The sequence below is a fragment of the Chelonoidis abingdonii genome, chromosome 11, assembly GCF_003597395.2.
Source record: "Chelonoidis abingdonii isolate Lonesome George chromosome 11, CheloAbing_2.0, whole genome shotgun sequence".
Classification (NCBI taxonomy): Eukaryota; Metazoa; Chordata; order Testudines; family Testudinidae; genus Chelonoidis; species Chelonoidis abingdonii.
Genome location: NC_133779.1, coordinates 49,684,085 through 49,827,668, shown reverse-complemented (window position 1 = coordinate 49,827,668; position 143,584 = coordinate 49,684,085). Strand labels below are relative to the sequence as shown.

The window sequence follows — 143,584 nt, the reverse complement described above, 5'->3', positions numbered from 1 at the left end:
CCTATAGCCAGTCACAGAACCCAAACTGGTGTGTAAACCCATTAGAATTCACAACTTGGTTCCTGTTCATCAGTTCAGAGATACCTGGAAGGGATCTAGCTGAGCCATCTGCTCTGGGAATTGGATTTCCATTTCCTTATAGGGAGAAGCTAAAGTACTATCTTGTCCTGAAGCACCTTTCAGCTGAGAGATCAGCTAAATCGCGTGACTGATTGAGCCTCCTGGAGTCAAGATGTCTGGTATGACAGCTGTTGGGTATCTGTGGTCCTGACCTAGCATGGGTATGGCAAAAACAGGAGGAGAAAGCCTGTCTCCTTCCCACCACCAGAGATATCCAAGCCTCAAATTCACAGGCTTTTTAATTGTATTATCTATCTATTTTAGATACTCATAGAACCCTCATTACCATATTTGAGAACCTCACAATCTTACCTTGCTTCTAAGGATCTCAAAGCACGTCCTTAAGCCATATAATAGCATGGGTAGTAAATATGGGATATGTGGAGATCAACTTCACCCACTGTTAAAATGCATCCACCTCTGAGGTACAACACAGCAGCTGGTGAACAGCAAAAAGCAACAGAACTAGTGTTTGCATCTCTTCTCTTACAAAAAGAGCCAAGGAACCTCCAAAGACCGCAAGTGGTCAGGATCTTCATTTTATATCTCAGCCAGAGCATGGGACCTCCAATAGCACAGCACCTATCATCACCACAATAGGTCAATACTGACCAAGACCACTATGGGCGGCAACTTGGGTTTTCCTTGGCCGTCTCGTATTCAGGTAGGCTCTTGGCCTGACTCTATGTAGCTTGTGAGATCCAATGTGACCATAGCACAAGGTGATTAGGTTTAAAAAGATATATACGTGACTTTTAATATCATCCTTGGGAGGAAGAACAATGCCCATCCCCTAAAACGCAGAAGCTGGCCACTTCCAATGTATTAGCATTTTCTCCTTTAAAAAGATATGATAAACATTTGCTGCCACTGGGCCCATCTGTTGAAACCCAGTCCCTTAAAGTACAATATCCACCATCTCCCCCCAGCAGTTCCAGTCAATGCCAGCACTTGTGCACTGTTCAGAATCATATTGTCAGTCATTAATTGTTGCAGCTCCGAATAATCACCCTCTGTCTGTGTGTGACGCTCGTATGAATCCTTTATTCTGACCACAGAGCCATAGAACGTCTCCTTCTCTTTATCAGCCTGAAGGGAAGAGTTTCCAGAAATATACAGCTCTTTTAGGAACAGGCAAAAGTCATTTATATGCATAACTCTCTTGCCACTAGCGTCATAAGGGTCGACCACCGGCATTTAGAACTCTGACTTGTCCGACCCCTCCCATGCACTCAGGAAATTCAGGAAGGGCAAAGAAATTTCATTCGGTTTCCTCTGAGTTGGGAGATTTGGAAAGAGGCAAAACACAGCATTGTTTGGCTTTCATGTCATCAAAAATTAATTGAGTGGAAGACTCTATAGGTTTTTGAGTTAAATAGTTTGTAGAAGTACTCAAGAGACTCTACATGCCCAAAAAGATAGCAGAGGATTTCCTGTGCTGAGCCCTGTTGGTATAAATATTTTCAAAGAGAATAACCAACAGTAGTAGTTCTCAACCTTTTCTATACCAGACCACCACCTTACAACAGAAGTTTCAGAATTCCCCCATCTAGCCATAAAGCAAGAGAGAATGGTGCTGTTAATGACTCCCAGGAACAAGCTGTAGCCTTGAAAAACAACATTAGCATCTTCAAAGTGCTTCTTAAATGGATCATTCCCCCTAGGATCCCTGCAAGCTGTGTAAAGTATCATCCTAATTTTATAGACGCGGAAACTGAGACACTGAGGTCAAAATCTCTTGTCCAAAGTTACAGAGGGAGTCAGACATGGTTAGAATTTAAGAGTTCCTGGTTAGAACTGTGGAAATAAGGGATTTTTCAGTTCACTGGCAGTTCCAAAAATCAGAAAGAAAAAAAACATTTTTTTCAGTTCGACCCTATAGTAAAATGTTTCTGAATTTTTGGCAAATTTAAAATTTAAAAAACTTTCATTTTGAGTCAAATGAAACATTTCATTTTGATTTCAGTTTTTTTCCTCTTTTAAATTTTTTAAAACTGAAAATAAAGGTAATATTGAAACAAAAAGTCATTTAGGATTGAAAAACCAAGACATTTCATTGCAAAAACTTTTTTGGTTTTTTCTATCAAAACAATTTGCCAAAAACAGCACAAATTCACAAAATGTTTCAATCAACCTGATTCTGCATTTTTTTCCACAAAAAAGTTTTGGTAGAAAAATTGCAGCCAGCTCCCGGTTCTATGTCGTGTTGTAGGACCGCTGCCACCAAAGCCTACGAAGCATTTTGAACGCTACACGGCGGAGAAGGTCCTGGTGGGCCCGAAGGTCGATGGGGGGCGGGCCCGACGTTGAAGTGCCCGCCACCGCCTCGTCCGGTGAGGAGGGGGAGGAGAGTCCGGGAACCACAGGCTCCTCCTGAGGTTCTTGCCCCAAAGGGGGGGCCGTTTCTCGGGGCGGCCTCAGGGTCCTGGGTCGCAGTTGACTGTCCGTCATCTTGTGGTGGCGACTGACAGTGGCCTCGCACTCGACGGGGGCAGATGCAGACCGGGCCAGCTGGTGGGATCGCCTTGGGCTTGGTGGTAGCCCCAAGCGTCCAGAAGACCACTGTTGCGGCTGTTCCAGACCTTGGTGTTCCGCACAATCCCCATAGAGGGCGCTGTCCAGGCGAGAACGAACCGAGGAAATGTCTCGACGGCCAAGGTGGAGCGGAATAACACCCCTGAATCCGTACGGGCGTCGGGTTGTGTCGGCGAACGGTGCCGGAGTCGTACGGTGCCGAGACCGTGAACCGGGACCTGCGACCAGCAACGGTGCGAGGTCGACCGGATCTAGAGAGCGACAGTAAGAGGGCTCCGTTGACGGTGGTGCCGGGAGGTAGACCGTCGCGTTGAGGAAGCGGTCCATGAATCTGGACCGGTGCCGGTCGAGTAACACCGGACGCCGAGAGTGGAATTGGTGCGGGGGTCTACAAGTGGCGTCGTGAAGGAATCGTGGTGCGAGCGGCGAGCGGTGCCGTGACCTCGATCGTGATCGGCGCTTGTCCGCTCTCCAAGGGACCAGTGGCTAAGCATCGTGCTTCCCTGCCGACGAGAGAACCGCAGCGGCGTGCCGGGGTTGAGGTAGGGAAGGCTCAGTGAAGGCTATAAGTTCCCTCGCCGACGCAAAGGTCTCCGGCGTAGTGGGAACGGTGAGCTCGACCAGGGCATCCGCCGGGAGCTGTCTTGCACCGGACCTCGACGCTCTGCCTGGCCGGAGTCCGACGGTGCTGGATAACCGTGCCGTGGCAGATGGCGGTGCCGCCGCACGGTTTCCATGCTCAGACTCGGTGCTGTAGCTGCAGCCGCAGGAGCCTCCAACTTCTTCGCCTTTGCAAAAGGGAGCGGTGCCGGCTGGCTTCTGCGCCAGAGACTGATGGTGACGCAGTGTCTGGCGGTACCGGTCGTCCCGGCCGATGAAGAACTTCTGCCCTGGTCGGACTGTGGTGCGCTCGGTGCCGGAGCTGCAGGGGTCAGCGCCGCTTCCACATGAGAGACTGCTTAAGCGCGAGTCCCATCCTTTTTTGTCCTGGGCTTAAACGACTTACAGATCGGCACTGTCAGTGAGATGGATTCCCCAAGCATTTAGGCAACGGTCATAGGGGTCTCCCGTTGGCATCGGCCGACGGCAGGCCGACACTGTTGAAGCCGGGAGAGCCGAGCATGAGCCCGGGTCCCGGGAGGGGTGAGGAAGATTAAACTCTCAGCCCTCAACTATAATAACAAAAAACTACTCTAATAACGAAACTACAACTAGAATTAACACTAACAACAAAATTAACTATCACTAAGATGAGAAACAGGTGAAATGCTAGGAATGGAAGGTCAGCTAAGCCGCACTCCACTGTTCAACGACCGACACGGCGAAAGAAGACTGAGGAGCGGACGGGTCGGCAGGGGTATATAAGCGGTGCCGCAAGGGCGCCACGCCCAGGGCGCCTGCCGACCCGCCGGGTGTTGCTAGGGGAAAATTCTTCCGACGAACGTGCACGCGGCGCGCGCACACCTACTTGGAATGGATATGAGCAACACATCTCGAAGAACAACAGTTACAAGGTGAGTAACCGTCTTTTTTGAATGCTAACTACGAACATCGGACTGTGGAACTCATTGCCACATGAAGCTGTTGTGGCCAAGAATTTTGTCAAATTTAAAAAAAGAATTGAACATACAGAGAATATCTGGAATTATCGTAATTAATTTTAACAGTTCTAGAAGGGATATTAAACTCATGCTTCAGGGTTTAAGCCAACCTCTGACTATAAAGAGACATGGATGAGACCTAATATGGGAGGCAGATTATTTACTATCTACCTATTGATGAGTTCTTATACCTTCCTCTGAATTATCCTTTGGTCAATGTTTGATATAGGACATTACAAGGGAGTTGGGCCTGATCCACTCTGGCAATTCCTATGTTCCGATTAATTATCTTTTAAATTGTTCTCAAATTAGAGGAGTTGCTGTCTTAGGGCAATTGAGGTTGTAAAGAGACTTTTATCCAAAGGTTGCTGGTTTGAATTCAGTCCAGGTTCATAATATTTGAAAGGCAGAGGCTGTCTGATGGCCGTTTGGTGGCCTATGTGAAATGTGTCCTTCTCAGTCCAGTTTGCAGTAGGAAGGCATCTACATCACAAAAGCCACTACTACTAACTAGCAGCCTCAAGGAAGAGCCCAAGGATCTGAATGGGTGACAGACTGTCTAGACATGTCTAGAGGTGCTCCTTGCAGAACAATGAGAGGAGGACGTGGGTGGGTCTGGCTGTGGAGGAAGCATATGTTGTCTCTCTTTTATTAGTAAGGGACTTGAAGATGGGCCAGTGGTTAGGGCCCTAGCCTGGGCTTTAGCAGATTAAATTTCACTTCCTTTCTCTGCTACAGACTCCTAGGTTATGTGTACGCTACAGCAGCACATCTGTAGCACAGCAGCTGGGTCACTGTCATATATATACTTCCTACATTGACAGAAGGAGTTTTTCCGTCAATGCAGGTGATCTACGTCTCCGATAGGTAGTAGCTAGATTGATGGAAGAATCCTTCCATTGACCAAGCTGCATCTACACCAGGGATTAGATCAGGGATTCTCAAACTGGGGGTCGGGACCCTTCAGGGGGTAGTGAGGTTATTACATGGGGAGTTGAGAGCTGTCAGCCTCCACCCTAAACCCCGCTTTTATAATGCTGTTAAATAAATTAAAAAGTATTTTTAATGTATAAGGAAGTGTCGCACTCAGAGGCTTGCTATGTGAAAGGGGTCACCAGTACAAAAGTTTGAGAACCACTGGGTTAGATCAACCTAACAACAGTGCTCAGAACACAACATTTTTCACAGCCCTGAGCAATGTAGCTAGGTCAACCTAATTTTTAGGTGTAGACCGGGCCCCAGTATCATGTTGACCAACTTGCTTAGGACCGAATGCTCAGAAGAAGTTAGGAACCTAACTCTTCCTGAGCATTTAGTCCATAGTACCCAGTTTGTCCTCTCTACCATGGAGATAGTAGCACTTCCCTATCTCAAAGGGGTATATGAAGATAAACACATTACAGAGTGTGAGATGCTCACACACTACAGCAATGATGGTTGGATAAGTATCCAAAGCCTTTCCTAGATGCTGCATTCATTCCACCAATTGTTAGACCAGGGTCAAATCAAAACAGTGATTCTCCTAATTTTTGTTTCACTCCTTTCCCAGACACACCTCAACTCTGTAACCGCTCTGTATAATAGCTGGTCTGTAGGGACACACATGATTACGTATCACTGTCTGTCTAGGCTGTGATCTGGTGCATTCAGTTAGGTTGGTACTCTGTCTCTCTCTGTCTCTCTCTTTTGTATGACACACGCTATAGATAGAAAAATAAATAAGGCCGAACTATGCTTTTCTTCACCCAAGAAATTACCCTGCCTGTGTTTGTCCACAAAAGTATTAGCAAAAATGTCGATCCTAACCAAATCACTGCCAGCTTCAATTACCTGTGGCGTAATGAGAGACCCAAGCGCACTGTTAAAACTGAGCCCAATAATGGGGAATTATAGCAAAAGATGAATCAGTGCCTTTTTGCTTATGATGCTGTTTCCTTTCCTATAGCCCTGATTCAGGAAAGCACTTAATCACATGATGGAAATTAAGCATTTGCCTAAGTGGTCTCCTAAGAGGTTTAGGTTGGACTTTAGGAAAAAAGTTCCTGTCAGGGTGGTTAAACACTGGAATAAATTGCCTAGGGAGGTTGTGGAATCTCCATCTCTGGAGATATTTAAGAGTAGGTTAGATAAAAGTCTATCCGGGATGGTCTAGACAGTATTTGGTCCTGCCATGAGGGCAGGGGACTGGACTCAATGACCTCTCGAGGTCCCTTCCAGTCCATGAATCTATGAATCTATGAAAATATGGATGCTTTTCTGAATTAGGGTCTATATATAGAAGCCCCTGATATAAAATCTCTTATTCCGGTGTCAGGCTAGACTAGGGATAAAAATACTCACTCAAATGGAATGGAAGCTCTCCACACATTGATTTACTGCATTTATTATTAATTAATTTTTAAGTATTATTATTATTTAGATTCCAGTACACACCTGGAGGCCACCAATAAAAGATTACAGCCTGCTTGTGCTTGGTGCAGTACAAACGTACTGAAAAGTTCCTTCCTAAAAAAGTTTACAATCTAATACACACACAAATATCTATGCACATAATCTGTATGCACACACATTCACACATCTGCTACACACAAGTACACACACATGGACATTTGACATTTAATAATATTGTCATATTTGAGATTTTTTATTTTTTAAAGAAAGGGGAGCTGTTCTCAAGGGAAGCTGAATCATCCACATTAATTCAGGAAACTAGTTAGATCTTGTTAAGTCAATAATTAGCACTTGTGAATATAGGTCAAAGGATCTCAGGAATATTCTCTCTCTTTCTCTCCCTCCAGACTGAGAAGAGACTTTCATTTGCCATTAGTCTATGGCATTAGTCTACAAGGTTACATAAGGATTCTCTACAGACAGAGCTGCTATCCTTTCCCTGAGTAGGGTGACCAGATAGCAAGTGTGGGGTGTAATAGGAGCCTATATAAGAAAAAGGCCCAAAAATCAGGACTGTCCCTATAAAATCGGGTCATCTGGTCACCTTATCCCTGAGAGGCGGCCTATCCCCTATCAATCAGATATCTGAAAGATCCCAGGAGTTCAGATAAATACTGTGAAACCCTTTTATAATTAAGTACTTTTTCCATAGGCCAGTTTCTTTCTCAGCGTGATATTTACTGCGTATCTGCACATTGCAGGCTGTTGAAACAAGCTGGGATTTTCATAAAACTTACTAAAAAATGAGTTCCAGGACATCTGAGTTCAAATATAAGCAGATTTCATTGTATTGAGTGCCTTTCTCCATGGCAGCTAGGTGCTAATTTACTTATATTTAACATGATGCAAGAGGCCACCCACAATGGGTAAAATCAATTGTCCTTTTATCAGCAATCTACCAGCATATATTCCCAGCTACCTAGGTCTATCACTGCGGTGTCTACATTCACAGAGCTAACACAGTGATTAAGAGGGGTAACCAGCTATAGAGGCCCGGTTCCAGAGATGGGCGAGCAGCTTACTCAGAAGGGGCACTGTGGCACTTACTTTTTGTTTTTCCTGCACTCTGATTGGCCACCTGTGGGGTTTGCTTGTTTGTTTTGTTTTCCCACCTGCTCACATGGAGGGAGTAGGAGGTGAGTTGCCGAAATCATTCCCCAACCTGGCCAGATGTCAGGAATGAGGGCCCTGCAGCTACACCTGCCCAGTTGTCAGAAGGGCCAGCTGCAGCCAACAGCGCAGCAAGCAGGTGCCTCGGGCAGCCAATGGGAAGGGGCAGCACATTTGGCTCTTCGGTGGCAATTCAGCAGCGGGTCCCTCAGTCCCCCTCGGAGGGAAGGACCTGCCGCCGAATTGCCTCCGATCACAATTGTGGCTTTTTTTTTTTTTCCCGCCGCTTGGAGTGCGAAAAACTCTGGAGCCGGCCCTGGTTGCCAGGCAGCCAAAGGGCACTGCTGGCCCACAGCAGAAACACCTGATCGGCTAAGGCAATCAGGTGGCTTGTTCTTAAGCTTTGCAGTTGCACAGGTGAGCAGCTGTTCAGGGTACTCAGCCCGTGCATTCTCTGCCTCCTTGTGCTCATCTCAGCTCTGACTTCGGTTCTGACCTCCTGCTCCAACCACTAGGCATGACTGCCTACAACCTGCTGTACTGGCTAGGCCCACTCCTGGGGTTCTATGCTTTACTCCTTCCTAAGTTATATTGTACATCATCATGGATGGTGGTTGTAGTCCACGAGAATAAGAAAAAAAGGGGTTGTTAGGGCCATTTCCCAGCGTCCCTCACGAAGAGAAGGCAAAAAGATAAGCTTTGCACTTTGATCTGAAGATGGTAGGTGGGACCTGGACTCTACCTAAGCTCCAGAGGGAGGAAATTACATAGAAGTACAGCGGTAGAGAGGGACTGCAAGCAAATGGAAAGTGAAAATCAGGTATATGTTATACCTATTAGGAGGAATGTCTTGCAGTGCCCACTCCTGTTGTCATTAGAGAGGCAGTGTAGCCAAGTGGCTAGAGCATTAGAGTGTGACACAGGCAGCCTTTATTTCTAGTCCTGGCTTTTCTGTATGATCTTGGGTAAGTCATGTCCCTTCTCTGTGCCTCAGTTTCCCCATTTGTTAAAAGGGGATAATAATATTTTCTTCCTTTGTGAAATGCTTGGGCATCTACTGAGAGCTAGCTATTATTATTTTAATTAAACTTGGGCTCCTCCAGTGGACCATCGGGAGTGGATTACACATTTGAAGGAGCCCTGCTGCCAGCTGCCTAGTGTCAGGATGTCACAGCAAGAACATCCAAGCTCATTTCACCTGTAACAGTGGGGTATAAAGGGAGAGGCAGCCTTTCAGATTATTTTAGCTGAACCAACTCCACGTAGTGGACCAAATTTCGCTCTCAGCTACATCATGTAAATACAGAGTAATCCCAGTGAAATCAGTTGGGATACTTTAGATATATACATCATAAGTGATACACCATGCATGTTGCTAACCCAAAGTCTTCAAACATCCTGTGTCAGGCCTCCACAAAATCATAATTTAAAAAATAAATTTGGGGTGATTTTTATTTGCCTTCTGGTTTTTGAGCCTTTAGAGGTCACATTTTTTCAGCTTTTCTCTGCAGAGCTAGAAACGTATTTATTTTTCTTTTAACGAAAGCTGGGATTCTCACATAGTCACCAGAATCCAGGAGCAGGGGCTTGAAAAACAGCAACACGTATTGTGAGACTTGTGATTAAGTCATGAGCTTTGGCAACATTGTGAATGAGGCCAGGTCCCTTGATTGGAACCTCTGGGAATAGTGAGAATAATAACAATAATAATGTGGATGGCAGAATTCAAATCCTGCTGAATATATTTGGCATAAATTATTCCACTGTATTCTGATGTCAATGTTTGGAATAAATGGGCTCAGAGCTCTTCCCCTGCTCCAGAAATAAACCATCTCTCTCCATCTTTTCAGCATACCCTGCCTTGGCTAGCAGTATAGCCAAGTAGATAGACCACTGGGGTGGGGACTCAGGAGCTCTTAGGAGTAGTCCCAGCTCTACCACTGACCTGCTAGGTAACCTTGGGCAAGTCACTTCTCCTCTCTGTGGCCCATTTTCCTCATCTGTAAAATGGAAGTGATATATCCGTTAAATGCTTTGAAATCTGGTGATGAAAAGTACCATATAAAAACCAGAGATTATTATTGTAACAAAATAAATAACTAAATAATCCCCTCTGGTGCTCTGTTCTCCTCGCCAGCAAGTACTCAGTCAGATCAGAAACCTGCATTTATCCACCCACCTCGCTAGCTTCAGAAGCCTGATGGTGTGACTCACAATTGTTGATGCTGGGTGGTGGTTGAGTTTGTGTGCGTGTGTTGTTTGCTACTGCAGTGGAAGCCTCACAGACTGAACACTTCTGGAGGAATATGAAATTACCCACTCAAGTTTTATTACCATACACCATATTTTTGTAAGATGGAAGTGCAGGATGCAAAGGGTTTCTATTTACCACTCTAGCAGCGTAATGGGACTTTCAGGTGGGTGTAACTTCTAGTCACATCCCCCTAAAAGCCTCTTAACACTACTGGAACAGTGTAAAGGGGCCCTAGGGTACAAAAGAATCAGGCTTCTACTTACTGAGTACACGAAAGCATGACAGACGTTTGCCTCAATGTGTCTGTCTTGCTGTTGTATTCACCTCATCTCTTGAGTTGCTCTTCATGGAACGGACACCTGACTCCGCTGTGTTGGTACAGGGTCTAGTGCAATGGGGCCCTGATTGCTGCGGTGTGCTTACTACCTAGTCCAAAATATACTGCAGCACAATTACTCTGCCTTTTTTATGTGTGTGATGGGGTATGTATCTGTCACAGGCCCCGAGGGCACCTGGAGGGGGAATCAGGCCTAACTGAACAAGAAGCCTAGGCTTGATTTTAAAGCCAGGAAGTTTTCAGCAGAAGGGGACTTGAGGGAAGGAGTCTGCAGTCCCTCTCTGGGGGCAGAGAGGAGGGGAAGGAGCAAACCCAAGAGGGAGAATAAACCCTGAGGTTGTAGCCCCGGAAGAAGAGTCAACCCCAGAGGAGTTGAGGGGAAAGGAAGCTTGAGAGGGCTAGATAGGAAGAAGCCCAGGGAAAGAGCAGCAAGGGGAAGGACTGTGGAGACCGTGGCTGCTTGTTGTAGGGGCCCTGGGCTGGAATCCAGCATAGAGGGGAGGCGTGGGTTCCCCTACCACCAACGGGCAAGTGGCACAGGAACGCTGGAGATGTCAACCAGACAGCTGGTCTGGAGAGACTTTGTTACCCCAGATCGGGTGGGCTACACAGTGACCCGGCCGGAGGGCCAAGTCACGAAGAGGAAGCACCCCAAGTCCTGAGGAGAACACAGGGCAGGAGTCACTTCTTGAGTAATTGACTGCAGAGGACACCAGGCTGGGTGAGAGCTGACCCCCAGGACAACCACAAGGAGGCGTCACCCACAGTGAGTGACCCCCTTCACGAGTGACACATTTTTTCAGCTGTGAAATGTCTGTTTAACTGGGGTGTCGGTTTGAATGTGTTGATTATGAAGTGCAACCCATTGGTGAGCATATGTTATATGGCCCCTATGTGCCACAGCCACAGAGAATATCAGTCTCTTAGGCTATGAGTTGCATGTGAGTAGTTTTAGCTCAAGTTGCAGCAGTTTATGCTTTTAGCTTTAGAGGTGCCCTAGTTCAGTCTCTGGGATGTTAGCCAAAGATGGTGGCTGTCACCTTAGCATCCCCAAAATCTGAGTCAGAGATCCTGGAACTCTTCCAGCATGGACGCCATTTTAAGACAAAGATGGTCACATTTGCCACTTCCGTTCCGAATTACAGCCACAAAGTGTTCCTGGGCAGTGAAAGCAATGGCTCACGTGGAAAAGGAACATTAGGGGAGTATTTAATGTGTGTGTAGGTTCTCAGAATGGAATTTAGGAGAAGGGAATCAGGAGGAGTTGCTAGTACCATGTGGCCAGCCAGCTCTCTGCAAAGAACCCAGTCCTCTTGTGATCCACCAGTGAGTGTGTGGTACAGGTCTCTCGCTGCAGAGGTGCCCACAGAAATTTTTCACATGGTACACCCCAGGGCTCCCTTCCACCTCTTCCCAGGCTGGCTCCCTGATCAGGCCCTCACCGCTAGTTCTATGGGCAGACCAGAGAGGACATGGGCTCCTGGAAGTGGGGTGAGGGCGGGCAGGGGGTAGCCCTGGTGCAGCAGCTGTTTCCACAGCACACCTATCATAGCTTTCCTACTCAGATTTGAACCTTAGCGTTCATAAACTGAGAAGCTAGCATGAACCCTCTAAGCTTAATTACCAGCTTAGATCTGATATCGCTGCCACCAGCCAAGAATTTCCAGTGTCTTGGCTCACTCTGGTCTCCCCAAAACCTTCCCTGGGGGACCCCAAGACTCAGAGGCTCTGAGTCTTACCACAAAGGGAAATAAACCATTCCCCCCACCTCTCTCCCACCCAGAATTTCCTCTCTGGGCTAACCTGAGAGTTACTGATGCAACCTCTTTACATCACAATACCAAGAAGCATGTCTCCTCTCTTCCACAAAGAGACAAACCCAAAGACAAGGAAACAGAAAAGATTCTATCTCTCTTCCCCCTTAGCTTCTTCCCGCCCTGGGACACTAGGAGAGTTAAACACAGAGAGCAGTTTTTCCCCTCCCTTCTGTCTTTCCTTTCTCCCACCAATTTCCTGGTGGGTCAACTAGAAAAAAAAATCAACAGGTCTTAAAAAGCAAAACTTTTAATAAAAAAAAAAAAGAATAGAATAACAGTTCTCTGTAATCTAGATGGTAAGATACAGGGTTTTCAACTTATAGAAAATGAATAAACAATAGAAAAGGGATAAACAGCCTTATCCAAAACCAATACAATTTAAAGTACTTATAGCCAAATACACATAAAGACTCCACCAGCCAGATACACAGATGCAAATACAGCAAAACAATTTAAAAGACTATACTTTTGCTACCTTGGTACTTACAACTGGGAAACAGAAGATTAGAAGGACTGGAAATAGACCCTCTCATAGCTGAGAGAGCACAGAACAGACAAAGACCCAAGACCAAGAAACACCCCCAAATTCCCTCCCTTAAGCTTTGAAAAATCCGGTTTCCTGATTGGTCCTCTTGTCAGGTGTTTGGTTCCCTTTGTTAACCCTTTACAGGTAAAAGAAACATTAACCCTTAGCTATCTGTTTATGACAACACCAATGAGGAGAAGCAGCACTGGCCACACCACTGGCTGCTCAGGTTTGGTCCTGTGGCCCCTCTGTCATGATGGAGTTGTGGGGCCAAACTTGAGCCTTGCTGCTACTCACCACTATGGGAACCAATGTTTCTCTGGGCTGATCTGTAGAGGATCTGAGTTTGTTGCAGCAATGTTTTAAGGAGTTTTTGCTAAAGCTGCAACAGCGCATTCTTTTAGCTCTGGAGGACCTGGTACATCAGCCAAAATAGCAGCTGGTGCTCTTAAGGGCCACATTTTGGGAACTTCTCTGCCATCTCATTTATTCTATAGTTTTGCAACTGAACATTTATTCTTTTTAATGAGAATTCAGTGCTTGTAAATTAATGACCCTGGAGACTGAATTCCAGTGGTGGAAGAACACAGTCAACAATACACAATCTAACAATCTTCCTCTGGCTGCTCTCCTTGCACCAATATGTCTCAGTCTGGTCATGCAGCTACCAATGAAGGGACTGAGAGGAGAATCTTAGCCTGTGTGGTCTAGTCAACCTTGGCTAAATGGCCTAACAGTACCGAAGTTGATGGTGCTTATTGAGCTGTAGATACCCGTCCATTGGGAACTGAACTGAGACTCATTAATGCAGTTCATATAGGTCAGGGGTTCTCAGTGCATGGGTCACAACCTCCCTGTGCTAGGGGCTGTCCTTCTCATGTTGCAAAACAGAAGGGGAATCCCAGTGTGGTGAGAGGGGGAGTCCCCGGATGGAAAAGGCTGGGACTAGGGCTCATAAAAATGTTCCCATTGAGACTTTGTTGATGGAAAATTGAGTTTGTGTGAAAGGCTTCTGCTTTCCATGATGCAGCACAGCCATGTGACTGCTCTGGTATACTCACAAGAGGGGAGACCGTGGTGCACCATGGGAGATGTGATATAATCTAACCAGGGGGCCTGGCCTCTGGAGAGGAACGGGAAGATGAAGCACCCCAAACTACAAATCCCAAGAAGCACCACGGCAACATTTCGGAATTTAAATATTTCAAGGGTTTTTTGTTTGTTTGCTTGTTTTTGGTTTTGAAAAACTTGCAATCTTCTGTGGAAAATTTTGCTTAGAAGAATTTTTTTTTCCCATCAAAATCTTCTGTGGGAAAACACCTCCATTTTCTAAGCAATGCTAGCTGAGAGCCATGGATGTAGGTCACTGAACAGCCAGCAGATGGTAACAATTTCCATTCACTTCTGATCCAGGCTGAGGTCATGCTGCTGTTGGGTGAGCCCAGTTTCTGATTCCCCTGTGCCCCCCCAATCTGTGCCCCAGAATGCTTTTCAAAAGGTAGTATAACTTAAATGTTGCTCTGACACCCATGTTTCTGATACACGGCTCATTTTCAGCTGTCCTGACCTGGTGCTGAATACTTCTGATTTTAAAAGCAACAGAGTTCTTGGGTGTAGCAAAAGCCACTCTAGTTCTTTGCGTGAAAATAACGAAATATGTGTAAGAAGGTTTGCAGATGTTAACAAAGGGTTTCACATGTAAAGTTTTTCTTCCCTTCAATCTGGACTGGGCAGAATTTAAGGAATATGCAGTGATGACTCCCCCTTACCTCCCACCTCCCGCACATGGATACCACTGTTGTCTCCATGGCGCTGATTCCACAAGACAAAATGCCGTTTGCAGGAGCGTTCAGTGCAGTGCTGACATAAGCTTTTAGCTGTGACAGGAGGTTGTTGCCTTGCTTGGTAGGTGCACGACTGATGGGACACATGGTAATGAAAGGTGACATTTGGATCAATTCACCAATCCAGTGATGGGTGGCTTTTATTATTATTTGTGAAATTGAGACATGTGATCTAGGGTTGCTTCTCTTTGTATTTTTCAACCCTCCACCCCACATTGTGTCTCTCAAATTAACCAGACAGTTTCCAGCAATACTGATGGGGGGGAACTACAATGGGGCAGTGTGTCCAATGGAGGGCAGGTTACAAAAAGTTCTGCTTCAGTTTGCTTCTTGTTAGTGTCCCTTTTGCTGGTCAGGTGACTGAGTTCTGTGTGTGTGTGTGTGTACATGTGTGCTCAGGATTTTCTCAGCATTACTTCTCCTTATATGGTGCGGAGCTTGAGTAAGCCAGCGATTGGCTGGCTGGGCAGACAGACCAGAGGTAGTAAGACAGTAAAAGAAAGAAAAGAAAAGAGCGGGGAATGAGACTTAAGGGAAGTGATCTGGCTGGCCACAGAGTGGCAGCTGACAAGCAAAGCAAAATGACCCACACACTCAGAATTTGTCAAGCAAATCCAAGCTATTTTAAAACCATGCACGTAGCCAGCACATTTCAGCTGATATCCCATGGTGTCACCGATGTTTGGAAAGAAATGACCCTCCTCCCACTCTACCCCTCGTGTGTGGTTTTAAAACACAGTCATAATCATGCTTGTAATTTGTTGGCATGTGGAGATCTACCCAGACTGGCCCATTCTGTGCTATGGTGCCAGGCCGCTCTTTGTTATTGTTGTTCTAAAACAAATGTCTGTCTCTGGAGCTGAAGTAATAGACAGAGCTGGACAATACAGCCAGCTCCCTGTGGGAACAACAGCCTCTCCTTGCTCCTTTTTGGGCCAAGTGTTGCCTTTGTGTGACTTTTATCCTCACATGTATAGAGTCGAGAAAATGTCGGTGCATGATGTTTAAAAAAAAAAGTCTGTGCTATTTTTGTTTGCTTTTTTGTTGAGGCTGCATGATGGTTCACCACAAGACTTGAAATTCTTCAAAAATGTCTTGTGTCGATGCAAAGGCTGGGGATGGCATAAAGGAGCAGCATTGCTGAAAGCTCAGAACCAGAGGGAAACAAAATGGGGTGGGGCGGTTAAGAAGGCAGCCTGGGATGGAATAACAAGAGACTGCAGTGGAGCTGCAGAGAGGTCTTGAAAGCAAAGACCCTGGAAGGGGAAGCCAGTGCAGCGATTCAAAGGATGGGGACAACGTGGTCAGTGTGGTTAGGAAGGGGATTTTGGCACAGTCGTACTTAGTGTTGCCAATTGGCACAATATTTCATGCTTTTTTCTTAAAGACCCAGGCTCCTGGAGTCAGGTGATGATGTGAGAATCTCAGCTTTCATTTCAAAAATGCCCATAGGTTCTGGCCCTCACAGTTGCAGAGAACAGATAGAGAATGTGACCCCTAAAGGCTCTGACACCAGGAGACAAATATAAAGAATTCAGAAGTTGTTGTTTTAAAAAAAATGGCTTAAAATCATATCATGGCTCATGATTTTTGAACGCTAATGCTGCACTAATCAAAGCAGCAGAGATGACTTTCAGTTATTTTTCATTTTAGTGCTCCTGGGTTCTACGTGGGATCCAAAGCACTGAAATGCCATGGGGAACGAGTTAATTCCTCAAGTTTCTCCAGACCATCTTGATGCAGGAAGGATGGGTAAATCTGAGAAGCCTGTTGCACAGACTCCCAAATTTCTGAGTGCTTATCCATATCAGACCCAAACTCTGAACCTTTTGAGGTTCTCCCACCACTAGAAACCCCCTTTCATTCAGTGAATTGCGGTTAGGTGACGACAGATCTGCTGCAGTCACATGTGCCCTGTGGTCAGTTTTTGCTTGCTGTGCTCTTTAGTAGCTCACCATCTTGAAGGAACTACAGGGAAGCAGCCTATTTTACCCCCAAAATGAAGATGTGCTGAAGCTCCATGAAATCCAGTAGGGACATTGCAATTGCTGGGCATTCCATGTGCAAGGCACTCAGCTACTACGGTAATGAGCATCAGCATAAAAACTAACTAGCTAGAGGGATGTGTATGGGGTTGGATGGATAGCTAGATAAGGTAGTTTAAAGCCACTTTCTCCCCTTGTCGCCAAGGTGTGCATCTTAAATGACAGCTCAGAACTGGGGCATCTGAGAGAAAAATATGAGAATAGGGTTTATAAACTGGGTTGTTTATTGCAAGATGGCCTTGCATCCTAAGTGTAAAACGTGGATTTGCAAATCAGGACTTTTCATTTAGGGTAGATTGGTGTGATTTGTAAATCTCTAATAGGATTTGTAAATCTGCAGCAGGATTAATAAAACTAGACTCAGATTTATAACCGGACGGGGGAGGGGGGAGATGTAAATCCTACATCCTGGCTCCTACATCTGGTGAATGTTTTTAGCTAAATCTGATATTTGAGAAAATGTTGTTGTTTTTTTATGTCTCTAAGAGCAAGCGTAGAAATCTACCTAGCAATTCATAAGTAAAACATGTTTCTGTCTACTCAATATCCATTTTTACCATAGGTTCTTCATATCTCAGCTTGTGTAAATGCTTCCTGTAAAAACAGCCTATGCAGCTTCTTTATGAAAACTGCCACTTACTGCTAAAGCAGTTACAATGGACCAAATTTCGCTCCCGGTCACACAGGTGTAACCTTAGAGTAACTCCACTGAGTCCAATGAAGTGAAAAGCCCATTCATGGAGTTTGGAACCTGGGCTTTGGTATCTGGGTCTCAACTACAAGTTATTAAGCTTGAGGTAGGAATCACTGGATGAAACTCACTGGCCTGCGTTATGCACCGGACTAGATGATTGTAATGGAACTGTTTGGCTGTCATATGTATATGGAAAGATTCCAATTGACTTCAATGGACTTGGAATGAAGTCCTTACTCTGGGGTAGCTGAGAACAGACCCTCTTTTTGTAATGGCGGGAACTTACCTCTGGAGTACCCCCTGGCTGTCGGGTGTGGAACTGCAGTTATGTCTTTGCCTCTGTTTCCTCTAGTGGGCTTTCATTAAGTTCAGTGAGACTTGTCCAAAGTGAATAATGCCCCCTCAGGGTATGTAAACAAGCCTTCTCCTTCCACTATAAGACCCACACTTCTCCAGAGCTTGGAGTTCTGCAGTCTCTTTCCTGCAGACTCAGGGTATGTCTCAGGCCCCACTACCTGGACATCTTTGTAGTCTCTCCCCTCTGGAGCTCTTTCTGTTTGTGCTCCATGGGATGTTCATCTCTCTGGGAGCCTTTGCTCTCCAGGGAGACATCGCGGGGAATAGCTTCCTACCCAGCTCCCCTGAGGAGCGCTCGTCTCCAGATTTTCTCTCTTGTGTTTTAACATTTTTATCAGTGACCTGGAGGAAGACATAAAATCATCACTGGTAAAGCTTGCAGAGGACAGAAAAATTGGGAGAGTAGTAAATAATGAAGAGGGCACGTCACTGGTACAGAGCAATGTGGATTGCTTGGTAAACTGAGTGCAAGCAAACAATATGCATTTTAATATGGCTAAATGTAAATGTATACATCTCAGAGCAAAGAATGCAGGCCATACTTACAGGATGGGGGACCCTGTCTGTTGTGGGAAGCAGTGACTCTGAAAAAGATTTGGGGTCATGGTGGATGATCAGCTGATGGCGAGCTCGCAGGGTTAATGCAATCCTTGGATGCCTAAATAGGGGAATCTCAAGTAGGAGTAGAGAGATTATTTTACTTTGTATTTGGCCTGTCACAAGGAGCCTGGATGCATGATCTCTCTAAGGGCCAGTTCCCATGACAGTCCTGTGAAGTGCTACAAACTATTATTTGAGTGGTTCAGAAATATTCTGCATACCTTAAGTTATCAGGAACATCAAGGTCTATGATATTATTATTATGGAGTGGTCTCCCAAAAGAAGAAGTGGCATCTCTGTGGCTTGAGTCATCTAACAGGAGTGGACAAGGCACTGGAGAATAGACTGCCAGGATTAATTACCCCTGGAGGATGGAGAAGATGAGCTAATACTGGTATCTGTTCTGTTCAGGTTTTTATACTGTGGCCTTCATCATCATGGTATCTGAGTGCCTGTCGGGTGGGTCTTTTTCAGCTTTAATGTCTGTGATAGTTGTATGGCATAATGACAACATCACAATTTAACTTATGACTACATGTATTTCACTAGTGCTTTGAGCCCCCACCTGTGATCAAGACCCCATTGTGTCAAGCGCTGCATGGACACGGAGTGAGAGGCAGGCCTGTCTTGAATTTGCAGTTTAAAAGGTAAAAGCCAGTAGGTAATGAAAATTGCTGCCATCTGATGGCTGCCTGGTGGCTTATGTGAAATAAGTTGTTGGTTCTCAGGCAAGCTTCTATCACTAAATCGCAATTGGTATTAACTTGTCTCCTGGCTGGAGGCATTAGCAGAGAGGCCAAGGACTGGAGAGAGACTGGGCTGGATAGAGATGGAGCCTTCTTCAAAGCAGAGGTGATTAGTGGGAGCCAGGTCTGTGGCCTATCGGTAAAGGGCAGCATATGAGTTTGTGCTGCAGCCTGAAGGCTACTTATTGTGTGGATGGGCAGAGAAAGTCTGTCCCCAAAGCTGTCAATCCCACACTTCTGACAAGTACTAAACCCACCCAAAGCAAAGAAGTCCTGGCTTCCTTGCTGGTGATTCCAGCAGGACTAGTCAAATCAAAGGGGGCTTTGTCTGTAAAACAGAAGAAAATGGAGTATTGCTCCCTGTGGGTATTGCTCCCTGCAACGGTTCTGTGCTTCCAATCGAAACCCAGAGTGAGATTAGCTGTAAAGGATGGAAATAGACATTATAAGTCCTCATTGAGCTCCCAGCTACTGTCTGCCCTCCAGTAACCTCCTCCCTTTTAACCCCCCCTCCTCACTCCCTACACACAATCCCTTCCTCTGTGGAGTTAATGAATCCTGTCTGAAAGGCTGGTCAATGGTGCTCTCAGGCTCAGCAGGTACAGAAGTATTACCAGACGCCGATGACCTTCCATGCAGCAATGAGCGAGCAACTAGCCTACCAACCTGCTGCTTTGCAAATCTCCAGCGTGAAACTGAGCTGGTTTTTGAAAGCTTCCAGTCATAGCAACACAGTAATGGGCTTTTATTTTTTATTGATAGATTTTTATTTTTTTTTGCTGCTCTCGCAGCTGAAAACTGCTGCTATGCTGGATTTTCCCCAATAAGTATAAACACAGTAAGAGCTTGGACAGCCAGCCACAAGGTCATGCACCAGTGGTGAGTCGACCCCTCTACAGTCCGCTATTATGTATTTGTCCTGCAGAAGCACCCAGCAGCCCTAGCCCTGGACCAAAACTCCCTGTGGTGTGAGGTGTACAAACACAACAGAAACGAACAGCGAACAATCTAAGTGTTCGGTCCAAGCCCAGATCTGTGGCTGCTGTGCAATGCAACGCTGGAACCTCTAAAAGGCAAGTGGTATCAAAGCAGATTCACAGAAGGCCTAAGAAGATATAGTCAGCTCCCTCTCCTGTATGGGTACTGCTTAGACTCAATCTGCCCCCACCCCCGCCAGCAAAAAGAACTCTCTTCTGTTCTCTCTCAGAGGCCTTTTGGGAATCGGTAAGTTATGGGTTCACAGACAATGGACCTGGAGCCCTTTAAGAGCACAGGGCATGCTGCAGTGCTCAGCAAACCACTTGTTAGATGAAAACCAGTCTCCCTGTTTATTATTATCAGTTGATCAGCAGGGGCTGGGGAATTCACCATGTGCACTTCTGAATAAGGCCATATTGCCAAGCTGTTCTTCTCCTTGCTCTGCTCAGTAACTGGATGTCTTTCTATCTACATAGTACAACTACAAGGATAGTTAAGCACTGGAATACGTTACTGAAGGAGGTGGTGGAATCCCTGTCATTGGAGGTTTTCACAAACAGGTGGAACAAACACCTGCCAGGAATGGTCTAGGTTTACTTGGTCCTCCCTCAGCACAGGGGGGTGAGGTGAAGGGGGTGGACTAGAGGATTTCTTGAGGTCCCTTCCAGCCCGACATTTCTATGATTCTGTGACTGCAGAAATCAAGTTTGTTTCACATGGTCTACGTTATTGGCATGAAAATGTGCCTCAAAAGTTACTGCTGGAGGGGCACCCACACACCGACATCTCTTTGGAGAAGCTCTGGGTTGCAAAGGGCTGCACCTGATTTTTTTGGTCTGACACCACAAATAAATACCCACGGCCTCATTACTTGCATCAACACAGATGGGTGACTAGAGATGGCTTATTGCTTGCGTTCACCATTAGTCGAGATCTGCAGCGCGTCACAGCCTCTAACTTCAGGCTGAGAAGGAAGTTGCCACAGGGCATCATTTGGCCTGATTTTTTGAAAAGCTGGATTCCGAAGGGTTAACCTCCATGATATGGGGCGTGTGGCTGTACAGAGGTAGATTCGAGATCATTTGCCATGTCTCCCTTTGTAAGCAATACTGTGCGTTCTGCTTTGTTATAATGCCCTCTGTCTAATTACCTGTTCCAAAACAAAGTGCTATAACTGAGAAATGCTCCTGGGAAAGAATTTGATCCATCAGTATGGAAAGATGCTACAGATGCTCAAAGTATTATACCTGGAAAGAAGCATCTGTACTAGTGAAGCAATACTCATTAAAAAAGACACTTCTTTTTTTTTTGTTTTTAAATTTTCATTTTATTTTATTTTTTTTGTCACAGCCTTAAAATCAATCAAAGTAAACAGAGCTGCAACAGACTGGAGCAATGTCCCAGAGTCTGTACACGTGAGAGGTTTATTTTACACAAAAATCAGTGCAGATTGTTTTCCAAAAGGAACACAAAAAAAGCAGAGCGGAAGAGGGAGAACTTTAAACACAAAATACAGATGGGGAGAAAAGAAAAGAATTGATCAATCAAGCAACAATATAATCCTATTAGAGAGACACAATTTGGATGAGGTACTATCTGTTACCAAACCTCCTTCTGTTGCTGAAAGAGACAAATATTTGAGCTTCAGACCTGAAGAAGAGCTCTGTGTAAGCTCAAAAGCTTGTCTCTCTCACGAACAGAAGTTGATCCGATAACAGAGAGCACCTTACTCAACTTGTCTCTCTCATACCCTGGGACTGACACAGCTACAGCAACACTGCAAATAGAATCGTATCACATTTGTAAATACTTCATTGAGTGGCTGTACCAAAAGGGTGTAGCACCTTCAAAGCCCCTGGATACAATGCACTCTTAAGATGGTGTTTTCCAAGACAACTAGGGGAGTAAGTGGTGGAATTTTCCACAGTGCCTAAGGCCCAGACACTTTATGGTATTTAGGCACCTAACTTCCATTGAAATCAATTACCTATATACCTTTTGAGGATCTGGGCCTCAATGACTTGACTTTCAATAGGATTTGTGCTCCTAAATCACTTAGACAGTTTGGAAAATCCCTCCTTACTTTCCCGTTAGCCTCCTTTAAAAATCCCACCCTTTTCTCTGAGCCAGGACTTGCTATTTGAGTTGGGGCAGAACCATGAGGTTCTTTAGGCACAAGATATTGTAATCATGAGGGACAGATTTTCATTCACCGTTTCAGTTCTCCCGCACGTGAGTCTAGGGCAGCAGATGAGAGATGGGAAATACATCGGGGAAGGAAGTCAGCAGAATTTTAATTACAAGAGCAGGGATAAAGATGAGATGTGGAAAGTGGTATCTGATTCCTTCAAGTATTGGATATACAAAAATACACTTGTCTGTTAACAGTAGGGTGAAAAAGGAAAAAGCTTCTTTATAATACAAAACACTCTAAAATGGAAGTTATTCCCAGGAAAGGGAGATCAAGTGGTACTTTTATTAGAGATGGGTCTGAACCAAATCCCAATATCCAAGTTTTCTTGCACTGTGAAGAGGTTACAATGGGATCTAAGCTTTGCAATTGGTCTCTGCTTCTATAATGTGCTGAGCCTAAGTCCTGAAACTGAAACCCAGTTATATCCCCCCCAAACTTAGTTCAGATCAGAATTTTCTCCATGTGGCATATGATGAGTGGGACTGGAGATAGAGGGTCCAGTTCCAGGAGGGACTCTATTTGGTGGTTCAAACAGGTGACCAGAGTACGACCGGACACACACTGGTCTTGATGTAACATTGGCATTGTGGCATGCTCAATAAAGATCTTACCTACAATTCTGCCTCCCTATTGCATCCCTCACAGCTAGTGAAACACTCTGTGCCTCGTCTCGTCTCTAACCTCAGTTTACGTTGCAGTACTAGGAGATTGTTTGCAGGGAGGGGTCTGTGTCCATTCACGCGTTCCCCCCCCCCACACACACTCAGAATGCTAATAGTTTTCTCTCTGGATGCACCACTCTTAAAACAATCTGGGGCCAGATTCCCCAGCTGATATAAAGTGACATGGCTGCATAGAAGCCTGCAGTGCACCAGATGAGAATCCAGCCCATTGTTTTTAGAGCAGCTGCTACATCGTAAGCAAAAGAATCGGTCTCTTTATTTACCAGGTGAAGCCAGATCATGAGTTTGCAACCTGTAAGAGGAGCTGCTGGAAATGTGCAGTGCCCGGGGCTGTGGTGGCAATTCGTCATGACCTCAATCAGCCTCTGCTTTTGTAACAAATAAATAAAACTCATAGGGTCCCGAGCAACACCTGCACTTGACAGATGAACAAAAATGGCTCATTGGAGGAGTTCAGCAGCAATAAGAACCTGTGACGAAGTGGAAATGTTCTTAATGTTTTCTCTGAGTACTGTGTGGGTGCCTCAGTTTCCCCTCTGCAGTTCTTAAGTATATAGGTGATGGGAGAAGGGTGTGTGATTGTTGTAGTGCCCTAGAGGGCAGGAGTGTGCAGGGGTCTGCACAGAGAATGGCTGACACCTTGTCTCCTGGCATCTGAAGGCCTGGGTCCCTCCCCTGCAAAGGTGCCAACTGGAGATGTTGAAGAACCAAGAGATCAGGTGGCCTCCTACCCCGGGAAAGAGACAAAGGCCAGAGGAGGGGCTGGAGAGTGTTAGTTTGGAGCTGGCTGGGGAAACAGAGGGAGCCCCAGGGCTGGGGTCTAAGCTCCCTGCCTCCCAAGATGGACGTGACCGAGGGGGGTCCTGTTGCCTGTACCTACAAGCTCTGTTTTGGACTGTGTTCCTGTCATCTAATAAACCTTCTGTTTTACTGGCTGGCTGAGAGTCACAGTGAATCGCCCCCACACTGTGTGACATAAATAATGGCTAATCAGCATTCTCCTGTCTTTCCTGGGATATGGCGGGAGTAGCTGTGGATTCCATTTGAGGGGCCTGGTTCAGTAAATACTTAAGCAGGTGCTTAAGCGCATCCCTGTCCAGCAAAGCACCTGAAAGTGAATTGCTGACTAGGGGTGGACTGCTGAAATGGGACCAAACTTAGCCCTTGGGCCCTGCCCTAATAGATCTGTGTGCGGGTGTCTCAGCTGCTTGGAATATACTCTTAGCCCAGCACTGGCTTTGCCCACTGCACTCAGTTTCCCTCCGTTTCTCTAACTATGAACTGGTCTGTGACACCTTCGCTTTCTCTTCCCTTCTCAGACCAGCTTGGGAGAGATCCATGTGCCTCCTGTCAAGAGATTATCCCACTCCTCCTCTGGCGCTGGTGCTTATTTGTATTCTCGTTTCGTTGTTTTTAAAGAGTCCTGTTGCCTTCTCCAAAAGCTCTTCTCTCTCACACCCCAGTGGCTCCCCCACCCCATTTGTATTATAATCATCCTTGTCCCTATGTTCTGTTCCTCCAGCAGCCTTTTGTTCTACTGTAGTTTCCTGCAGCTCAGCTACAACCATCTCCCAGTCCTCTGGAGAGCCAGTCAGTGTTTATTGGGAGGGGAAATGGGACCATCACTTATTTCCCAGCTTGAAAATTGAAATTCAATGTCAGTTTAGCAGGGGAGGAGGCGCATATGGGCAGAAAGCTAAACATATCACTTATGGGTCTGGCGCCTGCCTGGACTGGCAGTGTCCAACACTACTATTGAGAGAGTTCAACAAAAATAAATAAATAATCCTCCACCAAGGTTGGATAGGAGCCTGCAAGAATCAGAGGGGCCCAGTCTGCTGGCAGAGGAAGGAGAAAAGTTGGCATCTTGTTTACTGGCTGTGGGGTATTTGTGTTTGTTCATTCCCACTAGACAGAGACATTTGGAGAGGCCAAAATAGGGATGTATCTGTAGTCCACTGGGTTTAAGAGGGATTTTTTTGGAGGGATGTGAATATTTAGGAGTTGGGGGGGGAATATTTCCCTGAAAAAGGAATACAGGGAGCGATTCTCTGAAATAAAAGGATAGACAGCACAGAGTAGGAGATTTAGGCAAATGGGAATCATTCCTAGGGAACTGGTTTAAGGACAGGCAGTTCTCTGAGGGCACCACAGGCATGGCTGTGTGAGGACATCCTAGATTTTGGGTTTTGTTATGAGTCCTGAACTTGAGTCAGGTTTGTTGAAGTTAAGACCTTCTGAACAAGCCCAGGGCTGGGTTTCAGGTGAGATCGAGGCAGAGTATGAAGCCAGCCTGAGGGACAAGTTTTAGACAAGCCCAGATCTGGTTTATTGCTAAACTCAGTGAAACCCACTAGATACAAAACCACAATAGAGCCTCGTCTACACTAGCCCTTTAAAAATCTCCCACTGTTGCTCTGGCATCAGTGGTGTCAGCACTAGTGTACTGGTGTTTTCATCTCCATGCCATGTAGACTTCTACTGAACAGGGGTGGTATAAACCCCTCTTTGTGCCTCAGTTTCCCCATCCCACCCCTTGTCTGTTCTCACCACGGGTTCTGTGGAGCAGGAACTATCTCTGTCTGAGCAGCACCAGACACAATGGGGGGCTGATCTGGGTTGGGGCCTCTAGGCCCTTGGTCGTATACATCAGTGATTCCTCGCTCTTTACAGCAGTTTTCAACCCTCTTTACCAAGGAGAGTCAGGTTTACAGTGATCTTTTTGCACAGAGTGGGGGAGAGGAACGGAGGCACAGCAGTGACGTGACTGGTCCAAGGTCACGCAGCAGCAAAGCCAGGAATAGAACTAAGGTTTCAGACTCCTAGTCCAGCCCGCTAGCTACTAAGTCAATTCTCTTAGACAGTAGCAACAAGATGCATGCAACAGTCCCAGCTTTTAAGTCCACCTTGCCCACTTAATGCCTTCCCTCATGACCCAACAAACACGCTGGTGAAATGGAGGCTGGGGGTAAGATTTCAAAGTGAGCTGCACCAGAACAGAGCTTGAGAGTCACTGCTTTGCCATAACGCTCTTCTCAGCTGCGCTGCACAGGAAAGCACCGTGGTCTGGTGATTTTCATTGCTGAGGAGTACTGTGGTCTCTGGTGGTTTGGTTTTTTTAAGCTTTGAGCAGAGAACGAGCCTAGCTGAGGAGTGGGTGGTTTGGTGACCAGCAGCTGCCGTACTGCAAAGGGGAACTATGAGATAGAGTTGTTCTGCAGAGAGCTAGGAGAGATGTAAACAGAGGAACAGCCAGATGGAGAGCTGGGCAGACAAATTCTGATAGAACCATATTCCACTGGAATAGGAGGTTCCCACAAAATGGGATTGATTTTTCTGGAATTTCATTGGGGGGGGGAAGCGGGTGGGAAAAAGTTCTGACAATAGCAAAGCATCCTGATTTGACATGTTTGGAATGAAAAATTTCAATATTTCAGTCTGAAACAACTTTTTGTTTATATATAATATAATACAACTCCGCCAGTGCCGGTCCCAAGTCCAGATGAAAAAGGAGGAGGTTTCCAAGCCCGGATCAAAAAGTAGGAGAGTTGATCGGTGGGACGGCTTCCCGTCACCATAAAAAAAAAAGTTCTAGCTACAGAAACTACTCACATAAACCACATAAACCAAAAATCACAGCCTGAGGAAGATGGAAAGTGTTATGACAGTGGATGATCAAATCCATTGGGAAGTCACCCACTCGATGGTCCAAATTCTGATGGCCAAAAAGAGTACATCCATAGCTACCTGGAATGTACGAACTCTGAATAGTGCAGGAAAATTAGCACAGGTAATCAAAGAAATGGATAGATATAAAATTGACATCTTAGAACTTTGTGAAGTTAGATGGAAAGATCAAAGTATGATAACATCTGGAGAAAAAACAATGTTATATTCAGGTGGAACCGAACATGAGAGAGGTATAGGAATCATCAGGAATAGTGCTGCAAAGAAATCACTTATGAATTGGCAGCCAATATCGGATAAGCTACTTGCAGCTAGATTCCACTCTTGACACATTAAGTGCACCATAGTCCAGGCATATGTTCCAACAAACGATGCAGATGAAGAGGACAAAGAGCGATTCTATGCAGAACTGAACAATGTAATGAAAGAAATACCAAACCACGATCTTGTCCTGGTCATGGGAGATTTTAATGCCCAGATCACAAGTGAAAGAAGAGGTTGGGAAACAGTCATCAGCCCACATAAAACTGGAATAATGAAAGACAGTGGCATTGTGCCAAAAACAATCTTAGCATCTGTGATTCTTTTTTCCAACATAAAAATATACGCAAAAAGACATGGATTTCACCAAATGGCAGAATTCTTCTGTCGACTCAGCTGCTTCTACACTGGGGGTGAGGTTAACCTAAGTGCAGTGCTCAGGGTGTGAAATTTTTCAGGGACTACATTTGCCCCAGTTCCAAACCAACCCTCCAGATGCCTCCGCTCCCTGGAGTGTCGCTGCACTGCTGGGCTCATGGGAGCCAGAGGCATTTGCTGTGGTTTGGTGGTCCTCCTGTCAAGTGCTCTCCTTCGTGGGCTATGCCATTTTAGCCAGCTCAGGCTTGGCCTAAAGGGCTCTATGCAAAATGGATCTCGTTTTTTAAATCAAACTTAATAAAAACATTGAATACCCGTTTCTTTTTGACCCTTTGACTATACCTAGCCACCTTGCTATTTTCAGGGAGAACCCACCCGCTGTGCTGAATGCCCAGGTACATACAGATGCCCTCCACCTGCCAAGCCCGGGAGGCGCAGCCGGGGGAACCAGCAGTGCCTGCCATATATAGCAATCATTTCATTGCAGTGTGACTGGGTTTTGGCAGGTGCAGTGAGAAGCAAGGAGCTAGCAGTAAAAGATTTAAGAGGCATGCAAAAAAAAAAATAGTGATTGGCTTCTGGGCATATTCTCCCCTTGAACGGATCTTAGTGGGTGGGGAGCAAGGATATAAAAGACCTCTTCACATAGCGTTTTCCATGCTTCTTTGTTCATGACCCCTTTTTTTCAGTGTTAATGACAATTTGCTGGTAATTAGAGCCATGAATATGTGGCTGCCCGGTGCCAGGGGCAATTCTGGACCCAATTTTTTAACTAAGTTAATTAATTAAATAAAACCATCGAGGAATTTTAAAGCTGAGCCTGCTGCTCTGTCTTTTTAGCTCAAGCTAAACATAAGCTCGTCTCCACTGGCTGAGCGCAGAGCTGACAGATGGGCGTACCGTGCTGAGTGAAAAACTAGCTTTGAAGCCCCCAAGCTTGATTTTTTTTCCCCCAATCATCCTGCACCCCATTTAGACCAGTGTAAAGTGGGTGCAAACACTGTTGTTCTGATTCGGTAGCGTTATACGCCCACTTGGCACAGGGGTGAATCACACACGGTGCAGGCAATGGAGAACCAGGGCACCACGGCCACCGCGTTATTCACCATACATTTTGGGTCGTGGGAGTCACAAAATGCCATTTGAACAGAGGAGCTTAAGCCATATTTCCTCACCCTCCTATTTCATAGGCTCCTTGAGTTTAAGGCCAGAAGGGACCATCAGATAGATCATCTAGTCTGACCTCTTGTATGTCACATTTCACCCAGTTACTCTTGTGCCATTCCCAAAGATTTTATTTAGACCAAAACATGCCAGTCTGCAGGAGACGGAACTGCACCACAGGCAGAGAATGAGTGGGACCAAAGTGCCCCCACTACCCCAAGTTCTTGCAATGGCAAGGAATTGATTAGCTGAGATGCATGGATGATCCCTGCAGGGGAACCATGCTACAGAGGAAGGTGGGGGGAAAATCTCTGAGGTCCCCTATTCTTCCGACATACCCCCAGAATAGTTTGCACTGATTTCAGTGGCAGTTCAGTGAGAACAGGAGAATGATTCCCTTCCCTGGATGATTGTTGGGTTTGTCTTTTGGGAGTTACAGTCCTTCAGCTGCAAACCCGTTCACTACAGCCGTGCTCTTTGTACCCCTTGGTTCCGCAGTTTGCCCATGGCATTGATGTGGCATGAAGTGCAGGACTGGAATTTGACCTCAGGAGCATGGGATACAGTATAACAGAGAAATGAGCATGCAGGCTTGCTCTGAGGGCCATCTGCCACTGGCAACCTTGGTCAGACAGTCCCTTAGCTGTACAATGAAAGCAATGTCCATGCAATCGCTCCAGAACCAGAAAACCTAATACCAATACAAACGTTCCACAGTAATGTGCAATGCCTTATAAACCTGAGAGCAGCTAGTCATAGCATCATGATATGTAGCTCTTACAGAGCACTTTTCATCAGTAGATCTACAAGTGGTTTACAGAGAAGATCAGTATCTTTTCCCCCATTTCACAGCTGGAGAAACTGAGGCAGATAGTGACTTGCCCAAGCTCACCCAGCAGCAGATCTGGGAGTAGGATGCAGATCTCCTGAGTCCCAGTCCAATGTTCTATCCACTAGGCCATGCTGCTTCCCAACATGCACAGCTGGATTGAAAAGATCTGACTATGCAGCATCAGTGAAACTGGCTCAATTTTTTGTTTCTTGATGCACAGAAGGTTTGAAACCAAAAATTGCAACTTGCTGTGAAAGATCAGATGAATCAAAGACACACAGGATGCGGGGCCAGGTTTTCTGTTTGCCCTGCCCCTTGTTCAGTCAATTGTATCAGTGCATAATGGGTGTAAAATGCACCCGCTTTGCACTGACACAAATGACTGCACAAAGTGCAAGAGAAGGGAGATCTCACCCGTTGGTCTCTTTACCCCCCTCCCTCCGCAGACCCCCAGTCATCCTGAACATTCCTCCCACACATTATCTCCCTTCCCCACCTCAACTCCTCATGCTGTTTTTTACTCGGGAAGATGTGCTCGGGAAGGAAGGTAACAGTGCTAAACTGATTGGCATGTTTTCCCCACACATGCCACTCTCTCTTGTATTTGACTTTTCTCTGTAATCCCACAAAAGGGATTGAGAAATGGGGAACATTTGGTGAAATTTAAAATAAAATAAAAGATGAAAAGTGAATGGAGGGAGAATTATATCCCAAGTTGGGGGCAAGATCTGTCTCTTTGTCTTGTGTTTGTACAGCACCTAGCGCCATGGGACTTGACCCATGACTGGGACTCTTAGGCATTACTGTAATAGACCAACCAGCAATAAAAATGTACCGCATCTTGCACAGTGAGTCCTGACACCTGACCAGAGCTGCCTGGGAAATAGAATTTCTGTTTTGCAGGAAATTCGGTGATCTCTAAATTTGTGTAGTTACCAACTAGAACAAAACCAAAGAATTTCAGAATTGTCCAGAAAATGACATTTCTGAAACAGTTTTGGTTTGGGGCCAATTGAAATGTTTTAGAGCTCTGTGTAAGCGCAAAAGCTTCTCTCTCTCACCAACAGAAGTTGGTCCAATAAAAGATACAACCTCACCCACCTTGTCGCTCTTGTTTCAGTGATGGCGTTTTAAAATGTGTTTACATTTTTATAATATAAATTTCAAAACTAAATACTGACATGTTCCATTCTGAAAATGTCAAAACAAAATGTTTTTAACTCATCAAAACTCTTGTTTTCCCCCTCACTTTTTTCCCGTGGAAACAAAATTTTATCAAAATAGACATGTTCCCATGGGAAGTTTTGGTTTCCAAAGGAAAAACATTCCATTGAAAAATTTCCAGCCTGCTCTACAAATCATAAATGATAATGCAAATGTGCCGTCTTACCAAATTCTCTGGCAACGCTGCTGGGTAGGGGAAAGGCCTAAGGAGTGGGACAGGCCTGGCCAGCTTTGGGGCCTCTCTTTGTGCCACAGCATGGGATTGTAAGAGCCAAGTGCTCTCTAGGCTCATCGACCAGGGAGGGGGAAGGAGAGATGGAGGTGGGACATAGAAGGGGAATGAGCACCTCAAAAATAACCCCTTTGTTATTGGCATTTTGGAGGAGCCCAAGGCACAGAAAAGTCATGAAAACCGTGGCGATGTTCATGACCCAGGTGCAGAAGCAAGGAGTGGGAGGTGGCCCTCCATACCTCTTCCCCTTCCACCCCCAACATCCCCTCTGAGCTCAAGGGAAGGGGGGACTTTAGGAATTTGATTGGATGGGGAGGATTCCAATTACTTTGAGTCGCCACTCATCCCAGTTTTTGATTGGGTAATTTTTGCATCCCTACTTTTTGGGATGCTCCAGGGTAAGAGCAATGTCACTGTGGCATGATGAGGAGACCGTGATCTCAGAGCATCACATCATGACTTTGTGCTGATGCAGAATCACGGTGTCCGGACACAAATGCCATGGCTAGAGCTGTATGAAACTTGCCTGTTTTGGTTTTCAGGGGCACTGGTGTGATAATTTCTTTTTTGAATTCACTTCACCGGGTTTGTATCACAGGAGTTTTGGGTTGAATCAAACCTACAGCTGCCCAATTCGGGGGTCAAAACCATGCAAAACCATACAGAATGGTTTTGTCCACAAACCATAATTCTGCCTGCCCCCGTTTGCCCAGAAGTCCACCCTAGGTTAGCGGGAAGATTGATGAAGCTCAGCAAAACCTGGTCCCAAGCTTAGAACCCGTTGCAAAATATTGCCCAGCTCTAACTACTATGTGACATGTGAGTTTTCATTGTAGGACAAACCTGCTTCCAAACCGACAGGGCACTGTCAGAATGGCTTACGTGTCTGTTTTTTGTTTGTTTGTTTGTTAGTTATTTGAGGGATGAAATTTGATTCCACTGACTGTAAAAATGCACCCGTTGAGTGGTCCAACGTTTAAAAGACATAAATCAAGAAAAGGATACCTCTTGTAAATTCTGTAAAAGCCAAATCTCCCCACTTCTGTCATGACAGCATGACTGTGTGACTTTGTGATAAGAACTGAAACGAGCCAGAGAGTCATCTGCCATTTGAAGAATAGGTTTTGAAAATAGATATGAATAACTTAAAGGGACATTGTCAAATGAAATTGGGCCCCAAATTTAAGCTTTGCAATCAACCAGCTGTTAAAGAAGCTCAGCCCAATAGAAATATTGCCACCAATGTTATTTAATTCCAGCTAGTGGGAGCTTTTAAAAAACACAGATCAACATTTCCTTGCAGCATTTGCAACCCAAACATCACAGCCTTAGCTGGCAATATGAGTGAAACTGACCAGACGCAGACGTCAACATAACTCATCTCATTTCAAATATGTGAGAGGTACAAAATGTAAACAGTGAAAAGGAAATTAGTCATTTAAAACTCAGTTGTTTTTAATATTCTCAGGGGTTCTTTGCAACATAGGCAAGGAAATTAGATTTCTTGGAAAAAACCACTGATGTTAATTTGCCAGTGTACTTTAAGCCCTGAGAGAAATCTTTGCCTATTTCCCTCTTGTCCTGCTGCTTAAGTGCATGAAAGCTGAGCCACCTATTTAGAAAAGTGCTAGACATCAGCGAGGCGAGGATATCTGAGCTGTAATTTAGGATCCGTTTGAGTTTCAGTGGGTCTGATACTGACCTCACGTCAATGTCAGCTAAGAGACAATTGTGTGAGGCTCGATTGTGTAAGCAGAGTGTGAGCGAGAGCAGAATCAGTGCCATTAAACCGATGGCAATTCTCAGCTTTTCTGTTGCCCTCAGTGCCAAACCCTGACTTTTCACTCCAGGCTAAATGAAGGAAAGAACAACAAAAAACAAATAATGACTGCCCGTTGGACTCCAGGCTTTGATCATCGGCACAAGAAGGAAGACATTGTGGTTGCTAAATCTCATTGCACCAGGCCAGGGGGTGTCTCCGAAGTATCGGCTGTCGGCTGACAGACAGGGTTAGTTTTAACACACATTGCATACCTGTTGCCTCCGTACGGAAGGCTGTATATGTACCACATGTATTAACAGCTGCCTGCCACAGGAGTTTGCAAAAGAGGATTTGGGATCAGTGCAGGAACAACGCCAGGGAAGAGCCCTGTTAACTGCAATCCAGGAAGGAGCGCCCGATGCCTCTCACAACATGTCAGACTACATTCCAGGCTGGGAATCTCTTCGTTCTGACAGCGGAATTCCAACCCTGGCTTGGATGTCACTGGCAAACATCTTCCTAACAGTTTTTGGATAACGGGGACCTCCACGTGCTGACTCTTTCTTTAAAGAGGAGGAAAAACATAAACCAAGTTGCCAATGCTCTTGATCAAAGAGCTGTAACGCAGGACACAGAACCACAGCTCTGGGTTCAGAGCAGCAAACCCAGGGCTTCAATAGAGGAAGAATATCTACCCCTGCTGCTGTGCGTATGTCTCCACAAGTGCGCTGGGAGCTTTCCAGGTCTTGGTGATCTTCCATCCTGCAAGCATGACACAAGCAGCCCAAGAACGCAGAGAAAAGATACTTGGAAAAAAAGTAGGAATCCAAACTGATTTATTGGAACACCTTCTGTTTCATCTGGGGACGGGGGGCGAGGGGGAGATCTGGGGAAGGGAAGGGGTGAAGCTTGAGGAGCAAGTTTTGATGAGAACAGGCACGTTGTACTGTTTCAAACACTGTAAATAATCATAAAAAGAAATCACCACCACCCCACCCTGAAGCGTGCCTTCACATCATGCTCTTCCTGTACTGAGACTGTGAGATCTGTTTGGGTTTAGGGTCTGACGGCTGCAGTTCTAACTGTTTGTACAGGTCCCTCAGCTCTTTAATCTCCTGTAACACCTTCTTGGCCTGGCTCCAGGTTGAGGAGGCCTCGCCCAGCAACCTCTCTGTCTCCTGCAAGATGCTCTCAGAGTCTGACTTAGAAGAGGAAGAGGTGGTGGTGGCAGCAGCGGCAAAATCTTTTGTCTTTCGCTTCCCTTCACCATAGCCCTTCACCTCCGCCAGCAGTTCCTGAGTTTTTTCCAGTTTCAGTGCAACCAGTTCCTGTATCCGGGCCAGCTGCTCTGGCTCACCCGAAGCAAACTGAGCCTCCAGCCCCTTCCTCAGCACTGCCCTGTGCGCAGAAGAGTCCCGGCGAGACAAAATCTCCTCCATGGAGGCACATTTGTTCTTTTCCGAGTGCGAGAGCTTTTTGGGGACCTGCGGGGTGTACATAGTCCCTTTCTCGAAGGCGTCGTTGCGTTTCCCAGTTTTGTCCCATGAGATCGCCTCTCGTCTTGGCAGGCTCACTGACCGGCCTTTCTCTGAGGACTTGATGTTCTCCGAATCCGACCGGCACCGGCTGGCAGTGAGGTGCGCCACGGATTTATCCAGGTCTACCCGGAAGCTCTCTTCACAGGTCCCGTGGTCCTCGGGAGAGGTGTCTTCCTCTTGGATGAGGTCCAGTGTCAGCATGCCATCCGACGTTGAGGTAGATGCCTGCAGAGCATGGAGAGAAAGGCGGGAGCTGTGAGCAGATGGACGCAGAGGCCATTCACCCATTACTTTGAGCGTCATAGCAACAATGGCACTAATCAGCCTCTCTGTGGATTTCTAATGAGCCCATCTAGCCCATCCCTGCCAGCGTGGAAACAGGCACCAGGAGGAATGGTGTGGGGGGCAGGGGTAGACTAGTGGCTGAGATGCAGGACACCTGGGTCCAGTTCCCAGCTCAGACACAGCCTCCTCCTGTGACCATGGGCAAGTCTTTCAATCCACGCCGTGCCTCAGTTTCCCACCTGTAAGGCATTTCTGTACTAGGAACTAGAATAAGACATGCCTTTTCAGTTCACACAGGCCACGAAACAGCCATCAGTCCTCACCAACCTGGGTTGCATTTCAACCCAGAGATAAAAGACACTGTATCTTCTTCCATCCATTTCAAAATAAATAAATATATAAGGGATTGCTAACGTCAGAGATGATCTATCTGAACTTGTGCCCAGGGTTTAGCCTACATACCACAGCCATCAAGTGTCCCCGTGTCGGAGGCCGTCTGGAGTGCTGGATTTTCGCTCTGTCACGGGTCGGATGGGCGAGGTAGCTGTCCTCCTCAACAGTCACCTGCAAGGACAATAAAGGTCATCAAGCATCCCAGTGCCTGAGAAATGCGAACCGCAAGCCATCTCTCCCTGCCTCTGCAACTGGAGCTGGGTCGATAATTCCTGGTGCATTATTTATTTAACCAGTTTTGTCTTTCCATCTGTGATCTGTCCACGAGCTGATGGCAATATTGGAAAAACTGTACAGAAAAATGTGCTCATTTCTTCAGGGTGGAACTCTTGGCCGGCAGATTGTTTGAATTGCAAACTGCAAATCTGAGAGTCGAACATACAGCTTGCAGGTCACCCTTGGCAAATATGCTAGCTAATAAAACCCCCAGCTTTGCATTATGAAATGCACCAGTGAAACCCAAGAGTTCTAACGTTCACCAAACACCATTTGAATCAAAACTTGCTTTGAACTGGAATCAATTATTTGGGACAGGCAAAAGAATTCCACTGACGGTAACTCATCCAAACCTTCCAGACGCTGGCAAAGATTCATGGCATGTGCTGTTTGCTCTTGAAAGGATTTGCAGAGAGCTAGCTGGTAGAGCTTTTGGTGGAGTCAAAGGCAAGAGAATTAGGAGACTCTAACCATCTATCTGAGGTTTTTATACTGCCACCCATCACCGTAGTATCTGACCAGCTTCCGTGTAAAACAATTCACAATAGGGAAGTCCCTATTTTAATGATGGGCTGGGTTGATCACAGGGCATCACACCTGAGTTCTGGATGAGGGAGAGGCTAGTGTAAAACCACCTGTTAGGCCATTAAACAATGTTGAGGCCCTCCTTTGAATTGCAGACCTCATATCTGCCATGGCAAGCCATATGCAAGAGCACTGCTTTCCCAGACTGAGAGCTGCTTGTACCAGTTTAGATAAAGGTGCAATTTTATGCTGATGAAGTTAAACAGATGCCACTTTGCGTGTGGATACTCCTATCAATTTAAACCTGGTTTGCATCAGTTTTGCTTGGGTTGATAAATGTAGGCCTTGTTTGCACGGGGAAGTTGGACCAATACATCTTTGCTTTTTGCAGCAGAAACTCCTCGCATCCTCACACAAACAGCCTTGTTTTGGTTCATCCTGCACTTTAGTTCACAATAATTCAACCACTTTGGAAGTGACCGTATTCTAACAGGATGAGTGAGATCATATCCCCATGCTGGCCTATGCCCCTACAGTTCGTCCTCCTGCTGCTATCGCACAGCGCGCTGTTGAACAGCTGGATTGGCCTGTCCGGTTACATGTGCGCACACCACGCCTACAAGCGCAAGCCAAACGGAGACAGACAGCTTTAAAATTATAGAAGTGCACTGTGAGGTGATGAGTCATCCCTGAACTCCACAAGGGGATGAGTCATTCCTGGGTTAGGCTCCAGCCAATCCTCAAGCAGGGAGCTGGTCAGGTGACTCTCACGACAGGTATATAAGCCTCAGGGGAGAAAGAGCAGCTCAGTATGCCCAGCGTAGCTTCATGGCTTGGAATCGTCCTGTGCTGGAGAGAGGTGACAGACTTCATGGGCCTTAGCCTGCTCCAGCCCAGCTCCCAGCCCTACTCTTATCTTGTTCCCACCCTGCTCTTGACTCCTGATTCCAGCTCTGACCCCTGGGCCCGACTGCCCCACTCCAACCTCTAGGCCTGACCCATCCTCGCCTCGGTCTCTGATATGCATCACATGGCTTTTCACTGGCTTAAAAACCAGCCTGGGTGCAGGCAACACCTTGCTCAGGGCCTCATTCTCATCTTCACCCCATTGCATCACACTTACCATAGGAAGGGACCTTAAATGGGGAGGTGGGAGGGATGGGGTGGGGAACGCTACCCTCAGGGGAGTTAAAAATACAAGGCCCAAATTCATCCTTGGCTATTAGCTGGGCCCTGCACAGACTCTTATCTAGAGCCAGTCCCTGCCCTGAGGAGCTCACAGTCTAAACAGACAAGACAGACAATAGGGTGGATTCCTGTGCACTTTAGTGAGGGCAAGATGGGCCTCGCATCTCATCTGTGTCCAGGTGACCCCCTGGGTGATTTATGGGGCTCTGCCTCAGGAGGCTGTTCTCCCAGGATAGACAGCCCCTGGAGATAACCAAGGAGTTGCTTGACGCCTGTGGAAGTCATGCAGCACGACATGCAATCACTGCTGGCTTATTATGAGCTACATGGTCACGGAGCATCCACCAGAGCCAGCGTTGAGAACGCTGATCCCCCAACACGCTGATTGCCATTAGCCAAAGCCCAGCGGCTTTGCACCATTGGTTTCGAGGCTGAGAAAGAGTGACCTGCTTATGCTGGGGTCGGAAGTGCGGGGGGCCTTTCCCACAACAGGTTTGTCTACACAGCCAGCGGCAGCTCGCAGCAGCCAGCCTCCCAGGCTGACAGAGTCAGGATCACAGGGCTCATGCTACTGTGCTAAAAAAAGTTGTGCAGACTGTGCTGTTAAGTCATGGCTCGTGTTCTGAAGCCCACTCCCCACCTCAGACTTCACAGCCTGAGCCATAAGCTCTACACAGCTATTTTTAGCATTCTGCCAACCCAGGCTGGGAGACTGGCTGCTGTGCAGAGGTACCTTAGGCAGGAGAGCTGAAGCCAAAGGCTTCACTGAAGATTAAGGCTGGGACAACAGAGCTGGGGCCCAGCCCCGAGAGAACTTCTCACCTCATCTAAGATGCGGTTTTTGGCTCGGGTGATGGCGGAGTTGAGGGCGTTGATCCAGGACTCTTTCTCTTCCGGACTGACGGCCAGGAAGATCAGATTGGGTGCCTAAGAGAGAGGGAATTCATGTCAGTGCTGTGTGCAGCGCCTGGGCATCAGCTCGGTCCTCAGCCACTGTGAAGCCACCAAGAAAAGGGTGTGGGAATATGCACAAATCCCGGATTCTCCGCTAACACAAGCCAGCGCAGCTCTACCCAGCCCACGATTTATGGTAGCAGAGAATCAGACTGGGGTCCTGTTTTATTTTTCAGGAAGAAGCACACCCAACCAGCCAACCCACGACTGCCACTAACAGCTGAAACGTTTCCAGTCTCACTAAATGGTTCAGTTATTGGTGAAGGTTCTGGTCCATGTTGAGACAATCCCAAATGCTTTGCCTGTCCCTTATTTAGACTACATGAGAACAGCCATACTGGGTCAGACCAAAAGTCCATCTAGCCCAGTATCCTGTCTACCAACAGTGGCCAGTGATAGGTGCTTCAGAGGGAATGAACAGAACAGGCGATAATCAAGTGATGCATCCCTTGTCACTCATTCCCAGCTTCTGGCAAACAGAGGCTACAGACACCATCCTTGCCCATCCTGGCTGGACCTATCCTCCATGTATTTATTCAGTTCTCTTTTGAACCCTGTTATAGTCTTGACCTTCACAATATCCCATTTCAAGGATCTGGAGTTAAATGATTGGCTTATTTAATTAGAGAGGCCAGAGGCCTGATTCTGCTGCCATTACAAGTCAATGGCATCATTCGTCACTGCAGGGTCAACTACCTCCAACAGGTGGAGATTCATAGGTCTTAAAGCCAGAGGGGACCATTGTGATGATCTAGGCTGACCCTCTGCATGGCATAAGCCAGAGAATTGCTCCCAGGGATCCCTGTGCCCAGCCCGATAATTTGGGAGTTGGGGCCGGGGGGACACTAGATCTTGGAGAAAGACAAAGGAGGGAATTGGGCTGTTGACTCATGCTGCCATAGTCAATACAGCCTGATCTCTTGGTGAAGGTGAGCACCAGCTGCATAGGAAGCCGTACCATGTTTCCAGGCTGTTTGGAGTGTGCTAGCGTGAACTTGCTGTGGTTCTTTTTGCTTCTGCTTTTGGACTTCCTGAGCTCTTCGCATTTCTCATAATCACTCAGGTCAAACACTTCCTGGATGTTTTTCTCATCTTTGACCTACGAAGCAAAATATAGCAACTGTCAGTGGTGGGCCGCAGCCGACAAAGGTCTTCCGCTCCAGACTGGCTACTGGTGGGATGGCTTTGCTGGAACCACTCAGGGTTTATACATTTATAGCATGTGTGGTGTAACGCTCTGTGTGTGCTTATAATTGTTCTCTATTGTTGGAGTTGCACTGCATATCTACAGAGCCCCATGCCTGATGCTAGACCACTGTCTGTAGTCCACCCAGTACTGATGTCAGAGCAGTAACTCATTTATTTCTGAGGTACTTTCCAGTGGCACACTTTGGTGTTAGGTGCCCACCTACCCTTTGAGAGGAAAGATGTGGTTAGAATGCTAGCCTGGCAGTTAAGAGACCTGGGTTCAAATCTGTGATTTGCTGCTGGCTTCCTGTGTGACCCTGGACAAGTCACTTTGTCTGCCTCAGTTTCCCCTCTGTATAATAGCACTCTGTTGGGGGTTGTGAGGATCAGTATATTAAAGATTGTGAGGTGCTGCTCAGATACTACAGCAATGTGGGGTCATATAACTATCACAGGCACCTGATTCCCACTGAAGGTCAAATTCTATCTAACTGTCCTTTGCAACTTTGAAAACCTGCTATTTTGATTTCTACCCTAGCCTGGGATTTTTGAAGTCAATCTGCCTTGTGTGCCTCTATTTAGACCCTTATGAAAATCTCCTCCTTGATTCCTGGGGGATTGGGAGGCAGAGTGCCCAACTTCCTTAGGCCCCTGAAAATCACAGCCTGAGTGCTAGGCACTGTTACAATTTTTAAAAGCCACACACACAATGTAAATTGCAACACGTGCTGTAAGGAAGCTGTTAATGCCCCCCCGGCTCCATGGGCTTAGTGCTCATGGCCAGTGTTTCCTAATGTGATGATGGGTATGGGCCTCCTCAGTATCTCATAGAATATCAGGGTTGGAAGGGACCTCAGGAGGTATCTAGTCCACCCCCTACTCAAAGCAGGCCCAATCCCCAGGCAGATTTTTGCCCCAGATCTTTAAATGGCCCCCTCAAGGAGTGAACTCACACTCCTGGGTTTAGGGGGCCAATGCTCAAACTCCTGAGCTATCCCTCCCCTCAACTTCTTTTAGCAACAGTGAGATCCCCATATGAGACAGCCTGGGCAGGGCTTCCACAACACCAACGGAAGTCACCAGCAGAGGCAGCTGCTCAGCTCTGAAAATCAAGCTCCTCGGGAGTCTTAAACTGGGCCTCCAAAATCAGGGCCCCCTCCTGGACTATAAGTCCCAAGAACCCCCTGCCCCATCCAAGAGAACCAAACCTTTTGCCCTGTTTTGTGAGACGAATAAGATCCCACTCCTTGGCTTGCGGGGTGGGTTTGCAGAGAGCTCTGTGCTAGGCAGTGGGTTACACACACACAACAGTGGCTATTATCTGCATACAAACATGTCAGAAACAGCTACAGTTCTCCCTTGGACTCTCACAACTGTTCATATCCCTGCCCTGGCTAACACCCCTTCCTGCCACTTGTGCATTGGACCAGGCAGCAGACAGGCTGGAGGAAAAAATATATCTAGTTCGGTGCTGAAAAACGTGACTTTGGTCTTGTTTCCCTGCCTCGAAAATCAACTCCAAATGGTGACAAAACACTGCACACGATCTGTTGAGCTAAACTTCAGGCACACTCCACCTTCTGTATCATTTTTACACCAGTGTCCCCCTGTTGACCACGCCAAGCCAGACTGCTCCTGAGTCACACCAGCATCAGCAAGGGGCGCACCATCTTTGTGCATGTGCTTGTGTCCCTTTGTGTGTGTGTGTGTGCGCGCATGCATGAGCCGGAGCATCTGGAAGCGAGTGGGCGTGTGTCTCTAGATTAGCATATGCAATCGCATTAGCTCTCAGTGCCTTTAGGAAGATGGCACAACAAAAGTTCTGGAGGATCAAGATTAGCACCTTCTATTTTTAACCTGGCTGTATTAGCCAGTCCCAGGTTTCTGATACGGCAAAGAAGCCACATCCCCCTGTTGCTGAGCCTCATCCATTATGAAGAGGTGATCAGGAAAACACTATCAAAGCACAGGCGACAGCAGCCTGGAACCCACACAATTACTTGTGGACATGGACTGCTAGCCTAGCTCGTCGGCTGCTTCAACCCACAGTATGTTTACGCAACCCCTTCAGAAGAGAATGCATTTTCAGGGCCTGATTCTCATTTATACTATGGTCCCTCTATGCAGCATCTACCTTACTTATGTACCTATCTGACCCCCATTATCACAGACTTTAATGTATTTATCCTCACATCCCTCTGTGGGCAGGGCGGTGCTATTATTCCCATGGTACAGATGGAGACACTGAGGCACAGAGTGAGGGAGTGACTTGCCCAGAGGAAGTATGTGCTAGAGTAGGAACTTGATCCTAGGGTCTAGGCTAGTTCCATAATCACTGGGCCACCCTTCCAGTGCAAAGGGTCCTTAATGTGGGTATAACTAATTTACATCCACTGTAAGGCCTTTGTGGAAGAGGGGACACCTGGAGTGGAGCAGTGGCTGTGGATCAGCCCATGCATTCCTTCCCAGGGGGATTCCCGAACACCCAGGTGGATAGATTGGGTGGAGGGCTGGGGAAAGGTTTTGGCCTCTTGCACACAACAGGGTCTGAATCCTGGCCAGGCTCCTGGGACTCCAGGCTTCATCTAGTCTGAGCCTGCCCCCATTATAGGATGGGATTTTCAAAGAAGCCTATGTGAGTTAGGCGCCCAGCTTCCACTGATTGTCAGCAGGAGCATTATTGGGCCCTACAAGCAGTCATGGGGCTTTGTAATGGCGTTTGAGCAAAGATCGTCATGGAAAACATGTAACTATCTATCCATACACGAACAAGGCAGTATATGAATAAAACCCAACTGTGGGTTAGATCCCATAGTCTGTGCACCATAGAGGTTTCATGTACTGCCAGTGTCTTCTGAAACACCGTCTCTTTCAAGGGATCCGGCTGATCGCTGCCCTGTTCACTTGCGATGGGCAAAGAGACCTCCCCTGCTGTCACACTCCAGCCAACAAATTACTCCTAATTCCAGATGTCGGCTCATTTAGGCCCATGGGACTTCACTGACCCATAATTCCTTTCATGCACGCAAGTGCTCGCCCCATCGCTGTCAAGTTTGCCACCTGTCACCGGCGATGGAGAAAGCGCATCTTAAATGTCTTGCTTCTGGCACAGATTAACGCCTACAAAGTTCTAGAGAACACAAGTGCACAGCAGGCCCAAACCAAAACCCTGGATTCAGCCACCCTTCTGGGGAGGTTAAAAGTCCAACATGGGATTGGATTCACGGTTTGCAAATGGCCCCTGTCTTGCTGATGAGTTGAACAAACACCTCAATATCAGGGCACCCCTGTAGCTTAGCGCACTGCAATCCAGATTCAGCCAATCTTTACAGAGAATGCAGCACGGTGTATCACTAGAGTACACAGTGGCATGAATAACTATAATACACAGTAGCAATTGTCAAACTGTGGTGGTTGGCTTAATCTGGCTCCTTTTTATAACACAGTCCTCAATTAGATGATCACTGTCTTCAGTTCCATGATCACTGACTGGTTTTCCTGCAGGACCAACGCACAGAATGGAGGAGGCTCACTTCATGAGCAGCAAGTCAATATTTGGTTTTCTGCTGGTTACTTGAGCCTGTTGCTCCAGCTCGATGCCCCCGGAAGCACTCCCACTGATTTCTGGGGAGGAGGGGTTGCTCCCATCCTTCATATGCAGGGATGGGATTTTGGGGAGCTGGCTGCTTTGAAAATCCCAGCTTGAATTTGTATCACTGTAAATACCCCGGGCCTGGTTCTAGTTTATACCAAGTCTCTGGCAGTGGAAAGGGGACGTAAGCTGAGTGGAGCTGTGATTTAGTCCATCTGAAGGTGGCTTTGTGCTGCCAGAGTGGTGTGAAGGGGATGTGGTGGCACTGAGAAATCCAGTCCCTTCGCAGTGACACACTTTTCACACCTGTGACATTGTTTTCAAAAGGTGCCGAAAGCCTTGGATCACAACAGGACTCAACAGCTGATCCCTCCCACCTCCCTGCTGCCTCGAGATGTAGCGAGAGAAATAAGCAGAGAAGCAAAATGAGCTGGATGGTGGATTCAGTGAGCAAACTGCAAGGCCAAAGAGGGAACCATCCACTTAGGTATTTCAAAGGTACCAGCCGGCCACCTCTGCCCCACGTGGGAAAGTCAGACTGACACAAAAAAGGGGGCAAGTGGGTGGAAATGTATCACGTCCATGAGTCCTCAGCCACATTTCAGAGAAGGGAACACTGACAAATACACTCTCCTCTGAAATGAATCACCTAAAGCAATCACCCTCAGCAAAGCCCGAGTTATCAAATCCCAGGGAACTGAGTGTCCCAGCTGCCTGCAGTTTGGTTCTGTCCCTTAGAGCGGCCACTGCCTTTGCCTGAGAACCTCCCAGTCTTTTGTAAAGAGGCTATTCTGCAGCCAGCACAATCCTCTGAATGCCAAATAGTTCACAAGGCCGGCTATCTATCACCTTAAAGCTGGGGCTCCATGCATATAGCCTCTTCTGAGCCAGTGTGTCTCTCTCTACTTTGCACTGTTCCATTCAGTAGGGTATTTTTGGCACGATCAGCTAGGCCCACTATTCAGGCCAACTCTCAGTTTCTCCAGATTCCCAGTGCTCTCTGAGACGTCCAGATGAAGAGGGTTATATGGGATATGCCCAATTCTCTTCTTGTGTAAACTGGAGCAGTTCCACTGATTTGGATGGACCTCCAGTGGCCCCAGCAGAGAACCTGACCCTATGTCTTTTCAGATAGTCAAACAACACACATTTCTTTGGAAGAACATTTCAGGCTGCCTAGAGGACCTAGGAAGGATGCAGCCGAAGAGGCTTAATGAAATACCGCGGCTATTCCTACCAGTGAATAAAGTGTAAATTCTCCATCAGCTCGAGTGATCTATAAGGAGAACAGCGAGGAGTGGAATAATGCTCTTGATTTTTGCTTTTGTCAGGATGACCCAACCCAGTTAATCGCAGCTCTGGTTGGCTCTGCCTCTCCGGAGTAAACTCCAGACTCAGAATGTTCATTAGGATTGTTCAGTTTTTTTTCTCAGTTGAAAGAGTTTGTGGCTCAGATTTTCAAAAGTGAATAGTGATTTTGGGGACCTCTTTTCTGGGGGGCTTAATCTGAAACCCACTTAAAGGGGCCTGATTTGCAGAGAGTGCTGAGCCCCCGTGCAGGGGTCAAATCCTTAGCTGCTGGAAACTGTCATAATTGCTAATGGATTTAAAGTGCCTCATGTTGGACAACCAAAGTCACTAGCCACTTAATTCTTTTGCAAGAAACAAAATAGAAGGTAAAAACATGATGATTAATGATTAGCATAATTCTAATCTATATTCTTTGTACTACTCTAATAGTGTATCCAGATAAACACTCTCTATCTAATCTGATCTGGTTCCTTGAAATGTTGTAAAGCAAGTAAGGTTGTCCCTGAGGATTGGGAATGGGATATGCAGCCTTTCTCCTTTACCATTTTGTCTTCGAATTTTGCCCCATTCAGTTGCTGAAATCTTTGCCTGTGTATTGGTTTATGTGAAATGAGTTTGGTTGGGTCTCAGTCCAGGTCCTAGGGGGTAATGCCACCATGAGAATCAGCCTGACTCTTTCCAGGCAAGGATGCAAATGGAGATTGAGCTTCCCCCTCCCTCTTACAGGAGGTTCTCTCCCGAGCAGGGTGAGACATGTAACCAAGGCAGGTTGGGGAGGATGCTTGTATTTGGTCTGTTGAGGCCTTAGGCCTCCAGTGCTATCTATCCAGCATGTTACATCACACTAAGATCCATTGCCATCCATGCCACTTCCCTGAAGCCAATGGATTTGCACAGGTTCCCTTCGACTGGTAGCTCTTTGGGGCAGGGACGGTCTTTCTGCTCTGTGCTTGTACAGCTCCAAGCTCAGGGGTGTCCTGGCTAATGGCTGGGGCTCCTAGGCATGACCACAACACAACTAATACCTAATAAGAATAATTTAATCAGGCAGAACGTGGCCCAAAATGAACAGAAGTCTACAAGGGCGGCTTCCATCAGCATTAAGTGGGTATTGGTCAGGCAAGCAATGAGCCAAGCCTACACTGTGTTCATTTTGTTTCTCATCCTCATCCCCCACTCTGTTTGTCTCTTCTAGCTGCCCGCTGTAGTAGGAAGAGACATAAGCCCTTGTATCAGAGGCCTGGCATGAGGCAGGACCTGCTCACAGAATCTGGCAAGAACAGGGCGGATATTGCAGAAATACACATTGCTAAGAAGTGCTAAGCACAGAGCGCTCATGTAAACACATCCCGATATCAAGGATGGTACAAAAACATTCCCCAAGGATAATAGGAACACACTGACCCCTCCTCAAAGATAAGGTCAGGATGTCAGGATGTAATCGAGATGTTTTAATCAAACCAGTACAGTATGTACAAGATGATAGATGATAACTAGCAACATCAGGGGGCAGTAACTTGTGTCAAAGGGGCAGTATTAACTTGTTTGTATTGAGGTATGTCACGGAGTTACCGGGCGATGCTCTGGAACTGCTCCCCACAAAGCCAGGCAGGACTTTGGGGAGCCTCCTCTCCCTTGGAGCAGACTTGTTCAGGGCAAGAAGCTCACATGTCTTCACCTCCTGGGTTCTCTCCTTGGAACATTCAGCCCTCTGCCCTCCGTGTGCTTCCCACAGCGAGCCCACCCGGCAGCAGGTCCTGGGGAAGCCACAGGTTCTGCCCCCACTTTGCAGTCAGACGTGACTCTCACCAGCAAAACAGAGTTTATTCGAAGACAGGGAACAGGGTCTAAAACAGAGCTTGTAGTACAGCGAACCGACCCTCGGCCGGGTCATTTTGGGGGTCAGTGAGCCAGACCCCACGTCTGCACTCATCTATCGTCCCAGGCAGCTCCGACTTAACCCCCGTCCGCCCTCTCTCTGCTCAGCCCCTTTCCCGGGCCAGAAGGTCACCTGACCTCTTTGTCTCCAACACCTTCAGCTGGCACCTTTGCAGAGGAGGGGCCCAGGCCATCAGTTGCTAGGAGACAGAGTGTCAGGCATTTAGGTGCACTGGCCCTTTGCTCTGTAGCAATCACACATCCTTATTCCACCACCAAGATACTTAAGAACTGCACAGTATTCAGAGAAAACATTAAGAACATTCCCAGTTCGTCACAGGGTATAAAGATGTATCTTGGAGGGAGTATCTTTGCCTGGCCTTAGGGAGGAATGGAAAGTCCTGCCGTTCACTGAGCTGGTCCATTGTTACGGGCATACATGTATCAATGGTCCAGTCTGTGGGATACTAGTACCGTGCTTTGTTGACAATAAACCTGGCTGGCTGTCTTTGTCCCTTAATGGATCTTGTGGTCATTGGGTGGTTCACTCGAGGTCTGCCATGCCAGTTGTCTGCGCAGGGCTGGGGCAGCACACAGAGGGAACACACACACGCAGCCAAACATCTATCAACATCTTACCACACCCGTCACAGGTCTGACATCTGGGCTGTAAATGCTCTGTCACCTCATGCACGTCACTTCACCTTTCTGTGTGTCAGTTTCCGCATCTGTCTCATGGGAAGAATAATATTAGCTCTCCTTTGTAAAGTGCTGTGAGATCTGCTGATGGAAAGTGCTTGATGAGATACCAGGATTCTTATTAGAGTGGGCCTGGTCCTTGATTGGAGTCCCTGGTTCTTAAAGCTAAAACTCAATGCATTGAGATGATGGTGATTTTATTATAATAGCCACTGGGAGTCCCAGCCATAGGCCAGGACCCTGTTGCTGAGACTTGTACAAACACAGAACAAAAAGATGGCCCCTGCCAGACAGAGCTGAGAATAGAATTCACTGGTACCAAGGCGAGAGGCTTCTCCGCTTCTCCTTTTAGCTTCGGAAAACAGCTTAAGTAGCTAAGGATTTTCTTTTCCTTTGCCAAGCAGATCCAATTAGGTGGACAGAGAGGTAGCCAGTGTAAACAATACGGTGATGAAATGACCTAGAGAAGAGCGATGTTATCCTTACAGCAGCTGTGCCATTAATCCAGCCTGTAAGTTTGATGCTCAGTTGTCTGACGTGTGAATGCACTATGCACCTAAAGGGCCCTATGAAATTCACAATTGTGAAAAACATATCATGAACCATGAAATCTGGTTTTTGTGTACTTTTACCCTATACTATACAGATTTCACAGAGGAGACCAGGGTTTTTTAAATTGGGGGTCCAAAAAGAGGGTTGCGGGAGGGAGATGTCACAGGGTTTTTGTATCAGAGGGGTAGCTGTTAGTCTGGATCTGTAAAAGCAGCAAAGAGTCTTGTGGCACCTTATAGACTAACAGACGTTTTGGAGCATGAGCTTTCGTGGGTGAATACCCACTTCGTCGGATGCATGCGTGGGGTCACAGTATTACCACCCTCGCTTCTGCGCTGCCTTCAGGGCTGGGGAGCCGGAGAGCGGTGGCTGCTGGCCGGGCGCCCAGCTCTGAAGGCAGCAGCAGTGCAGAAGTAAGGGTGGCAGTACCATCCCATGCCATCCTTACTTCTGCTCTGCTGCCTTCAGAGTTGGATGAGAGTTATAACACCATGACATTTTAGATTTAAATATCTGAAATAATGAAATTCCTGATTTTTTTAAATCCTATGACCATGAAATTGACCAAAATGGACCGTGAATTTGGTAGGGCCTTATGCATTTAGCTACCTGCCTACCTGCTAGCAGAGGATAACAGAAAAAATTACATGAATAATAATAGTCCATAGCTCTCATCTGGCACTTTCCATTAGTAGATTTCAAAGTGGCTTACCAAGGAGGTTGATATAAAAGATCTGCTCTAGGAATTATTTTGGGGAAGTTCTGTGGCATGTGTTATACATGAGATCAGATGAGATTATCACAATGGCCTTGGAATCTATGATAGCATCAGATAGGGAAACTGAGGCACAGAGCGGGGCAATGACTTGCCCACAGTCACCCAGCAGTCCAGTGGCAGAGCCAGGAATAAAACCCAGGAGCCCTGAGTCCCAGTTTAGTGTCCTGTCCCATAGGGCACACCGCCTCCCTGAATGATTTAAGTTACCCTATATACATAACGAGACTACAGTATATCTTTAGAACAGAAGACTAAGCCTCATATTTATCTGGTGCTTTGGGTCCCAGATGTTCCCCCACCACTGAAATACAGGCCCCTCTCAGAGGAATATGTGAGCTGTTTAACGCCATGCAGCAGTTTCGGGCAGGAAGTGAAATGAATACTGTCACCATTCGAAACTTCAGGGGGAATATAGGAAGGCAGAATGTAAACCCCTTGAATTACAGTTTGGCTAGGACACACCAGCTCTTGTGAAAAGTGCCCTAGTGACTACAATGACCCCAGGGATCTAGGATGCCACATGTCCAGGGTTTTTCACATCTCTTCCAAAGACAGCAGGTCTGAAAGAAGCCCAGTGCCTCTTTAGATTTACATATCCCTGATAAAGACCTGCAGAACAAGGAGTGGGACAGAGAAAGTAGATCACATGCTTCAACTGACCTTTTCTGATAAGACCAAGGAGCTGCTCAGTGCAATCAAAAGGCAACCCTGCTGGAAACCGATCAAAGGAATTTTTTTTAACAAAATCCAAAATTTTCCTTTGGAACCCCCAGCCACATGATAGAAATGAGTTCAAGAGCTTAGTGGGCCTCTAAAATGTCTCTTTGCTAATGAGAAAACCAGAGTTACATTAGCTAAGGAGTCCTGGGTACATGGTGCCACGGTGACTCTAGGCATGTCATTTAATTCCTTCATGCCTCACTTCCCCCATCTGTACAATGGGGAGAATGACACTGCCCTACCTCTCAGGGGTCTGTGAAAGAGAATGCTGCATCCAGTGGAAACTCCACAGGGGAGTCAGGAAGGCAGCATACAGCCTCTTGAAAGACAGTTTGCCTCAGATCATCACATCCATTCCCGCTTGGGAGTGCTCAGGTGCTCCCATCTCTACAAACAACCCTCTTGCTTCAGACAGGTCAAGCTGGGGCAGATCAAGCTGCTCAGATGAGGAGAGAGTAAGGGGGTTCTGAGGACAGCCTGCTGTGCTCCGCTGGGGGAGGAATACCTTTGTTTTGTTGTTACTTTGTGAGCTTTTCCTTTGGAAAATCAAACTGCGCCCTGAGGGAAGGGTCTGAACAGACTGTAGGGGTGGTATCAGCCAGTGCTTAATTTGTAATGAAAGAGGTACCGGGGCTATGAACTGCCAAGCCTAGAGGTGCCAGCCCTGGCAAGCCTCGGCACAAATTAAGCACTGCTATCAGCCCTTACAGGCCAGCATCTGCACTAGGCTAAACAGCTGGGAGCTCTTTGCTGACAGAGCAGTCCCTAGGTGCTCTGGGGATCAGAGAGTCCCCCTTTCTCCCTGGGAGCCTGCCTGAGTTACAGCAGGCTCTGCCACATGGGCTGCGGTGCTGCATCCTCCCCCACCCCCTCCTTGCCAGGGTGTGTGATGGAGTCCTGTGCTGGGCCTGCCCTAGTGGAATCCTCTCCCGGTCAGACCAGGGGCATTTAGGGCACTGAAGTCCAGATCTGGCCCTTGTCAGCAGAATAGAGAGTCCACACGTGGTAATTTGGTTTGCCGCTAGCAGGTGGTATTTTGCTGAAATCATCACTCACGCATTATTAAAACTCCGGCAGCGGGTCAAATCCTCCCCATTCCTCATACACCCCACCCCCCCGCATTCCACACCCTTTTCATTTCCTTCCGCTGCCCCTGAGCACTGCAGCGTCAGCCCTATAGTGCAGCAGAAGATAATATCCCCGGCTGGGCACAGGGGTACAGGGATCTAACTACCTTGCCCAGGTCTTGTTGGGCAGAAACTTGGGACAAGGAAGCAAAAAACCTGTTCTCAAAGGCTGCTGGGGGTAACTATCAAGTGAACTAAATCTAGAGGGCCTGGCACTCAACTACACGAAGGCCCAAATGCAGCTTATACTTGAGACAGACATGAGGGAAACTGAGGCACAGAGCAGGGAAGTGGTTTGCTTAAGATCACCCAGCAAGTCAGCAGCAGAGGCTGGAAGATAACCCAGGTCTCCAGAGGCCCTGCTCTTATCAATGAGGCCACACTGCCTCCTAGCTTAGAGCTCCCCTCTTGTAGGGAGGGGTCATCGTGGAGGGCTTGCTAACATCGTACAGGCTGTGAACAGAGCAGCCTTCAGGCCGGTACCTTTCGCCAGCAAATGAATTATATTTGTGCAGATTCGTGCTCTTGTGACTGCTGCTCCATGCAACCTACGCGAGCGGGGATGCCAGCTACCGTTTCTGCCAGGATGATGCCACGCTGTCTCCAGTCTTGCCCCGAATAGGACACGGTGCCCCCTTCCCAAGGTTCTACGCCAGCCCTCGCTCCCAGATCTGCCACTCAGGTCTCCTGCATCCTCCCCACCAATGCTGGGGCCTGGGACCACCATCAGGCGTCCCTTAGGGCACGAACAAGGCTCTGTCATGCATGTCTACCCTGGGCTGCTCTTGGCATGTCCCCTCTGTGGGGAAGTCTGATAGGTTTTCCAGCTCTGAGGACTTTTTGAGCAGCAGCATTAGGGTGGAAACAGGACTTCAGTGTAGCAAACCCAACTTGCTGGGTTCTCTAGCCCTGTCCTTAGGGAGGAGACGGGAGGGTGGGAGGTGTACACAGGATAGAGTGTGGGATCTGCTACAGAGGGCACAGCAAAGGGGTTGATGGAGGGGAAGGGACTAGACTCTGAGAATGGAGAGGTGGCGGGGAGGGAGTTGGATAAGGAATAGTCCAGGAGGGGGGAACAGTTTCCAGCCCCTATGCTAATTACCTATCAGGGCTGATCTCAGCCATGCTGGTCCAGAGGACTTGGTGGGGGAGTGAAAGGTGGGCCATCCAGAACTGTCACACCTGTACACACTCACATGACCGCGTCACCTCTAACGCCTTCCAATGCAAAACGTGCACAGACGTCTGCCATGCACGTGCCAACACCCGTGAGCATACACCAACGCTACAAGGCACACTCACGCCACGCTCGAGGAGACACGGCACTGCTCCCACAATGGGCACATTCCTCCAAACACACGCAACAAGCCCACTCTTCACAAGCAGCAGTGCCACCACGCACACACAGTGCACAGAGTCAACACATGCTACACAACAGGGGCTGCAGAGTGCCAGTTAAAGAGCACAGCTGCAACCTCACGTGCCAGGTCACACCACCAGTCACTCAGGTTTGGCCCAGCCACCCCACTGTCCTGAATGGGCTGGACCAAACCTGAGCACCACCGCAACCTAGTGCTTCAAAGTGGGTCGGGCTCTGGACCAGATGGGCTCTCCAGCCTGTGTTGTTCCAAACACACACACAAGCAGCACCACCACGTACACAACACACACCTCCCAGGCAGCACACGCAGCTCACTAGCGTTCAGACGTGCTGCAGCAAACAGTAGCCGAGAGCACAGCCAACTTTTTGAGGGCTCTTGTGCTTGCTGAGGCAAGGCTTTCATTAGCGGCTTCAGGAAGCCCACCAGAAAGCACTTCCTCATTAACATCTTGTTAGCACGGAGTCCATTCTTGATGGCCGTGGGCTTCCTGGCAGGAAGTGGTAGGAGCCCAGCTGTGTGCTGTGTTAGTCTGACTGTTATTCCCGAGTGTAAAGCAGTGCTAGAAGGAAGAGAACAATTACCAGAAAGGTGGGTTCGGGGAGAGGGATAGGGGAAAGAAATGCAAAATGCCTTGCCGCTTACCAGAAATCAACTCCAACCAGCCTGTGTTTTGTTATTGGGAACTTTCTGGCCACCGACCAAATGCAAAATAACAAAGGTTTTGCATAGTTTATGGGACCAATTTGCAGCACTGGCTAGAGATTTGTGTGTTAGGTCAAGGCAATAGGATACACAAAGTCTTCGGCCCCTGCTAGCGTTTGGTGTGCCGATGAACCAGCAAAAGGTGCGTGGCTTTATTAAAGGGGGCACTAGAGGCAGAAGAAGTCTTGCACTGTTCTCATTTTTTCTTGACAGAACTCAATACACTAGGGCCAGGGGCTTCAACCCATAATGGGGTTCAGATTTCAGAAGAGCCCAGCTCTGATGTGGGCCCCTAAATAATGGTCCCTTGTCCTTACCCAGCACTTTTCCTCAGGAGATCTTACAGCCCTTTACAAAGGAGGTCAGTGTCATTCTCCCCATTTTACAGAAATTGACAGGCAACATCAAGGTTCATTTCCTAGTTAATATGAGATTTAAGAGCACGAGGCCCAGGTCCTTGCTGGCGCAAATCCACATAGCTGCCTTTGATGGAACGATACTGTAACAGACCCCAATGTCTAGGCAACCTCCACAAGCTATCCCCGCTCACATCTCCTTGAGGGGCCTGCTCTTCCGATCCCTCCTCAGCTGCATCGTCTCCCTTCCCCTCACCAGGGTTGCCTGTTGGCCTTCCTAGTAGCTGAGCGTTGTCAGTGGAAAGCTATCTCAACTCAGCAGGAATGCACAGCAGTGGCTCCATTTCCTCCACTGGGCGTAATCTGGTGTGTGAAAAAACAAAAGAGGCTGCGTTCTGCTCTGCTCGACCAACCCAGATTTATTAACCTATTTGTAGGTGCTGCAGGCACCTGCTTCCATGAAAGCAAGCTTGCACAGGATGGCCAGCATAGAGGGAGACCCACGGTTCAGGGAGGAATGAATGGGGGACTGGCTACAGGCCTGCTGCTTGGAGGGGGAGGAAATGCAGCCAGAAATGTCCTCCCATCCATTCTTGTGAGTTCACATTTGTGCTCAAGAATGTCCAGAGATCCAAAGGCCAACCGCGGCCAAAAGAGAGCAACAGCGGGGTCAGATCCTAAATGGCACAAGATCTGGTTTAAAAAGAGTGTTACCCCTGGAAGTCCAGAGAGAAACCATTTTACGCACGTGCAAGGCACCACACACAAATGCACCACATGCACACAGGCAGAACACACAGATGTTGCTTGTTTGTCTGCAGAATGTCACATGAGGAAGAATTGCTCCACCCTACACATGTTCATTCATATGTTGAGACTCACAGAGACATATCCTACCTGCACGTGCCCATTCCTCATTCATGCAAACACACACACACGTTCACAGAGACAAATTATTCATTTTGGTGCTGACAAACGCAGCCAGATGTTACCCCTTTAAGACACATATATCCACAAACAAGTTATTCTTCCAGGTAGACACATACATGTTCTCTAACGTGCATTATTCATACCCAAATGCACATGTTTGTTCACACACATTGCTGCTTGTGACACACGCCTTGTTGTTCCCTACCATTGGATACATGCCTGGTCACTGACACAGATACACATTACTCATTTAGAAACTGGCACTCACATGACTGTTCACATGCATATTGCTCATTTAAACACCTGCCCAGGGCACACCAATACTATGGTGATGGGCACTGGATAGATGTGGTACTTCTCCTTACGTACATGTTCGCTGACACGGTGACACACGCTATCCACTGAGACACTGACACAAACTTGTCAGTTCTCAGACAGACGTGCAAGTTACTCCACTATGCCCAGGGACTTTGCATGGCCCCCCCACTCCCCCGTGGCAGAGTCTTGGGCCTGTCTACCACACAAAGACACGGACGAGAGCCACCCGCCAGCAGCTCCTCAACCTCTTCTTAGATTCTGTCCCTTAGCTCCTCAAAGAAGAGGAAAGTAGCTCCGAGTGTCAGTCATTCTAAACCCAACCCCATCCACCACTACTATTCCTGGGCCCGGGCTACTCAGATGTCAATCCCAGAGGCCGGGCAGGGCCTTTACATTAATCCTTGACCAATCCGGCAGTAGGTCGCTAACCAGATGATCCATCTATTTGCCCCCAGTGCTCATGGGGCATGCACGGGATGGGGGAAGTTGGAAGCAGGGAACTCTGCCTGCTCTGGAAGTTCTAGACACAGGGTAAAACCCAGACCCCATTGCAATCAATGGGCGTGGGGAAGGGGGATTCCTCTCCCACACAGTGGGCTCACAGACAGGACAGCTGCCACAAAGTTCACAAGAACAAGGCTGTGCACTAGGGCCTCTCAGCTCCTGGCTATTTCAGTCTTCCCCCTGCAGACTCAGGAAGGTTATGCAATATGGGTTACAGTCAGGTCACCCCCCGGGGAGGCTTCTTCCTCTCACACCAGGGCTAGCATGCTAGGGTGAAAGCCTGGCCCCAGGGAAGGCCATGGGGGGCTTGCCATTAGTTTTGAAAGAGCCAGGATTTCACCAGACATTTCTGATTCTGCACAATCCGATGGGCGAGCCCTCCCCAGCTCCCCGTCCTCGCCCCTGAATCAGGGCTTTCTGCCCTCCTGCCTGGAAATGCACAAACTCAGCTCTACCGTTTAGACGGCTACAAATGAGGAAATTCGTGAGCAGTCCCGGTGATGTTACCGCAGCTGCTCGGAGAATCATAAAGCGTCCTGCAAGCGCCATTAAACATCTGCCTAGGTGTTTCAGCATGATCCCTGCAGCTCGCTGTAAATTTACCATTATTGTCTGCCAATAATACAAGCTATTCCCAGCCACTGCCTACCTGCACCGATGGGATGGCTCACGGTATTCGGGTGGAGCAAACAGCGCCACTTTGGCTTATGTGCGGCAAAGTGAATGTCTCTTCTAGGCCCTGATTCAGGAAAACACGGAAGCACGTGCTTAAATTCCACCCAAGTCAACTGGAGTTGAAGAAGTTGATAAAAAGTTAAGCATGTGGTTACGTGCTTTCCTGAATCAGGGCCCCCGTGCAGAAGAGCAGTTAACATGCAATGGTTGGATGCTGGGCAGTGAATAGGGAAACATTCTCTCAACCATTTAATGCAATGATCTATCTATGTCTCCATATCTGCGTATCTATCTGTCTGTCCGTACAGCACATGATCAATATCAGTCTTTCCATCTAGAGTATCTTGCTACAGTAGCTAATCTACCTCTCTGTCTATTTTCTCAGGGTCTATGCATTTCTAATGTGCTGATCCCCTAGTTCCCAGGCATAATTTAGTTTCCAAGGAATAAGCCCCAGCCATGCCCTGTTTCTGTGGCCATCGAGAGCACGTTTGGAGTGAGTTGTGAAAAGCTGATAGATGGGAAGCTCAGACTAGCCGCCCCCCAGTCTGTTCTCCAATCATCTCTCCATTGCAATAAGCTCAGATCCATACATGCTCTGCCATGCTCAATGATGTCAGCCTCTTTGCCAAAGGATCCTTCTCTCTCTGGGCCCTCTTGTTTCTCTTGCTCTTTATTCGATATCCTGGGCGATGTTAACCAGACATGCAGGCAGTGGGACCTGCCCTTGGCTGGACACACACGAGTAAGGGTTGCTAGTCTGAACCATGCTGCGAGATGGGGCCGAGGGCATAGGTGCTGGAACTAAGGGTGCAGGGGATGATTTTGCATCCCTGACTTGAAGTGGATTCCATCATTTACAGGGTTCAATGGCTCTCAGCACCCCCACTATACAAATTGTTCCAGCACCCCTGCCCGAGGGATTTGGTTGGTTATCTACATCCTGGCCTATCTTTGCATCCTCATTCACACCTGTAACCCCAGTCCGGACACTGACACCCTCCTCGCTTCTTGTACACGTGGCACCAATTAACACCAAGATTTTGTTTTGAAAGATCCATCTGGTTTAAAACAAACAAACAAAACCCCAGTTGGGTGAATTTACAGATCCCAACATCTGTGAAACAGGGAAGGGATGAGCCACCATCAGCTAGACCAGGACAGTCACAGATTGCAATACCTGTGCTCAGAAAGCCACATCCAATTAAATCCAATACATTAAACCCCAAACCCTCAGATGGTTGGAACTGAGATAGGGGTGCTTTGCCCACCCTCTGCGCTAAGAGGATGCCAAAGCAGTGGTTAAACTTTCCTTGTGCCCCTTGCTTTGGAAAAACAACTGAGTGATAAGGGACTTACTGGGCTTGGAACCTAAACCCCCCACTTGTAAATTGGTCGGTCTGGCATCCTAACCCCACTGTTATTTCCATTTGGAAAACGATCGGGGCGCGAGGCTGCAAGCCAGGCCATTGTGGAACTTAATAACGGAGGGCAGACATAAGGAAATACATGACTATGGGGAAAGGAGAGATGCCAAGCGAATCGTTTCATGTATCGGGATACTGGAAAAATGTCTCCTCGCCAGTCCTCTGTGGGAGACTTCAGGGCACCGTTGTGGCAGTTGTTGTTAGAATTGACACACAAACCCAGTCCAGGTCTCGTTTGAACTGACAATGCAGAGCCAGACAGTGAAAAGAGAATTCCCCATAGAAACTCTCCAGCTAGCAAATTACAAGATGGTTAATAAACACCACGGATGGAGACTCCCGGGTTTCCAAAGGGTGTTGGATAAACACTTTGGCTGCACAATTTGCTTTTGAAAGGCAAAGGGAGGGTGGGGGATGGGGGAGGAGAGGCAAATTAAACAAATCCTACCTCTTTCTCTGAGATATAAAGCTGATCTCCCTTCAAAACCACATAACGGTTTTTCCAGATTTCCCTAAAAATGCCTTTCCCGCAAAATTTCCGAACCCAGCCGACCTTCTCTGGCTGCATGGATTGCTGGTTTCCATCCTGTGGCCCCTGACACAAAGGGGGGAGGAAGAAGAGAGAGAAAAGAGATTATTAGAGGTTTTATTCCCCTATCCTTCACCCTGCCTTTTTCTCCAAGTTTGTCCTCCTCTCACCCGCAGCTTGCCCACTCTCCACCAATGCTGAGACTTAGCTACTTTGCCAGTTTCACTCTGCAGAGATTCCCCCCTGCAGACACGAAGCAAAGACAATAATAATACCCAAGGCATGGAGCGAAAATCACAAGCTCTGTCTCATTCTGTGCAGGAGACAAGAACGGCTGTGATGTTGCATCCATCTCAACCAACATGCATCTGCTACCGGGGAGGGAGGAATTCCAACTAATTGATTTTTTACTGCAGTGCAAATTGCATATTTGAGCTTTTGATGAAGAATTTATTCCTGGGGGCGAAATGCAAGCGCGGGTTTTTATTTGCCATCTCTCGAAAGGCACTTAGATAAATCCATAGGTACACTACACAGAGCCTCTCCATATGGGAGACCCAGAGAGATACACAATGTCTGTTATGTGTGTTCCATGCCTTCCTTGCAATCAAAATGAAAACCGCATGATCCTACATCCTCTTTCACACTACACAACAGGACTGGATTTCCTGGCAAATTGAAGAGACTGAGAAACTGGAGAGAGAGAAAGAAAGAAGGGTGGCTCGGGGCTTTTTGTTGTTGTTTAGTTTTCTTTTTGCAAAGAGGGGTGGGAGGAAGTCTCAACAGAACAATAAAGAAAATCCCCCCCAAAAAATACCCCTCACCCCGAAGAAGAAGCCGTTTCAACTCACCCTTTTTGCAGAATTATTTTTTTTCATCATTCCTGAGTGTGAGCAGGCTGGAGGGGAGAGGGGGAGGGGTTTGGGGTGGGGGGATCAGAGAGGAGCTCCTGACAGCAATGAGGCTGGATTGGATGTGTCTGTTCTTGGCTGGTGGGGGAGGGTATATGGGAGCTGCACAGGGTACCTCCTCTCCCTGTCTCCTCGCCCTTTGTGGCTCACAGCAGCCGCACACACACCTCCATGGCCAGGCACATGGGGTTGCACTGAAGGGCTGATTCGGACCCCACAGCTCCATCTATAGCCAGGCGAGTGTGACGTCCCCGGGTTCAGAATAAAGGGCGAATCACAGCCCACAAAGGGGTTTTTTCTTTGTTTCTGACTCACTGCTGGCTTGGAGGCGGGGGTGGGGGGAGCTTTGGGCAGGGCTGGGAATTGTCAGATGTCCCAGGCGAGCCAGACGCTTTGCCTGGTCTCAGGGCACCGCTCAACTTGGGAGCCGGGAGCATCCTGCGCTGGCTCGGGCTGGCGCCCGGGGGTGCTGCAGCCAAGAGCGGGGCTGCGGTAGCTGAAGTCTAAGCAAAGGGGGGGGCAAATCCCTCCCTCCTGTTGGTTTTAAGGTGGGTGGGTGCGAGGGACACCTCGGGGACGGGAGGGGGCATTTGCGCCAGGGCTAGTGCCTGGTAAAGACGGGCTCAGACCGCAGCAATTCAGAGGTCAGTTGTCAAACTCCCTGAGAAGAGGGGGGTGGCTTGGGGGGGTGTTTTGCTCATTTTGGGGGTCCTTCATCGGCTTCTGTAATACTCGAACCAGCGGGACGGGTGCCATGGTATCTTTGGGGCTCACATACCTTGCTGATAGATAGATAGATGGATAGATGAGGTGAATGGGGATGGATGGATAGTAGGTGGGTAGATGGGTGGATGGGGATTGGGGATGTATGGATAGGGGGTGAATGGGGATACATAGATAGGGTGGATGGGGATAGATGTGTATGGGGATACATAGATAGAGAGGGCAAATAGGGATAGATAGATAGATGGAGTGGATGGAGATGATAGATAGATAGATGGGTGGGGACTGGGGATGTATGGATAGGGGGTGAATGGGGATAGATAGATGGGGTGGATGGGGATAGATGTGTATGGGGATACATAGATAGAGGGGGCAAATGGGGATAGATAGATGGGGTGGATGGAGATAGACAGATAGATAGATGGGTGGGGACTGGGGATGTATGGATAGGGGGTGAATGGGGATAGATAGATAGGTAGATAGATAGCCCCACAGTAGAAATTTTCAACCTGATTCTTTAGTCTGGCGCACACCCACCCTTTGCTGACAGCTGACTATATTTTAACACAAGTACTTTGGAAGTAATGCCATGAGAATACTGATGATGTACTTGTGTTGTGCTGTTATAGCCTCCCTCTTAATACATTATGTACTGGAAGCAAAAATTGACATAAAGCACTTGGAATATAAAGTATTTCAAGGCCATTTGCAGAGGGAGCGATGGGTCTTTCACCGCCTTTTCAGTGGCTAGTATGTCTGTGGAGACCCCCGGTGCTGGGGTGTGCACCCCATGCCAGCCCCGTGGGATTAAGGAGGGCCAGAGAGGCCTAGTTAGGTTACTGGGCATTGCCTGGGAGAGGGTGGACCAGGGTTAATTGAAAGTGAAGCCCAGCCGGGGAAGGGCTGGGACACTACTTGAAAGACAGGAAGCTGCAGGCAGACTGTCAGGGGAGAAGTTTGTGGGCATTCTCTGGGAGGCTGGGCTCATTAGGGGGCAAGGGGAAATTTAGGGGGAGAGTCACCCCGAGAACCTGCCCTGGACTAGGGAGTCTGGTAAGGAGCTAGAAGGGGGTGCGGTAGCCACAGGGAGCAGAGTACACGCCTATGGTAAACCCAGAACCAGGCACGAGAAGATGGAGAGGCTTGGTAGAAGGAGTGACGGGTGGGCTCTGAGCAGAGCTGGGCTGCTGGTTATAGGATCCATGGGCTGGACCCTGCTGTAGAGGTGGGGCTGGCTTCCCCTGCTAGCCAGCAGTATAGTGGCAGAGAGCCCCGCGCTGGGGCTGTCCACTATCCGGAGAGGTTATGTAGACAGTGGTCCTGCTGGACTTCATAACCCTGGACTGGGGGTGGGCGGGGGGCAAAATGGCCAAGTTACTGAAGGGAGGCTACTGCAGAGCAAGCCAAGGCAGAGGGGGGCACGCAGTACAGTGACACTTTCCCAGACTTTAGGGTTTGTCTACACTGACAGCGCTGTAGCATTCAGTGAAGACGAGAGCACATCTCCCGTCGGCGTGGGTACCCCGCCTCCCCCAGAGGCGGTAGCTATGGGCACAGGAGAAGCTCTCCTGCCGGCTTAGTTCTGTCTGCGCCGCGGGTTAAGTTGGACTAACTGCGTTGGATTTTCCACACTCCTGACTGATGAGTTACACGGCCATAAGTTTGCAGCATAGACCACTACCCCCATCTCATTAGCTGTGGGATACACAGAGTATGTGCAAGAACATCATAGACTGCTAACTAAGATGGAGCCCTACACAGATTGTCAGCTCCCTCTTTGGGGCAGGAACCGTCCATTAGTACTTCATGTTGTACAGCTCCTAGCACTCAGGGGTCCTGGACCGTGACTGGGGCTCCTTGGTGCTACTGCAATGCCAATCACTAAAAATAATAACCACAATGCATAGAACAATACAGTATAGAACAATGCGTATACAGTAACCACAAGCTACAATACAGTGAGACAAAACAAAAAATAACAATAATGATCTACTTAAGGCCCTGCTTGAATCACGGAATGATTGTCAAATAATTGCAGCTGAGTTGTGAATAAGACATGGAAAATCACAGAAAAGTAATAATGGACCGTTATTAATTGTGGTCATTTGGAAAAGCCGGAGAAGACCTATTTGTTTGGAACAATATAAACACTCAAGTATTAAGTTATGCCTGCTAATTTTTTTGATAACCAGACATTTTGCTGCAATTATATTTCAGTCATTGATGTGTGAGGCTGAAAAGCCAAGCCCCAGCTGCTGTCAGCTTGGATAAATGGGGAACTACTGTACTAATGGGGTAAAAAGTGTGTGTTGTGAACCTCAAAATGTGTGCAAAATTGCGGACTGTGCAGAGTAGGCTAATTAAAATAAAAAATGTGGTGGAAGCCTAGTATTGCAGGATCTGCAAGTTCTGCAATTTAAGTAGGGCCTTAGATATACTTTCGGTCGGCATTCACAGAGCATTATAGGATGAGTTACCAGTAGCTAGGCCCCTAGACTAGGGCTCAGGAGACCTGGGCTCTTCTCCCACTCCACTGGGCTGACCTGTGACCTTGGGCAAGTCAGTTGCCTGCTCTGTGCCTCAGTTTCCCCATCTGTAAAATAGGGATAATAAAGCTTTGATGTTTAGTGTTATGCTCTACAGTTGAAAATTGCTCTGTATTGGCTGTTACTGTATATTTATTATGATTATTACCTTTTCTTTCCAAAGTGAATCCAGTGCTGATGGAAGGTGCTTGTCTATTTGACTCCTGCAGGAGTGGGTTTCTGAGGGGCTCAGCACAGACCTACCAGCGGCTTCCCCATTATGAAGAGGGAAGTAGCTAAATACAGATGCCAAATGAAAGGTGCTGGGATGAAAGTGAGGTAAAAGAGACAATAATCTTAATCTCTAGCTCTCAAAGCAGGTGAGTGTTATTAGCCCCATTTCACATGGGGAAACTGAGGCACAGAGCAGGGAAGTGACTTGTCAGAGGTTACCCAGCAGGCCAGGGGTAGAGCTGAGAATAAAACCCTGGTCTTCTCTGTCTCAGTCTAGTGGACTAGCCACATCGCCTCCCTTTCGACAGCAAGAAGGGGCCGGAGCAGAGAACCCTGGGCAGCACCCGCTGTTCTAATGGCCAAGATGGAGAGCCCCTTAGGCTGATAGCCTCCATCCATGGAACAGAGACATCCCTGAGCAGCAGATGTGCCAGCTTGCCCTCCCCCTGCCATAACTCTGGTCTCAGAGGACCATTCTCAAGGAACAGGGGAGAGACTATGATGTAGGCCAGCCCCACACCCAGAAGAAAAATCACGAATCAGGCCCCTCCAAAATCAGGAGATTGTCTTAAAATCATGAGATTGACAAAAATAACACGTTTGCCCAGCGCGAAAACTTCAGCCACTTGAGCCGCTTATTTTGAGTCCTACAATGGATAGCAGTAAAGCCAACCCACAGGGCAAGGTTGGGTGCTCTCTGTGAGTAGCTGGAGCCTCGTGCCGAATCAAGGAGATGGCGGGGTTTTATGCTTCGATCTTAGAATATGTGCTCAGATCCTGTGAGGATAGGGGACCCAGTATGTATCCCACTGTGCTGGAGTAGGTACCCCTCCTCCCCCCACGGCAATGAACGAGTTAACTGGAGACAGAGGAGTGAGTGCACATGGTTGCACCTGGAGGGTGGGCCAGGCCCAGCTGAAGATGAAGCGCAGTGAGGAGGGGGCAGTAGGGAGAGTAGGGGAAGGACTCTGCAGTCCTGCCCTGGGTGCTAGGGCGTGGAAGAAAGGCCTAGCTAGAGGCAGGTGAATGGGAAGCCCAGCAGGGACTTGGGAAAAGGGCCTGATGGAAGGCCAAGGTAGGAAGGAGTCCGGGGAGGCAGTGAGGGGTGTTAGGGAGCTGCCGGGGCTCAGGGCCTGCAGCAGAGTCCATCTCCTGGCAACCCAACCCGTGCAGCTGGCCTGCAGCAGGCTCCCTGATTGACTGAGTGGTCAGGAAGGGCAGCTGGTTGGCTTTTAGCCCAGCAGCAGCTCTCTGGCTGCTTACTGTAATGTGTGGCTGCCTGCACCTGCCATCCTCCCTGGGCCTGCTGCTGCTCCAGCCGTATTCCCACCCTCCTCTGAGCCCTGTTCCAGCCTTGTTCCCCAGCCTGGCTCCTGCTCTGTCCATGCTACCTCTGCTTGCTCCTGGGGCCGGCTTCCTGGGTTTGGACTCTGTTTTTGACCCTCAGTGTGGCTCTTAATTCCCAGTTCTGGCTGTGACTTCTGGGCTGGCTGCTGCTTTCTTGCTCTGGCCCTGGGATCGGATTTGCTTCCCAGCTTCTGCTCTGATCACTAGGCCTGACTGCCCACGGCCCACTTGCTAATAGGAGAAGACCTTCACTGCTCACCACAGGGTCCCTGTCTGGGCTGCCCTCCCAGCCACCGGGAAAGGTGGTGCAGAAACCCCCGACACAAGGGGGAGAGGGACTGTTGAGTTTGGAGCTGGGCCTCCAGGGAAAAAGCCCTGCGAGCTGTCGCTCTGCACAAGATGGGCAGATGACCCTGCAGTGTCCAGGAAGGGATGAAGAATTCATGGAGGAGTGAGCCTGTGTCTGGCGTGAAGAGTTATGTTTGTTCGTGTTTTGTTTATTGGCTTCTCTGTTACCCCGGGGCAAAGTCACAAGAAGAGGCAGACCGCTGTGGGCCCAGAGCCGGTGGTGCCAAAAGAGGAGAGCCTGCTACATCAGGCCTACCACAAGGGGGTGCCAGTGGTGAGTCTACGCTATTATAATTGGATGAATGCATATGGGGATCGGTAGATTTAGAGACGTAATTGTAATGGGAGTCACCTGTCTAAAGCCCCCTTGTTGTTTTTGAAAAACTCATCCCATGTCTGCAAATCCTGTTGTGGCACTGGTGCTTCTCCATCTTTCAAAAGAGACATAAAATTCAGCTCCTCAGCACTTGTGGTTATTAAAGATCCCTTGGCCTCATCGCATGAGATGGGGAGTTAATCACCCAATTCCAACATTTTACTTCCCTACAATTTCTCCTGCAGTTCCAGTTGGAAAAGCTGTTTTTCACCTCCTGTTCTGAGCAGCTGAACACTCTGGCAGTGGCTGCATTTCAGTGCCAGTTGGAGGGATTCCTGCAGAGCAGTATAGGTTTGTAATGCACCTTGAGTCACACAACTAGGGGCCAAATTCTGCTCTCAAAGACAACTGCCTAAATACTGAGTCCATTTGAAGGTGATGCAGTTATTCAGCAACTTGACTGGTCTGAGCGCAATGCTTGGCTCTGTGTATTTTGTCTTGGGCAACATTTTCCTAAGTGTGTTGGGCACTTGAGGCCAGATTTTTAAAGTTATTTAAGCACCTCAAGGGGCAGGTCGATGCCAAGTCAGGTTTTCAAATGGGAGGTAGGTGCCCAGTACTTTTGAAGATCTCTCACGGCACCTCTCTGCGCATTAAGGCACCTAAATACCAGTGAAAATCCAGCTTCTAGGAGCCTACGTGTCACAGAAAGTCAATGGGACTTAGTCTCCTGGGGCTAGATCACCAAAGGTATTTAGGTGCCTCAGTCACTTAGGCTTTTTTTTTAAAAGTCACACAGCTGTTTTAACCTCTTTCCCTTAAATATGCAAACAGACAGGAGATCCCCAGGCGTAAAGGGGCCTTAATAAAAGACCCATGTTGTGCTTTTCGTAAGTGCCTGAACATCCCATGTCTGGCGTGTAGTGTTGCTATGAAGCTGACATCATTGACATGAAACAGGTTTTGTAGGTTTAAGTCAGGGTGCTTCTAAATAGAAGACTTGGGGTAGCCTCATTTTCCCTGGCTCGGTGCCAGGACAGACAGACAGACAGACAGACACTTTTGAGTTTTTTAGTGATGGAGACAGAAATTGGTTGCAATTGATAGCTGAGGGGCTAGGAGAGGGCCCCCTGTTGGTTGCATTTAAAATTGGACTGATACTCCCAGCATGCTTTGTGTTATCATTTTGGCTGCTCCCTGCTCATCTAGCAGAGATCAAAGAAAAGGTCAGTAGGTCGCTCCCAATGGCTTCTTCTGATCTTCTTCTGAATAAACTTTATTCAATGGCTGGCTCCCAATGAGCACCCCTCCAATGGCCTCTGATAGGCAGGTAATCAATTTCTCCAGACAATGTGCAATGAAAGGAGCTAAAAAAAGAAGCGGCCCTCGCTTTGGGAAAGCTTCAGCTACGTCTCTGCAGTGCAATTAAGTCTGTTCTGTTTGGGTTCTCATACAATGCTTTACAGCTTTAATGCCCAATCCACTTCCAACGTGAAATGCAGCGACAATGAAACTGAATGGCAAACCCAGGGGGGTTGGGCATGGGACTGCCAAAGAAAGGACGAGTGTTCCAAAAACAACCACATGAATTCTCCCTGGTGCCAAGGACCCTTCGCACCACCCTGCCTTAAAGTGGATGCAAATGTTCGCTCGCCCTGAAAAACTTCCAGACAATTCTACTGAGCAATAACATCCTCCTGCAGCCCCCCATGGAGTCTCTCTATAACTGGCTTAGATAAAGCTAGGGTGGCCAGTGCTGCCTCCTCAGAATACCGGACATCCTGGTACTTCTGGGCATGGTGTGACCCCGCACGCACAGTACAGGTGAGGTCATGCTGGTGGGGGCAAAGTGGGGCACTCTTCAGAATGGCCTCCCCCAGTCCCTCCAGGATACCGGACAAAACCACGTCCAGCTTGGTCTCGGTACCAGACAGGACAAAACCATAGAAAAAGAGGATGGTGTGGCTCGAAGCTGGCCGAATGGCCGGCATATCTAGGGGGTGCTTTAGGAAAGCCATGCAGATGGGCCAGGAGCTCTGCTTGAATACGCTCCCACTGGGCTACGTCGAGAAAATGTTGGCTCAGACCCTGGGTGGGGTTTAGCTCTAATGAAGCCAGTGGGGCTACAGTGATTTAGGGGCTTACAATTCAGGTCTTCAGGGGTCAATGTGCAGGGGGAGGGGAACCAGAGGAAATGCAACTTCATTCCACACTCTCTGTTCCCTTGCTTTAAGTGATCAGTAACCTACCAGCTAGTGCCATGGTTCTCAACTGTTCCAGGCTACTATCCCCCTTTCAGGAGTCTGTTTTGTCTTGTGTACCGCCAAGTTTCACCTCCCTTAAAAACTACTTGCTTCCAAAGTGAGACATAAAAATGCAAAAGTGTCCCAGCTTGCTATTACTGACAAATTGCTGACTCTCATTTTTACCATATCATTATAAAAAAAATCAATTGGATTATAAATCTTGTACTTACATTTCAGTGTAATGTATATAGAGCAGTATAAACAAGTCATTGTCAGCATCAAATTTTATTTGTACCAACTTCGCTGGCGCTTTTTATGTAGCCTGTTGTAAAACTAGGCAAATATCTAGATGAGTTGATGCACCGCCTGGAAGAGGAGGCCTCTTCATATGTCATTATATAATGCCTGCATCTGTAACTTTCACACCATGCATCTGAAGAAGTGAGGTTTTTTACCCATGAAAGCTTATGCCCAAATAAATCTGGTAGTTTTTAAGATGCCACCGGACTCCTTGTTGTTTTAGAAAAATATCATGTTACCTCTATATAAATCCATGGTACGCCCACATCTTGAATGCGTGCAGATGTGGTCTCCCCATCTCAAAAAAGATATATTGGAATTGGAAAAGGTTCAGAATAGGGCAACAAAAACTATTAGGAGCATGGAAAAGTTTCTGTATGAGGAGAGATTAATAAGACTAGAATTTTTCAGCTTGGAAAAGAGATGGCTAAGGGGAGATATGGTTGAGGTCTATAAAATCATGACAGGTGGAGAGAAAGTAGATAAGGAAGTGTCATTTACTCCTTCTCATAACACAAGAACTAGGGGGTCACCAAATGAAATTAATAGGCAGCAGGTTGAAAACAAACAAAAGGAAGTATTTCTTCACACAATGCACAGTCAACCTGTGGAACTCCTTGCCAGAGGATGTTGTGAAGGCCAAGACCATAACAGGATTAAAAAAAGAACTAGATAAATTCATGGCAGACAGGTCCATCAATGGCTATTAACCAGGATAGGCAGGAATGGTGTCCCTAGCCTCTGTTTGCCAGAAGCTGGAAATGGGTGACAGCAGATGGATCACTTGATGATCACCTGTTCCGTTCTTTCCCTCTGGGGCACCTGTCACTGGCCACTGTTGGAAGACAGGATACTGGGCTAGATGGACCTTTGGTCTGACCCAGTAGGGCCATTCTTATGTTCTTATTACCTGTATGTGGGAGGGCCTGGGAGCCCCAGTCCTGGACACTGAGCTCACTGTGCTAGGTACTCTACAGACTATACAAAGAGCTGAGCAGAAACACAAAGTTCCTCAAGCTGTGAAGCAGCGTGGCCCAGCGGGGAGTGCACTGACCTAGGACCTCACTCTGCTGTGTGACGCAGTAATTTCCCCACTTGGTGCCTATGTTTTTTCTTCGTGCCCTTTGTCTTGTCTGTGTAGATGGTAAGCTCTTTGGGGCAGGGACTGCCTTCACCAGCACCTCGCACAACCCACTCTCAGCTAGGTTTTGCTGAAGCAATCTGTAATCCACTCCCCCCGGGCAGCGGGGCAGCACGAGGCCTAGACTCTGTTTTAAGTCACATGTTAAGGGTCCTGAGTGGAATTTCAGTGGTGCCTTGTCCTTGCCTATTTGTGCAGGTGAGAGTCTGACTCCTTCTCTAGAAGCCTGCTCCTGATGCGGCCAACATAACAACTCCAGTGGATGCCTCAGCATCTCCTAATGGGAGATGACAAGATTAAAGGCTGGGACTTGCCATATTCCCCACCGCTAGACCCAGCCATTCCCACACTAGGGCCTGATTCTCCACTGTGTTGCCCCTCGTGCAGTCGCTTGCCCCAGTGCAAGGTAAAATGCAACCGAAGCCTTGAGGTACGAATTCTCACTCTCACTAAGGCCATGCCCACACTACGGAGACTCCACCGGAATAGCTACGGTGCCATAGCTGTGCTGGCAGAACCCCGCAGTGTCGACGCGGCGTACGCTAATGGAAGGGGTTTTTCCATTGGTAGAAAATTGCTGTGTAGATGCTCTGGCTCTGAAGCTCAGGGATGGAGACGGTTTACAGAGTCCAAGCCACAACATCTACACCGCTGTTTGTAGCACCAGCCCGAGTTGGTGACCCAGGCGCGAAGGCGTTCTGCTGCAGGCTGTGTAGATGTGCCCATTAAGGCCATTTCCCCATCACTGGAGCAGCACAAAGGGGCCTGAGTGGAACCAAGAACTCAGGCTGGGGTGGTCACTTGCCTTGCATTGACAGCAGAAGATCAAGGCGGTGGGGTGGCTGTGTTCGTACAGCTCCGAGCCCTAGGGTGAGCAGACATCCTCATAGTATCAGGACCATCCTGATATTAGGGGCTTTGTCTTATATACACAACTATATCTCCACCCCTTGAGAAAAGTGTCCCGATTTTTCACACTTGCTGTCTGCTCACCCTACTTTGCACAAGGGGATCCTGACCCTGACCGGGGGTCCTGCAGTGTTAATAATACCAGGATGATAGGCTCTTTGGATTTTTACCAAGGAGCAACCTTGGAGACAGCAATGAAAAGGGGAAAGGAACGTGTGGCTTCCTAGCTGGAGTGGAGTTCCCAGGCCACGCTTGGCAGCACAAGCAGATTTTATTTTTAAGGGACGGTGGATTAGTAGGAAATCATTAGTAATCATGAGTTTTGTTACATGAGGCACAAAACTGGCATTGTTTAGAAGGGAGGCGGGGGGAAGACCTTGAAAACATCAGGCAGAATGAAAGATCTTCTTCCTAAAGAAATTATCTCTTGGCTTGCTGTCCTTTAACCTCCTATTCATTCACTTGGGCTCGGATGTTGCAATTTCATTCCCCATGATGCGCTGATTCATAATAAACAGTTACCAAAATATCTTCTCACAGCAAAATCAGAGGAACAAATGCTCTGGGTTGTTGGGTTTTTTTCCTTCTCCCTCTCTTCCTTTTTGCATAATTTCGCCTCAGGACAGCGAGCGTGTAACTGTGCTGGCTGCTGCTTACAACTTGAAATGAGTTTAATTAGGGGATGTGGATTTTCTTGCTTCTGAAGATAATCGCTGCATGACAGGGCGGAAAGGGAAATGGGGAAAATATATTGCTGGGCAAGGCAACTGTGCCACTGAAATCCCACCTCAGGGGTGAAAGTCACATGCTCACCCACACGCACCCATCTGCACAGGGTAAATTTCACCCAAAATCTTTTTGGGCCTGGCTACTCTGGTGACATGGTTATCTGCTTTCCAGCACCACCCAGAGTCCTCGCCCAAGACCCCTTGTGGTAGGTATTGCACATACACACAATAAGACAGGCCTTGACCAAAAGAGTTTACAGTCTAAATCAACTGGGCAGACAAAGGAGGAATTATTAATCCCATTGTACAGAGGGGGCATGGAGAGGGACCATGACTTGCCCAAGGTTGCCCAGCAGGCCGGTGGCAGAGCCAGGAACCAAACCCAGGTCTGCTGAGTTCTAGTCCCGTGCGCTCTCCTCTGGGAATAGCTACACAGGTAGCAGGGCTGGGGCACAAGCTATTCTGGCACCTTATAAGGTTCCTACATCACTGCGTCCACATGAGGGGTTGTACAAGCAAACTAGACCCGTTAAAAATAATCACACCTCTAAGACACACCGGGTGTGTGCACGCTACATGCTGGCAATCAGCCCCAGCTCGAGGGGCAGACATAGCTCTCGTTATTCTGGCACAAATGCTGTGTCTAGAGCCACCCGGGGGTCTGAGTCTCATTGCTTCCCAGGCCCTTTTTCCCTGGCGTGCCAGAGGGGCCATAAACTGCATTTAAACGACACACCCTCCCTAGGAGCCACTGCATTAACCAACTGTCCAGGTTGCCATCCCTCCAGGATGGTCCCAGAGTCTCCAGGAATTAAAGGGTACTCTTTAATTAAAGATTGTCACATGATGAAACCTCCAGGAATACATCCAGCCAAAACTGGCGACCCGAAACTGGTCCGAAGGGGCCTTGGTGTAAACGAGAATCAGGCCCGTGTTTCTCAGCAATTTACTGTAATTTAGAGACTAGTTTTGGAGGGTTTGTTTTCTGCTAAGTGAAATGCTGTTTTTTCCACCTGCCAAAGGCCCCCTCCCTCCTGCAGATCCAGCGTGAGTGGAGATGGCTATTGTAATGAGCTGAAAGGGGGAGTCAGCCGGCATGCTAATGAAAGGGGGAGAGAAGTACTGAACTGGGAGGTGTTGCAAACTCGGCTCAGGATGGGGAGATGATGTGAAGGGGGCCGGGGGTGGCTGTGAAGAGGCCGCAGGATGCCCTTGAGCCTATGGCCCGGCCTGGATGGCTTTGCCAGGAAGCTGTGTGCCAGGGCCCAGCAGCCAAGGTGCAGATAGAAATGCAGCAGCAGCTGCCCCACTTGCCCAGAAGAGTGAATGGGGTTTCTCGGACAACTACGTAGCTGTTCCTGGGTCAGACAAAGGGCCAGCAAGGATGCACCTTCAGTGGGTAACACCCTGGGAAGATGCCAGTGCTGGCCAGATTCTCAGGGGTGGCTGAAGCTTGGCTGGGCTCCTCTTTCCAGGACACGAGGCCGGGTGCATCTGCCTGGTGGATTGTAGGGACAAGGCCTTTGCAGTGTGGCAGTGCTGCCCTGCTGGGGTCTGGGTTGAGTTGGGGGCTCCGGAAAGTGTTGCTCTGTGGATATCCCATGCCCGTCCTCTACTGCATCCCTTGGGGCCACACCCAGGTGTTTAACTCAGATCTGCTGCCTATTACAGCATGGCAGCAATGTTGGTGCAGGGGGGGTGCTTGGCCGGGGGCAAGTGGGCAATTTGCCCCAGGCCCTGGGCCCTGCAGGGGCCCCCACGAGACTCTAGTATTGCAACTTTTTTTTTTATGGAAGGGGCCCCCAAAATTGCTTTGACCCAGGCCCCCTGAATCCTCTGGGCAGCCCTGTGCTTGGCTTCAGCGTGGAAATCACTTTTTGGGGGGGGCCATATGACAGCCCTCCTGGTGCCTGCTGTCACAGGACTTTATGCACCACCCACCCAGCCTCACGCAGATCCTCTCACCCGCCGTGCACAGGACCGGCGCTAGGGGTTTTAGCGCCCTGGGCGCACGGCAATTTCGCCGCCCCACGCGCTGGTCCGGCGGCTCCGGTGGAGCTGCCACAGTCGTGCCTGCGGCAGCTCCACAGGAGTCGCCTGCTGCCCCCTCCGGCAAAATGCCGCCCACCAATAATCCTGGCGCCCTAGGCGATTGCCTAGGCTGCCTAAATGGAAGCGCCGGCCCTGCCCGTGCATATAGTCACATGCAGGCGCAAGCCGGCCGCGCTGCACGAAAACTGCTTGTGTCTGAACTTCAAAGCAACAAAAGCCAAGAAACTTTAGAAGCTCAGATGGCAAAAGGAAAATGCTGGTGGTTCAAAGCCCCGGGCGGCTCCTGTTGTGGCACAGAATTTCTGGGTGATGCTGAGCTAGTGAGCAGGGACTGAGGTGTTCGTTCACCCGATCTGACTCGTTAATTCCCAGATCTATCACCAAGCCGAGGCCGCGCCGTCTTTGCTGATAATGCCACAGTTTGACAGCGCCTTATAAGCAACTAGGGTCTAGTAACCGCCGCGGGATGACAATCAGCGAGGGCTGGTTGGGTCTTTGAAGGCAGCAGCTGTGGTTAGAGTTGCTGAGAGGACACAGGCGGGCTGTAGCGCTCTGGGCATGTCACTGGGCGGGGCAGGGGCTTTCGTGGGTAAAGCAGGGGCTGGGGAGTCAGGATTCCCCGGTTCTAGGCCCAGTTCGGCCACTGATTTGCTGCCTCTTTTGTGCTTTAAAGTGGGAGGATCATTGGTTGGGGTCATTGCACAGGGCTTCACTCCCTAACAAACCACGCTACAGCCAAGGGCCCTATGGAAACCTTTCTGCAGGAATAATGCACAGGCCCTAAGTCAGCCCCAGTAACGCAGCTGAAATCGCTGCCCTGGGCGGGGGGCTGCAATATGTGGCTGTAGCTCAGCAGCCTGAGACTCGGGGAAAGGGAGGCGAGGAAAGAGGTGGCAACGCAGGCACCGGAGAGCCGCCTGCAGAGCGTGTGGGGGGGCCAAATTAATGCACACCCCACCAGGGAAGAGCTGGCCCAGTGACAGTTGCTGGAGAGGCCGTAAATCACTCCACACGCCCCTGGCTGCTGCCTTATTAAGGGAACAAGGGACATAGAGACACCTCCCTCCAGGCTTCCCTTCCCCGCCCGTACCCTGATGGACTGCAGCGTCTCTGAGAGCTGGGCACTCGCAGCGTCTTCGGCACAAGTCTGTGAGTTTCCCAGCAGGCCCCCAGCTGCTGTTCATTAGAGGGGGACTCGGGGTCTGGCTGCAGCTGCTGGAGAATCCAGGGTTTGCAGCTGACGCCAGTTGCTTTACCCCCACAGGCCGATGGCAGCTTGGCACGGGGCTGCTCTGCAGCAGAGGGGGGAATAGGGGACCATTTGAAGAGGTATTAAGGGGGGGCGTCAGAAGCTGTGATACTGTGGGCGGCGAGCCTGTTCCCAACTCCTCTCCTTACTCTGCTAATGTGGCTGTTTTGTATTGTACCCGCTGGCCCCCGCGTAGTTAGAGCTGAACAAACCCCTGGGAGCTCCTGGGATTGCTCCCTGCAGGGCTTTGCCTGGCTTAGTCTAGAAAGTCCTCTCTGGCTTCCTGGTTTCTCTCATTGGCTCAGCCGGCTCCCCCTGCACGGGTGTATCTGGCACTTATGAAAGTGATTTAACAGCCCTAGTGCCAGACTCTGGGCAAGCTTGTTCCTTCAGGCTCTGAAAACATCTGTGCTCACCCACAGCCTGCCTGCTAGCCCAGCCCTGGGCTCCCACCCCAGCTCTGCTGGTGCCCCTCAATACTGAACTGCAGCCCTGGGCTCCTCCTCTACTTGCGTTGATGCCCCTGCGTCTTGACTCACAGCCCTCCCACACCGTTATCCCAGCCCTGGGCTCTTTCCTTCCTGGCCCAGTGCTCTTCAGTCCTGAGCTGCTAGTCCCACTTAGACCAGTCTCAAGCCTCAGTCCTCAAAACTAGGCTCGTAAGTGGTGTATTGGCCTCATGCTGCTGCTCCCTGCTGGGCAGAATCTTGTTCGTTCTCCATCACTGCATCCCCCCAGCACCGTCTCTCTCTCTTTCTCTCTTTATATATATATATATATATATATTTACTTCACTTCCTGCCCACAAGTGCTGCTGTGTTAAACAGCTGCCACATTCCACCCCAGAGGTGGCTGCATCATGTCAGTGGCAGTGTCCACCATGTGCATCTGGTGGTTGGGTATGAAAGGCTCTAGAGAGATTATTCAGCCTGCAGCCCCTGTGGATCACAACTAAAGCCTGGAAGGAGGAATTACAAGGCCCTTCCTGTTTGGCAGCGAGCGCCTGTGATGAACCAATAAATCCAGATCCGTGGCAGGATTAATCACCCATGCCAGGGAAAGGAGTGAGAGTCTGAATGGCGGAGACTCCGCTCCTGTGCTGCCTTTCTGAGCACAGAACAATGCTGGCCAAGCCACGGACTCACGGATTGACAAAGGGAACCAACCTAGCAGGCATTCTTCCCACCTCTCACCAATGGCCCTATTGGTTCCCTTGAGAAACTACCCTGGGAAGCAGGTGCTTCAGTGCAGGGGATTTGGTTCAGGATGCCCTACACCAGACAGTCACACGCTCTTCTGTCCAGCAAGGAGAACAAAATTCTCCTAAAAGCAGTCCCAACAGGGCCCTCCAGGACTTTGTTCTCATCTGCCTTCCTCTGTAAGTGAGGTGGCTTGCAGGTGGCTGTGCCGCAGGCTGAAATTCACTGTACATATGTTCCTGGGAGGACGTTTAGAGCGGAGGGCTCGGCAATCCAGCAGACAAAGAGAGAGTGAGATTTGGTGTCTGGAAATTGAAATTAGACAAATTCAGGCTGGCAATGCAGGACAAACCTTTAAGGGGTGAGGTGGGTTAATGATCAGAACAATTTACCCAGGGAGATGGGGGATTCTCCATTGCATAGAGGCTGTCGCTCAAGGCTGGGTGTCTCTTTCTGAAAGATACACGCTGGCTCAAGCAGAAGTGAGGGGCTTGATGCAGGAATCACTGAGTGTGATGCTCCGGCCTGGGCTAGGTAGGAGGTCAGACTAGACGATCACCATGGTCCTTTCAGCCTTTAAAAATCTGATGGTGACATTTCTGGCCTCTTTGAAATCAATGGCAAAACTCCCATTGACTTCCAGGGGTCCAGGAGGTCATTCTACGGCATCATTGCATTTAGCTTTGCTGGAGGGGGGTTATTTATTTATTTTGCGCTGGGTGTGATCCTGGAGGTCCCGACTCTTTGTCTGGCCTGCCCGTTGTGCAGTCTTCTTACACCAATGCGAGTGCAAAAGTGCAACCAGCAGCGCTGTACGCCCTCCTGCGCCCTGCTGCGAACGCCTTCTCCGTGGAGAACTGTGCCTGTTCACGTTGATGTGTTGCAAGAAGTGCACAGCGCTGGAGCAAACAGCATCAAAAGTAGCGATGGGGTTTGCATGGTGCAAATAGCTCTGCACCTAGCAGCCTGGGAATTGTTCATGAGGAAAGCTCAGCAGAGGCAGGAGCAGGTGGCATCTATTGTTTTGTTTTCTAAAGAAGGGGGGGGTCCCTCTGCGACTTGGTTACTAGCTGCTGCAACCAAGATGGAAAAAAAAAAAATCAAATTCCCATCAGCTTAATCCTTGCACAAGAGGAGGACTGGGACTGGGACATGCATCTTTCTGCTCCAGCGAACAGCTTGTAGACTAGACCAGGTTGGAACTGGCCAAAGGTGCCTTTTAGTAGCCTGGCTTTGATGGGTGATTGTCTGCTGGGAGATGGACTGAGACCCAACAGCCCTAGGAGGGAATGGGGACTGAATTGTTCGCTTCACCCTAGAGCTGGCCATGCAGAGTAATCCACTGGGATGTATGGGCGAGGTCCCCCGTCTCTGCCTGGGAGATGAACCTGTTCTGGTGCCAGCCAGGCAGCCTTCACTCTTCAGCTCTTTAGCTGTGGAGGTCCCCAGTTCATTCCTCGGTCTGTTGGCCAAACCAAGAGAGGACTCGCCCCATCTTGAAGTCAGTCTAGCTGCTCGACACCTTTCTAGGCTCTCCCCGTGCCTCAGTTTCTGTAACAGGAACAACAGCGAGCGAGCTCAGTGGGAGAGGAAGAGGGCGGGAAGGATTCGATCACAGCTCGCGGCCTGGAGACAAGTGCAAAGTATCCTGTCCTTAGAAAGAGAAATACACTCCCAGTTGTGTTGGGGCCTCCGCTGGCACTGGCCTAGCACAGATCACAAGCCCAGTCTCTGTCGTTTCTGTTCACCTGGTTTTGAAAGCGATTTGTTTTGCCTGCAGGGGAGGGCTATGCCATGGTGCGCTGGGCTGACTGCCTGAGGCCTAGGGGAAGGGTCTAGGTTCCCTGGAGGAGGGTTTCCAGGTGAGACAGCCGGAGAGCCAAGGCTTGAATGGTTCATGTCTGCTTCGGCTTAAACTGAGCTGCTTGTTTACCATGACACTTAAATCAGAAAGGAGGCCACCTTACACGTATTAGCGCTAATCTAAGCTTGTGCAAAGTGGGGGGCGGGGGCGCGTTCTGATCCCACGGGCTGTTATTACTCTTCAGCGGGGGAAGGTGGGAGAATCTGGATCAAATATATGCATGGGGGATGGGTCTGGCAGATTTTCCAACGGGCTTGTTTAACCCCCAAAAGCCTGCAGTCACCACTCCCTGGGAAGGAGATTGCATACCCAAATGCAAGGGAAGGAAGCTGCCTATAGCTGGGTGCAGCTTCAGAAGGGTCACTACACCACTGCAAGCAACACCAGTGAATCCCTCATACCAAATCCTCTGCAGTCGCTTCAGGCAATGCAGCTCTTTGCTATGGAGTGGAGCTGCTCACTCGGGTTGTGGCCTCCTGGCTGAATCTAATCTAGCCGGGACATCTTGCTTCTTTACGTCTGTCTGCCTCGCTACTGGCTCCAGCAACGTGAGTACCCCCTGTCTTTGAGCTCCACAGGCTGATAACACTGGGGGTTCTTGCTGTGCAGAATCGCTTAGTAAGCAGCATACCCTCAACAAGGCCAGGGGATCAAAATCGTGCCAGCTCTCCGTTGTCACTAAAACAGTGATATGGGAGAAAGGCGCCAATTGTAACCCAGAAGGTGAACAGGGAGGATATTCTCAGACAGGTGACACTGTGGGAACTTGAACCTCTTCCAGTGTGTCCTGGAGCCATTTCACAACATATGTATGTCCGCCCAATAGGTTCTTAGATGGGTGGAAAAGGTCCGGGATCTGAATGTCCTCACTTTGGGGAATTAAACCAGACAGTTATGAATTCAAACACCGTAAGAATGGCCATAGTGGGTCAGACCAGTGGCCCATCCAACCCTGTATCCTCTCTTCTGACAGTAGCCTGTGCTAGATGCCTCAGAGGGAATGAACAGAACAGGGCAATTATCAAGTGATCCATCCCTTGTCATCCAGTCCCAGCTTTTGGAAGTTGGAGGTTTTGCGACACCCAGACCATGCAGTTGCATCCCTGACCATCTTGGCTAATAGCCTTTGATGGACCTGTCCTCCAGGAACTTACCTATTTATTTTTTTAACCCAGTTATACTTTAGGCCTTCACAACATCCCCTGGCAAGGAGTTCCACAGGTTAACTGTGCATTGTGTGAAGAAATTCTTCCTTATGTTTGTTTTTAAATCTGATGCCTATTCATTTCATTGGGTGACCCCTGGTTCTTGTGTTATGTGAAGGGTAAATAACACTTTTTCTTCACACTATTTGATTGTATAGATCTCTGTCATATCCTCTTTTACTCATCTCATTTCTAAGCTGAACAGTCTCAGTCTTTTCCATCACTCCTCAGATGGAAGCTGTCCTATACCCCTAGTCATTCTGTTTCCCTTCTCTGAACCTTTTCCAATTCTAATATAGATTTTTTGGAGATGGGATGACCAGAACTGCCCGCAGTATTCAAGGTGTGGGTGTATAGTGGATTTATATAGTGGCATGATGATATTTTCTGTCTTATTATCTATCCCTTTCCTAATGGTTCCTAACAGTATTCGCTTTTCCCCTGCTGCTGCACGCAGAGTGGATGTTTTCAGAGAAGTATCCATAATGACTCCACTATCTCTTTCAGTGGTAGCTGCTCATTTAGATCCCATCACTCTGTATGGAGAGCTGGGATTAGGTTTTCCAAATGTGCATTACTTTGTACTTAGCAATGCTAAATTTTATCTGCCAATTGGTGCCCACTCCCCCCATTTAGTGGGCTCCCTTTGTAACCCTTTGCTGTCAGCTTTGGGCTTATCTTGAGTAATTTTGTATCGTCTGCAAATTTTGCCACTTCCCTGTTAGCCCTCTTAACACGCTCAACGTGCCATGATAAGAAGTGAATAACTCCTCAGACACTCTGCAGTAGCTAAGAGATGTTCTCTCTGGTTTACAAGGTGGGGACAGTTTGCTACAGACATGCTTGAGGTCACGCAGCAGCTTGATAACAGAGCTGGGAATAGAACCCAGGTTCCCACTTCTGGTCCCGAAGCCACGCCCCTCCCAAAGCTGGAAACAGAACCCAGGAGTCTGGACTCCTGCTTCCCTGGTCTAACTGCTAGACCATTCCCCAGCTCCCAGGAGTCCAGCTTCCCAATTCTAGCCTCTAGCTCATTCCCCTCCTAGAGCTGGGAACAGAACCCAGGAGTCCTGAACTCCAGTTCCCTTTTCCAAGCCTTAGAGCACACTGCTCTGCACAAAGATTTCCAGTGCCTGAATAGCAAGAAACTTCCCCAGGATTCCCTTGTGGAGAGGGGCAGATCCAAGCTTGCATCAGCTGGACTCTACCTTCCACTGGCTGCAAAGAGAAATCGGACCATGCAAGGGAAGCTGTTGGGTTACAGCTGACAACCTCTGCTAGGCCAGGGCAATGGATGGTCTAGCAGCTCCTGAACTGACAGCAGACAGAAGAGCAAGGGACATCATCATGGGATCTCCTTTGGCACTAGACGCCAGTGGGCTCCTTTCTGGTTCCAACATGGTGCATTAGCTACTCCCCAGAACGCAACACGCTTGAGCCGGCATCTCAACCTCACAGCTGCAGCTTCCTTTAGGAACCACATACCACAACCAGAGCAGGGGCCTGTTTGGCTCTCAAGGCCTGAAGTTAGCATATTCCAACCCTCCCTGCTAGCCCCTCAAGACCAAGAGATCTAAAGAGGTCACAGCCCGAGGGGACAAGGGATGGCAGGTTTTTTATGGGCAGGATGGTCATGACAAAGTAGCTACGTTTCCTGTGTGGACGTTCCCATACTGTGGGCTTCACACAGTGGCTGAATCACTGGAAAGACTCAGGTTAACTTAGAAGCATCTCAGAGGCTCGCTCCTATGAAAGGAGGCAAGACTGCAGGGCCTGGCTGCAGGCAAGTAGGACCCAGGGCCTCAATTTCCCATCCCAGGGGCTAGCCCCAGCCCCCCCGCGGCACTCAAGGATTAAGGATTTTGGCCTGGATGTCTGAAGGGGAAGGAGTTGGAGCCTTAGAACTCTGTTCCCAACCCACTCAGAGTTCAGTTTCTTCCCCTGAGCCCAGCCTAAGGCTGCAGTGTGCGGCCTGCAGAAGAAGCTTTTGGCATCTTCCAGCACCGGAGGCATAAGCCAGGCGTAAACAGGGAGGTGGCAGTCCTGTCCCAGCATAGGCCCCACTGCCCAGCTGTCAAACTCACAGGGTCAGGCTGCTGTGATCCACTGGCCAGAATGGAGTCATCACACACTTCTATAGATAGGGAAACTGAGGCACAGAAGCAACTCTTCATTTGGGGTCACAGAGCCAGTGTCGAGACCAAAGTTAGCACTCGATATGGCCTGGCTGCCTGCCCTATGATCAGGACTCTGGCATGTTCCTCTCCCCCGTCCGCCCTGGGGTTCTAATTCAGGCTACGCTTCCCAAACCATCACAAAACCAAATCCATAATTTCTGCCAGAAAACTGAATTTTATTTTTATTAGTGTCACACAAACTTTTCCCGATCACAACACGGGAACAGAAAGGGGGAAGGAGTACAGGGCCTGTGCTTCTCTCTTCCCCCATGGACGCAGGGGCTCGAGAACGAGGCCAGGCAGGAAAGTAGCTAGTTTCATGGAAATTATAAAAGGCGGGGTGGGGGGGAGGGGAGGTGAGAGCACAAATATCTGGAATCATTTAAAATATAAGAGCTGGTCAGAATGGGACGTTTAATGAACTTCCAAACATACAGGCCCAGATCCTGAAAGTTATCGGTGAGGAGCTGGGCTGTAGACAATTAAACAAATAGAGCCAGAGGCTGCGAGAGCCCATCCAGCCTTTACCTGGAGGGACGAACAGACGCAGGAAACTGGAGATTCTGGGCAGGCCAGTTGTGGTTACGAAGAGACACGGAAGTAGCTGGGTTTTCAAAGGCGCCTGGCACCCACAGATAACATTTTCCCGGGATCTACGATTCCGCCACCTCCCTGCGGTTCATTCCATTGCGCCCCATTAAAGAGCTGAGCAGGAAGGTAACGCCGAGGATGCTGGGACTTCGGGCACAGCACGGCGCATCGAGGCAGAAGCTATCTTGCATGTCGTCCGGCAGCAGGACGGACCACGGGAGCACCCAGCGCTGCTCCGCCGCCACCTGGTCAGTCTGTGGGAGCTCCAGATGGGAAGCGGCGGCAGCCCCCTGCATTCACCGCCTGCTGCTCGCTCTCGCTGTAACTTGAGAGCTCTCGGCGCCCCGGCCGCGGAACCCAGAGGCTGAAATTTCCTCGAGGAAGCTGCCAAGCAGAGAGTCAAAGTTAGTGGAGCCCAGAACCAGTGTTTCATTCTCCAGGCAGACAGCACCTGGTGTCGAGCCTTTCATACAGGCAACGAGTGCTCTGCAAGCTCCGCGTCTGTGCCTACTCTCAGTACCCTGGGATGTCCCCACCTTGCATCTGGAGAAACTGAGGCACAGAAGGTGGCTGGGACCTGCCCAAGGGAGTCTGCAGCAGAACAAGGGATAGAAGCCAGGAGTCCCAGCCTCCTACTGTCATGCTCAGTCCCCCAGACAATGCCCCAGACGTGCTGCTTCCTCTCCAACGGGGGGGGAATAGAAGAGCCGGGTCAGTGGGCGGAAGGGGGAGAATGGGTGGGCATTGGCAATTGCTCAAGGTTTGTCTTCACTGCAGAGTGCACCCAGGTCTGGGCTTTCCAAGCCAGCCTGTGAGCGCCTATGCTACTCGTGCATCCCTGGGGCCTGCAGGGACACAGGTTTGGCTCTAGGATTTCTGGGGATGTCAGAGAGGAGTTATGCAGGGGGAGATCATAGCAGCTTTCTTCCTTCTCCTATAATGTGCCTAGGGGATTTAGCCCCAGAGACACTGAAGTCCAGAGTGGGGGTGAGGGTGCACACACTGCCCACCTGCTTGCACACACCAAGTACCATGCCAGGCCTGGGGACTGACCGCACTTACGACCAGCCCGCAGAGCAGAACCGACTGATGCTTTCACTCAGCCCAGCCGTTCAGAATTAAAGCAGTAGGACCCTCCTGCTCCTTCTCCCAGAGGCAGGCTCAGGTCTTTCTCCTCCCCCAGGCAATGAACCACAACACCGCCTGATCAAGGCAGTATTGACTCATCTCCCCGGCTCTGCCCCTGCTCTTCCTTGCCAGTATCCATTCGCTCAAAAAGCCAGGAAGCCACTTGCTCTGGCTTTTCCTGAGCAGCTGCTAAAGCAGGAAGAGGTGAGGGTTGTAACCTCCAGCTAATGCTTCCTTGACATTTCACGCTAGGGGTTGGCGGGGTTCCTGCGAGGCGGTCGTCCCTCTGGCTGCCTGGGCCACTGCTTCTCGGCTCACTTACCAGCCACCCAGCCAGATTTGGACACAATGCAAGGGTCTCTCTACTTCCCGGGCATTCACAAATCTATGCAGTCAATTGAGAGATCATTGGTTTAGATTTAAATCGTGTCCAGACCCCTTGGGAGCTCTGACAATTAATTCAACTGCAAGTCCCGATAGACAGAAGGCCCCAATTTAGCAAAGGGTTTAAGTACTTTTCTAGTTGGAAAAGCACGTACGGATGGGATTGGCAGGGGAGCTTAAGGGAGTTTAGATTCCAAGGGCAGCTGAGTGCCTAAATCTCTTAGGCAATGTTAAAAAGCCCCAGACTTAAGTACACACTTAACTTTAAACATGTGCTGAAGTGCCGGTGAAGCCAGTGAGACATCAGCAGGCACCTGAGTGCCTCCAGAATTCAGAACCATTAAGCCAGGCTCATTAAGTGATCACATGCAGATGAGTAATTAACAAACCTGGCCATAAATCAAAACTCTTTCCATCCCCACCCCCCAACACAGCCTTCAGCCAAACCCTGCCGAACAAAAAGCATAGGGAGCGCACCCTCATTACTGCGTGCCCAGATATTATGATGACAGCATAAGAATTTACACGAAGAGTCTGCAAATCAGTGACCCTCTCCTTGGAGAACCTACCTGCCAGAGGCCAGCTCCCGTGAAACGCACATGGTTGGCAGACACCCCCTCTCCCCCAAAGCAATCTCTGGGAAAGGAGCTTGCGAAGCAAAGGCTGGGGCAGCGTGTTAGTATAATAATCTTCTGGGGACATGGCAGCTCCCCCTAAGCTCGTGAATTCAGGACTGTTGGGTTCTACTCCTGCCCATGACTTCCTCCCTCTGTCTCTCAACCCGCCTAACTGCACAGCCGGGGATAAAAGCTGCCCCTTTGCAGGTTGCAGAGAGCTGGATTTTCTGAAGTGCTTGGTAATAGCCCAGCTCGGCCTCATAGAGGTCCAGGATAAAACTCTCAGTGGTTGGACAGGAGCAGAGTTGGGGCGAGGTGGAGCACTTTTAAAAGTCCTGCTCTGAATGCCTGCAAAGCGCTGGGAGAGCTCGTCCTGGGCAGGGCGATACAGATGGAATTCTCTGTTATCAAACAAGGAAAGGCGTTACTGGTGATCAGTGTTTGCCATAGTGCCTAGCGTTCCCAGCTGAGATCAGGCCCCATTGGGCTGGGTGCTGCTTTGAGGAGTTGGCAGTTTCTGTGATCAGACGGTCTGAAAAGGCTGGGGTTATCCAAACCCTGAAACGCACCCCTGCTGCCACTGTAAAGGTTTGCTCCTGCTGGGAATATGGAGTCACTTAGCAGCTGGGAGAGGGCAATAGTTCGAAGAGGAGGTTGCAGAGGGGGGTGTTAGTGGGTGTGGGTGTGTTAGCAGGAGAAGCAGGGGTGTGTGAAGGTAGGTACTTGTTGGAGCCAACTGGAGACTGTCTGCATTAAGGAGCCAGTCAGGCAGCCTGACCCATCACAGGGAAGCTTAATCCGGACAAGCGCATGTGAGCGAGAGGCTAAACCTTGGGAACACATTGGTTTAAACACATCCCAAAGTGGTTTAAGGGTTGGGGCTTTAATTCAACCTCTTCTAGAAAAACAACCCCCGAAAGGATAACGGGCTGAAGCCACTTGCATTGTTTTTGATTCATTGTCGGCTTTTTTAGTGGCTCCTGCAGTATCCAGAGGCAGTGTGGTCCAGTGGGGAGTGCACTGGACCAGGCCTCAGGAGACCTGCATTCTGCTTCCACTTAACCCAGCCCGTCATAAATAAAGAAGCCAGCATCCCTGCCCCAGCAGGCCTGGGTTCTGTTCCCAGCTCTGCCACTGAGCTGCTGGATGACCTTCGGCAAGTCACATCCCTACTCCATGCCTTAGTTTCCCCATCCATCTTTTGTTACCATCCCTTCGAGTCAGGGCCTGTGTCTGTGCAGCACCTGGCCCAATGTGGTCCTGGTCTCAGTGGGGGTCTCTCGACACTACAACAGTATAAATAACTATAGCATAGCATTGCATCTGGATTGATGACTATCCTTCCAGCCCCCGTATGAGGCAGGGAAGGAGCGTTCTCCCCATTGTACAGACGGGGAACAGAGGCCCAGAGAGGGGAAGTGACTTGGCCAAGGTCACAGGGAGTCTGTGGCAGAGCCCGGAACTGAAGCCAGATCTCTTGAGGCCTAGTCTAGTGCCAAGAGCCCCCTTTTATGCTCTCTCTGGAAACATCCCCCCCTCCCTCCCACACACACTCACACTTTACAGGTGTGAACTGCAGGGCAGACATGGTATGACTTAGGCAAAAACGCTCTGCTGCTGGCGGGATCCCATCTCCTACCAGTCATGGAATGGCAAAAGAAGAATACCCACCAGCCGCTAACACCACGGCAAGCAAGCAACTTAATTTTGTTCACACAGCACCTTCCAGCCAAGCATTTCAAAGCCCTTTACAGACAATTCATTCAGTCTCACCACCTCACCGTCAGCTGGCTTTCACTGCCCCCGGTCCACACCGGAGAACCCTGAGCTACTCCAAGAAGTAACTTGCCCAAGGTCACATGGCAGGCAGAGCAGAGGTTTGATTAGAACCCAGGAGTCCGGCCGACCAAGTCCCTTGCTCTAATCTTGAGACAACGCTGCCCCCAAAGTAGATGAGGTCGGAGAAGCATCGCATGATTGGGTTGAAGTGCTGAGTCGGGAACATACAACCTTCAGCCCTGTACGTCTGCACGAGCACAGATGCTGCCAGAGGCCCTGCTGAAGCAGATCAGTGTTGCCCCGCTGAAGCCAATGGAGTAGGACTGACTGACACCAGCTGGAGGTCTGGCCCCAGCGACTCCAATGGAGTGATGCCCATTTACATCAGCTGGGGATCTGGCCCGGCACAGGCTTTATGAAGCAGCTCAAGAGTTCTGAAAATGAAAGGCGCACCCCCCGTAAGATCTAATCAGGACCTGGGTTGCATGGAGGATGGTTACGCACGCACTGTTCTACACCGTTACCAGGTCGATTCATTCCCTCAATGCGCTGATCAAGCTACTTTCAGTGTTAAAGTCCCTTTAAAAAAAATCAGGTGACACTGCAAAACAAAACAAATTCCTGTGGAAATGTTATTCCCCTGAAATAGATCGTCAGAATCCGGGGCCGCCTGCCAAGGTGGTGAATCATGAGGCTTTGAAATCAAGCACCGAACCAGATGCAAATGCCTGCACCATTCTAAGCCCCGCATTCTGGAGCGGGTAACATCCCGCTTGACAGCGAGGAGAGCTGGGCCCGCGCACACGGTGGCCACTCCGTTCTCTGAATGCAGCTGTAAAGTTCTGTTCCCAGTTTCATTTTTAGGTATTAAAGGCAGCAGATGGAATCCATAACAAAACCACAGGGAATGACTTGCTTTTCATTTCAAAGGGAACTCTGGCTCGTTAGCTTCATCTCCAGGAGCCGGATTCACAGCTATGCTAACGCGCCTTCATGCCAAAAGGGGCCAGAAGTGGCCCCTTGAGAATCTCCCCATGGAGGGGCCCTCCCCAATTAGAGTGGAGCTTATGAGGGTCCTGCTCCCAGCCCCCACAACAGAGGGTGGATCGGGGCACAGCTACCGTGCAGTGTTCTGTAGCTGTTCTCCACTTCCCTGGGGAATCAGAGAGCAACTCGGAGCAGCCTTGCAATTGCTCTATCTCATACTCCAATTTATACGGGGGGCCAGGTGGGCCTTCGCCCAGATCAAGAATACAAAGAGCACAAAAGAGTCGTGAAGCCCCAGATACAGGAACAAAGTGACTGAGAAACAGGCGCCTGTATCTATAAAGATCAGAAGCCTGGTAAAGATCAGGAAGCAGAGAGCTGGACAAAGATCTGCCCAGTTCATGTACCCCTAGCCACACATTTACTCTTATATCCATGTAGCTGGGACGGATAACCAGCCTCCAGCTGCATGTTAAAAACCACATTAAGCACCAAATACTTCTTGTATCCACTCAGCTCGAGCTACAGGAGCCCTGCTGAGTAGGAACACCCTGGCTGGGGAGTGGCACATGGAAAACAACAGGGATATTCCTGTAACTGGGTAAATGGGTCACTCTGTATATTCCCTGGGATTAGTCACAGCAGATTGTACTTAACCTGCGCCCTGAACCCATTGGCTCCAAAGCTGCATGTTCCTGAAACTCTACCAGTCAGAAGCACACAACTCTCCAGTGCTGGAAAACAGCCTTATGGCTCCCTGGCAAAGGGTCAACCCTCACTGTGAATTTCGTTAAAGGGAGGAAAATAGCTCTCGCTACCTGCAGCCCAAGGAAAGGGACGGGGAAGGAGCTGTGATGACAGACCAGAGTTAACTGCCCTGCTGCAGTTTCCTCTTCCTGAGGTACTAGGCAAGTTCTGAGATCTGCAGGGTGTGGGTAGGTTTGCCCAGAACGAGCAAGCAGAGAAATTGGTCAGGTGGGTGTGGCTGAATTGAACAGGTGACTCAGTGGGGGGCGCTCTTCCATCCCAGTCAGAATTGATCCCAGTGGCCCAGCGTGGGATTAGGGGGTGCTGAGCTGCAGGATAGGACGTGGGGGAGTCAGTTGTGGGGGGCTCTCTTTGGAGTCAGTGCAGACTCCAATGCTTGAGCGTAGAGCAAAGAGGTACTATGAAGCCAGAGATGCAGATTTTTGGAAATAAGATAAAGCCATTGGCACACAGATAGATGGGAACAATCCCAGGGAATTTCTCTATGAGACAGGACATTAGACTCCAGAGTCCTGGCCAAATTCCATGTCAGGGAACTCCATTCTATTGGACTTCTCTCCCATTTCAATAGTGTACCACATCTCTTCACTCTGCGCCCAACACTGTTTAACAGCATTGCAGGTGGCAGTTAAACAGCTGCCACGTTCCACCCCAGAGGTGGCTGCCTTTCAGTGACGAGCGAAGGACTCTTGTGTACATGATATAGACACAGTTTCAGAATCCTTCAGGATGGGAAGCAGTAGATAAAGCCCAAGACATTTTCATGACAGCTCTGGACTTATTCTGTTGGACGGATTCACCCTGAATCCTGCAGGCAATTGCAAAGATCAAAATTCAGGACTGGAACCATGCCAAGCAGGGACATATGCCTGCACAGTAAATAAAATTAAATTAAAAAAAAAGACTATATTATGTATATATATATAAAAAGAGGATCTGCCATTAACACCCCAAGCTTTTCAGCCCTTCCATTACTGTTCATTATGCTAAAGAAAGAAGCAGATGGGAGCTCAGTCAGAGGTTTATATTTAGCAAGTGGTTCCACCAACGGGTAGATGCAGCGAAATTGCCTTGAACCTAATCTTCAATGTAGGCCTGCTATAAAGGAATTTCATTAAGTGGACGGATGTGGCAGGTCGTCCCTCATACGCCAGGTCTATCTTTACGGTGAGTCACTGCCTGGTGTTCTTCACGCACACAACATGGCCACAAAGGCCCTTTTACCTTTTTGATAAGTCATAACAAGGTATTTTTAAGCAGATCTGCCAGCTCTAATGTAAAAACAAGGGAGGAGGCCTGTCTGATTTTATTATAAAAGACATGGAAAATTCCTTAACAGGTATTTATACCCTGCTAGTGTTTTCCATCAGAGGCTCTGAAATCATTTACAGTCACGAATGTTCAGCTTTGTGGGGAGATGAGTTAATATGATCCTCTGTTTACAGGCAGGTTAACTGAGGCACAGAGAGGGTAAAGACCTGGTTTGCACTAGAATCATAGGACTGGAAGGGACTCATGGCAGGACTAAGTATTATCGAGACCATCCCTGACACGTGTTTGTCTGACCTGCTCTTAAAAATCTCCAATGATGGAGATGCCACAACCTCCCTAGGCAGTTTATTCTAGTGCTTAACCACCCAGACAGACAGTTAGGAAGTTTTTCCTAATGTCCAACCTAAACCTCCCTTGCTGCAATTTAAGCCCATTGCTTCTTGTCCTGTCCTCAGAGGTTAAGAAAAAAAAAAATTTATTTCTCCTCCTTCTACAACCTTTTACATACTTGCAAACTTTTACCATGTCCCCTCTCACTCTTCTCTTCTCCAGACTAAACAAACCCAATTTTTTCCAATCTTCCCTCATAGCTCATGTTTTCTACACCTTTAATCACTTTTGTTGCTCTTCTCTGGACTCTCTCCAATTTGTCCATATCCTTCCTGAAATGTGTCCAGTTCTGGGTGCCACAACACTCCAGCTGAGGCCTAATCAGTGTGGAGTAGAGCGGAAGAATTACTTCTCGTGTCTTGCTTACAACACTCCTTGCTTACAACAGTCCTGTTAACACATCCCAGAACCATGTCTGCTTTTTTTGCAACAGCGTTGCATTGGTGACTCATATTTAGCTTGTGATCCACTATGACCCTCTGCAGTGCTCCTTCCTAGGCAGTCATTTCCCATTTTGTATGCGTACAACTGATTGTTCCTTCTAAATGGAAGGAAACTGGGCATGCATGACTTCAGATGAAGTCAAGGGGCTCTGCAAACGTATCTATCGTGCTTATCTGGCTTCCATCATTGTACTGCCTGAGCCCCCCACAATCTCATGTTTTTATCCTCACACAGCACCATGCAGCAGGGCGGTGCCATTACCGCCCATTGTACAGGTTGGGAAACTGAGGCACAGAGAGACAAAAGCGACTTGTCCAAGGTCACACGGGAAATCTGTGACAGAGCAGGGACTGGAACATGCGTCTCCTAGCTTGGGAGTTGGCGCTCGAGTCACTGCACCATCTGCCCTAGTTATGCTCAGATACTCAGTCTGAAGGGCACACATCGGGATGAATTCTCCTTTACAGCAGAGCGATATAACCAGGCTCTGGTGCAATCGAGAATCAGGGCCCCTCCTTTTAGGCTTGTGCCTATGACTTGCCAAGGCGGTGAGCACGGACAGGAGCCAGGTCACAAAACAAGGCAGCGACACAACCCTCAAGACACTACAGCGAGGAGTGCACTGCCAGTACCCGAACAGAGGCAAGCCCCTAGGCTTCCAGACCTCTGCTCTAAATGCTAGACCACAAAGAATGAGTCCTCTGCAAAACTCACACCCGTATGTGTGGCTGTGTCCCTGCCCAGCTGACCTATGCGCACAGCCCCTGATTCAACATACAGCAGAGATCTCGTGTGACCCAGCCATTGGCATCTCTGCAGGGAAAGACATCTTCTAGTGTCGCCTCCCTGCTATGGCTGCACAGGCCAAGCCAGGATTTACCCCTTAGAGTTTAGTGCTATGGTTACTCTCATAAACTGGGCATGTGTGCACATCTCTCAGACACTGTGGTAAAATCTGCATAGCTCAAAGACACTGATCAGATGCGAAGCGATGCCCCTCCCATGGGAATATGGGGCAGTTCTTCATTAAGGCAATTGAAAAAAATCAGTTGTTATTATTTTGCGGCATCCCAGGATAAAAAAACCCACAGGCCTGCCAGCACTCAGAACCCCCTGGGAAGCGACACACCCCGTGATACGTACAGAGCGCTCCCGATCTGTTGTTCAGGAGAGGAACACGTGAAGCAGCAAGGCAGGCAGAGGAAGGGATGGACACAAACCCGATGGGTTGGAAGAAGCTGCAGTCTGGCCCTAGAAGCTGGCCCTGCGCTACTAGTTATCAGCTGAGACTAAAGCTGCTGAACAGTTCTCGCCCTGGAGAAATGATCCTGGCACCCACTGCTGGAGTCAGAACTGCTACGGGCAAACCGCCCAAAGAGAAAAGCCTGCTTTCATTGAACTTAATATATAAAGCCTTGACCACTGACTAAGGCGCTGGGATGCAGGGGGATTCTGTCAAGGCCAAGCTTGAATTTCAAATCCGTTGCAGGCAGGGTGTTGAATTCCACACAAAAGAAGTACCACGCTCGTCATTTACCAATGGAAGGAGCCTGGGTCAAGCCCATGTGCTTTTCCAGTGGAGGAAGGTCACATGGAGGAACAGATGTCCTGAAAGGTCCCAATTAAATTTAAATGGGAAAGCTCCCTATTCAGAGCTAAATTACTGCTCTCTCTGTGTGCACTCAGGCCTAATCCAAGCGGACGCTTTAATGTTTAAATAGCTCCAGGCTCTACAGAGGAGCTGTTGCTACCACACTAATGAGGCTAATGTTGCAAATGTTTTAAAAGAAAGGGCAGTGCTTTGCCAGCAAGGGCGAGCGCAGGGATGGCAGTACAGATCTTAAAGCTGCTGCAAAATGACATTTGCTAAGAGCCTTGTTGCGAACAGACTGTACAGGATACAGGGATACTCAGGGCTCAATCCTGTGCAGCAGCCGGCTCCTTCAATTCCTGTTAACACTCAGCATCTCTTAGGAGGATTAAGTACTTCACAGGATCAGGCCCCGTGGCCCCTAGATTCAAACCCTGCTGAAGCTGATAGGGGTCCTATTGATTTCAGCAGGCTTTGGATCAGACCTTAAGGGGCAGATTTTTACAGGTATTTAGGAGCCTAACTCCCACTAAAGTTAGAAGATTTTATCTGCAGTTTTAGTATCATTAAGGCCCGAGGGCCTCCAGGTTGGTAATATTCTGGCAAACAACCTTCCTGTTCCTTGAAGAATCACTGGCATTTCATTCATTTGCACGGATGGACTCGACTAGTGGAACTTGTCACATTTTTGAAGTGTAATTTACTTACATGGAATTCCTTGGAACACATGCTCCACTGCCACCCCCCGCCACTCTCTTCTGTGTGTATAGATATAAATTAGACACACACTCTTCGCTCACTATGCACGTATGGATATATACACAAAGTGAGCACAGTGTAGTTGTGTGTGTGTATACACTCCCCTCCCCGCAGCTCCACCAGGCCAGGTGCTCATTTTTCCTTTACATTATGTACACAGGTTTTTGCCCGCTTTAAGGCCCCTTTACACTGCCAAAGTGGAGCAAAGGGGCCTTAGTGCCAAGGAGAATAAAGGCCCCCACACTAAAGCATCCATTCCCCATACCTTCCGCTTACGCCGATACATTGTACAATGCCCAGGGTATTTTGAACAAACACCATCACAAAGATACGAACCACAATAACACAACCAACTCCAAAAGCGCATTTGTCTCCTGCTTAGTTAAAAACAGCCAAATAAGCAGCCTGGCTTCCCCTGCCCCACGGACACAGCTGTTGATCAGAAAGTGCAAGGTGGACTGGTCAGAACAAAGAAAGCAGAGAATTAACGTGCTCACACTGGCTGCTCAGAGTATTAATATAAAAATCTCCTTGTTTATTGTGAGATATCAGCTCTAATCCTGGAGGAATAACATAGTTCATTACAGGGAGGCCAGTGGATTACCAGAGGAGTCAGAATGTGATGAAAATACAATAAAACCCTGGGAAGGCTTCCTTGTATTAAACAGCTCGGTCACAGCCTTCGATCCCACTGCACTTTGTTAAAAACCTCCTCTTGATGTGCAGTCAGTGAGGAGGGGTGAAGTGGAATTGTCCAGGTCAGGGGTTCTCAACCTCTCTCTTTCTGAGTCCCCACCCCCACCCCCCCGCCATGCTATACAAACTCCTAGGCCCACCTGTGTCACAACAACTGTTTTTCTCCATATAAAAGCCAGTGCTGGCTTGAGCTTTCTGTCTTGGGCACCAGCAAGTCTAATACCAGCCCCTTTGAAACCTGCTCACGGCCCCCCAGGAGGCCCCGCACCCCTGGTTGAGAACCACTGGTCTAGTGCACAGATATCACAAAGAAACCCCAGGGGATAGATACGTGTCTGATTCCCTCAATATTTAATAATGACAAATCTGCCTTGTCTGAAGTTTGGGCTCAGAACAGGAACTGGAGGAAAGTCGTTGGCCTGGGTTATGCAGGAGGTCAGACAAGAGGATTAGAGGTTCCCTTCTGGCCATAAAAATAAATAAATCTACAAACCTCACATCCTGGGATTTCTAAGTAAGTTGCAAATATTTACACAAAAAAAGCGATGAATCCAAAAGGATCTGAGATTATAACCGTTTGCCCTTTTCTCTGGAACAGATCATTAGCAAATCCTCCAGATTCTTTAGAATGGAGCCGCTGTGGTGTAATACGACAAAATGACTTTAGGATTCTGTTCTTGCAGGGTTAATAATGCTCAGCAAATTTACCAAGTCTCACCATATTTCGTATATATAAAGTCCATTAGTAAATAATCTTACGTTGCCATGGTGCTTTTTGTCTGAAAGGCTCCTGAAGTTTGTAAGGTACTAAAGGAATTACCAAGTCTATTGTCCAAAGGCAAATCACCTCTGGGCTGGAACGCAGCTGTCGCATTCAGTGGACGGCAAAAGCTTTGCAACAAGAAAAATGATGCATCCAATAGAGATTGCAGGAGGAATTTCAGGTGGGAAGGAGTATACGGTGTTAGCCAAACTGAAATTTAGCTGCAACACTGGGATTCACTGAATTGTCTCAAGGGGCCAGACCCTCCATTTGAGCTCTCACCTCCAGCAATACAGCCTCTCCTGGCACCATGGGGGAAACACTGGTTCAGCACGAACATGGGGAAGAATACCTCCTGCTGTGCTCCCTGACCCTCTCCCCTCGGAGCTCTCCCATCCAAGTACTGGCCCACGCCCAACCCTGAATGGTTTATAAGAGCAGAGATCACAGCCAAATGCAGAACAAGGGGGTACCCTGTCAGCCAGCTCCTTTCAATGCATTGCTCACTTTGTTACAGACGTTCTCTGTATGGCCTCATCCTGTACCACGGTGCTTGCAGACATGCTGTAACGACCCAGAAATTCCTAGACTGTAAGGTCTAAAGGGGCCGTTGCATCATCTTGTCTGACCTTCTGTATAACCCAGACCAGAGAATTCTTCCCACTTACCCCTGGACTGAGCCTATTAACTTGTTTGGCTAAAGCAGCTGCCAGCAACACACCCAGTCCTGATCTGAAGACATCAAGAGCTGGAGAAGCCACCACTTTCCTTGGGAGTTTGTTCCAACAGTGACTCTCCCTCGCTGATAACGGTTTATGCCTTATTTCTCATTTGAATTTGTCCGGTGTCAGCTTCCAACCCAGGGGTCTTGCTCTGCCTTTCTCCGCTGGATTAAAGAGCCCGTTAGTACCTGGTACTTTCTCCCTGTGAAGGTCCTTATATTCTAATGGAGTCACTGTTCGATCTTTTCGATACCCTGCCTGGCAGGCGTTGTTCCATCACTCGGCCATGGCCTCATCTTCTGAGAATGCCCGAAGGGAGCCAGTTGGTGCCAGCTCTGAAGCGGCTGGCTTTTTGGGAGAGGAAAGCCTGGCCCCTGGGAACTGGTCTGAGACACCAACTCCTTTCGTCTATATGACACCAAATAACCATCAGACCAATCCAACTACCAATCCGGGCTGGATCTGAACCAGTGACCTGCAGAGGAAAGGGGGCTTGGGAAAGATGTCTGCGCTGTCTATGACACTCAGGTTCATACACTATGGGTTGGACCCTTCTGTGCCTTGCACCTTGTGTCATCATTTACACCAACGAAGAGTGAGTGCAGAGGGGGTGAAGGATGCTGCTATTCTGATCTGGTTTCATTTTACACTCACCATGCACAGGTGTGAATGACTCTGTAGGACACAAGAGAAGTGGAAAACCAGACCTTTGCGTATTTGATGATCATTTTGCCACAGCCACTTCCCTTTACTTTTATATCTAAGCTTCAGATTTCAATTAAAACTTTATTTTCTTTATCAGAGGGGTAGTCGTGTTAGTCTGGATCTGTAAAAGCAGCAGAGAATCCTGTAGCACCTTATAGACTAACAGACGTTTTGGAGCGTGAGCTTTCATGGGTGAATACCCACTTCGTCAGATGCATGTAGTGGAAATTTCCAGGGGCAGGTATACCCACGAAAGCTCACGCTCCAAAACATCTGTTAGTCTATAAGGTGCCACAGGATTCTCTGCTGCTTTTATTTTCTTTGTCGCGGCTCCAGTGCAGAGCTTGTCATCCACCACTTTCCCAGCAGAACAGGAGTTGTAAAACGTCCGCTTTCTTTTGGAGACTGGTCCAGTTGATAGTATTTCCAACGTAACTGGCTTTTCTCCACTTCCTGGTTTGCCTGCAATCTTGCCCGATCGTAGGAGTGCCGGAAGTGAGTCGCTTTGCTATCGGCAAGCTACGCATCCACAGAAAGACATTATTCTCTTAGCCAGGGTCTCGAGTAATTGTGCTCTGAGTCTTATCCATGTCCCTTGTAAGCCCCCAGCTTTCCCATCCGTGCAGGACAGTTGACCATATGCTGCGCTTCACCAATCTCGTGCAGATTTTTAATAAGAAAAGCCCTGGCATTTTGCCCAGACACGACTGTACCCCAGTGCTCTGCAGGTCAGAATCACTGGCTTTTTCAAGGCCCTGGACAAAGCCTGCAGCAGCAAAGGCATGGTCCAGAGGCTACACTGCTAGACTAGGAATTGGGACCCTCTCTATATCCTAGAGCTTCTGATAGTTGACCTTCCTTTGGAAAATGCTTTGAGATCTATGAATGGAAAGCACGGATTTTATCAGCATTACGGTGATGTTTGCCTCATTCAGTGGGTGAAAAAGTGCAAAATAAAATAAAATAAATTTTAAAAAAAATCGAATTCATGTCCTTTTCAGATGAGGATTCCTGCTAATCCCCATCCAGAGATGTGTGGGCAGGACCTGCGATAACATGGGATCCATCTTTTTTCTCTCCTCCTTTGAAATGCAAATGGTATTACTGCATCCCTACCTTTTCTGTAAATAATTCAGAGACGGCGCCAAGCGGCGGTCAGGGGAGAAGGCCTAACTAGCTGACGTTACTCAGTACAGCAGGACTCTAAGCACAGCCTGTAAGGGTGGCTCCAGCACTCGGCTTCTGGGATCCCGTACCAAAAAGACAACGTGCCAGCTGATTTACAAAAACTAGCAGCACTTTGCCTGGAGCTACAAGAACAGTCAGCATTGTGGAATCCTCTTGGGTGATCAGAGCAAAGAACCACTGTCTATATCCCGGTGTGTCATTTTTACTGACAAATTCCTTCTTCTTGACCCTTCAGCGAAGGCCAAATGCTAGATCGGTTTAATATCTGGCGTGCACCCAGGTGGAGAGTGTGCTTAGATACTATAGGGATGGGCAGTGGTATAAATCCCTAACAGAAGCTTTTCTATCTCTCAGCTCTGTGGTTTACCTTTCTTGCAGGGCCCTGGTAATTCTAACGCCATCGTTATGGCTAATATAGGTCATCTCTTAGCAAGGCTGCTCCAGGATTAACGAATCATGCTAGTGCTTAGAAGTCCCAGCCGGAATCGGGACCCCACTGAGCAAGGCCCAGACCCAGAATCGAAGACTGTCCTGATCTAAGGGTCTGTCTGCACTGCAATCTGAAGTGTGACTGCAGCACAGGTAGCCAGACCTGCACTAGCAGAGCTGAAAAAAAAGCAGTTTAGATGCAGCTGAAGCATGGGCTAGCAATGCAAGTACAAACTCCAGGTTCTGGGCAGCTTGTATGATGTAGACATACCCTAAACAAAGGATGGGAAAGGAAACTGAGGCACAGACAGGGCAAATAACTTGCCTAAGGTCACACAACAGATCAGTGGCAGAGGTGGGAATGGAACCCATATGTCCTGATTCCCAGTCCAGTGCCTTATCCATTGGACCATGCGACCTCTTCTGCCCTCCTCTAGCCTAATCAATACACTGCTGCCAAAGTCCTGTCTAGCCCAACCACGTCACCCCACTCCTCCAAGCCCTTGGCTGACTTTGATCTGTGTCAAACAGAAGCTCCTTATCCTCACAACCAGGGACCTTGCCTATGTGTGTGCCATCGCGACCGACACACACACACACACACACACTCACACTCTCTCTCTCCACCTGCTCCCCAACCTCCAGATGCAGACTCATGCAGTGAGTACTAAAAATGAAGGGTGACTTTTTCAAAACCAAGTCGGTGAGTGGTTCTCAGCTTGGGGTTACGGGCTTTGGTGGGGTATGGTCCGGGGCCACAGCCACCCTGTCTTTCCTAAATTGCTAGAAGGGAGACAGTAAAGAGCCTCTGGAGGAAACATCTGGAGAAGTTCCCTTGCTGAGCCAGCGAAACTTCAAGCCTACCATCAAACAGGCAGGAAAACAAGGTTAAAGAGCCCTGCCTCTCCTCTATGCTAGGGACACAGCTAGGAGATGCGGAGCTGTTCAGTGGAGTGTGTTCATGGTATTGCAGCTACTTTGCAGAGCCTTTCCAATACATGTTGTCTCCAAGTGTTACACTGTACGTGTAGTTTAGTTCACTGGTGAATCAGTTACACAGATCCTCTTTCAAGGCAAGTCTCAGCCTTCAATACTGGGTGAAAGTTATACCTGTCAGGAGATCTTCGCTATCGGTTACACTCTGCCATTGCTCCGTATTTCATTACGGTGCAAAGGCTGTCAAGCCATCAAGATTTGCAGTGGGGCTTTTGTTATAAGGTTAATTTTGCCATTCACCAAAACATCTGATCAGTCTCAAAATGGGTAGACTGGACCTGGGGATGAGGCAGAAGCTTTTCCCAAAATTTCAAGTGACACAGATTGGGGGTTCCGGGATTATGGCGTCCTTAGAGGTGTTCAACACTTGAACCTAGTCGCTACCGGCAAAATTACCTCTTGCTGACAACAGGTGTCAGCAACGGGAGCATCTAAACATGGATTAGCTGCAAACGTAACACAATATTTTCAGGACAGTTTCAGAAACAGCAAATAAGAGCTGCCTGGTACAGGATTCAAATGGAAGTGAGGAGATGACCTCGAGGCAGGTCCTACAAAAACAAATATCTGCCGTGGGCTTTGAGCATGCTGGCTGAATGGCACTGTGCAAGTGCAAAGCGATAGTGGTACAAGAACGAAGAATCTAAAATTCAATGGGCTCTCAAGAGCAACAGGTCCCTTGTTCTAAAGTGCACCATGGATTATAGCAGAGTTGCTGGGGGCGGGGGGGCGAGGGGGGAGAGAGACTGTCATCCTCAGGGGCAAGGCCTGGGATCATATCCATCTGCAAGTGGAGGCATGACAGGAAGGATGGTCTAGTGGTTAGGGGGGAAATTCTGGTCAATTCCCACCTCTGCCACAGATTTCCTGGGTGACCTTGGACAAGCCTCTTAAACCTCTCCATGCCTCAGTTTCCCATCTGTACAACAGGGATAACAGCACTGTCCTGCCTCACAGGGGTGCACAGGATAAATACATGAAAGATGGAGAGGCACTAAGGTACAGTGGTGACAGGGTCAGACAAGGACCTTAGACAGACAATGTCCTTTTAACTGTGCTGTGCAATTGTCCAGGTTATGCAGGTTCTCTAAGAAAAACCTCTTGGCCCTCAAGCTGGGGAGCACCCTCCAGCCTGCTCCAACCCTTCTCACAGCTTCTGTTTCAGAGTCATTAGAAACGAGGGATTCAACTGTAGGCAGCACATGGCCAAGGACGCCAGTAGTGAGGGGAATCTGCCTTTGGAAGATGTGCAGCGAGGGATGTGCCAGGACTAACTCACTAGCTGGAAAGGCTTAAGTCTCATGTCTCTGAAATAGATGCCACTGCCCCCCTCCCCAGTCTTTTCTGGTAACTGCTACTCCAAGCTGCCCCCCTCCCTGCCCTTTCTCCCCCATACACCCTGGGAAGAGCTTATATCAACAGCAGTGATGGCACTTGGCAGGACAGCCCTCTGGGCCTCTACAAAATGCAGATACTGGATTGGCAACTGTGTGTCATCTTAGTGCTACCAAGGCGTTACAGTACAGCTTGGGGTATGTGTACACTGCAGACAGGGGGCATGATTCCAGCTTGGGCAGAAATCCATGCGCTAGCTCTGCTCAAGCGAGGGCGATAAAAATAGCAGCATGGCAGCCATGGGGGCAGCTTGGAGTAGCTGCCCGAGCACGTACCTAGGCTCTTAGACGGCGCTGTACGCTGGCAGTTTGCCTAGGCTGCAGCCTGGACACTGCCACAGATGTCAGCGATTAAGCTCAGGCCATGGGCAACCTCCTAGAGTGAGGAGCTTAGCCCCAGGCCTCCAAGAGTCAGAGCCCATGAGTTCTGTTCCCGGTTTTAATACTGACTTGCCATTGGCCTAGGACAACACTCCCCCCTTTGTGCCTCAGTTTCTCATCTGTAAGACAGGGATAGTTACTGTGTACTTCAGAGAGTTCCCACAGGTAAGGAAAGGCTCCCTGTTTAGCACCATGCTAAGTAGATGCTTAACTGCGATGATGCCAATGGGAATTCAGCACATGTTTAAAAGTTAAGCATGTGAGTAAGTGCTTGGCTGAACAGGAACGGACTTAAGCAGATGCTTAAATGCTTTGCTGAACCATGGCTGCTGAGAGAGGCAGTATGAGGTAATTAGCCTGGCATTTTCCCATGGGAGTTAGGTGCCTAGCTCCTTTAAGCTCTTGGGGGAGCATCATAGCCTCGGTGTGTGTAAAATGCTCTGGAATGGCCTGATGGATGATGTTATAGAAGCAGCAGTATTATGTTAGCTTCAGTATTAAACAGCCACTGCTGAGACCATGTTACGGGGTTCAGGCTCCTTTTCCAGACTAGAGATCTATAGGGTGTGGGGTTTACTTTGCTTCTCCACTTTGAGGCCCAGGCTGCTTATGGCATCTAGCGCCTCTAAACATCCCTGGTGAATAGCCACCAGTGGGAGGACTTTGATCCCGTTTCCAATCCTGGAGGAAGCTATCATTCAGCTGGGAAATGGATCTGAACAACCATGGGTGCATTGCCGACCTTTGCGCCACACCTGGGGTTTCTCGGCTTACACAAGCTCTTGCATTTGGGAGAGAATGTGCATTCGGCTGCTTGCTGGGAATTAGAGTAAATGGAACACCAGGAAGCTGGTTTTCAAAGTGATTCAGGAGCAATGGAGCCAGATGTTTTCACGGCAGTTGCATTTTTACAGTCTGGGTGCATCTTTCCAATTTTAGCAATTCCTTTTTTCCTGAGTGCCTATTGGACAAGGAGCAGTGAGCAGGACTGCAAAGTACTTTATCCTTCCGTTTCTAGCAATGCAGTTTAGCTCAAAGGCTAAAAATGGAGAAGGGGAAAGGGATGAGACTGGAAAGCTAGCTAGTTTGGGGAGGATTTGGTCAACATGTGGCCTAATACACACTTGCCTTTGTAGCCCAGTTCGTCAGAGCCACTCGCATCTAGACTGGTGTCCAATTCGAGGGCTTTATTAACTGAAGGAAAAACTAACAGACTTCAGAGTGGACGCTGCTGCACATATGTGAAAAAATGTGTTCGCTGGGAGTGGTGGTGAAAGCCACTGGATCGTGCAATCCGATACAAATTATTGCTGTGCAAGCAGCTGTGCAACCTGAATATATCTTGTGGGAGATGGAATTAGGATGGAGGTGCAGAAATGAGGCATTTAAAAGTCCAGCATAATAGGTAGAGTAGCAAAAATGCATTTATACGGCCTAAAAGCCAAGCCACTTTTTTACCTCTGCCTATACATACATTCTGCATTTGAACTCAAGGCTTAGATGCACAGATCCTAAGGCCACAGTGGCCATCTAGTCTGGCCTGCTATACAGAACTTCCCCAAATTAATCCCTAGAGCAGAACCTTTAAAAAAACATCCAATTTTGATTTAAAATGGGCAGTGATGGAGACTCACCACGAGCCTCGGGAAATTGATCCAATGGTTCATTAGTCTCACCATTAAAAGCGTGCACCTTATTGCCAGTCTGAATTTGTTTAGACTCAACGTCCAGCCACTGGTTGATGTCAGACCTTTCTCTCCCAGCCTGAAGAGCCCGTTATTAAATATTTGTTCCCCATGCAGATACTTAGAGACTGATCAAGTCACCCCTTCACCTTCTCTTTGTCAAGCTAAATAGATAGCGACAAACTCAAGGATCTCAATCGGTCTTAGTAATAGAAAGATCTAAAAAGTGCTCAGGAGTCTAACCTTTTATAACTCACTTCAGCACCCACCCACCNACCCACCCACCCTCCATTAGGCTCTCTTATAAAGCTGTGTGAAACTTATGTAAGAAAATCCAAGTGAAGCCAATTACACATTCAAAAACCTGAATTGAGGCCACGAACCTCTGCCATGGTGCCTATACGAAAATTGTCCACATAATGGCTTGAGGATCAGATGAGGTCGCTGGTTTTTAGTTTAAATATTTATTGGGCTAAAATGACAAGTGTGAGTGTGTGTAGATAATAGACTGAATGTACCCAAATGCATCACTCCACATTCTTTGATGTCATTTAGACTGCAAGCTCTTCTGGATGGGGACTGTTTCACCCTGTGTGTTTGCACAGAGTTTAGCACAATGGAGCCCTGATCTAGGCGCTACTAGAATAGAACTGACAAAAGCTCACAAACTTTTTGGAAAACTTGGTCCAGCTGGTGAACCCTTGTGGGTTGGATGGCTGGACCCGAGGGCACAGATGGGTCCTTGGGGTGGGGGGGTGTGCGCACCGCAGGCCAGTTAGAGTGTCTAGGAGAATGTTAACACTCAGGAATTGCAGAATGTGAGGCAGAGATTTTCCAAAGCTGTCTAGGGGGTTTGGATGCTCCACTCCCATTCATTCTAAACAGGTTCCATTTGCCCAAAGCCCTTAGTCAGCTTTGAATTCTCCAGTCTGAGTGTTTAAATATAACGTCACCTTAATGATGTTCCATTCTATGCATCCGATGAAGTGGGCTGTAGCCCACAAAAGCTTATGCTCAAATAAATGTGTTAGTCTCTAAGGTGCCACAAATCCTCCTGTTCTTTTTGCGGATAGAGACTAACACGGCTGCCACTCTGAAACCTTAATGATACATTTTGCATTTAAGTTTAATGAAGTTTAGGCCTCCCCTCCCATCCATCCCTACAGAGCAGAGTGGGCCTTTTAAGTTCAGAGCAGCTGTTGGACAACTCCAGGGACTGCCCCAGCGCTTAGATTTCACCACATTTTCTGACAGAGCACATGGGACGGATTCAGGTCACCTGTCACATTCCTTCTAACTTTACCCTCCTGTTCCCAATCAACTGAGGAGACTTAATTATGAAAGGGAGAGAATGGGATATTTAGAGTGATGTGGAGGAAGAATTGAAAGAATTCTTGGTTCTCTGCTTAGCTAGCAGCTGGCATGGGAGAGAAGGAAGTACTCCTGTCTGTTCCCCCACTCTCTGGCAGGAGGTGGTAGTGTGGTACAGATGTACGGTCTAATTTTCCCCTTATTAGGATAACCAAATCCTCATTTGGATGCTTTGATTAGCACACGGGTCTGTGAAATAGTGCCCATGTTTGGAAACTGGGCTCGTAAGTTTCATCAGCTGATAACATCACACAAATTACAGTTGCTTTCTGGAGAAAGCAAGATGGTATTCATAGGAACTATCAGGGAATTTTAGGATTGGATCACCTTCCATTGCTGTGGAAATGCTATGCCATTGGCACTGCCCAGTCCAAACCCACTAAGAAGTTAGTTGCCTGGAATGTTTCAGAGGCAGCACTGGCAACATAGGAGCAAAGAGAATTTAGGGTGATCAGCACACTCAAGAGTCTTGAAAGATCAAGCCTGTACAAATGGCCCATCTCTTACAGGAGGAGATTGAGGTGCATGGTGGGTTGGGAATGAAAGCTCCTTTCGTAAGAGAGCAATGTAAAGAGCAGTCGGTACTGTGCAGATCTGCAGACAGCGCAGAGATTGCAAGCACAGAGCCTGCTTCCGATCTCACTTACACCAGTGGAACGCAATTGACCTCAGCAGATTCACTGCTGATTTATGCCAGAGCAACCGAGAGCAGAATCAAAGGTGTGGTCTGGATTTCCGGGCATTCTCTTACTTTCCCATTCATACTACACTGGGCAGCACATTCAAAGCAGGAGAAACTATGCACATACACCTCTCTGTACCCAGAACTTTTATCTTTGACTTTCAAGTTCCTTAAACCTTCAGCCTGACAATCTCTCCCAGGGCCAACAAGTTACTGGGGCTACCCCTAGCAGGTAGGGTGGTTAGACCAGAGATCCGACTATTCAGTGGTGCCCTGGGGTGCTGAAATTCTCCTCTGGGTCACAGACCTAGACTCAGATCAACCATTTTCAAACCCATGGGACAGGGCTCCGGTCGTCGTTACCTTTTCGTGTTGTGGATGGTGGTCCCGCCCAACACGATCCGGACCCCAGGGGTGGTGCGGTTAAGGTTATACACAGTTAATGCCTCTTCATAGGTTGCTCCTCCAATGATAAACACAATAATATCTTGAGGCCTGCAATGAAAAGGGAGAGCTCTTTAAACGGAGCAGGACAAAGCATTAGACAACACAGCCTAGGGATAAATCCTGCCCTGGCCAGGGACATGGATTGAGCAAGCCAGTGGATTTTCCCTATATCGAATTTCTGTGACATACGGGGCCCTGGAGGGGCAATGATGCAGTAGCACATAATGTGACATTTAAACACTGTACCCTGCTAAACACGTACACAATGTGCTAACGGTTCTGAAAAAGTGGTAGCGCCTCCTGAGCAACGCCCAGGCAGGATCTGTGTCCCCATCCTCCACCACGACACATTCACCAATGTTTAATGCATGAGCATGACTCTGCTGGGGCTGTTAAATTAAGATCAATTTAGGAGTCAAATGAGGGCAGCGACCCATCTTGGTCTTGGCTCAAATCAGCTGCAGCCTTTCTGGCTCATTATAGAATTGGTGGGATTATGCCTAGTTCATCTGGAGATTATAATCCCTAAGAGCCTAGGAGCACAGGATTTTGCAGGGAAGTTGCAGGCTGGGGTGCCTTCACCTCCGTATGTGCAGAAACAGACACGTGGCCCTGAATATTTGACTTCCGCAAGAAAGCAGACACCTCGATCTCTCCCTCCTCACACCCCCTACCCCATTTCTCACCCACCTCCCCAGTCACCCAGCTGGCTCAGAGGTACAAGAAGTTGGTCCTGGCTCGTGAGCCACCTTTGCTGTCGTATAAGAGATCTGTGAACGCTAGAGCGCACTGCACGGGTTCTACAGGATACGGTGCTGTGCATCCTCTCGGACGACTCCAATAACGTACCTTGCGGAGTTCGAAAGCATCTCTCTACAGGGCAGATGAGTCCTGACCTAACCTCCTGGTTACCTGCTGTGCTCTCTAACCCCTCAAGCTGGATCTCTGTTCTGCAGCCAGGTATTCGCTTAGACTAGAGCCGCTTGCTGCAACAGTTGGAATAGCAGCAATTCGTCTGCGTGGGCCGCACAAGCTCCTGATCAGAAGCAAGACCCAAACTGTCAGAAAGTAGTTTCGCATATACGGTGCCCATAATCTGGCAACTCAAGCCATATTTTAGAAGTTCTTGGAAGCTGTGGGTAGTTGGCCCATCTGAAAAATCAGACCCTGGGTGCCAATCTTTAGGTACCTAATATTATAGGGCACTTGGGGAAACATGGTTCTCAAGAGTTATGTTAAACAGAGAAATTGCTTCCTGAGGTGTTCAACAGACTTCAACACAAGTTTTGTCTGCAGTCAATGTATAATCTCCTCGTGCTGTTCTTTGGAACAGCTGATAGTGGCTTAGCTTCAGCTATGTAGCTCTCTTGAAAGGACAAAGTTTTTAATCAGACAGACGTCCCTTGTAGAAAAGGCCTGAAAAGGTACCTAAACATGCCAGCCAGGCTGTTCTGCACTGGAGCTCTGCAGACGCAATGGTGCGATTTATCACGCAGATGTTTTGGGCTGTCAGTCAGGAGCAGTTATACGGAGGGAGAACTATCAGGATTTCAGCAGCACAGTATACGTAGCATTCAAACATTCCCAGCGAGCCAGGATTCTGTGCAGTGATCGCTCCCCGAAGAGTTAGAGTCTCTCGAACAAAAGCAAGCGGTGAAATCTTCTGCACTGCAGCCTTAAGATAAGCAGGTTATATACAGCGACTGCATGTTCAGAATGTGCAAGTTCAAATGTTTCATTACAGCACACGACGAAGTTTCTATGCATGAGCAAGGATGTGAGTCGCTGAGCCAGCCCTGGAGGATGGAGACTGCTGAGTCATGGCTTTTAGCTTGCCTCTTTGGAAACTGGATGCAAATTTGCCCAGCTCTTTTGGGGATGGAGGAGGGGGAAATCTAACAAACCATAGTCTGCTGTACTGAAGAGCAATTCTGAATCCCTCTTCAAGACCCACTTCTGCTGTGATGCCTAAGAGAGATCAGCCAAATCACCGATGGCTAGAAAGAGAGGCCAGTGGCACCAGTTGACAATGTACTTTATAATAATTGAAAGAGGGGTGTCGGGGGGGGGCATGGTACTGCAAGGTTAATAGATAAAATCCCTACTTTATTAGAGAGTTGGAAGTGTGGTTGCAGGATACAGCACACAGCTGGGAGTCAGGACTTCGGGGCTCTATTCCCAGGTCTGCTAGCGACTCGCTCTGTTACACCAGGGAATGTGGTGTTTGCTCCTTTGGGAAGTAGGAATAACACCGATTTGCTGTGGGGGTCACAGTGGTTATGTCTCACAAATCCCAACCAGCCAATTACATCTATTAAATTAAACTAGTGACCGTAACTGGATCAGTAAAGCAACAGGCAAACAAAATAAGCAATTTAGCAGAGGGAGACAGTCCCTTAATTACACGGGTCACCCACTCCCACTTCATCCACAGGGTCAGTCTCCAAGCAGCTCCAGCTCACAAGGCCTAAGGGATTTACGTTCCCAAATCCCCAACTATGTCCCTTTGGCTGCTTCAGAACATCCAGCCTGAAGCTCGACATCCCAGCATGCTCCAGGCTTGCTTACTGTCACCACACAGTCACAGTGAATACCCAGCCCGTTCGAGTCCACCTCCACCTACCCTCATCTCTCATTTGCTATGGAGCTGTTAACGTTCGCCTCTGATCGGCCTCTGGCTCTTCACACAAGCGAGGAGGGAGCTCCCTCTAAACATCTGCCTTCAAATCCCTCCTTCTACAAACTCTCCTTTACCCTGGTGCCTGCTAAAACCTTCACAACAGTTCGGCTGCTAGTGGGCTGAGACCGCTGCCTAGTATCACTGACCAAGATTGTCTCACTGGTTAGTTGTACTCCCCTGTCTGTGGGTCTCCACCCATTTGCAGAGAAGAAAGGACCTTACCCATTTTACGGAATCCTGGTCAGACCAGGTTTCCAAACATGGTGGTATTCTTATTCTGAACAGGGCAAATCCTCATTTGAGTGGAGTCCAGGTCACAGAAACCCCAACAACTGGCACCGCATTGCGCAGATCTAGCTACCACAGTAAGCTGATCAGCTGCCCAGCAAAGCCTCTGTCAGACAAGAGCGTGGCAGAATCGAGCCTGACAAGCATGGTAAGCGGAAAGATGGTCTTGTGGGTAAGCTACTGGGCTGGGACATGTGGGATCACAGCCCTGCTCCAGACGCTCTCTGACCTTGGGCAAGTCACTTCATCTATCTCTGACTCAGTTCCCCGCCTGTAAAACAGGGATAATCATCCTTCCTTTCTCCTACCCTCTGTGTCTTGTCTATTTAGACTGTGAGCCATTTGGGGAACAGACCGTCTCTGACTACATCTATGTACAGTGCCTAACGCAATGAGGCCCTGATCTCAGCTGGAGCCTCTATGAGCTACTGTAGTACGAACAATGAGCTTTTGGAGAGCTGCAACTAGCATGACTCAAGCAGTAGTGTCGATGGGCCTGCATTTGTTTGGCAAATAGGAGGAGAATGACATTTAAACAGCAGGAGAAGGAGAGTTGGAAGCGAAAGATTAAGTGGAATTGCTTGGAACCCTGCTCAATGCTTTACAGAGATTCCTCTCCCCTCCTTGCTGCTAATTTGGACCAGAAGCTTCTCCTCCCCCACAAGAGCATAATATTTATTACGTCCACTCACATGGAGAGGCCTTTAGAAATTCTTTGCCGTTCAAGTGGTTGCCTCCCTTTGATGGTTAAATACAAAGTGTTTCATCCTGCCCTTTAGCTGAACTTGCGTCAATCACTTAACGCCGTCCGCTGAAACCACAAGCAGCAACACAGTCTAGTCCCGTTTGCCCTAGGCTGGGTTTTAAGGGATACCGTATTATCAATGTTGTGAAGTTTATAATAAGTTTAAGGTGGCTCCTCTCTCAGTTCCTTTGGAATGTTTCAGGATAGATTTTAAGGCCTGATTAATTTTCCATCAATCTATCTATCTAAGGTACGTCTGTGGCCCCCATGACCCGGGAACCTAAGTATTTCACAATCTAATATATTTATCCTCTATGGGACAGCTGGATTGTGATCCCCGTTGTACAGAGAGTGAAAGCTGTGTTTAGAATTCCTGCACTAGGTCTGATTGAGTGCAGGGGCCGCCTGGGCTCGCCACCCAAGTATATCACTAGGCTCTCGGACGGACTGCACTTGGGTTGGCTAGCTTGTCCTGCCACCCCACCGACATGTCTATTTTCAGTGTGTTAGCTTGATCAGAGCTAGCATGGGTATGTCTCCTTGGGCTGGGAATCACCCCCAGCTGAAGTGTAGACGTACTCTAAGCGGCTTGCCCCAGGTCAGACAGGAGCAGAGAACTGAATGCAGGTCTCCCGAGTCCCAGGCTAGCAGCGTAACCATCAGGCCATCTGTACACGGAGTCCTGGATTTCCGGTGCTCCAGCACCTTAAACAAACTGGGGTACATTCTCCCCCACCAGTGCCTGGAGTCAGACCGTCCAGTGCTCTGAGCCAGCCCCATGAGGCAAGGTGGACGTGGAACTGGAGATCAAGCAAGTGGTGCAGCAGGAAGTGGTGCATTAATCTCCAAGGGGAGCTCTGCCTGAGCCACTGCTGCTGAACCTCATGCCACAGTGGCACTGGGGGAAAAATACACTGCCACCCTCTGACCTCATCTGAGAGCAAGCGGCAGGTCAGCTTACATGGCCAGCTGTGCTAGTGGGTTTTGCCAAGAGGACTCCCGTCTCTTTGGAAGCAGGACAAGACCAAGTCAGGCCAACTTTCAGCTGCCTTGTAACTTTCAGAATCTATTGCCCAGCCCTAAAAAAATAATAATAATCAAGCACTGAATTATTTTGTACTTTAAGAGAGGTGAAAATAACCCCCAGCTTTTATCTGGCACATCTAACTGTAGTTCTCAAAGCACTTTTACAGATAGGGAAACTGAGGCACAGGGCAGGACTGTGTCCTACTCAAGGTCACCGAGCTGGGAATAGAACCCAGGTCTCCTGAAACACAGGCCAAATGATCCATGGACTAGGCCACACTGTCTCCCGCTGACAAAGAGAGACAAGAGCTGTATTTCTAAACAATCCCAAGGGGCTGCAACGAGGTGCTGGCATTCTGGGTACACCTAACTGTATGGGGACGGCCCACCTCATCTCATACCCCTGCACGACAGCCTCCAACGGACCCCGATTGCTCATGACAATCTGCGTGAGGCTCCACGATGCAGCCGTTATTTAATATTGCGCCCAGAGGCTCCAGCTGGGAACACCATGGAGGTGCTGTACTAACCCATGGGAAGACCTGCTGTGAAGAGCTTAGGGCCGGATATGGTTTGGTATCTCTACCACTGCCTTTGGGGGTTTGTTTAGTTTGCTGAAGGCATAAGGACTCCCTGTGTTGATTATCTCAGTTATGAGGTTAGGCAGGTGCTATTGGGGGTTGGGTGAGACGTCCAGCTTAGCTGTGTTTGTTTCTGACCTTCTTATTCACTGGAAAATTAAACTCTTAGCACCGTGATGTCCCCAAGGCCAGATTCTTGCATTCTATGCCACCCCATTGGAGACGAGCCCTTTTGGGGGCATCTCGTTGGAAACCAGCATGTTTAATGGCAGAGGGTTGAAAGGAAGCCAGGAGGGGCTGGCTGGTTCAAGGAACCCTTTGCCCCTACCTCACTGGCTCCAATCAAACCCAGATCTGTAGCGGCTGGAAACAGTTATTGCTGTTTGATGGCCTGTGTGAAATGAATTGGTGGGTCTCACTTCGGAGTCACTGGGCAAATGCCCATGTCGAAGAGAACAGAACTGGCCCCTTTGGCAGGTTGAGCAGAGAGGCCACAGAGACTGAAGTCCCATCTCAATCTAGAGCAATCCCTCAAGGGCCAGGCTGGAGCATTTCCTAGGAGATGACTTGCATTTCTTGACATTCCTAGGGACTTGCTTGCATTTCTGCTGCCTTCATCCCCATCCTGGGACAATCAGATGCCCTTCCCTTTCCAGCAGCCCCTTCCAAAATCCACTGCTGGATTTTTAAAGGAGCATCTGGCATTAGGCAGAGATTTTCTGGCACGTAGACAAACAATTCATCTCTTGTGCTCATAATTCTTTTCTCACTCAGAAATAAAGTGGTTAATGGCCCTGGCTGTCAGACTGGAATCTGGATGCCTTTCCGTTCTGAAATATGTTTTCACTTGTGTCAGCTGGATCGAGACACCCTATGGTGGCGCTAAGGAAGGAAACGAAAGCTGTGCAGGGTGTACCTCCCAGAGCCAGAGAAATTAACGAGCATTCTTGAACACACATCCTCCCCTCCCACTGATCCTCAGTCCCAAAGTCTGCATCCCTTCTGCTCTAAAGGAGTCGGCAGTTTTAATTTAACTCAGCCTACCCTGCAACAGCCACCCCATTTGTTGAAAATTATTAGCTCGCAAAATTTGGCAGCTGCTGATAAAAGCTGGCAGGATCCAGCTTGTGAGGGGAGTGATGATCGTTGCAACACTCTGCACGTAAAGCGCCTTCAGCAGAGGATCGCTGAGCGCTTCATTGTGCCAACCCACCAGGGAGTGAACCTAGGGTATTCAGCATCAGAGGCACAGGTGTCTACTACTGGAGCCAAAGGAATAACTCTAAATTTGCAGCAATGGCAGGCTCGTATCCTCTAAGCAGATCGTTCATTAGAGGTGGCTTGAACACCCTGTACCAGTATATTATAGAAGCAGAAACTCTGATTTACAAATAATCCCTCCATACCTTAGTTTCCCTAAGTAACTGGTCCAAGAGCTGGGAATAGAAACCAGGTCTCCAGCCTCCCAAACCTGTGCCTTAAACCACAAGGCCATGACTTCCTCTCAGATGTCATTAAATCACTGGAACCTATACCTGCCTTTCATAGCTATAGGGCAGACCCATTCTTTTTCAGCTAGGACTACTAGCCAGCTTGCTAGCCACACTAGGCAAGGTCAGATTCTCACCAGAAACAACCACCACCAGCTCAGGAGGGCATTAGCCATTGGACTCTTTTTGGTTCTTTCCAAAGAAGGCCCCGGTGCCTTGGAATGGGGTTAGGGCGCACGGTGACTTCAGCAGATGAACACCCTGGAGGTGTGTGGCAGTGGTCTACACATCTCATCCAGGCTCTCTGGAAGCGCCTGAGTGCAATACAGCCCAGCACGTGGCCTAGCAAATAACAGGCTGACAAAGAACACAGCAGGTTGTTTTAAGCCTTCACCCTACTCAGTCACTCCAGCAGGTCAGAGAGAAGCTGTGTGATCAAAGAGAGTGCTCGAGACATTTCTCCAGCACTTCCAAGGAGTCTTGTTCTCTTAGTGCCAGGGCAGGAGAGGGCAGCTGGAGAGGGAGGGAGTGCAGCCGGGTTTGTCCGTCCATCTGTGCGCGTCATCAATCTGTCCCCATTCCCCTTCCTCACTGCACCATCCTGGGAAGAGTGGTACTAAATTCTAACTCTTCCAGCAAGCCCGGACTCCACTGGCCAGAGAACTGATCCATGAGTAGATGCACAAAACCTGGAATAATCACACTTTACACTTGCAGTGCTAGCGGCTCTCAAGGGAGGCTCTCAAATATTGCAGTAAAGCCTCACAACCACCTTGTGAGCTAGGCCAGGCATCATCCCCAAACTACAGACAGAGAAATCATAGAATTTCAGGGTTGGAAGGGACCTCAGGATGTATCTAGTCCAACCCCCTGCTCAAAGCAGGACCAAACCCAATGAAATAATCCCAGCCAGGGCTTTGTCAAGCCAGGCCTGAAAAGCCTTTAAGGATGGAGAATCCACCACCTCCCTAGGTAACCCATTCCAGTCCTTCATCACCCTCCTAGTGAAAAAGTTTTTCCTAATATCCAACCTAAACCTCCCACACTGCAACTTGAGACCATTGTTCTGTCATCTGCCACCACTGAGATCAGCCGAGCTCCATCTTCTTTGGAACCCCCCTTCAGGTAGTTGAAGGCTGCTATCAAATCCCCTCTCATTCTTCTCTTCTGCAGACTAACTAAGCCCAGTTCCCTCAGCCTCTCCTCGTAAGTCATGTGCCCCAGCCCCCTGATCATTTTCATTGCCCACTGCTGGACTCTCACCAATTTGTCCACATCCCTTCTGTAGTGGGGGGCCCAAAACTGGACGCAATACTCCAGACGTGGCCTCACCACTGCTGAATACAGCAGAATAATCACTGCCCTCGATCTGCTGGCAATGCTCCTACTAATGCAGCCCAATATGCCGTTAGCCTTCTTGGCAATGAAGGCACACTGCTGACTCATATCCAGCTTCTCATCCATTGTAATCCCCAGGTTCTTTTCTGCAGAACTGCTGTCTAGCTGCTCGGTTCCCAGCCTGTAGCAGTGCATGGGATTCTTCTGTCCTAAGTGCAGGACTCTGCACTTGTCCTTGTTGAACCTGATCAGATTTCTTTTAGCCCAATCCTCCAATTTGTCTAGGTCCCTCTGGACCCTATCCCCACCCTCCAGCGTATCTACCTCTCCCCAGCTGAGTGTCATCCGCAAACTTGCTGAGGGTGCAATCCATCCCATCATCCAGATAATTAACGAAGATGTTGAACAAAACCGGCCCCAGGACAGACCCCTGGGGTACGCCACTTGATACCAGCTGCCAACTAGACATCAGGCTGTTGATCACTACCCGTTGAGCCCAACGATCTAGCCAGGTTTCTCTTTACCTTAAAGTCCATTCATCCAATCCATACTTTAACTTGCTGGGAAGAATATCCTGGGAGACAGTATCAAAAGCTTTGCTAAAGTCAAGATACATCACGTCCACCACTTTCCCCATATCCAGTTATCTCATCATAGAAGGCAATCAGAGTGGTCAGGCATGATTTGTCCTTGGTCAGATTTAGACACCAAGATGTTAAGCGACTTGCCTATGGTCAAACAGCAAACCAGTGTCAGAGCTGGGAAACAGAGACCAAGTTTCAGCTCCCTGCTTTGCCTCTAGAGAGTGCGGCTGTCTCGAGGCAACTGGAAGGAATCAAACTGACAAACAGGCTAATACTCTTAAAGCAGAGCTACAGGGCAATTCCATGCATGTGGCTGTCTGAAGGCAAAGGGAAAAATGTAGGGGGAGATTTCCAGAAACGCTCAGCATTGGGCTAACTCTGCTGTTATTACTTTTACCGTCAATAGGCCAAGACCGAGTGCTATGGAGTCCCCTCCACATCACATAGTCGTCATTCAACAAATCATCATGATGTTTCTTGAGCATACTGGACACGGGTATTAACTATCCCTTCTTACCCCAAAGGGGTTCTCCTGTCCCCAGCCCGCCCCCTCCGTACCTGTCCCGAAGCGTGCTGGGACCCAGGTAGGGGTACTGGCCATCCTTAAGTTTTCCTTTGATGAGCTGATCTAGAGTCTCATGCAGGAAGGGCTGATGCTGCGTATACACGTTCTCAACGCCCTGCGATACAGAGGGAAAGTGCTTTTAATTCAGATGCCACAAGGCAGGAAGTGGAGAGAGTGGGCCAGCGAAACCACAATCCAGAACCAACAGCTGCCAACTGACGCAGTGATTGTTGGCCTAGACCAACTGCCTCGTGCCCTTGCAGTGTGCTGAGCACACAAATATTCAGCCTCTGAAAGCCAGGGAAGAAGGGGTACACCGGCCCCACCCCATAACCTTAGCTCCATGCCTGGAGCTGGCAAAAGCCACTGGAGATTGCTTATTAAAGGGCAGCCCTGGCTGAAATATACACAAGCTGACAGGAGGAATGACTAAAGGTGCCGCTGCAGGTAGTGCATAGTGTTCCCTGGCATTGCCCTCTCATCGACCTGCACGCACACCATCTGCCCTGTGCTGTTAGGGACAGCTTTGCCGAGTGGTACTGGCTCTCATGCGATGGCCACACAGCAATGCTACGTGGAGCGCCTGGGGTCCTCTGCACATTCCCTGTCCTTGTCTGGGCTTTGCCAGGGAACACGTGGCAGAGCTCTTAATACCTTCAGTCCTTTGAGGAACTGCTTGGTGATGGCGACAGCATCCTTGGGACTGAAGAGATCGCTGCCCCGGACCTGCTTCCCACCGTATTCCACAACCGCTGACACCAGCTGTCCAGAGAGAGAGAGAGGAGACCGGTGACCAATTAACATGGGGAACTAGCTTCAGGAAAACTTATGGGGATTTAGCACTGATGAAGGTGCTGAAGCAATGCCCAAGGAGCTAAAAGGGACTCCAGCTAGCCCCAACTCGACACACACCACGGAGAGGTGCGAGGAAAGTGTCCCCCATGTGCTCCCAGCAATGTACCCCTGGTCCTACCTTGGTGGGGTGCCTTCAAAGGGTTGAGAGGGGAGTTTAATCTCTATGGTCCATTCAAACCGCAACTTCTCTGCCATGTGGGGACCCACCCCCAACCAAGCCTCTCTCGGTGTTGGGTCCAAGTCTAGTACAAATTACAAGCAGAACACTGCGGCAGAGAACCGAATAGGCCACGGGGCCAAAACTCCTAAGTGGGTTAGCAAATCCAGCCTACCTACGTGAGAGTTCATACAGCACCTCGCACAATGGAGCCCAGGCCTGGATCAGGGCCCCAGGCACTACTGTAATAAATAAGAACAGCAGGGATAGGGATTTTGCATTGGGTTTGAATTGTTCAAAATGAGTAGTTTACTTGGGAGGAGGGAGTGGAGGAGGGGGTACTGGGACCTGGGCTTCGGAGGTATTGACTGGCATCAGCCTCCTTTCTCACAGTGGTTCTCAAAAGTGCTTTGCAGACATCAACCAAGGCCATTTGGGACATTTCAAAAGGCAATACCAGGATTGTCCTTCAGAAATTTCCATCTAATGATAAGGCTCTCATCACCCCCGAATCTGATCACCCATCTAAGCCAGGGTAAGAGTCGTCTCGGGCAGGGAGAAGTCAGCAGTATCCAGAGAGATGGGGACAAACTCCAGAAGCAGAGACGTTCTTCCAGATCATTAACTGTACATTTTATAGTAATGTCCAGACCAGGCCCCATTGTGCTACGTGCTGTACAATGTGTGAGGCGGACAGGGTGCCCACCCCAGGAAAGCTCACAATTAACACAAAGGATAGAGGAGAGGTATGCAGACAACATCCCATAGTAATTCAGATATTAGCTCCCACCCGGGGACAGATCCATTGACTCCAGTGAAGCTATGACAATTTATACTAGCTGAGTATAACTCCCCCCCCCCCCCAGTGTTTTCCTATCTGCTGCCTATTTAACCCATCCTTCCAGAACTGGGACAACAGCTGCAGCTACCTTCCGATACTTCTCTGAAACCCCTTTGTTCTTGAGGTCCATCATCAGGCCGGGCAGGCTGTTGCTGCTGTGTCGCTCATAGTGCAGGGCATAGAGCATCACAAGCCGCGTGGCATCGAACTCGGTCACCTTGGGATTCTGCAGGAGCCGCCGCACGTTCTGCAGTGACAGAAGGGGGGCCCCCAAACACAGCATTCAAGGGTTGGTTTGGTTTTTGGCCCTGCACATTAGACCTGCATTTCTAGAGCAATTGGATAAATCACATCTCAGATCTGCTGCATAGGGACAACAGAGCCACATGTGTTGAAGGCAAAGTCTCAAGCAATCTTTGGGCAGGAGGAAGCATGCAGGGTGGAGAGAAGGAGAAAGTGAGAGGGCATCAGAAGTATGCGATGGGAAGAGAAGAGTGGGAGGAAATGAAGCACCATAGGAAAGATGTTTTTTGCACCAGAGGCAACAAAAATGTACTGCCATCACGTTTCCTACATTACATTCCCATGCAATCCATCGCTTCAGCTGCTACAGGGACATGATACTGCAAACAGAATGGGAGGTGTCCACTAGGAAGTCTGCCTGTTAAGGGCTTGTCTACACTACAAAATTAAGTCAACCTAACTTACGTCAGCAGATGGCCATGGCAGTAATGACATTGCCAGTGTGCGCGCACGTGTGTGTACACTTTGCTCCTCGTGCCGGTGTTGCACGTCCTCACCAGGAGCGCTAGTATCGATTGTACTGTCAGTGTGAGGCTTTGTGGGAAGGCTCCTGCAAGCCAGTACCAGTCAACGTAAGCAACACAGCATCTGCACAGACACTGCACTGTCCTAAGTACATGCATCTGATGAAGTGGGTGTTCACCCACGAAAGCTAATGCTCCAATAAGTCTGTTAGTCTATAAGGTGCCACAGGACTCTTGCTGCTTTTAGTCATCCAAACTAACATGGCTACCCCTCTGATACTTGTCCTAAGTACATCAACCGTGACTCCACACCGCTTGTGGAGGTGGGATTATTAAATCACTGGAGCTGGGCAGTCACATTGGCGGGAGTGAAATTTAAATGCAGACACTTCCATAGTTAGGTTGATGTAAGATGCCTTGCGTCGTCCTAACTCCGTAGTGTAGGCCAGGCTTAAGATGTGGTCCAGGTTATAAAGAGTTTCACTACCCCTGTTGTATCTCCCTAGCTCAGTGGTCCCCAAACTGTGGGCCATGCCCCATGGGGACGCAGCAGGGCCTGAGCCAGCCCCCATGGGAGGATGGGGCCAGCCCCACTCTGCCCCCAGCTCTGCTCCAGCCCCACCCCTGGCCCTGCCCCAGCTGCAGCTCCAGCCTCAGGCCCTACTCTGGCCCGACTGTGGCTCTGCTCCCAGCTGTGGTTCACGCCCCAGCCGTGGCTCCGCTCCCAGATCCCAACCGTGGCTCCCAGGGGGCCCCCCAAGACAGATTCCATTATGGGTAAAAGGGGGGGGGGGGACCATTGCATTAGCTGCCTAGGGGGTTGAGATGGGCAATTATATTCTGTGTAAATTGGCCTTTGACCAGGCTCTACCAGTCCAATGTTATTCCTTCCCATTACAAGAAACAGTGTCGTTACTTCTCTCCCCACTCCCCAACATACATTCGTCCCCCCGCCTCCCCTCAGTGTGCACTTGCTGTGGGACTCTGCAAAGTTGTACAGTCGAGATAATGGTGCAAACAGCACAGTCAAGTTGGCAGAAGCTTAAGGGAGCATGGGGATGAATAAACCTCTTAACTTTCTCCTTTGTGCCAGATGCCAGAGAACCGGCGTCAAGGACTGAACGAGCCTGCAACCCTCCTATCAGGGGCTGACAGCTGCTGGAGGATCCTCCAGACACTACTAATCTGCCACAGGATCAAAAGGAGAGCCAGCCTGTGTCAGCGCGAAGGTACAGAAATGAAGGAGGCTCCATCTTTGTGATGAACTAGAGAACGTGATCTCACCTCCTAAAGGGAAAGGGCAGACCTCCAAGCATTCTAGCCCTTGCTAAGGCACTATGGGATAACCCCCAGAATGCACTAGCGCAGACACAGCCAGGCAAAGCGAAAGCACAAATTTGGTTGAGTCGAATTGCGAACGGGTTCCCATCTACGGACACAAGTTGCAGTAACTGGATTAGGTGGCAGCCATGAAAGTGTAGGGTGAAATCCTGGCTCCACTGAAGTCAACAGCAAAACTGCTGTTCATGTCAATGGGCTTTCACCCACAGCATGGATCCTGCAGGGATGTTTGCTTGTGGATTTTGGATCCCTGGCTGGGTGCATAGTGACAACATCCACATAAGAAAGCGGGCAGCAGAAGAAACAGAAAAGCAATTGTCCACACAGGAGAAGATGGGATTCAAAACCTTCCAGGCAGTCGTCTCTTCAGAGACTCATGTACAATGTCGCACTTACTAAGCGACCAGGAAAGGAATAACCGAAACGCGTTGTACTCCAGGGGCCGAGGGCGCAAGTGTAATTATCCATTGCTGAAATGACATCAGAGGGAGAACAATTCCTTCTTTCTTTGGTGCACTGGGTTATTCTTCATTGTTTCTGTGGCCTCTCCCCTATGCTACTGGTAGAAGACTGTGACAGAGAACAGCCTGGGGCAACGCAGCTAAAGATATACTGATCACAGGCATTTCCATGTTTTAAAAAAAGCCAACTGCAAAGGTCCAGTTGGCTGTACCATAGTCTCCTTTAGCCAAGTGGCCGCAGCACACTCCAAGAGACCTTGTCCAGTGGAAGTTGGACCAATACTCCAAAAGGTTTCTCAAGTGTGCAGTTCATAATGCAGCTGCCCCACTGCTCGTAAAGGTGCATCTCGGTCCTTCCAGGATTAGGGCCAAGGGGGGATTCCAATCAATGGTAGAACATTAAGAGGTGAGACCTATATTTTCACCAGTGGGCCTTGATTCCAAGTGCCACCTAGGCATCTCTGAAAAATCTAGCCTGCAGCCCCTGTTGGCTTCCATTGGAATTGCTCAGCCCTGGGACACAAACGACTCTGTCTGAAGATGGGCACTCAAACACTGAAGCACCCTTGATTAGAAGCCACTTTAAAAAAAAATCACAGCAGATCTTCCAAAGAGTGCATCTGTTATCAGAAAACACAGCACATTCTTACTCAACATTTGTTCGCGCTCAGGCCCTAAGTTCTCAGTTACAGTAAAGCCCGTTTACACCACTCTGACTGCATCAAGGGTTCTTAGGGTGGGCGCACCTCACCCTTTGCACTCATCTTAAATCCCTTTCATACTACGTTAAGTAAAACCCATTTATTCATGTTGGAATATTGGTGACATCATAGCAGAATCTTCAGAGGCTTTCTCAACCTGTTGCTGGCATCAAACACTCCCAGTGTGATCTGCCTGCACACCATCTATCCACCTCCTCGCTGGTCGTCCCACCACCATTCCTTCCATGCTAACTTTCTCAAGGTTATTTCCATCTCTAAGCCTGGTGTGACCAAAGTACACTAGTTTGCGCCTGTTCATTTCCAACAGCAGGATCAGCTTCTCTCCAATAATGCTTCTAACAAGCTTTCATCTTGCTCTGAGTCCAGAAGACGTGCACAAGATACCACGTCTCAAAGGTGCTTCTTGCCAGCAGCATTAATTTCCTCATAATCCCTTCACACTGCCATGGCGGTATAAATGGATTTTAGTGCAAGTCCTTGTCTACACACAAAACATTATGCCATTTTAGCTGTACCAGTTACACCAATATAAATGTGCTTATACCAGTACAGCTTATTCTCACATGGGAATGAAAACCAGTTATCCTGCTACAAGGCATTTTTATTGTGGAGCTCTTTGCCAGAGCATGTTGTGAAGGCCAAGACACTAATAGGATTCAAAAAAAAGAGAACTAGATAAGTTCCTGGAGGATGGGTCCATCAATGGCTATTAGCCAGTGTCCCTAGCCTCTGTTTGCCAGAAGCTGGGAATGGGTGACAGCGGATGGATCACTTGATGATTCCCTGTTCTGTTCATTCCCTCTGGGGCACCTGGCACTGGCCGCTATCAGAAGACAGGAAACGGGGCTGGATGGACCCTTGGTCTGATCCCGTATGGTTCCTGTTATGTTCTTATACCTGTGTACCTACATCCACAGCAAGGGCTGTAGCAGTATAACTATTTTGGGGGGGCCGGGGAACAGACACAACTGTACACACACTTCTAACCGAAGTAGTTATGCTGATACAAAACCTGTGTAGACAAGATAAGAGGCAAGAATTGGGCTCCCAGCATCTGTGTTTTCCAGCCCTATCATTGCTACCTAACAAGTCCTTATTCCTACCTCCCCTGCAGGGGCTGATACAGCTACAAGAACGGACAATGGAGTCTCTTCTGCCTCCTCCATCATGGAGTGCATCACCAGCTAACAGGATTTAATTTGTACTTTTTGTTAGCACTACATGCTAGGCACTTTGCAGAATCTCTGTTACTGCTGATGTGAGAGGCTGAAAGATGGGAGCAGGTGCATGTGGTACTGGCAGTGAGAATTCAAACACTGATTTATAAACAGTTTCTAGATCACCTCTGCTCCATGAGACAGCATAAGCCAGGGACTCCAAGGGGTGTTTTAGCAAGTCCCTTTTATGGCTAAGACTCCACATTAGTACATCCTTATCAGAACACAGCAAATGAACACAAATCGACCAGTTTCACAGCTGGCATAAATCTGCATAGCTGCATTGACTTCAACCGCATGATGCTGATTTATGCCAACCAACACGGCTATGCTGGGCTCTGTACATGCACATCTGAGGGTCTGGCCTACAGATTGAACTATTTGGACAGCTAATATCACATAGCAACCCTCTTGGAGCACTGAACACCACAGATTAGAAAGAAATGCATTTCAAATTCTTTGCAAATGCTGATCATTAACATAATACTTCCCTACTGTGTGACAGCCTTTATCACAGTATATAGCTTTCATTTTAGTGAAATCTCTTTTTGAAAGTCATATTTTCAGCACACAGATCAGCAGCATTTTAAAAACGATAAATATTGAGTCTGTGGCTGCATTCTTTGTGTGTCATAACACAGTCGCCTTCAGGGAAAAAAAAAACCAGGAGCTTTGTTTAGTCAACAGCCTCAACACATCATTATTGACGTACTGTCAGATTCTGGGGCAGGTCATGGAATTATATGAGCCATCAGGGGGTCAGAGCATCAGTCTACACACTCAGCTGTCAAACAGAAGTCCCTTTTCAAGCCTTTCTGAGCCCTTTGCCAAAGAAATCCTTCAGTTAAGCAGCTCCATAAAAAAAAAAAAAAAACCCCACCAACCCAAACCCAAAATAAGGGCAGGGCTCACAGGCAAGGGCTTTTCCCAAACACAGTCTGAGCACAATTGGATTTCATGCTTTAAATGGTTGATTCTTTTCAGTTTCAAAGCTGTGAGGCCGGTTCATTCTTTCAGTGACATAGTTATACATTATGAAGTTTGTTAATGCTATTTTACCAGTACTGTGTGTACAGGGAAGAGTGGCAGAGACACACTAGACATATAGTTTTGCTCCATTTAGGTTGGTTTCAAATATAAATAAGAGAAATTGGGATTTTACAACATCAAACAGGAATGCTTGGGATTTTTTTTTTGGTTAATGTTAATCATAGTAATGCAGGGCTGGAAGGAACTTTGAGAGGTCATCTAGTCCAGCGCCATGTGGACCTAGACCATCCCTGACAGGAGTGTGTCGAACCTGTTCTTTAAAACCTCCAGCGATGGGGATTCCACAACCTCCTTTGGAAGCCTGTTCCAGCGCTGAACTAGCCTGGGAGTTTTTCCTAATATCATCTAAATTCCTAACCTAAATCTCCCTTGCTGCAGATTAAGCCCACTACTTCTTGTCTTCTCTTCGGGGGACATGGAGAGCAACTGATCCCCATCTTCTTGAGAAGTCTTCAGATATGTTAAGGACTGTTATCAGGTCTCCCTCAGTCTTCTCTTCTCAAGACTAACCATGTCTAGGGTTTTTTTTAAAATCTTTTTTCAGAGATCAAGTTTTCTAAACGTTTTATCATTTCTGTTGCTCTCCTTTGGACTCTCTCCAGTGTGTCCACATCCCTCGTACAGAGCGGCGCCCCAGACTGGATACAGTCTCCAGCTGAGACTTCACCAGTGCCGAGCAGAGTGGGACAATGACCTTCCACAGCTTACATACAATGCTCCCGCTAATACACCCCAGAATATTAGCCTTTTCCACAACAGCATCACATGTTTGACTTCTTTTCTATTTGTGATGCATTATAACCCTCAGGTCCTTTTCAGCGGTACTTCTGACTAGCCAGTTATTTCCCATTTGTGTCTGTGCATTTGATTTTTTTTTCCTCCGTAAGTGTAGTATTTTGCACTTCTCTTTCCTGAATTTCAGACCAAGTCTCAAATTTGTTAATGAAAAGACTCTGGATTTTGTCTTAAGTTATTTCCTTGTGGCTTTGGAAACCCAAACAAACACAGAAGCATGGTGCTAGTGCAGGAGAATCAGTGCAACTGACTAAGATCCCAATTCTGTGGTCTGTGGGGTCCAGCTACATGCAGCCTCATGGACACCACTGGGGCTTTTCATGGATAGAGGGTTCCACCCAACCTGGAGTTCATTGTGTCACAAAGGCCTGCAAATCCTACTGTGAAACTGACTAATCTAGTCACCTGCAAAACGTGTGTCTGCAGGTGTTCACTCACACAGAGCTCATTGCATGATCCTAGCCTACAAAACACAACATGAAACTAACCAGCCTAGTTAGGTCAAAGTACCACACACACCTACAGTGCAATAGAAGTAATCTTGGTTTTACCTGTGAAGGCAAGTGAAGTGCAAAATGCAAGCAAACAGCCCAAATGGGGAAAAGAAAATGATCAGAATCCTTTCTATGCTAATCATCTTCATCCCTGGAGTATTAGTAACCCAGGGAAGGACTGCTACTGACAGCGTCTCTTTTTAATCAACTGTACGCATGGGGCATTCACCAGAGGACTCATTTTAAGTCAAGGCAACTGACAGTTCTATCACCACCTGCTTTACGTGAACACAGCAAATGATACATGCCCTAGCTCACACAAGAGCTAAGTCAGACTTAGCACTTGGTTCAAAAAGAGCTCAGAAGTGACCCCCAGGGACTGAGAAATAACATTCTTGCCTTTAGCCTAGTAAATCTGATGTGGGACTCTCACTTCAAAAATACACACGCCCAATAAGGAAGCTTGGGCATAGCTGCCACAGAGGGCAATAAGAATAACTGGAACTCTAGCAAAATCAACCCAAGTCCCCCGGCAAAGGCCACCTACAAGCTTCTGTAAGCACCAAAGGTTCCACCATAGAGGGATGCTCAAATTTCATCCGACCGATGGCTGCACTGACAACTTGCCATGAGATGGGGGCTGCACATGATGAACAGACAGGCTAAGGACAGTTGTATTCCAGGGTCCTACTTTTTAGGCATTATTCAGACGCTCCCCAAATATAACAACAGAGCATGTTCAGCTGATTGTGGCTTGCAAACTGTGACAACCGTTTGTGTTAGTTATCATTACTCAGGATTCATTCCTGTGTGAATTACACGGACAGCGGTGGAGAAGCTAGTTCTACCATCTGAGGTCCCAGCCCTGTAGGCTCCACATGCACAATTCCCACTGACGTTGGCACTAGTTCCACAAGCAGAACGGCTGCAGGATCAACCGTGCTGGAAACAGATAAAGGAGGTTTGACTTCTGGGCTTTGGGTTACCTGGTGAGCACTCGAGTGGTCATTCTGGCAGGCCAGTTCCTGCTCAACCTCCGACACCTCCAGCAGGTTCCGCTCGCTGGCCAGCCGAGAGAGCTCCCCCACCACAGTCACGTGCTTCGATACCGTGCCGGACATCTTCTTGAACTGCGGGTAATTCTCCACAAACGCCTGCAACATGGAAGTTGAAATTCAAATCCCTTGGAAATGGCAGGCAGAAGATAGTAACCAAGACTTGCGCCAGGTTTACATCAGTGCATTTCCACTGGCTTCAGTGGAGTTACTCCTGATGTACACCGGCCGGAGTGAGATCAGTGCTGCAGGGTGGGTACTCCCAGTCTCCCCAGAGAACCTCTGCATGGTGTCCCCTGCAGGGGGAGCCCTGCAGCTGGAAGGAATCTTCACAAGAGGCAGCTGCTCTCAGCAGCTCACTCTCTTGGCACCTAGAGGGTTTCCTAGTGGAAATCCACCCAGATGTTGCTGCTACTTCAAATCTTGAACCACAGCAGATTGGGGGCTGGAGAAGCCCATGTTGCATGGTGCATTGGTGCTGGGTGGCTGTTCTGAAGAGGATCTTATTAAGACAGAGAGGAGGGTGCAGGTGTGGTAATTCTTTGTATTGCAGTAGCACTTAGAAACCAGATTAGCACTCCCCTTGATAAGGATGGAAGAGGTCCTAGTGACCTTTACAACACGCGTATGGTTAAGGCATTGCCACTTACTTTGTGGCATCTTAACCAGGACCCTGCTGTGCAAGGGCTGTACAAGCAAAGCCCAAAGAGACGGCTTCCACCCCCAGAAGCCTACATGCACAGAAGACTGAGTTACCAGTATCAGAGCCTGGAGCAGGGATATAGTAAACGCTGGTGATTTGCAGTGTCCTACAGTGGATTGGTTCTAAGATGCCTGGTCAATCGCATACGTCCTCTTTACCTTCATGTCAGCTATGGACTCCAGCTTCTGCTGCTCCTTCGGTTTCCTCCGCTGGAAATCCTCCATTAGGTTCTTGATATTGGTCCCGATCTCTGCAAAGTTCAGGTACATGTTCTGTGGACGACAGACACAGGGGGATGGGAGAGAAGGCGGCTCTCAGGAGATCTGGTCTCTTTGGAAATCACCGCCCCCAGCTCCCAAAGCTCTAGGAGGGTCTATTGCGTACTCCCATGCTACACTCTGAGGGCAAGCGACAAGCTCTGGGATACAAAATGGTTTCATTTCGGCAATATGAATGGGCACTAAAGCCCACCTGGGACACTGCTTGCTTATAATTATGAATTTACCTGGGACGTCGGTCATCATCATCATGTACAAGTGAGGAAACTGAGGCACAGAGCAGGGACAGATCCTTCCCAAGGTCACACAGCGACTCAGTGGCAGAATCAGGAATAGAACCCAGACCTCAATTTAGACTGTCTGAGAGCTCTCCCTCCCCATCACAGCACCGAGCTACCTACATTGGCGTAAAACTCGTCGTTCTCAGCAGACAGAACCACCTCCCTGAGATCCTTGCTGATGCCGGGTACTCGAGAGAGGTCAATTCGGTTGTTGTTAATCCCCAGCAGTTCATGGACCATGGCCTGGTACGTCCACTAAGAAGGGTCGGAGGGGAAAAAAAGGAGAGACAAACGTTTGACTTAAATCACAACCAATTTCAATCAAGACTAAAAATAATGGGCCTAATTCATATTTATAATAAGGTCCCTTTACAGCACTCTGGCAGCATACAAGGGCACACCTCCATTGCAGCTGGGAGTGGGACAGTTAGCTCATGTAGACGTACAGCTGCGCTCTAGCCAGCTTGCTAAAAATTGCAGTGAGGCTGTCTCATGGCACACTCTCCCTGCTATTTTTAGCAAGTGAGCAAGAGTAGAGCTAGCATGGACTACCAACATGACCAGCCATGCACAAGTAGTCGGACCCAAAGGGGACCCTTAAAGTGACTTAGGGTTGCGCCTACTTTGAAGCACCTCTGCACTGCCAGAGACAGTAGCATAAATGAGAATCAAGACCAATGTTTTTTAAAACAAAACAGAAAGTATTCTCTATGCCGTACACCTAGTAAAATGGAAACTCCCCAGGCTGACTGCCAGCACCTTGCAACAGATAGCGCATTTATTCTTGCTAATAAGTTAGCACCTTGGGCCCCCAATCCAGGATCAGGGCCCCATTGTACTGATACCCAGGAAAACAGTCACAGCTCCAGACAGCTTGTTGTATTTGTATGCAAAAGCAACCAATGTACTGCAAAGTAAAGACACCAAGACGTGACACTGGAGATTAATATTCCTGTTGGAACCCATTTGCTTGCTGTCATCATCTCCCTGTTCTCTGCCCGTGAACAGGAGTGTATTTTTGGCTGCAGAGACACTGCTGTTACAAGCTATACTGTTTCCTGCTTGCGCTTCTGCTTCTTATGCAGGAGGAGGAATGTGTGGTTTTGGAAATCAGTGCATTATATATTTAGCCTGAGAAGCCTAATGTTATCGGAAGGGAAGTTTGCGAGCAGATCAAAGCATTGATATGTTTGGTCCCCCATTTACACTTATCTGAATCTGTGCACTGGGTTTGAAGAAGTCTCTGTACCATAGGTAACGTTGTCCTGGGACCTATCCAGTCCTTAGCCCTACAAACCAAGACTTCGCTGGGCTTCTGACACTGCCAGATCACGCTGGTTGATGAGCCAGAAGGGCCTAGGGCAGTGGAGAAATTCTTCCCTACCTTTTGATCTGGGTAGCAGATGAAGTCACCCCACAGGCACATTTAGCATCTAGGGTGTGTGGGGCGGGGGGCGGGGCAGGAAGCTGTCTATGTGCTGAACGAGCACAGGAATGTGTCTAGAGAGACCTTCTTTAGAATCCAGCTACGCTAAACACAACCACATCAGGGGACCAGGTTTCTCCCACATTCCATAACTAGTCCATGCCCTAGGCTTTAGGTGACAGTCTCATCTACGCTACTAACTGGAACAGCAGGAGTGGACCAAAGAGTAGCCGTGCAGTAACCAGGTCTTCCAACACAGTTGTGTTTGCAGCATAGATGGGGCCTTATCAGTAAAAGGGAAGGTCAGTCTCATGGCCCGCTCAGTCCTTGGCCTCTCTGCTGAAGTTCAGGGCCAGCTGTGATGGTGGCTTTTGTGGCTGGGGCACTGGCCCGCTGAACTGGACTGAGACTCAATGAACTCATTTCACGCAGACCGGAGAGGCTAAGAGTTTACTGCCCCCACTGACCTGTGCTGGATTTAAATCAGTGCCCACGCAGGGCACAGAGGCTCCTTTTCCAAACCACTGAACCATCCAGTCACCTGAGAAAATTCCCCCGGCCAGAAGGAGAAAAAGGACTGGATGAAAACTGAAGAGGTGTTTCAGCTCCCAGCAGCATGTCCCACCACCAATACAGATGCCCTGGCTGCCCGGTGAGAAAGTACTGCTGCAGGGACAGCTATTACCCAACCATCAGGCCTACTGGCACCCAAACACATCCCGAAGAAATCAAAGGAGACAAATAACAAGCTGTTCAATCCCAAAGTCTGCAGCACAGCCACGATGCTGCTCAAAAAACCACCACCCGCCACACAATCCATGCTAGTGCTCATCCATAACGCAGCAGGGAGAACATGCTGATGCAAGGTCATTTGACAGATGTGCTGCCAAGTATGCGCTACGAATAATCCATTAAGAGGGACACAGCTAAGAAGTTTAGGCCCTGCATTTAAAGCATGTTTTAGGATACACAAATGGCTGGAGTTTCAGGAGGCCACCTGGATCTGCCACTGAAGCCAGCAGGATCTGGCGATGCTGAAAACTAGGTCAGAGACAGTGAGAATTTTTTCAGGAGGGAACTGTGCTTTACTTTAAATCTTTCCCTTGAGTGCTGTGAACCTAACCCCAGGACCCTGAGCTAGCGTCAGCGCGCCATGGGCACTTCAGCATCCCACGTTCCCATCCTCTCCCATCTCTTTCAGCCACGCAAAGGCTCTTTCACCTGGTTCAGAAGTGGGGTGATGGCATCATCAGACCGGTCCAGAATAAGCAGTAACGGAGGAACTTCAGTGCGCCGGAAATCAAACAGTTCGTATTCTTTAGTAATCACTTGCTGGAGGGGCACAAAGCCAGATAAGTTGGTCAGTCCTAACTGCAGAGGGGAAGAATTCCCTGCGGCCTGGGTGCTAGGCAGTGAGAAGCAAATACAGGGTGCGAGAGAGTGTGCTGTTATAAGTAAGCATTGATAATGGAATACTTTGCATTTTGCCAGGGTTCTCAAAAAGCTGGACAAGAATCTATTCGTAAATCTCCACAACACCCCTAAGAGTTAGGAAACAAGCATTCTGCCTGTTCCACAGATGGGGAAACCCAGGCACCAAAAGGGGAAGCCACCTGCCCAAGGTCATGCAGGAGATCAGTGGCACAGCCAGGAATCTCAAAGAACAGCCGCCCCCTAAAGAATATTTTTCTCCTCTTACACGCTGCAGATTTGTGACAGGAAGTACAAGCAGACTGCCAGGATCAGTGCAGGACAATTCCATACCTTGACGCATTCAGCGAGCCTCTTTGCAGGTTCAGAGGAGAGCTGGTAACGAATCATGGGGCACTTCTTCAGAGACAGGAGCAAAGCAGTCAGCCCTTGGGCTGTTCTGGACAGCTGGGCCAGATCCCAGCTGCGACCCTGCAAATGAAGAATACTCCCATAAAGAAACTCCAGTACTGCCCAGTACCCCTCTTCTGGTTAACTTGAGAGAGAAATGGAGGGTCCTCAAGCCTAATACAGAAGGAAAAGAAATAGCAAGAGGAGGAGAAAGTTTTTGCTTTCACCTTGACTAAGGCAAATTGTAGGCCTCCACAATGCCAGTTAAGTTAAGGGCACTGTCAGAATAAATTGGTCCTGCCTCAGTTTTGGGGGGGTGGGAGGGGGAAAGGAGACCAGATGACCTCGAAGTCCTTTCCAACCTTACATTTCTATGATTCTTCACCTGCTTTGACAAGTACAGCACAGATGATTATAACCCAGAGAGTATTAACAATCTAGGCCCCGATCCCACAGGACTTGTGCTCAGGCCGGGTACGAGGTCCCATTGACAAGACTCTTCATGGTAGCCAAGTTAAGCACGTGCATTAAGTGTTTGCAGGATCAGGGCCCTAGTCTACTTTGCTCATCCCACTCAGCCCTAAGCCATTTCACTTTCCGTCTCTAAACATTTTTCCTTTGGAGATTCTTGAGCCCAGGCACAACAGCTGGTACATTTGGCTTCTTCACATCACGGGGGTATTGACTTTTTTTTTTAAAATGGCTTCTCAAATTTACAACAAAACCAAAATATGCACAAGACATTTTGATTTGTATTTGGTTATGTCAAAATTTGCTTTTCCTAGCAAATCCTAGTTTTGGCTCTGAACTACTGGCCACGTCTCTTGAAACAAGCTCCTTTACTGCTGAAAAAACATGGGTGAGATTTTCCCCAAATGCTGAACGAAACATACACTTAAAGCTAGCAGAGTGCCGAGGAAGAAAGCAGTTTTTAAGGATACTGCAGGATCAAAAGAGGCCTGAATCTGCTGTCATTGAAGTCAGTGGGAGTTTTACCAGTATCTTCAATTGGAGAGGGATCATCCTTTAGATGAGCACAGCTGCTAGCAAAAAAACAAGACCACTTGCTTTTGATTCCTGGCAACTGTGTCAGGAAAGAGGGAAGGCAGCCACCATTTGCTGAAGCAGTTGCTAATTTGGGGTGTCACCGTTTTTGGGGTGCTCAACATGAGGCCAGATTTTCAGAGATCCTGAGCAATCCAAACTGAAGTCAAAGGAAGCCGAAGGTGCTGATACAAGTGAGTTCAGGATATAGGGGTCTCAAATTGAGTGTCCAAAATGTGATACACAACACAAATTAGTGGATGCTTTTCAAAGCTATCTAGTCATATATACAGTTCCCTTCACCTAGTGTCAAGAGCCTATATTCAAAGGCAAAGCAGTAGCACTCTTAGATATTTACTGGACACAGAAAAAAAATTAATTTGGATCTTCTGAACTATTTTATTTCAATGATGTTACACAGGCCTCAACCCTGCTATCTTTACTCATGTATAACCTCTGTCGATTTCAATGGGAGTTCTTCTTGACTGCTGGAGGAACATAGCAATTGCCAGACTGGATCAGACTGAAGGTCCATCTAGCCCAGTGTCCTGTCTCGGACAGTGGCCAGTACCAGCTGATTTAGAGGAAGGCACAAGAAACCCACATTAGGAATCATCTTGATCTCTACTGGCTTATACCCTGAAGCATGAGATTTAATAAGCGCGAGGATCTTAGTATTTTCTTAATTGACTCCTCTCTCTTTCAGGTTCCTTGCCTCCTCCAGGAGACGATCTAGGAGGTTTCTAAATAGGCCTATGTGCATCTTCACTCATTCTTACTGCGTGGTCTTTGCCTTATGGAATGGCTTTGAACTGTTTCTTATTGAAACTGTCCAGGTGACTACACGGAAGACAAACACCCTGACGCTTGAGAGATTAAGGTGTTGGCTTGACAGCTGTGAGGTTTGAAGTCCACCGAGCAACACAGCAATTCGGGCTCAAAGTACCCCATCCCTGCCCATCAGGGAGTCCATTTAACACTAAGGGGGAGGACGATTTACATAGCACCTCCAATCCATGGCCTTTCATTTATTGACAAAGTGATCAGCTCCACAGTAATAGCTGCACTTTATAACATACTAGCTTCCCAGGGTGTCCTGTTAGTTGTGACCATGTTCTGGTGCTCTTCAATGCCAGCTATCAGCCAAAATGAGACCCTAGAGGAGCATTAGCCTTTTCCATACCTGGCAGCAGCCCAGGAGGTTGAGGGAAAACACATGTGGATTCACGGCAATGTAATCTCCGTAGAACTCCTGCCAAGAAACACAAATAAATACAGTTAGCATCGCACCAACACTTATGCCTCCTATGCGAGCAAATGTTTCAACATCAGCTATTCAGCCCAAACACATGAACATAGGGACATGTCCTTAAAGTCGTAAGTGATTCACAGCCCCACTGACTCCCAGCGATCCCCACTCCTCCCCCCACAACTCTCAGAGTTCCTATCTCTGCTGACATTTCCAGTCTGTTCCTGATATACGGCTTTTACTCCACCTTTTGCATGTATGCCTGTCAGTCACCGCTATGCGACTGCAACATATCAACCTTGCTATGGCAGAGGAACTTGGAAGCAGGAGCTCTGGCAGCTTGGGGCAGATTATTTTTAGACAGCGTGTACATTCTTCTAGTCCTAAATTGCTGCATAGTGTTGTTGTGCACATGCTGTTCAATGGCTGCTGAGGTTATTCCCCAGAAGTGGCTGCAGCGACAAGCATACGTAGCCTGTTGATCAGGTCTGAAAATACTCTGGGATGGAGAGAGTCATGTAAAATATTACACGCACCTGAACTTCCGCCACAACCTCCTGCTCGTCAGCCTCAGCCAGTGACTTTACATCACTCTTACTGATCACGTTACTGAAATCTGAAAGGAGACACGTAAGACACAGCAGGTCAATAGTGGCTGGGGTCGGAAGTTAATGCATAATACACAAAGGAGCCGTCGAACAAAAAGTCATCGAGAGTCTTCCAGTTGAAAAGGGTAGGGGACAAATCACAGCAGGGATGAATTTGACTCTAGGTCTGCATTCATTATGATTATTAATACAGTCTAGATAATTATTGTAACCAGATTTCCCTCCCATTAAATGTCACGTGATGACTCAGGGCACTGGGTTGATGGCCACGGAGACTGAAGCTTTCCTGCATTTAGTCACAGGGCGGGTACAGCATGGACAGTGGCATGGATGTTTCCCCTTTATGTTACTCCCGATCTAACGGCACTTTGAACTACAGCAGCAGCACCAAGCCCATGATATACTCAATAAATCAATAACAGCCTCTCTTGCAATGTGTTTGTACAGCACCCAGCATAGTGCGCCTCGATCTCAGCTGGGGCATCAAGACACCACTGTGTTCATTTATTTCTAATCTGTATTGAGCCACCGACGCTTTTTACTGCATTTTTTTCATCTAGACAAAAGTTTCTTCTCCGGCTTCATTGTGTTCGTACATATCAACAATGACATCTAGTGGCTGATTGAGCCTACTCCCATGAATCTCACAGGGCAGAAAAAAAACAGGTTCCCAACCCTTTTTCTAAGAGGACTGAATTTAAACCCAATACTAAGTATGACTAGAAGTTCCAGAATTACATAGCATGAACACAATACTTGAGAAACACCAGACAGGGCCAGAAGTCAATTAAAGGTTCAGTCTAGTTGTTCTAGGCACCTATGGACCAATACGTTCCACTAAATTCTAACCCTGGCTCTGGTTCAAATCCAAAGCGAAATAATGTCACTCTCTCAGCCTTTCTACCTCAGTTTCCCCATCTGTAATACAGGCGAGTCTCATCTTACGCACATTTAACATGCACAAATTCAGCTTTGCGCAGTCGGCAAAATACAACAACAGAAGAGAGAAAAACAACAATTTAAATACTGTATCTGTAGTGCAGGCAATTCCACTGCCATTACACTCAATGTAATTTTGACTATACACGATTTTCACTTTATGCGCTGCCAGCAGAACGTAACCCCAGCGTAAGATGAGACTCGCCTGTATATGGATGGGAATGGCCTACTTTACCCTCAGTAGGAGGTTTAATTCATGTCTGTCAAGTGTTGTGAAGATGTAAAGCCCTAGAAGTGTGAAGTGTTATTGCTGGTTGTGGAATATACTGCCAAGTGGGGGTCAGCATTCATGTTGTCAGCCCACTCCCTCAATCCTAGGGCAGCCGGTTTGGTCGTGTCAGAGAAGAGAAAATGCTGAGGAAGAGGACAAGAATCTCTCATAATTTTACAAGAGGCTGCTCTGCACAGCTTATAGGCATTGGTGATGTGGGCGGCAAGATCTGGTTGTAAGATTGTGGTGCTAGGAATCACAATCCCTGGATGCTGTTTCTGAACATGACACTTGCTTCTCGTGTGACTTTCCAGTAAGCTGATTCACCTTTCTGTGCCTCAGTTCTCCCACTGGAGAATAAGAGCAACCCACTGCCCAATTGCTCTGAGATCCTTGGATGAAAGAACTTAGAAGGACACTGCATTTTTAAGTGCCTTTGATGGGCCTGAAGTAAAGCCTGGAAGGACGAGCAGTTCGGCATGAGGTTACTTGGAGAGGGGAGAGGAGGGACATATTCCAAAAACTCAAGGCTAGTGGCATGAGGAGGGGAAGCAACATCTAAGGGCTTGTGTCTATGAAATCCTTTAACTATATTGGTTTCAAATCAGTATAGTTAAAGCAGTACAATCCCCTAGTGTGGACACAGTTATACTGGTGTTTACACTAGAATAGCTTATTCTTGTAAATTTTGGGGGAATATGCTAATCCTGTATAAAGTCCATTTATGGTATAGGTTAAGGTTGTACAGATTTGACTCTCTTGATAAAATGAAAACAAAAACAACCCACACCAAAAGACTTAAATTGGTACAAAAATCTCTATGTAGATCAGGCCTTCCCGAGATGAGACTGAGGATCAGAAGGCTGCTGAATGAGTATAGAAACAAGGACTTTAAGAATGTTTCACGTTTAGAAGAAAATATTTGCATCATATCAGAGTCTTCCTAGAGCATCTGAAATACTTGGTGAACCAGGATATACTTACAAATATAATAGATGCTGTACTTGGGCCTTCGTAGCTCCTGAATGAGGTATTCCACGTTCTCCTGGATAAAAGGAAAAACCAGAGAAAAATCAGAAAATGTCCCAATAATTATGTAATAGGTGATTAGCCTTATTAATGCTTCTAAGATGGCAGCACTCTGGACCTGATTCTGCAAATCACTGTGCTCTTGCTAAAAATCACTGGAGGCCAGGATTTTGCAGCATCACCATTCTGGGAGCACTCAATACCAGAGCCAGGTGGAAAACAGTTGCTTGTCCTTTCAAGATATTGAGAATTTTTCCCCTCCCGAATCAGGATGAAAGCCAAAATTCTGAGAATCTTCCCAAACTGGAATTCCAGGGGGGAAAAAATTCAGTTTGAGGCAACTGAAATGGACTTTCAAACTATAATTAGCTTAAAATTTTTAATAGAGGCATTTCAAACTGAGATTTTTCATTGGAGCTAGCAAAACTAAATGTTTCAACAATTTCTAAACTTATTTTTCAAAAAATTGCAAGTAAGAATTCATCAAAACTGACCCTTCACTGCTAAAGGTTTTGGTTTTGACTAACTGGCATTTTCAGACCAAAAAAATTGAAAAACCAACTCTTCTCAGTGTTTAAGGACTCGCTATGGAAAGAGGCCAGACTGGAATTCTCCTCACTCGGAGAAGAGGGAAAATCTACAGGAAGGACCTCCCTGCAAGCAGCCCTGGATGCAGCTGACTTGGCTGCTAAGCCCATGTCCTCCACAGTAGTCATGTATTAGAGCTCATGGCTCCAATCCTCTGTCCTCCCTCAGGAGGTACAAACCCTCCAAGACCTGCCCTTTGAGACTAGTCTATCGACCTGATTTTCAAAGGAACTCACGGGCAGATTTCCACGTGCTGAGCGCCACAACTGGAACCAAATTTTCCAAGAGGGCTCAGCTCCCATTTAGGCACCTAAAGCAGGGCCAGACTCTCCTGAATGCTGAGTAGCTTCCAGAGACACAGTTAAGAGCAGATTTTCAAGAGTTCAGCCCCTGATATGCCCCTTACTGCTGAGCTCATCTGAAAATCAGACCATTTATTTGGGGCCTAGCTGGGAACTGGGCTCTTTTCAATATTCTGACCTACATTTGGGCTTAGCAGTATTAGTAAGAGAGAAAAAGTAAGCAATGAGGCAGATGTCTCTCCCCCTCTGGGAACTAGATATGGGAAAAGCCTACAGGATCATTGAACCCATCCTGCAAGTTCAGCAGTCAGACCCCCAGCTACTACAGTGAGCATTATAGACATGTATTACAGACTAAATAAATGTGCCATTTTGCATGGTGGGTCGTGTCTCACAGAATTCTGTTTCATAGTAATACTGCTCCCACATGATGCCACCTCTCACAATTCTGCATTTTTCTTAAAGCCCCAGGTCCTGGAGTCATGTGACTACATGAAAATTCCATTGTCAATTGAAAGAAAAGAAAGAAAGAGTAAGTTTCTAACCCCTTGTGGGGTAAGTTTCTAACCCCTTGAACCTTACAGGATTTAAAATCAGATGGAAAATATCATGATTGATGTTTGAATATTTTGAGTTAGCAATACTACTCCAAATCCAAACCGGAGCAGGGTTTGTTCCTTCAACTTAGGCAAAAGGTTGAGCATGCTCAGTAACAAGTTACATGGAATTGCTAGTGACTTTCATTATCTAATTAATTTCATGAATGAAATAGTTTTCATCTTTGCAAAAACTACCAGGAAATTTACCAGCCCAGGTACAACATCAACTTGCCCACACTGTATAATGGGGCCATGTAGGGGTTGGAGGGAGAAGGGAAGAGTTAAAGGTTTTTTGGTTGTTTTTTTTTTTTTTTTTTTAAAGTACTCACTCCAGAAGAGTGGACAAGGTAAAATTTGTACAGCTATCAAACTAAGGCATTGATTGTGAAACACAAACTTGTGCTTAATTTTATACACATTAGACAGCCTGATGAATTCACTGGGACTGCTCAGAAGCATAAAGCTAAGCACGTGGGAAAGTATTTCCAGGATCAGAGCCTTAGATACCAGCATTATCTGCTCAGCTTGTACATAGGACCTGGGCAAAGGAAATGCCAATGCAGACAGCAGCTGCTTTTACAAAAGTAGCTTACCTTTGTCGGTCGTAAAAAACAGATCGCTTTCAAGTGTTTCATAGTCTCTCTGTTCAAAGAATCAAGGCGCTCAAAGAGGTAAACTTCCTTCTGAAGGATTTCTGACTGTGTATACACCATGCTCACAATACTGGTCTGCAGGGAGAAAGAAGAAGCCAAGTTATGTCGACTTGCTGGGACAGGCTCACGAGATACTGAGACAAGGGAGTGTTGACTGATGGTTAGTGCACAGTACTGGGAGTCAGGATGTCTGGGTTCAGTTTCCCCAGCTCTGCCACTGATTTGTTGTGTGACCCTGGATAGATCATTTCACCTCATGTACCTCAGTTTCCCTGAATAGTTCATTGCAATTTTATGTCAATACGCAGGTGTGCAGCTGTCCTCAGCACACTGGGCTAACACTGCAAAGCATGTTCATAGTGTGGGCACAGCAGAGGATTTACTGGTGTTTGAGAGCAGCCGTCTCACACCAATTCTTGATACTCCATTCTCTAACCTGCTCCTCATCCCCCTAAGGAAGCAAAGCCGAACTGCTTTCAGCCAGCTCCCTAGCCCAGCACTGGCAGGATACTCCCCCAGGAGCAAACTGCTTAGGAAGTAGGGTGACCAGTTGCCCCGATTCTATAGGGACAGTCCCGATTTTGGAGTCTTTTTCTTATATAGGCTCCTATTACCCCCCGTCCCAATCCCGATTTTTCAATTTTTCACATTTGCAGTCTGGTCACCCTGTTAGGAAGGGACAGCAAGTCTGCAAATTATTAGAGGCAAGATGAGGAAAGGAGGGAGGTCTAGGAAGCCAAAAGCTCTCTCTCTGCTCCCTGGGCAGGGCATGCACTAGAGCAGCAAAGCGATATTTATCTTCCTGTAGATCCACACCATCACAAGAGGAAAACTGCAGCCTGTGGTCGGGGCAGAAGCCAGTGTTACCCCAATAGCTCGTGAAAGACAAAATGACAGAGGCAGGGGAGATGCCATTGTAAATACAGAAGCCACAGCGGCCTAGCTCACCGTTTCTTTATCCATCAGGAGGACCTTCATCCCAGGCCCGCTGTCTTCAATCATCTTGGACACATATTGCTTCACTGCAAAGACCACATTCATTTTTGCAAGCGATTGGTTTTCCCTTCCCTTTCCCTTCTGCAGTGGGTAATACTAGACTAGGCACGGAGCAACCAACTCCTCCTTTCTCCTATGCAGCCAGCTGCTTCCTTCCTTGTTTCTTCCTATTGCAGCACTGGGAGTTGTAGTTCACAAGGAGGAGGACTGTACTACCAGGCAACACCCATCCTCTTTCGTAGGAAGGGGTCGCAACTACAACTCCCAGCAGCCTCAGCATAAATACATTCAGTTTCCTGCAGCGTGGGTGTGTTATTGTGGAGCTGTCAAGCCTTTCTCATGCGGAAAGGGGATACCACACCGGGGATTAACTTTGGAAGAGTGCTTAAAGGAGCCCCCTCTTGCAATGAAGCATTTTCCTGCATGATTCCCTGAGATCCAGCAAATCACCCTCAATGATATTATCATGGCTTGACACCCGGCATCATTTTGGTAGCTTAGAGGAGATTTTGTTTCTTTTGCCCCTGAAGATCTTCATGATCTTCAGAATCTAAACTTTACTTAGGCTGCAAAGAAAACCTTCTAGACAAACAGTGCGGAGGCTGTTGCAATCATTGAACTACACAACAAACAGTGGCACAGAATCCCAAATGACAATTCTCCCACAACCCTTAATTCTATTTACTTTTGGCCTAAAGCTCTAGCCTGAGCCCTGAGAGCTCGCACAATTTTGATGCTCAACCTACAAGAAAACAATAGCATGCCTAATACTGGGAGAGAAAAAAAAGAGCTGTGTTATGCTGTGGACAATTGCAGACCTTATTAAAGCTGATGGGTGGGCCAACCACCCTTCTTTAAATGGAAGGAGCAATTAAATGCCCCTTTGGACAGTGCTAGCTGGAAATGGTAGGAAGCCACATCCCAGGACAACGGGCTGCATGGCAAGGATGACAGAAGCTTTCCTGAGGAAAGATTGCAAACACTGGGGTTAGGGGTTGCAGTGGGTCTGTGTTTGAAAGGCAGAAAGCAAGAGAAGCTCTGATGAGCGTGGCCCTGAGACAAAGCCAAGAGACAGATTCTTTTGGACACAGTACTCGATAGAAAGGCAGACCTACATTTCTGAGCAAGGAAACTGCCTGCTATTTTTTGTTTCTATTGTGTTTAGAGAAACAAGACTTTGTGTATGTTCTTTGTAAATAAACAGGATAGCACCAAAGAAATACCTAACCCATAATTTCTCCTCTTGACAGAAACAACCTGCCAAAGTCCCAAATATTGACTAGGTGCTTGGGCCAAAGGGGGTTATATAAAGGTTGAGCAACAACCTTGAACTTCTATTGACTCACACTGAGGAGGGAGAGTAAAACCGCTCCTATGCTGCTCCTGCCCCCCCATGCCAACCCCCTCTCCTGCTCTTGAGCACACACCCCAGTGCCAAGCCCCTCCACCCCCCATAGGCAAGATCAAGTTCTATAAGCCAAATTTGGCCTGAAAGCTCAAATTTGGGGCACTTGGGGTTATAACTGAGGGCAGCCTTTGGCTGTACAAATCATCTCTCAGATGGAGGGCAGCAGCCAACTGTGCCACATGCTGACAATAACGGGGTAAATTTCTGCCAAGAATAAATGGGCAACCCCCTCTCCTCTAATGAAACCACAATATTTTAAAGACACAGGACCTCTCCTTAAGCCCCCCCCAGTGTATAATCAATTTACCCTCCACTGCGGAAAGACGGAGGGGGTGGGATGTAAGTCTGAGTCATATTTTGCTGTAGAAAAGAACCCCCTGTGAAATACTGGAATTAAAAGTGTCCGTTTCCAAATGCTGGGTCAGTTTGAAGGTGGCACCTGCAGTGCCAACCTCCCCTCCACCCTGCCCCATTCAGCTACCCACGTGAGCCAGCTCCCCGTCGGGATGCTCCCTTAGCTGCTCCTGTGCTCAATGTGCCATCTTCTTCCCCAGTTCTTCCTATGCCACCAGTTGCTCGTGCCCCACAGTGTGCTATTCCCCTTCGTGCTTGCTCCTGTGTTTTCAGGGTCATGCCCTCTCCAGGCTGCACTTGCGCCCCCCATTGCCAATCCCCCCAAGTGTTCTTATCCTCTCCCAGTACCTAGTCCTTTCCCCATTTCAGTCCCTCCCAGCTGTTCCTGTCCTCCCCTCCAGTGCTAATCCTCCACCCTCAAAGGCTGCTTCTGCCCCCTGCCCCCTCAGGCCAATCCACACGCAGACCACTCCTGCCTGCCCAGCAATGCCAGTCCCCGCCCCCCACAGGCTGCTCCTCCCTGCCCCCTCAATGCCAATTCCCTGCCCTCCCAGGCGTCACCTGTCCTCTCCTGGCAGTGCCAATCCCCTCTGCTTCTCCTGCCCCCCATGCCAATCCTCCCTGCTGTGTTTGCACACACACCCCAGTGCCATGCCCCCTGCAAGCTGCTCCTGCCCCCCAGTGCCAATCCTCCCTGCTGCTCCTGCCCCCAGTGCCAATGCCCCCTGCTTCTCCTGCCCCCCATGCCAATCCTCCCTGCTGCTTCTGCACACACACAGTGCCAAGCCCCCCATAGGCTGCTCCTGCCACCCCAGTGCCAATCCCCCCTGCTGCTCCTGCCCCCCAGTGCCAAGCCCCCCATAGGCTGCTCCTGCCCTCCAGTGCCAATACTCCCGACTGCTCCTGCCCCCCAGTGACAAGCCCCCCATAAGCTGCTCCTGCCCTCCCTGTTTCAATGCCCCCAACTGCTCCTGCCCCCCAGTGCCAATCCCCCCTGCTTCTCCTGCCCCCCATGCCAATCCTCCCTGCTGCTTCTGCACGCACACAGTGCCAAGCCCCCCATAGGCTGCTCCTGCCCCCCAGTGCCAATCCCCCCTGCTGCTCTTGCCCCCCAGTGGCAAGCCCCCCATAGGCTGCTCCTGCCCTCCAGAGCCAATACTCCTGACTGCTCCTGCCCCCCAGTGACAAGCCCCCCATAAGCTGCTCCTGCCCTCCCCGTTTCAATGCCCCCGACTGCTCCTGCCCCCCCAGTGCCAAGCCCCCCATAGGCTGCTCCTGCCCTCCTCGTGCAATCTCCCTTGCTGCTCCTGCCCCCGCCAGGTGGCCAACCCCCCCCCCCCCCTTACGCCTCCCCGTCCAGCCCGGGCCGTTGGAACCGTTGGTCCGCGAGGGCGGAGCGGCGGTTGCAGACCAGAAGCCGCCGTCAGGGCCGGGTGGGTGCGGCGCAGTGGCGGGAGAGACGCCCGGGGTGGATTGGAGATTTCAACTGTTGCCCCTTCCAAATCCAGGGGTGACGAGGGAGCTGTGGAAGCCCCCCAAGTCCCTGGGGTGCATGGGGTCTGAGGAGCCCCAAAGTTCCAGGGTGGGGAAGCTCTGGGAGCCCACCACATCTGTGGTGCCTGGTTGGCTGTCGGGGTTTCCACATAGCCTCCAAATTCATGGTTGAATAGGGAGTTGTGGAAAAAGCCCCAAGTCTCTGGGTGCATGGGGGGTCTGGGGAGCCCCCCAAATTCCAGGGGTGGGGGAAGCTCTGGGGAGCCCCCACATTCCTGGGGTGCCTGGTGGCTGTCGGGGTTTCACTATAGCCTCCAAATTCATGGGTGAATAGGGGAGTTGTGGAAAGCCCCCCAAGTCTCTGGGGTGCATGGGGGTGTCTGGGGAGCCCCCAGATTCCGGGGGGATTGGGGAAGCTCTGGGGAGCCCCCACATTCCTGGGGTGCCTCGTGGCGGTGGGGGTTTCACTATAGCCTCCAAATTCATGGGTGAATAGGGAAGCTGTTAGTGCCTCCCAAATTCATGAGGGTGAACGGAGAGATATGGGGAGCCCCTGAAATTCCTGGGGTGAGTGGGGCAGCTGTGGGGTTTTCACTGTAGCCCCCTAGGAGATAACTGAAGTGGGGGTTGTGAGGAAGCCTTACTATAGCCCCTCAAATTCTTGGGGTGCAGTGGGGTTTTCCTTAAGCCACTCCCCAGATTCCTGGTTATGAATGGGGGTGGGGGGAGGCTGTGAAGATTCTGCTATGCCCCTCCTAAATCTCTGGGTGTGATTAAGGGGGAGATTGGGGATGTTTCATCTCCACCCATTACATGGGAGGAATTCGTGTGAGAGTCTCCTGTTGCCACCCGACAAATTACAGGGAAGTAAAGAAGGACAGGGTGGACTTTCTCTTACAGACTCCTCCACCCCAAATTCCAGGATGAAGACCAAGGGATGGAATTGGGGTTCTCCCTTTAGCATCCCCTCCCCAAGTTCATGGGGAGTTCTGGTCGTCTAGCTCATCTAGTTAGCTCAGCTCCTGGAAAGTGAAGTTATGGGCTACCCCCACAAATATTTATCCAAGGGTCCAGGAGGGTTTGTACATCGCACACCAGAGTTGATCTGTGGATTTTGTTTTACTTAGCTCTTAGAAACAGACTGCATAGGGTATGAAGGTTAAAAATTGTAGCATCCGTACGAGGAAGGAATAACTGTAGATTGTAGCCTAAACTCATCTCTGGTTCTGATTTCAGGTTCCACTCTCAAAATGCCGTTACTTGAAAAACAGGGTAAGTTCCAATCCTTGGATCTATTTCTGTGAGGTGTCTCACATGGCAAGGCATGAGGCCGAAACGATAGTTGTTAAAATCACTCTTCAAAAATGGCAAAATAATCAGATCAACCTTTCCAATCAATAATTTATTTCCAACATAATATTAGCCAACAAGCAACTACGGATGAGAATTTAGGGTCCAATTCTGCAAGGTGCTGAGCATCCACAACTCCCACTGAAGGCTGTCCCAGAAGAGGTATTCAACATCTCAGGCCCTTAAGAAGCCTTAGACCTGATTCTCCATTCACTCACGTTCTTGTAAATCAGGAACAATTGCATTTAAATCATTGGGATTACATCAGTGTTAGTGAAATCCGAACTCAGGCCCTTGGCTACATAAGTCTCCAGGTCAGTCGAAAGACAAGTTTAAAACAAGCAGTTCATTGTACCGCTGGGATTTAACATTGTCTTACTGCAAACTGCGGCCCTGCTCCTGTAAATTGAGCCACATGGGCAGATCTCTGTTCCCACATGGTGCCCCACTGAAGTGAATGTGAGGGTGCAGGCGTCCACCTGCATGGAACAACTTGCAGGTTTGAGCCCTATATAGTTTTTGCTTTAAAGCCCTGGGTCTGTGTGACACTTATTCTGCTACTATTGTTATTCCTGACTATGACATTTTTGGAAAAGGGCTATTATGTTCATTGAAGTGTAATAATATAATGTATGCGTGTTTCATACAGAAAATGGTGAGCAGGTGCTGGTGAAAAATGAAACCTATTTGCAAATCTTGTAAGTACCTTTTCTGAGAAGCTGAGCTCTTTCATGTGCTTTGCCTTTGTACTTCTAGTTCACTTTTTATTGTTTGATTTACACTTAATATTCATCAAAATACATTTTATAACATGAATATAGTTTAAAATTCCTGTATTTTGTAGGAAAAATAAGGATCAGAGAAAGAGACTTGTCCATGAAATCTGTTCCTTTTTAGACAGCAGTCAGTCTGTAAGTAATACATAACAAAACAAAACAGCAAAAAAAAGATTTCTGAAGACATTTACATATACGATATTAATGTTCAGCCTGTGAAAACTGAGATTCCTGTATGCAACTGATACTCTGTGAGGTTTGGTCCACACACTGTTTTCAGATTGGTATAACTGTATCTATTAGTGCTGGTGTTTTTTTACTAATATAGTTACACTGTACAGTCACTAGTGTGAATGCTCTTATACTAGTATAAAGGTGCCTTATATTGCTATAGCTTATTCCCCTTCCCATATGGAAGAGGAAGAAGCTATACTAGTGAAACCGTTAAAATAATAATAGTAATTAATAATAAATAAAAATAATAAAGCAGTACAACTTTTGTGTGTAGGCAAGGCCGCCTTTTGCTAAAAATGACTTCTCTGTTCACCAGATAACACAACATAAACAAACTTAACCAGCAAGAAAGTAATTCTCCTACATGTGAAGGGACACAGTGCTCAAACCAAAAAGTCTTCTTCCCCATTCTTCTGTAAACATGGCATATTCCGCTTAGATGCACAGGGAGCGGATAGGAGAGGGGAATCCAGTAGTATCTCCAGAGTGAGACAGACTGTAAGAGTCTTAAAATCCCAGTTTATAGTTTGAACAACCAACTAAATCAGACCAGGGCACCTCAGATGGGAGTCAGGGGGCGCTGAAGTTCCTTGTGAATCGGGTCAAGGGATAGGAGAGGGAGGGTGTGAGGGAAGGTATTGAGAACCAGCTCTTGGTTGGCAAGGTGGGTTCCAGGGATTGCAAACTTCTCCCAAGCCTGTTCCAGCTCCTCTGGGTCCCATTCCCTACTCCCTAGCTTGACCCTGGGTCCTGCGGCGACGGCTCCAGCCCCTCTGGTTCTAGCTCTCCCTGCGCTGCCCTAGATGCATGAAAGTTTACACAGGGGTGGAGCTCCCACAATATCTCCATTGCAGAGGTGCTAGTCCCCGCTATTTCCCTTTGTTCCATCACCCCTGACCTCGGTCTCTCCTGTTCTCTGCCTGTTGCACACAACTGTTTAGTCTAACTCAAGTTATTGGGCTCATTAGAGGGGTATCGGGGTGAAATTGAATGACCCATGGTACACAGGAGGTCGGACAAGATGATCCAATGGTCCCTTTTGGTCATAATCTCTATGAAATCTGGCTTTGTTGGTAACATGACATGACTGTATGTGTGACACTGAGGAAGGAGTAAACCTCACAACAGTCATATTTCTTCGCTGGCTTCATTTTTGTGATCCATTTGGGTAGTAACATTCTGCTAATTACATTATACTTTTAAAATAATGGCTCTGTTCCTGGAATATACTCTCTGTGTAGAGTCCTGCTCTTGCATGGAGCACCAATGAAGTCACATCGCAGAATCAGAGCTTGTGTGATTACAATATTTATTAACCCAATGTGATTATATTCAGCATCAGTAAACGAGTTAACTTTCTTAAAGTTGTTTACAGCATATACCTAACCTATAGAATTAAGAACAATATTACAGGTGTTTTAAAATTTGGCAAGTATATTGTAACAAGCCCTGAAAAAGCTGACATTAATTTCAAGAGCTACAAAGATGACACAGATGTTAAAATTTTCCCAGCACAATTATTGATATATTTATTTTTCTTATTTAGGTCCAAGAAATTGATGCTTTGAGGACAGAAAATAGGAAGCTAAAAAATGCGGTATATATTTTACATAATGTATTTCAATTTTTAAATGGTTAAATGAATAACAGCTCTCTGCAGTTGCTCAGGGAATAATTACAGAAATCACTTTAGCTAATTCTGTTTTTTCAATATAGAGAGATTTCAATGTTAATGTTTCTATATTTGTGCCTAATACCATTTTCATTCTGTTTCATTTTCATTAGAACTCAAGGTTGCGTTATAAAACTAAAGGTATGTAATCTAAAAAGAACCTAGAAGTTTCCCAGTTGGATTAGAAACAGAACTGAAGATGAAATATCTGGGTTTGAAAAGGTTTAGATGCAAAATTATGGTAGAAGAATGATGAAAATTAAGAAACTGGATATGTATTTTAAAATTAACCACTGATAAAATGAATTGGACTTTCAGGTATATACTCTGGCCAAAATGTTTAAATTTAGATGCCTTAAATTTAGCACCTAATATGTGTCCTGAGCTTCAGAGGTGCTGAGCACCCACATTTCACCTTTAAGTCAATAGAACTTTGCATAGAAATCCATGGGTAAGGCATGTCTGTCTTAGATCCCAATCCTGCAACATGTAGCATGTAGACAGAGGACTGCACCTGCATGGAACCATGTAGAAAACAACATGTTGCATGCCACATTTTACAGGATCAGGCTTTAAATTGTTTGTGAACAGACTTAGTGAAAGACAAAAACGTCCACACACAAAAAAATTATCTGTGGAAAAATTTGCATAAATCTTTTAATGTTGGAAAGTAATGGGGACTTGTACGGAGTTTGATAAACAGAACTTCACCGGTTTATTTTGGTGGAAAAATTAATTACTGCTTTTTTCTCTCTTCTCTTTCTAGATTGGGCATTAAAGAAAGAAGAATATGAAAAGTAAGGTTGATGCACTAGCATTTTCTTACACAGGGTTTAAAATTATCCACAACTGTGCTAAAATGTATTTGTTTTCAGAAGCACTTCCAATTTTTGCAAAAGATGGATTCATTCCTGTCAGAGGTCATTTAGAAAAATCGGCTCACTTTTGTACCTGTTTTGCATCTGAATTCCTCTTGAACCACAGTTTTTGCTTTTTTCCTACATGGGATGAAATTAAACAAATGTAAATTTAGGCTGAATAGCAGGAAAACTTCTCAACAATGTGTTCTGGTATACTGTGGAACAACTAAGGCCACTGTTTAAGTCACTGAAAACTTGACATGAAAAACCACTGGAGAACATAAGCCCATCTGACTTAAGTGGGACTTAAGCACATGCTTAAAATTAAGCATGTACTTAAGTGCTCTGATAAACTAGGGCAATGGGGACATTTCTACATTGACTGGGGGGAGACAATAGATTAAATTCCCCCAGTACCGATGAGCCAGCTAAAGTTCTATAGCCCATTTAAGCCCGTAGTATGAAACTTAAATGGACTTGTAATTCTGCTGCCCAGGGGTGAATGAATTTCAGCTAGATAAATAAATTTTTCCAACTTCTAGCTGCTGTAATTCCAGGATAAACTGAAGTCTTCATCAGTTTTGTAAGTTAAAATAGTTCTGGTGAGTGACACGTCTACTTGCATTTTGCTTTGTTTTCAAAGTGAGATCGAGAGGCTTTCTGGTGAGATATCTAATTACTTAAATGTCACCAATTTCTGGGTGAGTATATCTGTATTACTAACAGTTCTGGGGGAGGTGGTTGATGGGATTACCCCTCTTGAGTATATTGTTGTGCTATCAACTAGTGTGATATAAAAATATGTCAGACCCAAGGAAAAAAGCCCAGGGACATTAATTATACCAGTGATTTGAGTTCATTCCATTTGTTTAGAGGGATTAGAAGACTATCAGAGAGAGAAAAATTATGAATCCCAAAATGAAGCAAAGAAAGATCAATTATAAATCTTTGTCTTGTCTCCTCTGCCTGCATTAGGGAAACAGATGCAAGTGATGCATTTAGGAATGGAGTACTTATGCTTATGTTCCAAAGTGGATTTTTTTCACAAAAATGCCTAACTTTTTTCTGATTGACCGAAATGAACTCTCTCTCCTTTAGTATGAAGAGTCAGAGCTTTTGAATGGCTCAGGTATGTTATTTTTAGAGATCGCGAAGAACATTTAAGATATTTAAAAGTACTTTCCTCTGTCTGGCTCTCATGTTTTTTTGTTTGTTACAAGGCTACAAGTGTGTACCTCAGCTGTCTTGTATCCTGCCATAATTTTCACTGGTTTGTACTGAAAACATTGATCTAATATGAGAGCATGAACAGCAGCATGCTAATTTAAAATACATCACAAAGCAAATAATGTGAATGTGGTGTTAAGGCTGAGAAATCAAGCCTTAATCAGGAAATTCTAATGTTAGGGAGACCATAATACATTTGTACATTTAACAGATAAGAGAGCACCGAGGGAATCGACCAAGCATGTGAGGTGAGCAATGGAGCAGGTGGCATTTACTAGCTACCATTTGAAAGGAAATAATAATGTGAGATAATACCATGATGTCATACTCTGCATATTGTGGAGTTTGAGCTGAATAACTCTCAGGTGAACATTCTGAAAATAGATCATGTCTGATTTGCAGAGGTGCTGAGCACTCACAACTCCTGGGGACTTCAATTGAAGTGCTGGGTGGTGAGCTATCACTGTAGGTCAGGTCTATACTGTCTCAGGACCAACACCCCAAATTGGTAGTCACAGTTGAACCTTTTGTCTTTGTCTTTAAAATGTTCAGATGTGGGCTGTAAAATACATTTTGTGTCTTAAAGGGAACTCTTTCAAAGAAGATTGCAATTCCACTTCAACATTATTTAACTATATGTTTTAATTTTAAAGTACCTACATTTAGCAATAAATTTGTAGGAGCCGAAGGCAAATAGCAAGTTAAACATAAACAGTCTGGGGTTTTTAATATTATAAATACCCAAAAGCTGCAGTTTAAAGGGCTAATCCTGAATGATCAATGGCTTTTTGAAATGATTATACTTGCATTTGAACTTCTACAGCACTCAGACAGAGGGCGCCCTTGGATCGGAGAAAAAGTAACAACTGTTTTCTCTATTAATTCATTAGATTGCAATTCATTAGATATAAACTCATGTAAATGTTGTGTTTTTGTGGTACTCACACTACTGGGATGGTTTCTATGTTGAATTAAGTGGCCACAGTCCTCCATCGACTAGAGGGATGCTGTAAAGGGCCAGCCCTGCCTAAAGTGTGGATGATACTGGCTGGGCATCCCCTTAGCAGCTTTTGGGAGGATTGGTGAGGAACTCCTAGTGGGATTTCAAACTAGTAAGTACCGCAGCAGTATCACTACCACGCCTCTCCCTTGGGGTAAATCCCTTCTGAAAGAGAAAGTGTGTCATTTTCATCTTCCCTTACACCTGGTTTAGTGAAGATTCATAGGAGGGAATAATAAGAAAAGGTGAATGACAAGTTGGTAAATATAATGAGAAGATCTGCTAGACAAGTCTTTCAGAAATGTTTGGACAGGATTAGCCAGTCTCAGAGTCCTTTGTATATAGCTGTGATACATGGGTCCCTAAATCTGTGTGTGCATTGAAATAGGAATAACTTGTGAAGGATTCTGCAGCCTACTATAGTCTTTAGATCCCTTAAGGCATGAACTTTCAGTGTGGTGCGTTGAGAGTCCAACCTTCCGGCTGCCTTTACTATTTGAAAGTTGCATAGCTAAATCTCTGTGTATCTTGCTAAAAATGTTTGTGCAACCAGTTCTTAGTGTGTGAGTGGTCTATAGAGTAGAGTCTGGCACTGGGATTCAGGAGTTCTTATTTCTACCCCAGACTGTGCCACCCACTCAGTGTGAGACACTGGTCAAGCCACTTAACTTTCTCATGCCTCATTTTTCCTGTCTACAAAATAGGAATAATACTAAGACACCTTTGTAAAGTGCTTTGAGATCCTCTGATGAAAATTGCTATATACATGTCTTTATTGTTAATTTGTCACTAAGACATATAGTGAATTATCCAGATTTATCAGCATCCAACCTCTTTGCTTCTGCATAGATGTGCAATAGAACATTTATATCCAGAATTAGATCTACATTGCAAATATCTCAATTGCATTGACCTGAGAGACCTTTATTAAAAAAATGGGGATGGTTTAGTGGTCTGAACATCTGATTTCCAATTACCAAACTCCCTGTCAACATAGATTCAGGTTTTGGCAGGGTTCATACCTGCAAATACTTAAGACTTGGGAGACTCGAGTTCAATTCCCTGCTCTGCCACAGACTGCTTGGCTGACCTTGGGCAAGTCACTTAATGTCTCTGTGCTTCAGTTCCCCGTCTGTAAAATGGGGTTAATAGCACTTCCCTGCCTCTCAGGAGAATTGCAAGAATATTGCATTAAAGACTGTGATGCTCAGTTTGGGGTCATGTAAGTACCTATGACAGACAGACATAACTCTTCATTTTTGTAAGCAGGCATGGGTGCTTTTCTAAATGTGTGATAAATAAATAATGATCACAGTTGCTCAGGACCTCCATTTTTCTAACTATTGGTATAATTTCTGTTCTTCTTTATGGATCTTATTTAAGAGTGTGTTTGGAAGCATCCCTAGCGTTTGTTACTTGCTTTATCTAATTGCTACAGCTATGCTTGGTCTCAGTGGAGTTATCTGTA

General features: G+C 48.0%; 2 protein-coding genes and 1 non-coding gene across 5 annotated transcripts; 1 reads left to right on the top strand and 2 right to left on the bottom strand.

The window, feature by feature from the left end:
* Positions 1–31,328: 31,328 nt before the first annotated feature.
* On the bottom strand, positions 31,329–57,256 carry PLEKHO1 (pleckstrin homology domain containing O1). Of its 3 annotated transcripts, none has more exons than XM_032792211.2 (6): positions 57,111–57,256; positions 56,179–56,325; positions 38,550–38,690; positions 37,460–37,564; positions 34,718–34,819; positions 31,329–34,195 (listed from the first exon to the last, which is right to left on the bottom strand). In XM_032792211.2, the coding sequence occupies exons 1-6, from the start codon at positions 57,138–57,140 to the stop codon at positions 33,443–33,445; spliced, it is 1,278 nt and encodes a 425-aa protein (XP_032648102.1). In that variant the 5' UTR covers positions 57,141–57,256; the 3' UTR covers positions 31,329–33,442. The 3 variants fall into 3 exon arrangements, with proteins under 3 accessions (XP_032648102.1, XP_074927179.1, XP_032648105.1); XM_075071078.1 differs by having other exon boundaries at positions 56,179–56,316; XM_032792214.2 differs by lacking the exon at positions 57,111–57,256 and adding an exon at positions 56,535–56,737.
* Positions 57,257–77,888: 20,632 nt separating this feature from the next.
* On the bottom strand, positions 77,889–131,909 carry VPS45 (vacuolar protein sorting 45 homolog). The gene is made up of 15 exons (XM_032792210.2): positions 131,694–131,909; positions 130,686–130,820; positions 128,559–128,619; positions 126,293–126,372; positions 125,691–125,759; positions 123,407–123,544; positions 122,864–122,974; positions 120,337–120,471; positions 119,816–119,929; positions 118,886–119,053; positions 111,141–111,299; positions 109,854–109,961; positions 109,193–109,314; positions 99,819–99,950; positions 77,889–78,708 (listed from the first exon to the last, which is right to left on the bottom strand). The coding sequence occupies exons 1-15, from the start codon at positions 131,784–131,786 to the stop codon at positions 78,621–78,623; spliced, it is 1,713 nt and encodes a 570-aa protein (XP_032648101.1). The 5' UTR covers positions 131,787–131,909; the 3' UTR covers positions 77,889–78,620.
* On the top strand, positions 119,508–119,631 carry LOC116831902 (U6atac minor spliceosomal RNA). The gene has a single exon (XR_004375306.1). It is a non-coding gene; the product is annotated as a U6atac minor spliceosomal RNA (small nuclear RNA).
* Positions 131,910–143,584: the final 11,675 nt, after the last annotated feature.

Coding starts and splice junctions, on each gene's coding strand:
- PLEKHO1 (XM_032792211.2), bottom strand. CDS start 57,140: ATGATGAAAAAAAATAATTCTGCAAAAAGG. Junction 38,691..56,178: donor TTTATATCTCAGAGAAAGAG/GTAGGATTTGTT, acceptor TTTGCTTCGTAG/GTCAAAGATGAGAAAAACAT. Junction 37,565..38,549: donor CCAAACAGCCTGGAAACATG/GTACGGCTTCCT, acceptor CCTCTCTCTTAG/GCACCCAATCTGATCTTCCT.
- VPS45 (XM_032792210.2), bottom strand. CDS start 131,786: ATGAATGTGGTCTTTGCAGTGAAGCAATATGTGTCCAAGATGATTGAA. Junction 111,300..118,885: donor ACCACTCGAGTGCTCACCAG/GTAACCCAAAGC, acceptor CTGTCACTGCAG/AACGTGCGGCGGCTCCTGCA. Junction 109,315..109,853: donor AGTTCCTCAAAGGACTGAAG/GTATTAAGAGCT, acceptor TCTGTATCGCAG/GGCGTTGAGAACGTGTATAC.